Source organism: Brienomyrus brachyistius, chromosome 3 (assembly GCF_023856365.1).
Source record: "Brienomyrus brachyistius isolate T26 chromosome 3, BBRACH_0.4, whole genome shotgun sequence".
NCBI lineage: Eukaryota > Metazoa > Chordata > Actinopteri > Osteoglossiformes > Mormyridae > Brienomyrus > Brienomyrus brachyistius.
The window spans coordinates 2966694-3109014 of record NC_064535.1 but is presented as its reverse complement, the minus strand read 5'-3'; the positions used below and the strand labels follow the sequence as shown (position 1 = coordinate 3109014).

General features: G+C 46.3%; 6 protein-coding genes and 3 long non-coding RNA genes across 23 annotated transcripts in view; 3 read left to right on the top strand and 6 right to left on the bottom strand.

Annotated features, from left to right (window-relative positions):
* bcl2l11 (BCL2 like 11) overlaps window positions 1–18538 on the top strand; it is a 35524-nt gene extending 16986 nt beyond the window's left edge. Inside the window, exons 4-5 of one of the 4 annotated variants that reach the window (XR_007396797.1) lie at window positions 6091–10680; window positions 17696–18538. Coding sequence is in view for 1 of the 4 variants with exons in the window: in XM_049007193.1 (XP_048863150.1) it covers window positions 6091–6129 (39 nt within the window). In the remaining 3 variants the exon portion in view is untranslated. Of the gene's footprint in view, window positions 421–6090; window positions 10922–12118; window positions 12241–17695 lie in introns of those variants that run through there. The other 3 variants (XR_007396796.1, XM_049007193.1, XM_049007192.1) reach the window with 3 other exon arrangements.
* A 154-nt stretch (window positions 18539–18692) lies between these two features.
* On the bottom strand, window positions 18693–58869 carry LOC125738336 (uncharacterized). 2 transcript variants are annotated; one of them, XR_007396799.1, is made up of 4 exons: window positions 58278–58869; window positions 44356–44398; window positions 43989–44172; window positions 18693–20540 (listed from the first exon to the last, which is right to left on the bottom strand). It is a non-coding gene; the product is annotated as an uncharacterized LOC125738336 (long non-coding RNA). The 2 variants fall into 2 exon arrangements; XR_007396798.1 differs by lacking the exon at window positions 58278–58869 and having other exon boundaries at window positions 44356–44964.
* A 3226-nt stretch (window positions 58870–62095) lies between these two features.
* On the bottom strand, window positions 62096–88922 carry anapc1 (anaphase promoting complex subunit 1). 4 transcript variants are annotated; one of them, XM_049008565.1, is made up of 48 exons: window positions 88708–88922; window positions 87344–87580; window positions 86901–87062; window positions 86676–86718; window positions 86486–86586; window positions 85940–86022; window positions 85708–85781; window positions 85410–85558; window positions 85083–85300; window positions 83712–83933; window positions 83493–83588; window positions 83112–83202; window positions 82949–83014; window positions 82690–82827; window positions 82280–82426; window positions 82037–82097; window positions 79968–80155; window positions 79432–79506; window positions 78814–79082; window positions 78072–78163; window positions 77555–77703; window positions 76594–76672; window positions 76272–76308; window positions 75893–75966; window positions 75292–75485; window positions 74555–74781; window positions 73452–73570; window positions 72244–72515; window positions 70733–70967; window positions 70567–70658; window positions 69899–70033; window positions 69542–69624; window positions 69325–69403; window positions 69167–69241; window positions 68610–68656; window positions 68083–68173; window positions 67651–67704; window positions 67201–67436; window positions 65774–65860; window positions 65032–65149; window positions 64758–64835; window positions 64565–64632; window positions 64320–64458; window positions 63974–64060; window positions 63785–63880; window positions 62934–63132; window positions 62531–62665; window positions 62096–62330 (listed from the first exon to the last, which is right to left on the bottom strand). In XM_049008565.1, exons 2-48 carry the CDS (start codon window positions 87554–87556, stop codon window positions 62203–62205), a joined length of 5901 nt encoding a protein of 1966 aa, XP_048864522.1. In that variant the 5' UTR covers window positions 87557–87580; window positions 88708–88922; the 3' UTR covers window positions 62096–62202. The 4 variants fall into 4 exon arrangements, with proteins under 4 accessions (XP_048864522.1, XP_048864524.1, XP_048864523.1 ...); XM_049008567.1 differs by having other exon boundaries at window positions 75307–75485; XM_049008566.1 differs by having other exon boundaries at window positions 85410–85555.
* Window positions 88923–99576: 10654 nt separating this feature from the next.
* Window positions 99577–104581, top strand: LOC125738935 (vasoactive intestinal peptide). Its single transcript, XM_049008479.1, has 7 exons — window positions 99577–99777; window positions 100322–100426; window positions 101011–101121; window positions 101346–101450; window positions 102156–102287; window positions 102826–102934; window positions 103433–104581. The coding sequence occupies exons 2-7, from the start codon at window positions 100332–100334 to the stop codon at window positions 103439–103441; spliced, it is 561 nt and encodes a 186-aa protein (XP_048864436.1). The 5' UTR covers window positions 99577–99777; window positions 100322–100331; the 3' UTR covers window positions 103442–104581.
* Window positions 104582–114331: 9750 nt separating this feature from the next.
* fbxo5 (F-box protein 5) lies at window positions 114332–117393 on the bottom strand. 3 transcript variants are annotated; one of them, XM_049009149.1, is made up of 5 exons: window positions 116947–117393; window positions 115421–116076; window positions 115224–115314; window positions 115007–115147; window positions 114332–114890 (listed from the first exon to the last, which is right to left on the bottom strand). In XM_049009149.1, the coding sequence occupies exons 2-5, from the start codon at window positions 116038–116040 to the stop codon at window positions 114636–114638; spliced, it is 1107 nt and encodes a 368-aa protein (XP_048865106.1). In that variant the 5' UTR covers window positions 116041–116076; window positions 116947–117393; the 3' UTR covers window positions 114332–114635. The 3 variants fall into 3 exon arrangements, with proteins under 3 accessions (XP_048865106.1, XP_048865108.1, XP_048865107.1); XM_049009151.1 differs by having other exon boundaries at window positions 115421–116069; XM_049009150.1 differs by lacking the exon at window positions 116947–117393 and adding an exon at window positions 116473–116935.
* Window positions 117394–117543: 150 nt separating this feature from the next.
* mtrf1l (mitochondrial translational release factor 1-like) lies at window positions 117544–120601 on the bottom strand. Its single transcript, XM_049009148.1, has 7 exons — window positions 119949–120601; window positions 119518–119597; window positions 119146–119329; window positions 118887–119050; window positions 118378–118495; window positions 117919–118055; window positions 117544–117778 (listed from the first exon to the last, which is right to left on the bottom strand). The coding sequence occupies exons 1-7, from the start codon at window positions 120316–120318 to the stop codon at window positions 117569–117571; spliced, it is 1263 nt and encodes a 420-aa protein (XP_048865105.1). The 5' UTR covers window positions 120319–120601; the 3' UTR covers window positions 117544–117568.
* A 4645-nt stretch (window positions 120602–125246) lies between these two features.
* On the bottom strand, window positions 125247–127972 carry LOC125739008 (uncharacterized). Of its 2 annotated transcripts, XR_007397007.1 has the most exons (5): window positions 127930–127972; window positions 127738–127814; window positions 127462–127617; window positions 126124–126213; window positions 125247–126012 (listed from the first exon to the last, which is right to left on the bottom strand). It is a non-coding gene; the product is annotated as an uncharacterized LOC125739008 (long non-coding RNA). The 2 variants fall into 2 exon arrangements; XR_007397006.1 differs by lacking the exon at window positions 127930–127972 and having other exon boundaries at window positions 127738–127917.
* Window positions 127973–128796: 824 nt separating this feature from the next.
* LOC125738014 (uncharacterized) lies at window positions 128797–133105 on the bottom strand. Of its 5 annotated transcripts, XR_007396588.1 has the most exons (7): window positions 132309–133095; window positions 130880–130903; window positions 130522–130644; window positions 129976–130051; window positions 129673–129834; window positions 129494–129583; window positions 128797–129292 (listed from the first exon to the last, which is right to left on the bottom strand). XR_007396588.1 is itself a non-coding variant. In XM_049006458.1 (4 exons), the coding sequence occupies exons 1-4, from the start codon at window positions 130144–130146 to the stop codon at window positions 128963–128965; spliced, it is 753 nt and encodes a 250-aa protein (XP_048862415.1). In that variant the 5' UTR covers window positions 130147–130496; the 3' UTR covers window positions 128797–128962. The 5 variants fall into 5 exon arrangements, 1 of the variants encoding a protein (XP_048862415.1); XR_007396591.1 differs by having other exon boundaries at window positions 130522–130903; window positions 132309–133105; XR_007396590.1 differs by lacking the exon at window positions 132309–133095 and having other exon boundaries at window positions 130880–131382.
* Window positions 133106–134021: 916 nt separating this feature from the next.
* Window positions 134022–138832, top strand: LOC125739126 (uncharacterized). Its single transcript, XR_007397063.1, has 3 exons — window positions 134022–134146; window positions 137973–138060; window positions 138290–138832. It is a non-coding gene; the product is annotated as an uncharacterized LOC125739126 (long non-coding RNA).
* The last annotated feature ends 3489 nt before the right edge of the window (window positions 138833–142321 follow it).

The following is a 142321-nucleotide window of genomic DNA, read 5'->3' as shown; positions in this document are numbered from 1 at the left end:
AATTTTCGAAAGGTCATCTAATGGAAAAAAAAAACACAGACAACCATTGGATTGGGGCAGACCAACACCTCGTCGCTCATGACAGGCAAATCATCACATCGGTTTTTATGGTAATATGTTATCGAAGGGTAAGACATCAATTACTTCATGCCGACGTGCCCCCCCCCCCCCCCAGCCTGGCAGCGAGCAGGACCACACACACATGCATTGATTACTGTGTTATTCAACTTGTTCAGTAGCCCTGAACATTTGCAAAACGCTGATTTTATACCACTTTACAGGACCCAGTACAACTGTAGCAAAAACTTTTTTTATCATGTTTTTTATTTTGCACTGAAACTAATGTAAGAATAGTGCAATACTGCTGTAAATACCTGCATTTGATTTTGTATGTTCTACTAAAAATAAAAATAAACTAAAGCGGTTGTCTTGTATTACCTGAGAGAACTTGAGGTTACAGGCAGGATCTGAGCTGTGGTGTGTTTTCCCGGTAAAAATTGATGAATCATTGCCAATAACATTTGGGAATTAAAATTGGTTTTAGATCCTCCCTCTAAAAAATATCCATGAAGTGGCTGGGCCAAAGAACTGGCCGGGGTAGTACATTCGTCTGCATGGTGTCAGCGTCTGTAAGCTCAGGACTGGCCGGGGTAGTGCATTCGTCTGCATGGTGTCAGCGTCTGTAAGCTCAGGACTGGCCGGGGTAGTGCATTCGTCTGCATGGTGTCAGCGTCTGTAAGCTCAGGATTGGCCGGGGTAGCGCATTCGTCTGCATGGTGTCAGTGTCTGTAAGCTCAGGATTGGCCGGGGTTGCGCATTCGTCTGCATGGTGTCAGTGTCTGTAAGCTCAGGACTGGCCGGGGTAGCGCATTCGTCTGCATGGTGTCAGTGTCTGTAAGCTCAGGACTGGCCGGGGTAGTGCATTCGTCTGCATGGTGTCAGCGTCTGTAAGCTCAGGATTGGCCAGGGTAGCATTCGTCTGCATGGTGTCAGTGTCTGTAAGCTCAGGACTGGCCGGGGTAGTGCATTCGTCTGCATGGTGTCAGTGTCTGTAAGCTCAGGACTGGCCGGGGTAGCGCATTTGTCTGCATGGTGTCAGTGTCTGTAAGCTCAGGACTGGCCGGGGTTGCGCATTCGTCTGCATGGTGTCAGTGTCTGTAAGCTCAGGACTGGCCAGGGTAGCGCATTCGTCTGCATGGTGTCAGTGTCTAAGCTCAGGACTGGCCGGGGTAGCGCATTCGTCTGCATGGTGTCAGCGTCTGTAAGCTCAGGATTGGCCGGGGTAGCGCATTCGTCTGCATGGTGTCAGCGTCTGTAAGCTCAGGATTGGCCGGGGTTGCGCATTCGTCTGCATGGTGTCAGTGTCTGTAAGCTCAGGACTGGCCGGGGTAGCGCATTCGTCTGCATGGTGTCAGTGTCTGTAAGCTCAGGACTGGCCGGGGTAGTGCATTCGTCTGCATGGTGTCAGCGTCTGTAAGCTCAGGATTGGCCAGGGTAGCATTCGTCTGCATGGTGTCAGTGTCTGTAAGCTCAGGACTGGCCGGGGTAGTGCATTCGTCTGCATGGTGTCAGTGTCTGTAAGCTCAGGACTGGCCGGGGTAGCGCATTCGTCTGCATGGTGTCAGTGTCTGTAAGCTCAGGACTGGCCGGGGTTGCGCATTCGTCTGCATGGTGTCAGTGTCTAAGCTCAGGATTGGCCGGGGTAGCGCATTCGTCTGCATGGTGTCAGTGTCTAAGCTCAGGACTGGCCGGGGTAGCGCATTCGTCTGCATGGTGTCAGCGTCTGTAAGCTCAGGATTGGCCGGGGTAGTGCATTCGTCTGCATGGTGTCAGTGTCTGTAAGCTCAGGACTGGCCGGGGTAGCGCATTCGTCTGCATGGTGTCAGTGTCTGTAAGCTCAGGACTGGCCAGTCTTTGCCAGCAATGGTGGATCCCCGCGTTCTGTCATGAGCGTGTGCAAGCCCGCGTGGAGCACGTGAAATCCGGGGCATTCCAGACCTGGGTGCAAACATCACCAGATTATGACGTATTACTCATCGCTCCGGTCTCTGCTCACGGCTTATCAAGGTGACCTCGCAGATGCATGAGTACACGCTGCTGTTTTTCTCTGTAGGTGCAGGGTGAATTCCAGAACACGTGAGGTTTGAACATTCCGGTTCCTTCTGGACTGCCGAAGGCATTTTCGCTTTTCCTTTCATTAGTTTTACTCAAAACGTAAACGCGACAGGAAAAGCACGTATGCATGTTAACTGCAGACGTTCACGTGGACAGCACACCTGCACTGAATCTGTAGCCCGTTCCGGGGCCGATAAACAGTAACTAGTTCCTGAAAATCAACTGTGACGGGATTTATAGGCTTCAGTTCCAACTACACTAAACAAAAAATGATGACACAGGATGAGCGTGTGCATTTGAGCCCCCAGCCCTCGGAGAGCGATGACTACAGACATGGTGACGGGATGGCACCTCCTTCACCCCCCCTTCTGCCTCAGTAATGATGCCCCCCCTGACCCCCTCTACAACGCCCGAGCAGCACGCGTTATGAGGCACAAAGCCAACTGGTCCAAACCACGGGAGAGAAAAGAAAAACAGTAAATAAATCATTTGAAGTCCACAAACCATGACGTCACCCCTGCTGAGAACAGGCATGGGAAGCTAAATATTCAACATGATTTCAGATTGTGTACAGTGTCCTCTGTGGCATTCATTAGCCTCATTCTTAGCCCCTTTGCTAACTCCTTCGCTAGAACCTTCATTACACTCTTCATTAGCTCCTTTGCTAGCTCCTTCGCTAGAACCTTCATTACACTCTTCATTAGCTCCTTTGCTAGCTCCTTCGCTAGAACCTTCATTACACTCTTCATTAGCTCCTTTGCTAGCTCCTTCGCTAGAACCTTCATTACACTCTTCATTAGCTCCTTTGCTAGCTCCTTCGCTAGCGCCTTCATCAGCTTCTTTGTCAGGCTGTTCGTTGGTCTCAGCCTCCCAGTTACACAGCCCCTCCTGTTTCACTGCCCACATGATTGGTTTCCAGCCAGCCTTTACAGTCAGACAGAGGCCAAATTTTCAAACCCTGTGGGCGACCAGGGACGGGCCTGGGTGGGGGGGGGGGGGTTGGTGGTGGCTAGGTCTAGCACAGCTCTCAGAGCATCTCAATCATCCAGGCCACCCAGGGTGTGTCCAAAATCAGAACGAGATGCTGGAGGTTTTTACCACACGGGACCATTTAATGACCATCTGCTGAGTGGGATTTTCTCTGGGTCTCACCCCCCCCCCCCCCCCCAGAGATCATTCGGGAAGAATGTTGGTCCGGCTGCGTCTCGCAGGGGTCTTCCTGCCCGGCGATGCTAGGAATCGGCATAGTCCCTGTGGCTCCGATCCCGAAAAGAGACAGAGAGACAGTCACAACAAACGGCAAACGCTTCCTCAGAAGGCGTCTGGAGGCACCAAACATGCACCGATGTTATTGTCCTTGTTTGGCCAAACAGAAAGGAGCATTACTGTAACAAACGGCTCTTTGATTAATTGTTTAATGAATGTTCAGAATGACACTAATTACTGATTACCGGTTTTTTTTTCCCATTTCCCCGTCTCACAAATTTAAGGCCCCAATTTCATCACAGACCAACCTCAGTATTATTTAAAGGAAGTCAGCTCAGTTTTCTAAAAGCGCACAGAGCGGATGCGGCGGTTCCTGGGTTCCTAGATGTCTCCATGGCAAGGGGCAGACTTGAGTGGCATCATGCTTCCTGGCCACGTTCCCGCCGCACGGACACCGCGCTTCCCGGCTGAGGATGCTCAGCATGCTTTCATCTTGCGGTTTCGTGATTACCGCACCGGGGCTCTGGGCTGGAGGAGGGATGTTCAGGATGCTGTGGTGATAGACCCCCCCCAAGACGGTGACTAACAGGCTTAACCATGGCTGACACGTTTCCTCGAGGCCCCTTACATGCCGTTATTTCCTGCTGGGGGGGGGGGTCAGTCACATGACACTAGGCAGGGCCGGTCCTGCTCCCCCCAGCAGACCAGCTGCACCTTCAGAACCATTTGCTCTCTCCACTGTGTACACAATCCCCGTATCTGAGCCGGAGATGTGGTCCCATAGGAAAACGATCCGGAAGCTAGAAACATCAGGAGAGCGGAGGATGGAGAAGCCATGATGGGCTGATATGATGATGATGATGATGATGATGATGATGATGATGATGATGATGATTATTAGAATATTTCGCATAATTTGCACACTCTTGTGTTGTCTGTGTCACTGGACTGATATTTACGTGAATTGGAAATATGTGTATTCTGTCACATTATAAATATATATATATAAAAAGTCTATTTTCATGAGTTACATGTCTTGTGGCACGAGAGCAACGCCTGAGAAATGGGGATATAAAGCGATTCTTGCATGTCATTCGTTATTATAGCTTCACTCTCCTCCTATAGGTCACCAAATATTGCTTATTTTCATAATGAATAAGCAATTCATGGTTATGTCGCCAAATGCAGTCCCCCCCCCCCCCCCCCCACGAGACGTTATTGTCCTCATTGTGTATCCAGGTCCCAGCTGGGACATTTCGCTTGTTATTTGCCATTTTCAACCTCGAGTTAGATTACATGGTTACTGAAGTATATACATTTTGTTTAACTGTCAATAAAAATAGAGTGAGATAAAATTTTAGGGTGAAAATGACCCCTTGGGAATCATAGGCACTTTTAGACGGCTGAGGAGCAGACAGCGAGCAGCTTTTCACTGCTGTTGTTAGCCCAGGCGCTGGGAGCCTCCATTGTCCTGTTTATGCAATTAATATGGCAGCCTGCTTTGACATCTGATTCTGCATTCTCTCTCTCTCTCTCTCTCTCTCTCTCTCACTCTCTCACTCTCTCAGAAAGCTACCAATCTAAATTTGTTACTCCTAAGGGCCCTGAAAGATCCCTTTTCAAGAGGTTATTACTTTATGAAGTTACTTTATAAAATGTGTCTATACATTCCAGTGTTCAGGCGTGTTGTGTAGATGGGCCTTTGTCTGCATGTGGAGCCTGGTGCCTGGTTTGTTCACGTCAGTCGTACACGATGGTCCACATGCCAGCTTGCTGACATTGCATCATGTTTGCATCAACGCGACCAGAATGTGACCTTCCAATCTTAGGCCGAACGAGGGTGTGGAGAGGGGCCGGAGCAGACGCTGGGGTGACCCTCCCCCTGTCAGCTGGACTCTATCACAACTGTTTTAGAGCTTGTAAACACATCATGGGGTCAAGGGAGGGCATCTACAATGCCACACAAACAATGGCGACAAGCTGCGAGAAATGGAAAAAAAAACAAAAAGCTTTAGATCTTACAGACAATGCGACCCTGAGCCGATCTGACCGAGCCGGACAAGAGGCATCGTATCATAACATCGATGGCACAGCAACCGAGTCGGATTAGACAATATTATCAAACACTCATTTATGGTTGCAGCAGTCTGTTAGTGATTTAGCTAGAAATTACCGCTGAGTGGTTTAACACACCCCAGATAATGTGAAGCTGCAGCGTATGGAGAAGTATGTATAGGGAGATGCCAGTAAACTTGGTGTGACATGAAAAGGCAGCTCATTAACTGCTGTGGTTAGTGGAACAGCTGACCGCAGAGGTCTGAACAAAACAGTCACCACGGCTTAAAAGCCAGCTGTGTCTTTGCTCCTTGGAGCAAAAAAAAAACATTCTGCGACTGCCGATTTGAGAATGCTACCGTTTATGTAAACAAGATTCATTAAAGAGGAATCCCTTTAACAAGTGACTGGGGTGTGTTGGCTTTCATAGGACTCCAAGTCCCATCACCATATTTTCATTCCAGCTCCCATGACAATAATGGCAGACATAGTGCAAAGTCATCTGGGAATTGTAGTCTGGGACCTGTCACTGGCCTGGTCGGCTAAACAAGTGGCGTACGGTGGCCTGCAGTGGACTGGCAGCCGTTCTGCGCCGATGGCACTGTGCTACGTGGGTGGGGAATGAGTCAAAAACGGCTTCCGCTGTGCGTTTCGGTGGCCAACACTTTCCTTTCTACTGTGTCGCTACTTTCACCCAGCCCTTGTCTTTTGCAGTGGACACTGATATTAACATCCATTACCCCGGGGATCTGAGCCTGGCGTTGAGCGGATGGCGCTGCATTCGTCGCAGCCAAGGCCAAATGGGGAGAAGCCAAGACCTCCATCTAGAACATTCTGTTCACTCTGCCGTCGACGGTAACATGCAAGGAAGGTTCAGACAGAAGAATGAATAGACCTTCGGGACGTCAGTGCGACCTGCCTCCCATCTTCAGGTTTTATTTAACTTGGATCCTCTCTCTTCTAGCAGAAATTTTCCATTCAGTTGCGGCAGGTTTTGAAGAAGCTCAACAAAACCCACCCGCCCTCCCGGCGGCACTTTGGTCCTGTCAGAGACACATGGAGAAGAGCATCTCCTGCCCCCAGCCACGTGAAATCGGAGGCTTTACACCTTTACATTCGTCCCCATGCTGTTAGTAGCACAGAAGGTGCTCTGGATCTTCTTAGACTCACCGTCTCACAGCTTTGCTGTACCTCTCCTGCGAAACTTGGTTCACCTACACACTTCCTCCAGGTAGCGTGCCTCTGCCTGCGCTGTCTGGCAGCCCCCAATGCCGAAGGAAAAAAGAAATTCGCTTGTGGCAAAGAGAGGTACTTCTTGTACGATTTCCCAGCGACGCCCCCGAGGGGACCTAACCGGACACATCGCACAAGGGAAAAGTTGTCTGATTATCTAATAATGACTACAAACATTCAAAATAAGAGGAAGTGATAAACAGCATCTTCTTTCCAAGAAAAATGTCACTACAAAGGTTTAATATCGGGTGACTGGCAGCACGGCGACTCAGAAAGGCTTCCTCCTTCAATGGTGACGCATCGTTCAGGTGGCGGACGCTCTCGCCGGACAAGCCCTGCCCGCTGGTGGCGGTTTCTAAGACCAGGGCGACCAACCCGCAAATGCTGAAGTTACTTTACTGTCTGGCAGGATTCCCAGCGCTCAGTGTAAGCAGCACGGACCTGCCTGGGACTCACGCTGACTCACTGAGTCACCTGCCTCAAATAACCAGCCAGTCGCTGGGCTGTTTATTAGCTGAGTAGAGCAACGCAAATGGCCCCACCAGGACTACAAACTGGTGGGGTCTGGGTGATCTACAGGTATGAGTGACCACAGCTCAGTAATACAGAGTATCAATAGCCAGCTGAGGGGGGGGGCGCTGTGTGGGTCAGTGGGTTTGGATGCATGCTGTGCCTCTATTTGCAGTGTGACTAGTTCAAACCCCAGAATTGGCAGTGTGATGTCACCGTTGGGCCCTTAGTGAGGCCCTTACTGTCACCGTTGGGCCCTTGGCGAGGCCCTTACTGTCATCGTTGGGCCCTTGGCGGGGCCCTTGGCGAAGCCCTTAATGTCACCGTTGGATCATTGGCGAGGCCCTTACCGTCATCGTTGGGCCCTTGGCGGGGCCCTTAACGTTACTGTTGGGTCATTGGCGAGGCCTTTAACGTCACCCGCTGGGCCCTTGGCGAGGCCCTTAACGTTACCGTTGGGTCATTGGCGAGGCCTTTAACGTCACCGCTGGGCCCTTGGCGAGGCCCTTAACATTACTGTTGGGCCCTTGGCGGGGCCCTTGGCGAAGCCCTTAACGTCACCGTTGGGTCATTGGCGAGGCCTTTAACGTCACCGCTGGTCCCTTGGCGAGGCCCTTAACATTACTGTTAGGCCCTTGGCGGGGCCCTTGGCGAAGCCCTTAACGTCACCGTTGGGCCCTTGGCGAGGCCCTTAACGTCACCATTGGGCCCTTGGTGAGGCCCTTAATGTCACCGCTGGGCCCTTGGCGAGGCCTTTAACGTCACCGCTGGGCCCTTGGCGAGGCCCTTAACGTCACCATTGGGTCATTGGCGAGGCCCTTGGCGAAGCCCTTAACGTCACCGTTGGGTCATTGGCGAGGCCCTTACCGTCACCGTGGGGCCCTTGGCGGGGCCCTTAACATTACTGTTGGGCCCTTGGCGGGGCCCTTGGCAAGGCCCTTAACGTCACCGTTGGGCCCTTGGCGGGGCCCTTAACCTCAACTGTTTCCTGCTTTCTCATTAAATTTATGTTTCTTTGGATATAAGCATCGGCTAAATAAATACACTTTGTAGGGCAATTTAAAGTGTCATTTGGTGAGTTGGGGATGGGGGGGTGTTGGAGAGCTCAGGGGGAAGGGTTGGGGGGCGGGGCCCTTGCACAGGCTTTGACCTGTGCGTTTTATTTATTTGCTCTGCCCTCTTATGCCTCAGCTCCTCATTTTCATAGAGGCCCCCCCCCCCCGCTCCGTGCTGAGTCTTTGTTGAGTGAAACCTTTTGATCTGCCACTCAAAACCGCCACTTTATTAACTGCCAACTCCTATTTAGTGATTGATTGAGGGGCAATTTGTTTCTGCCACAAAACAACCATCCCACAATGCACCACAAGTGGCGTAGGGAGCATGGAGCTGACTCACGGCCTGCTCCTTAAACCTGGAGTCCTACTGCCACCCTCCCCAGCCAGAGTGCCGGCGTGCCGCACCCTTCAGTGAGATACCGAATGAATTCTGTAAACAATCTCCGGCTGTAAACACGCACGTCATTTCTGGACAAGCGTGACCTGGCGAGCGGTGAGCTGGAGACACGTCGTCGCTCATCGGCGAGATCGGTGACTCAGCCAGAGTGCCATTAAGATGCGGCGACAGGAATGAGGGATACACAAACCACATGCTTAGTGACCCCCCCCGAAGACTAGGCTTTGGGTTTTATTGCCTTCCTTGTTTGTGTGTTTGTGCGTGCGTTTGTGTGTGCGTGCGTTTGTGTGTGCGTGCGTTTGTGTGTGCGTGCGTTTGTGTGTGCGTGCGTTTGTGTGTGCGTGCGTTTGTGTGTGTGTGCGCGCAGGGCATTCTCTGTTTTTCGCCTGTTTCCAGGAAGGACGGCGCAAACTTCAGCTCGAGTCTCTGGGTTCTCTTGAATCTGACAGACTCCTCTATGCAATGAGTGTCACTTCTACTGTCAGCCTGGTGAGCAAAAGAATATATAAACAAGCCTGAATTTGCAGACATCTGCTTCCTTAAAAGAAACGGAGATGTTACCAGTGAAATTACAGGGCTCTCGGAGCTAAAACAGGACGCAATTTCGTTGCTTTATTTGAATATGGTTTAATCAGAGAATAATATCTGCCATGACATTATTTCGTTCTCCTCCTTAGCATCGGCAGATGATTGGTGGATTCACGTGTCTGTGATAACAGCTGAAAAACGCATCAGCCTGCGCGGATTATTGAACTTCGCTGGGTAATTACTATCTGAACGAGCGGTGTAATGCTCGCACACGTCAGAGCGAGGCCGTCCAGCCACACCTGCGGGGGCCGTGAAGACACAAGCAGCACAGCAAAAGACCTTGTTCTTCCGGTCCTGTTGACAATGTCCGACCGGTGGGGACAGGCAATCACGCCAATCTGGCCTCGGGGGAGGGCGGGGCCCAGCACCCTACATCTGAACCGTGTCAGCTCCCCCCCGCGACCCTGAGGGGTGACAGCACGTCAGTGGCGTTCCTGGTACTTTCCTGATTGTGAGTCAGCGGCACAGTCCTCTTAACCCTTTCAGTGCCAAGTAGCAAAAGTCCCAAACCTTTAAAGGCAGGTTACTGGGCGGGACAGCAGCATGTGACCTGCTCTGGAAAGTGAAAGGTGTCATTAGCACAGAGCTACAGAGCCCTGGCTGTGCATGATTATCTGCCGCCGCTTCCGCCTCTGCTGTTCTTGTTCCCAAGAGGAGCTAAGAGACAGCAAAACACACTCTGGGGCATTTGGCTGTCACAGGCTTAGCGCCACCTCCCCCGAAATGTGGGAAGAAGCGGGATCTTCTTTCAGGAGCAGGTAGGAATCAGCACGTGGGCTGATCTATCGCAGTCAGAGTCACCGGCGCCACCCCAGACTGCGTCACATAACTCGCTGGGCCAGTTCTGTGTCACAGCTCGTTTTTTTTAGGAGAGTATAAAACCCAACTGTGGGGGGTGAGGCTCAGTCTGGAAACTTCTATGAGGCGACGTGCAGTGATCCAGCAGCATGTGGCATGTTTTCCGGGTGCTGACCCCTGCTCCGGCTGTGCTGGGGGGGCATGCAGTTTTCTTCTGATCACAAGTAGGGGGACAAAGTAGGGGTGTAGTGGAGGGGTAAATGCACGTAATTGCTGTTTATAAACCTTGCTAATTACAAGACAGTGTTCAACTGGTAAATGTCGTTTTACCATCATTTACCACATTAGCCTACAACACACCACACTGACCCTTTCAACAAACTGGCACATGTCCCTCCCTGTCCCTCTCCCCCTGACTCCCCCTCCCTCTCACCCTTGTCTTCCCTCTCTTTTCCCCTCCCTCACTCTTCCCTGTCCCTCACCCCCTCCCTCTCTCTCCTCCTCCCCCCACCTCCTTTCCCCTTCTCCCTTCCTGTCCCCTTCTCACCTTTGTCTTCCCTCTCCCCCTCCCTCTCCTACTCCCCCTTCCTGCTTCATTCCTCAACAACGCAGCCAGTGCTTACAAGCAATCAGTGACAGGTTCTGCACTGTGCACGCAGAGCAATGGACATCAGACAGCATTTCGCAAGAATCACAAGAAGCCACAGATGGAGGGAAAAAATGGTAAACAAGTGATTCTTTATTTTTCTGTTAATAAGTTAACAATAGCTACTGTAGCAGATTTATGTTGTATGCAATGAAGTTCATGGGTTAATAGACATAAAAATAAATAGGCAGCCTATCTGAAGCAGTGTAAATGTTTTCCCGTTTGTGTCAGACACTCTGAATGCAGTTTATGTACGGAGAAGGAAGCAAACAAACAGGGATAGTGACAGGAGGGGCTGGAGATGGGAGGGGCTGGAGATGGGAGGGGCTGGAGATGAGAGGAGCTGGAGATGGGAGAGGCTGGAGAGAGGAGCAGCTGAAGATGGGAGAAGCTGGAGATGGGAGGAGCTGGAGATGAGAGGAGCTGGAGATGGGAGAGGCTGGAGAGAGGAGCAGCTGAAGATGGGAGAAGCTGGAGATGGGAGGGGCTAGAGAGGGGAGGGGCTGGAGATGGGAGAAGCTGGAGATGGGAGGGGCTGGAGATGGGAGGAGCTGGAGATGGGAAGAGCTGGAGATGGGAGGGGCTGGAGATGAGAGGAGCTGGAGATGGGAGGGGCTGGAGAGAGGAGCAGCTGGAGATGGGAGAAGCTGGAGATGGGAGGGGCTGGAGAAGGGAGGAGCTGGAGATGGGAGGGGCTGGAGATGGGAGGGGCGGAAATGGTAGGAACTAGAGATGGGAGGGGCTGGAGATGGGAGGGGCTGGAGATGGGAGGGGCTGGAAAATGGAGGTCCTGGAGATGGGAGGGGCTGGAAATGGTAGGAACTAGAGAAGGGAGGGGCTGGAGATGGGAGGGGCTGGAGATGGGAGGGGCTGGAGACTGAGTGGTGTTATGAGGCACCATGAAAGGTTCATGGTGGATCACACAGCATGTCAGCCTACGTGACAGCATTTAAACGGAGCCAGAGAACAGCTCTATCTACCCGTAAATCAGCATGTGCCCCCATCCATAACCATCCATATCCAAATATCAGCATGTTGGCCCATGGGTCCCACATAGATGTTAGATTGGTAGTTTTTTAACTCGGGTCTGTAAAGCGGGCAGGACTGATTCCCGTCACATCTGTCCTCTATGGTACTTTTTTGTGGCTGGATGTGTCACTCGGTTCTGTGAAGGGTGTCACATGACCCTTCCCCTCTCACGGAGTTCCCCAATTTCGCTTTCCAATTTGTATTCTCTTTCATTATGGTTCTTTTTTTTTATTGTGACCAAACCCAGGCCAGATATTTCAAGGTTTAACAGTTGATGGAACTGAAAACACCATGCTGACATGGATTTTCAATTATGACTGGTTTTTGAAATTCATTATATTTGGTCAGGAGCAATTCATATCATAAAGCCTTGATTCATGTGCTGCAGCGGGAAATGAAAGTAAATATTTAAAGCATTTACAGTCCATCCCACCTCACTGATAGACAGCAGTGAAATCATTGTATTTCCTGCCTTATTTTAAACAGGAGCAGGTTGATATCACAGAAGCGACACAGTTCAAAGGTCATTGGATGAGAGCAGTCAGAAAACGTCTTGGAGCACCGCTGCCGATTCACCGCCGGTCCGTTTCTCAGATCCTTTTCATATAAAAAGCTAAAGGTCGAGTGTGGGGGGAAGGGTTACCCAGAGGGTTTTTTACACAAATGTCACTGTTCTTAAAATATATTTGACTTTACACATGTGAGAGGCTCCTGCAATGAGGGAACCTACGTTTATAAATAATTGGACTGATCGAAAATAGCTCCGTGCCTTATTCCTGTACACGCTGGGCCGAAACCCGGATCCACAGGGCAGCGTGTACGGCGAGGGACCTCCCTGGGTCCAGGAGACCCCTGACAACTTCCAGACAGATGGGGCCCATTGCTCGAGGCCCGGGGTCCACCTTGGCAGAGCTGGCAGTCCCCATAGAGAGTCTATTCAGCCATCTTGATTGTTTACATCAACACAGGCCCCAAGAGCAGCACTGGCATCCCGAAAGCCATGGAAAGGAAAAGCACGGCAGGGCGGCAAGCAGAGCGGGAGGCAGAGCAGGCGGCAGAGCGGGAGGCAGAGCGGGAGGCAGAGCAGGCGGCCGAGCAGGCGGCCAAGCAGGAGGCAGAGCGGGAGGCAGAGCAGGTGGCAGAGCGGGAGGCAGAGCAGCAGGCAGAGCGGGAGGCAGAGCGGGAGGCAGAGCGGCAGGCAGAGCAGGCGGCAGAGTGGGAGGCAGAGCAGGAGGCAGGGAGGCAGGGCAGGTGGCAGAGTGGGAGGCAGAGCAGGAGGCAGGGAGGCAGAGCAGGCGGCAGAGCGGGAGGCAGGGAGGCAGAGCGGTAGGCAGAGCAGGCGGCAGAGTGGGAGGCAGAGCAGGAGGCAGGGAGGCAGAGCAGGCGGCAGTGCAGGAGGCAGAGCGGCAGACAGGGAGGCAGCGTGGCAGGCGGAGCAGCAGGCGGAGCGGGAGGCAGAGTGGGAGGCAGAGCAGGAGGCAGGGAGGCAGAGCAGGCGGCAGTGCAGGAGGCAGAGCGGCAGACAGGGAGGCAGCGTGGCAGGCGGAGCAGCAGGCGGAGCAGGAGGGAGAGTGGGAGGCAGAGCGGTAGGCAGGGCGGGAGGGAGAGTGGGAGGCAGAGCAGGAGGCAGAGCGGCAGACAGGGAGGCAGCGTGGCAGGCGGAGCAGCAGGCGGAGCGGGAGGCAGAGTGGAAGGCAGAGTGGAACACTCATGTTTGTTTATAACCACTGCAGCTTCAGTGTTAAATTTTGATATCAGATTTTAAAGAAAGAGACTCAGGGATTTTTAATCTATAAACACCTCATCAGAAACAGCTGCGGTGGCTAATATGCAGTTAATGAGTCAGAGAAGATGATGGTTGAAGGCCATGGTTGCGGCGAGCATGCCGGGCGTGTCCCCGGTGGCTGTGAGGCGCTAGCACACACACACGCAGACACACACACACACACACACACACACACACATGCATGACATGAGCAGGAGGCGTGGAGGCAGATGTCTGGCCCCACGAGCGATGACTATATTGCCTATGAATAAGAACACGGGGGGGGGCAGCGGAAGAAAGGGTGGGGCTTAAACTGTCGTCGTGTTCAGTGGAGCAAGACCGACACCGGCCCATAGCAGCGTATGAGGTTAGAGCAGCCAATTCAACAGAACACAGAGAACCATTAATATCATCGGCAGCTAAAACGGCCCCTCCCAGAGAGGATACCACACTGACTGGGCTCCTGTCGGCAAACGCTGTTTATCGAAAGCGGCGGCGGCGCCAACACAAACAGATGGACGCCGCCAGCGGAAAAGGCCGAGGGCCAGTGGGCGGGGCCCGGTTTGGACGTGACACCATCGATGAGATGTGGGGGGTCTGGACCACGTTACTGAATGAGACATGTGACTTAATTATCGAGTTTTTTCGGGTTTATCAGCATCACACTCAGACCGATTCACGCCCTCCTCTCACCTTAGCGACTTTTTAAGGAGTTTGGGGAGAGACTGACCCACAAAACAGCCCCCATTTCAACCCCTGAATGTCAAGTCGGTTATTGTCATGCCGTTCACATGCCGGTACACAATGGCATGGAATAAGGCCCCCCCAGGACCGCGGCGTGACATACAGACAGTGAATGACGGGGGGAGGGTTTTCACGGGACTTACAGTGCAAAACACAAGACAGCGTAAAATGGGGGGGGGCTGGACACAAGGTGGATATGGTGACTAAAAACGAACAATAAATAGATGAATAATAAATTAATGCTAATTGCTGCCAGTTTATTTGCGCTCCTCCTTTTTTCCAAGTCGACATCATGGTAATTACTGCATTAATGAAGTAATTCTGCACAACAAGCAGTGACGTGTGGCAGTAATGAAAGAGAGGTGGGAATATAGATGGTTACTCAGAGCGAACCACGAGACTGATGACAGATTCCTGCTTTCTGGGGGAGAATGTGAGGAGGTAGAGCTAGCAGCGAAACGGGCGGCACGCGTGTCCGTTCACGACAGGCACAGAGGCGGTTTTCCCCTGCGTCTGACAGCAAAAACACCTCCGGCTAGATGCTGCCGGTGTAGGGAAAGCTGGGGGATTTCTGGGAAGGGGTTAAACCTGGAGCTGCCGTTCGGATCCGCTGACTCACTGGGGCTTTTGATTCTGGGGTCTCGAAAAAGCTCCCCCCATCCAGCCCACGACTCCAGGTGTTGTAACCACGTTCCAGCCGCACCGCGTACATTGGGGGGTAAAGGGCCTGTTTCTGCTTCCGGCTCGGCGATTCCCGATCGCTATTGCCAGCGTTTAACAAGGGAGCACAGCGGTCATGGTGCATCAGGGAACAGAGCGGGTCCACCCCCCGCCTCAAAGGATGGTATGTGGTTTAGCAGGTCAGGATGCCGTGTCTGTGACTGGAAGGTTGCTGGGTTCAAATCCCAAGGTCTGCAAAAGTAGCTTCACCATTGGGTCCCTGATCCTCAGTTGCTCTAAGGGCTGTTGGGCCCTCTTTTCTCCAAAAACATATATATGTGTGTCTCTCCTGGACAAATAAAAATGTATCATTTTATCATGTATTTCCCATGAGCCTGGAATGGAGTGCAATGATTTTTTTTTTTTGAGTTACGACTGGAAACACTGCCTAGGGTAGCTGGAAGCACTGACCGCAGGAAGCCTGCAGGAGGCAGTACTGAGGCAGCCAGCCCAGACAGCCCTACCTTCCCCCCAGGACTGACACAACAGTTAGTATCTGGTGTGGCCACGTGACAAAGCTCTTGCTCGGCCACCAAGCAACAGCTACCTGCTGAACTGCCTGATGATTACAAATCACTACATAGGGGACATTTTTAAACTGGGGACACCCTTGTGCATTACACAATGAATAGCTACATGTGTTTTAATATTCAAATAAATAAATAAAAATTTATAAATATTATTATTAATGAATCATGACATAAAATAATTCATTCTGACAAGTTGAGTGAAGGATCTTCATAAACTAGCACAATCTCCCCAACAATTATTTCTCTAGACTCCATGGCATTTTCAATTTTTTCTAGTGAAGACACTAGTCATCTGTGAACCATGTCACCACAGCACCGCGTAACCAGGCAATATATTGCGCAAAAACCTGCGTCAAGAGAGGGCTGCAGAAAGAGGGGCACTTATGGTGAATCAGGCCCAGCGCCACATCATGCATTGCAAAAGGTCTCTGATTGACACTAATACTGATCCCTGCGCAAAAATACCTTCCCCTCACGTCTAAACACTTCTCATACGGTGGAGGGGTGGTGGTGGCAGGAGACACCTATTACTAAGCAGCAGTCACGCATTTCCTTCTCGGACTTCTGTTGTACTGGCATTTTTGCTCATTTAGAGCACGGCAGGTGCGACACAGGCTCGTTCCACCAGGGATCACAGTTACTTGTTTTCTTACAGCGTGACACCGAGGCGAAGAATGCACTCAAGAATGCGCCATTTTACAGCGATGTGGGGCAAACGATCACAAACTGCCACACTAGGTGATGGTACCCTTCGTGACATTTCGTTGTTTATGTCGAGGTGCCACGCCCTGCCTGCCCGTGACAGGCTGAACACAAACCATGTGACTCCCGCCCGTTCTGGTCACAGAAGGCAGGACTATGAAATGCTATAATGCTACTGCAGTCAAGCAGAAATAAAAATATCTGAGGGGGGATTGGACACTTTCCAGAGAGAAGAGCGAGTTGTTCCCCGAGGGGATCCTTGACTCCGCTCACAGATAAGGGCCCTGTTGCCTGGGCCAGAGCGATAACTGGGGTGGCCTGAGTTTCACCTAGCCAGTTGCCACTGACCCAACCTCACCCCCCTCACCCCCCCCACCCTGAGCACAGCATGGTCCCACCTGATAGAGCCTGCTACACATAATTCTTATTGGGGGCTAGGGGGGGCATGCGAGGAGGTGTGGGCGTGTTACCAAGTCACAACACGAGGAGTATGTCGGAAAGCCGCTTTTGGGGGAGTGGGGGGGTAGCTGTGGCTGGGGGGCCCACCCTCTTCCAACCACAGGTGTGCAATCTGGGGTGTATTAAGCCTTTTAAGTAAGGTGACCTAAAAGGAAGACGATGGTGTGGAAATAAAACTGTGGTTTTCAGGCAGTCTGCTGCAGGGCTGATAGAGAAGCTTCAGGAAGGCGAACACAGTAACAGGGGCATTCGAGCTCGGAGTCAAATTTTAAAGGGGCCATACTTAGAAAATTAAACACAAAATGAAAGCTATTATGTAGCGAAACACAGAGACCTGTTCCACGATGAAGCACGGTCAACGGCATGGAATGGAGCTCCATGTTAGGGGCAACACAACTTAATAATTTAAATACAAAGACTATTAATTGGAGGGGTGGTGGGGGGGGGGGGGTAAATGAATCCAAGTTAAATATTGGGGGGTACATGTCCTCCCCTTTTCCCAAGCCCTGAACCACAGCACATGTCCCATACACACACATATGACAATAACAGCCTAAGTAAAGGGGACACAGGCCACGCAGTTCAGCTCGCAAACTGACCCACCCACACGCTTCCAGAGTGCAGCCACACCTGGGCTTAAGTACCCAAACAATCCCCCGATAATCAGCGCTAATCACTGACGCCTGCACACCTGCGGGCGGCTGTTCTGGAGCACTGCTGCTCCCCCCCCCCCCCCATACTGGTTTTAGAACCATGATTGTTAAGACAGCTGAAGGGAAAATCATTAATACTAAATTCATAATACTGGTGCCGAGTTTAATGCAGACTTTAAGCACTTAGAAATGCGGCAAGTCACTCTAAATTAACGAGTCAGCCAGGTAGAGCAGTAATTAGCACGCTCAATTAGTACGGTTAGGTTAATTTGTAAATCAGAAGGTTCCAGAAGGTGGAGGGCACATGACAGCAGAGGGGGGTAACGAGGCAGGTGCAGGTCCCGGAAGGTGTAAAAAACACGGCGCTGAAAGCATGCAATATATTTTTTTAAATAGCCGCAAACTAATAAAGAACATGACATTGCGTGAAAATTGGTCTGTAAATCACATGCTTATTTTATTTCTTTATGTTATTGTATTTGGTTAACAGGGGAGCTGCCAGATCCACGCAAATAGGTGGTGGAATGTAGCCAGTCAACCACAGAGAGGCCTTGGAATGTGTCCCGGCAGGATCCAGCACAAATCGAGTGCTGCTTACAGCCTCTGCCTCACACCACAATCTCTATATTATGCTAGAAACCTGAGAAGTTTTGGAATGATACTGCAGACCTGGGTGCCCCTAGAACATCAACCACCCCCCCCCCCCCAGCTAGCTAGCATTTTGGTATCTGCGCTCATCCACCCCAATGCAACCCACTGAGTGGGATGTCCAACAAGTATGACTTTAAATGGCCGATGGGGTTTAGATCAAATGGTTAGATGGACTTTAGAGATGAGTAATCAGCCTTTTACACTCCCACACTCCCAACATGGGTTAGCGACCAGCACGAGGTGCTACGTGTGAACGGGCCAATGACACCCCAGACGCTCATGCAACACGCTTCCGATCTCCTGGTGACATGGGGACGCTCTGCTGCGTTCTGGGGCCTGAATCATGAAGCAAGATCCGTGGTTTAGCTAGTTACCTTGTCGGATTTAAGGTTCACCACCTTAAACAGAATTTATCTTAGTTCATTTACATACAGCCCAGACCACCTTAAATCCTACTTAGCCAACAAATCTCACTTCGTGATACAGGCCCCTGGTCACCGAGAGCAGAAGAATCGTTCTCCAGATGCTCTGAAATCCTCAGTTCCAAAGTTAAAGAGAAGTGCATCTAGTATTACAGTCTCCAGAACCTCAAAGCCACATCTGAGCTCAGTTCTGGAAAGCCTGGAAGAGAGGAAATTGCCTGAGATGTACACTATCCCACGTACTGTTTCAAATCCTTAATCCCATTTTTACAGAGTCAATACGGTAATGATAACAGCAACATTCAGGCTTTGCAGCTCATATATACTCACTCACTAGTTCTGCCTAAAAGATCACAGTGTATTAACATAGTGGCCTAACCCTCCACTGCTCAAGCCAAGTCAACTCAAGTCAAATTCAGTCAAATGGGCTTTATTGTCATACAATCCATGTACACAGAGGTATGAAATAACATTCTGCTAGAAGCCTGGTGTGGCGAACAGACAGCGAGTGACAAAATGAGGGATTCATGGTCATTCAAAAAGCGTAAAAACACAGGATGGTACAAGACAAGGGGGGCTGGACTTCAGTAGCTGAGTGTGTTGCCGACAGTAATAACGTACCAGCACAGAACAGTAAGGATACACACAGAAAAGGCTTTCGAAAGGGTTAGGCAGTCAAAGGGAATGTTTAAAGCGACTTGTCTGTGTAGTAAGTGCACTTCTGGACGGAGCAAAAACCCCAAATAGCTTTAAAACATACACAAATTAAGAGTCACACAATAAGAACTAGTGAAAATTAATTTTATTCCGCAAAAAGTTACAGATACCCTGCTGGACGGCTAGATGAACAGCGCTTCCGTACCCAAAGCTCTCCTGGGGGGCACCTCAGCCATTCCGTGTGCTTATTAAATTTCACCACCTGCTCACTTAATTAACTTTATTAGATTAAAAAAGTTCTAGTGGTTAATTCAAAGACCACACGTCTGCTTTGGGCGGCGGCTGCAAGCAGGGGGGTGATTTTAGTGGCTGACACAGCGTGGTAATCATACCATCACGGTTTTACGCCAACAGGAAGATCATTTAAACATCGTTTTCTTTGGCTGCTTAAGACCTCTGTACAATAAACAATAAAGTGACCAATGCCAGTATGTGTGCGTGGGCTGGGGGGGCTATTTTTAGGTTCAGGTAGGTGGGAAGGGGTGCAGCAAGATGCTGACTCACTAGCTGAGTCACTTCTGCCTGGTGGGAACGTTTCCCAGTGGTGTCTCTGAGATCTCCACCAGTCCTCCAGAAGCAGGTGAACAATGATCTTCTTTCATTCACGGGTGGATACTGAGAAAGCTGGAGCGCTGGGGGTGGGGGGGTGGACGACTGCCTGGGGGCACCTGCATAAAGGTAACCGGCTCACGGTGCAGGGAAAACACCGTGGCAAGCGACGGCTAGTGCACACACCGCTGTGATCCCGCTGCCCTGCAGCCGCAGCCTGAGCATGGAGCACGGAAGCTTCCAGATCATGCATCTGGGGAGCAGCTTTGATGCAAATATAGGTTTGCTGTGTTCAGCATAACTGGGCTGTTGTGAAAAGGCAATATTAGCGTATTTTGCTAGAGAAATGGTTTAAACTGTAATGTTAATATGTGTATCTGTTTTGAACTAAAAACAAATGCGGCTTTAGGATCATCAGTTATGCCATTTTCCACTGATGCAATAATAAATAATAATAATAATAAGAAGAAGAAGAAGGAGAAGAAGGAGAAGAAGAAGGAGGAGAAGAAGGAGAAGAAGGACGACCCTAAATCAACTTTGCTTTGAAATGGACTGTGAATACCGACTATACTGTACTGTATTTTACAGACGGTAGAGCCTGAAATCATTAAAATTCACTCTGAAATAATTCTATCGGCAATTTTTGTTATTTCCACAGAATCTCACTAACCTTGTGCTTCTGGAAAACAGCCCTATGGGAATCTCCCAGAACTTATACTGGTGAGAACAAATCAGAGAGGCTTTCTTTACAGAGCCGAGAGCCCATTCAGCAGTGACAATCAGCCCGTCGCTGGGGTTATTGTATAAGTAGGTGCTGACAGCTCGCTCTTCCCACAGTGAAGGAGTGCTTAATCCTCTGCACCGGTGATGTAAGCGATGGTCATTCCTACTGCTGAAGTCACTTCCTGTTGACCGATCCCTGCGACGTTCGCCCTCTAGAATGTTCCATGGCTATTATTTTGGCTCCATCCTCTCCACAGCTCCCTCGGGGGCAACCTGCGTACAAGGACAACACCAATCAGTATGCCACGCTGCCCCCCCAGTCCTGGTCATGACAGTGGATGAATCGGGGAAGGAAGTTGCCCCATGCCCCATCTCCCCCCCCCCCCCCCGATCTGGTAACAAAAGCAGACTTAGCGGTCCCAAGGCCGAGGTGGACTTTGACTCACATCTCCATAGCTGGACTCACTCTACCCACCAAAACCTTTTTATAACCTTTAGGTTATTTTTATTAGTACCACATAGGAAGAATTATTGATCAATTTTGATCACAATATCATTCTTATCCACAATTTCTTCACTTGCATACAACTTTTCTTTACAAAATACACAACTGTTTGACTTTGGGTTGACCAAAGAGACGTGCAGGCTTATTCAGACTCCAGTCGGGGCCTGCTGGCTATTTCTTGCTGCTCTGAATGATATTTAATGCCTATGAGAATTTCACTAGTTATCAACGGTGTCATGAAGCCACATCCCACACAGAAATACACAAAACCCTTCAGTGACAAAAGACGCTAACAAATGTCAGGCTGTGGAGTTCGATCGACCTGCAAAAGGCGAAGGTGACGAGCTTCCAGGGCCACAGGGGGCAGGTGGGGGTAGGTGGGGGCAGGTGGGGGTAGGTGGGGGTAGGTGGGGGTAGACCCTGGACAGGATGCCAGAACTCAGACAGTCCCTTATATGGAACAGAAACGTGATGAGTCTGTGCTTCAGCAGTGATTCACCGAGGGACAGAGCTGGTCAGTGTTTGATTTCCCTTTAAGGGCGGGGCCCAGCCAGCCCCCGCAGTCCATCCCCATGGCAACACTTGCAACACTGGCCAAGTGTGATGGCAAGGGAACAGCTTATGGCCGGGGGGAGACTCTGATGCAGGCTCAGTGTGACCCCATGATGGCCCGTAATGTGAAGAAACCTTAGATGAGGTGCTAAAGAGTATCAGGCAGGACAAAGACCGCTATGCCCTAATCAGGCCCCATCAAATAACAAATACCACAAAGTACCACAAGACTTGATGGGTGTAAAGGTATGAATGATGCAAATATGATCAATTCTGATTCGATCTTTAAAATAGTCTAAGTCCATAAATTACAACGAAAATAATTACTGCACGACTAATGCAACCGAATCGAATGCATGTTAATGCGTATTACCTCACCTCCAGATGCTATTGCAGGATTATAATAATGGTAACTAAATGTAAAATATCTGAGCTAAAGGTTTTTTACTTAAGCTGTAAACATTAACAGGTAAATATTAACTAAACATTCATAAAGCATTATTTTTTATGCATTTGAAACACCTTTAGATACAGAACAGAAAAATTAGACGCGATCCAATCTTTTCTGATTTAATTTTAGTCTAAAAATTATGCAGTATATGTGATGGAACACCACTACGATTAAATATTCTAAGTCACATCCTCAAGTAGAAAAATAAATCATTTACCTCATATTTCTTACACAGTGTATATTTTGCCGCCGTAAACGTGTATCAGAGCAGAGTTCAGCACCATGACAAATTCTGAGCGGGATTTTGATCAAAATGCAGTTTTTACCACGACGAGGTATTTCACAACGTAGCCTACGCAGTTTCTATTTCTATTTTTTTAACCAAGGACATGTTTGTCCGTGGACGGACAGGCTGACGATCACTGTGTCTGAGCATGTTTTTAAATATATATATAATTTAATTGAATGGTGTGTTTCGTCAATATAAATGTATTCTTTAAATGATGGTTGTACTCCTGTGAAACCGATATAGATGGACAACATTTAGAGAAAGCAGATTTGTTATTAAGAAATCTGACTTAAGATCAAATTTCTAACCCATTTTACATCTGAGCTAATTTCCCTAAACGGCGTCTGATCGAGTTTCTATATGAAGCCGTGTGAACGGAAAGAGAAAGCGCGACACAACTAGTAAAACGAGACGCTGCTCGCCGGACTGGGGACTGCGGATGGCTGGACCAGCGCCCGGGTTCCTCGGCAGAGGACGTCCGTAAGACCCCGGCCGCTATTTTCACTGTCCTGTGAAAAACCTGCAGTATCCATCGGTGTACGAGCGCATCCTCCGTCGGTCTGCAGCTTGGAAATAGTCATGCAAATAAGGACGTTTTATCACTCTCTGATAATTATCGATTTAGTCATCTCTAAATAAATGATTATTTTTAAGAATGAAATAATTCAATGAAAAGGTTTTTAATTTTTATATATCTGCATGAAAACTGGAGTGTAAAATACTGAGTATCATACCAACATCTAAGGGAAAATAGCGGAGGGATGAAAACACCAGCGGTGTTAAATACCAAAAGACGTTTGTGAAAAATACCACGTTCGTACGTTCATACTTAAGTGGTTAATGGATAACTATATTAATCTAATAGAAATTACGGATGATACATCTTTGATAAGAATCAAAGAAACCAAAATCAGATTTCTATGTTTTCTTCAGATGAGTACATCAATGTTCATAACGCGTTTTCGTGACTTAAATCACTACTGTAGTGAATCGTAGTGATTTGTCTCAGACTGACACAGAAATATGCTTCTTATGTGAGAGTCCTCTCTGTTGCATTTAAAACGCTGCACCGTCAAAGACAAGATCTAATGACAACGCTGAAATAACTCGATATAAAGACAGAAATATCTGATAAGGTAAATAAACACGTGAGAGTTTAAAACTCACACCATTCCCCACAAAGACTATATCACTTAGGAAAGGCCTATATATTTCAATTACACTTTCACTACGCTGCTGGGCAGACCTGGTGAACAAACAATGATTAACACCATGAAAATTACTTAAAAATGAAAAATGTCTCACCCTTGCAAACTCCTACCCCCCCCCCCCCCAACAAACAGAGAAAAACACGTACCGCAAACTGTTTTAAACACCGCCATTAGTCATCACGCAGAAGGAAATTAAAAACTTCAGTGGGATGCGTTAAAGGGCTTCATAAACACCGAAAACAAAAGGGACATTATTTAAAAACACGGAAAACAATCTGTTACCGACACATTTTCATCTGACAGGTAAGGCAGCATGAATTATTTATAACAAACGCACTACATCAAAGTGAGCGTTCAGTCACCAGGGGCCAGAAAGGACCGTGTGTTACGCTGTGGCCACGTCTCCGATCCCATCACATTAATGTTCGGGGAGGATACTGCCCCACTCCATATCAAAGTTTTTAATTACACAACATTACTTGATCAATTTAGAACAAATAATCAATTATATGCAGTGACATGTTTAATATTTTGTTCAGAAAGAGCGACAGACGTGTAAAGCGGTAGTATGTTTAATATGTGTGTCTGTAAATAATACGGGATTTTAAGATGAAAATGGTCAAATTCGCGGAATTTGTATGTTTTATATGTCTACTAAGAATACAACGACAAGAATAAATGATATTAAGCACCATTCCGCAACATTTGTGGAAGGGACGGCAATAATTTAATCGGATTTTTGAATTTTTAACATCTGATTTGAAAGCACAGCTGTCGAGCGCAGATTAAAAAAAAAACTTTAATTTAGCATTATAACAAACAAAGGAAAAGCTTGAGACTGGATTGCTATGATTAAACCCGTAGATAAGCTATATTTAAAATCGGAATCTATAATCAAAGTCAAAAAACGCAAGTTAAACATGTATTTCGCCGGGGCGTAAAAGGTATCAAGATGGACAACAAGGGCGCGCGCCTCCTCCGAAATCAGCGGAGACGCGCAAAATTCACCACGACAAACCACGGACCGTTTACCTCTGCTTAAGGTGGGAAATAAAATCAGTTTCAGAATTGTTCTATGGTAAAAAATTTAATGACTTGATTATTAATTATTTTTCTCAAAAATTACTCACAGTAACTTGACTTCCCACACTGAAAAGAGTACTTACGAAATAGGCCTGGGAATTATTTTTAAAATAATATTTTATAGCATAAACTTTATAATCCATTCAGTCTCAACGAAGTGTTCAGTCAGGTATAAAATCTGGAGATAAAACAGTGTGTATATATATATATATATATATATATATATATATATATATATATATATATATATATATATATATATATATATATATATATATATGTAGCACTACTGTTTTATCAAAGACAATTTTTATTTTATTATTAGGGTGTATATATATATATATATATATATATATATATATATATATATATATATATATATATATATATATATATATATATATATAGACACACACACAACAGCCCGTGTCCTAATATACACGTTACCCTTCAGATTGTGGTATTCGGTCATATTCAGTACTGTCATTTAACACCTTGTCAGCCAGTTTAAGATGTATAGTCCTGATACTGACACTCCCGAGACTGTACAAAGGACACGGCAATTTGCACTTTATCCAAGGTGCAGGAAAAGCCTATATTTATCAGCTGTCCAATTAAATGGATTGAGTCCACTTTAAGAAATTGATATGTTAAGGTTAGAGAAAAAAAAAAAACAACAGACATTGGTTCCGTTACGTTATTCTGGTGGTTTGTGGGGGATGATTAGTAAATGTCTGCTGTTTGTTGAAGCCATAACCAGACAAAGAAAAAGCGCATATGACCTCTGGGACCGGGGCTTAATCACTGTCTGCATCCATCACCCCGTGGGCGGAAGCGTCTGATCTGCGCCGCGCGAAGCCGCGCCGGCTGCATCCACAGGTGTGGCGTCGTGGACTCTCCGTTTAAAAAAACAGGGTTAGTGAGAGAGGGTCTCCCGTCATGAAGTCCAAAGGCTCTGCCGCACACCTTCACAGATATGCTGTGGTTTTGACAGGGCTGCCTCAAATTTGTGTCTGCAGCTACACCCTCCAGCTCTGACCCCAAAAGTCAGAGCAGGAATAGATTGTAAAAACAAGAGGCCAGCTATGACTGTTACTACCAGGGTTAAAGGTCAGACTGTAGTCATGCACACATAAGTGCCTGACACTGTTTTTGTATCTGAAAATGGAATATTAAATAAGTTAAATTAGCTTTAAATTCACATTATAACTGACACTAAATTAAATGTGTCCATCCATCCATCCATCTGGTCATGATTGTGGGAAAATAAATTTACATTTGACTTAATATTATTGCTGACAGACAGATTTCAATAAAAGATCTGGTGATGCTCATCTTTCACAACTTACTGCTGTCATGTGCAGAAACAGAAAGTTAAGCAAAACCACATCAAACTCCAATTTTAATGGCCAAAATAGCGCCAGGCGACATCACTGAAGACGCCGCTCAACCCAAGTGGATTTTGGTGGAGTCTAATCATTCTGCTGCCTTGATATTGTTTATGCAGAGGCACACGGGCATGAAAAGACACCAACGGAGAGAGACCCCTGAGAGCCAGCAGAACAGCGATGAATCAGCTGCCGTCGGGACAGATTAAACTTTTAGCAAAATATGCAAATAATCCATCTAAGGTGCCCTGACACCAGCTCGCTGAGAGTCAGCATTATTTGAAACATATAGAGCTCGGTAAGTTATTGCATTTTAGCCTCTGGCTGAGAAGTTTCCATTTTCCTGAAATTTAGGTCACTTAATACAGCCATTTTACACCCATCGTCTCCTTTATATATGTGTCTGAGAGCAAGACAGAGGAGAGCAAAACATATCTTGACGAGCTGGCAAAATATGGTTAAAAATAGAACCTTGGTAAACAAAACAGCTTCAAACAGGAAGTGAGCAACTAATATTGAGCGTGCTGGTTTATTTAAAAAAAAAAAAAAAAAAATATATATATATATATATATATATATATATATACACACACACTAGCACAAAAAGTCCTCCGGTTCCATTCTGATGGGAAACCTTGAAGAGTCATTGTGACAAATGAGCTACACAAATGTGTGTGACGCACTAAGAGTTAAAATGTAACCAGCAGGGATTATTATACGCTGCACTTGCCAGTCGCAGGGACTTTTTCCATTCATGACATCATAATTCCAACTGTGACCTAAGAGTTCGAGATTGGCTCATGCGCCGAATGACATCAGATGGAGTGTCACAAATGCCCACCTTAATTGAGAAGTAATAGGTATGCAAAGGGGGAAAAAAACAAAAGAAACATCTGAGTTTGCAAACGTTTGCCAGTTGGGACTGGGCACCAGGAGCAGAACGACCTGGAACTGAATGAAGAATCAATGTCTTGTTGCAGCTGAATAATTTTACTCATATAATTATAACTACACAGTTACCATTAGACAGCTTTTGTCCAACTAGTAAATACTGTGGAAATGTCTGCTTTTTCTTCCCAGAACAATCTTCTCTCACTTTAATCGCATGTTTGCACAGTGAGCTAAACTCACTCACACACCACGTGCTTCCAAAAAATAATAAAAAATACCTGAGAGCAATTTTGCAACAAACTAACATGCATGTCCTTCCATAGAAATAAAACAGAGAAACACAGAATTAGGACCCGTACAAAAAAAGGAGAGAGAAAGAGGCAGAGAGAGAGAGAGAAAAAGTAACTTGTTTTTTTTTACATAAGCATTTAAAGATTTTCCTACTGAAACTTGAGTGGGTTGTGAAAGAACATTTTCATAAGGTAAATTTCCCCTCCACAGCTATATTATTATCACCCAATGCCATCAAGGTTTCAGAATGACTTTTTGTATATATTTATTTGAAAAACAGCAATTAAACAAGTATAGCAAAAATCTGATCATTTAATTAACTGCATCATTTTATAACTGACATTCCCACACGGTGAAAATATTCAGCCTTGGGTGGCAACGCTGCACTGTAAAATACTGACAATTACATCACAAACTGATTTTTAGTTCTTGACCCATTTCCTGTGGTCATCAGTAATATTTACCAAGAAACAAAGGCAACGTGACTTTGGGCCGGCTGACTTTATAGAGATGTACTGGTTTTGCTATTTTCATTAAGTAGTAAATAAAACAAAATAAGCTTTGCCGATGGAGAGAACTGAATCATGGGAAATTATGACAGGTCTCAAATAAGCACAAATTATGGATATATCCTTTATCTGCATTTTTTTTGCTGCAATGTCATAATTAGTCAGATGTCACGGTGCTGGAGATAATCCTCTGATAAGCGCATGGCAGCCAAAGGGAAGCTGCTTTGGTTACTGCACCCTACTTCTGAGAAGCCCAGCGTCTAGCTGAGGTGCATTAATGCAAGTTTATAGCTGAAAATGTAAACATAAGTAAAACTCACTGACACTGAACTCAGAGGAAAATAAAAGCTATTGTCTGAGCAAGTTTGGGTGTAAACAGAACCAAAACAACCGCAGCAAAAAACTATGTTAAAATACCTCAATTTTAAATGCCATTTAAAGAAAGTACAATTCCCCACTGTGCTGTTTAAAATGAGCCTCTCGATGCAAAAGTAATTAAACTGATAAAATGTGATGCTTGGCATTTGGTAATCTAGATTACACTCAGACTTACTCCTACGTGTAACTAAACCCAAATATCAATATTGAAACTCACACGCAAAGAAAATGAAGACTAAAGAAGGATACCACATCGCCCTACAGGGTCCAAGCACTACAAAAAAGTAAACAAAAATCAGCCATACGGCAGCGATCTCCTCTTTGACAAACGGTGTCATTTTCTTGCACAGGAAAACCCATTCTTCTGTGTGCATTTACCAGTAAAAGACAGAAATTTTACTACTGCAAAAAATGCATGGACAGATCTAATTAATTTGCCAAAAAACACCTACAGATTTGTCTACAATTTTAAATATATAATTGCAGTGAAATATAGAGTATTTTACATATTTTAACTGCCTGAAACAAAATGTTTTAATTGGGACATTCTTAATTTCCAAAAGAGCTGTTTTGTCGTTATTTATTATATCTCTTATTATAAATACTATCATAAATTTCATGTACAAATTAGTGTCATCCATCTTACAATATAAAGGCTCAGCCTGCCTTTGCAGCTATCACACGGTGTGGCCCACTCACTGAGTACTCAGTCTGCATAAAACACAAATGACAAATTATGAAACTGATCCACACACATCAGTTTTTTGATTTTAAAAAAATTCTTCAGAGACAATCAACTACGGCTAACCTCCCCTGAAGGTAAGATACATGACTAACCTCAAATGCTTGCATTTTGAGAGGGGAACATTTGACACAGCCATTTTAAAATATTCTTGTCAATTCTAAACATATGGGAACCGGTTCCATTTTGGTTTAAGTTTGTGCAACTTCACAAAGTACATACATTATATACTATAATTATATACTTTAATATAATATATAGCTTAGTACATATAATATTAACGAAGTCCTTGTGAAGGACATGCAGTGTGTTCACTGTGGCAGTTTGTAGCAGTCTCACTAGTTTAAAAAAAAACTTTAAAAATGAAAATAAAAATATAATAATATATCTCTGTTTAATAAGAGTAAAACTGGCCAAAATTATATTTAACTTCTTAGACACTCTGTGTTGAATAAAGATAAGAAATTGCTGGCACTTTATAAACTAGAGTGATTATAAATTTCTACTTTCAAATGCAACCTGAATAGTTTTCACAGTTTTTAGATTTAGTGGAAGAAATTATGCATCTGCTGTTCTGACAAGCAGATGGGCTGATTTAAATGCCTCACCATTTTTAAATAAACATACCAACAGGCCAAAGTATGACATTGTTTACTTAAAACAAATATGGATTTTCAACACAGGATCTGCTAATAAAGAACAGGAAAAACAAAAAAAAGAGAGTGAGAATGAAATACGAGAAAATGCAGAATGAAATTTTTTTAATTTTAATAACAAAACAAAAAAAAAATCAATTGACAGGATGCTCAAGTTTTCTTGTATAAACACTGAGGTTATAAATTAACTCGATATACCTGAAAACAAAACTGAGAGAAGGCATGTGGGTTTCAGAGAGACAGTGGAAGCATGAAGCAATATGCAAGGGCAGCTCTCCAAATTGCCAGTCTGACATTTACACATCCTATGTACTCCATCTGTGCCACCCGTATGCTCGGCGGCGGCCTACTCCTATCCTGACATACCCCTTCTACTTCAGCACATGTGATGTTTACTGTTTATAATCTTGGCTCTGTCTCTCCCTCTCTTGTTATCTGAGTCGTTTTCAACCTGTGACCCACCTTACAAACTCACAATCAACACTTCACAGTGGCATCTCCTCACAGCAAAGCAGAAACAAAACGAGCTTAATGTCAGTTGTATTCACCAAGGTCAGAATTTATAGCGTACTTCCTGTCAGAAAGCAGGCATGATTCTAGTCATCAGTTTCCAATTTAATATTACAGAGGGTGCTTATTTTAAACAGTCATAGAATAATGACATAACCATCTACAAGAGACGGGCAGAATCATTCATTTTTCTTAAATGTCATATAGTTCTGTCAAGACTCTGCCATCTTTCTCTGTTTGTATAAATCAGTATTTACATTTCTGTATGCAAAACTGAAGGCGACTGAGAGTAAGTTTTCATTTCACAGTGAACAATTAAGTGAGAAGCTGGCATTTCCTCACCAGAGAGACAAGGTGGTGCTGGATGGCCGACCTCTTTACCCCGAACCATGCAAAGGTCAGAGGTCACTGACTGAAAGCTCCTGCTATGCACTCCAAAGAGAAGCATCAGGCTTGTGTGAGTTTAGATGGAAGCCCATCGCTGCTATTTCTTGCGGCTTCATGTGACACATGCTGACACGCGTCGGAAGACCGGGCCTGACGTGAACGCTGAGCATGAATGAATTCCCGTGATGTTGCTATATGACTGCGAGATGTAAAATCGAGACGATTAGCCAAGCCTCACGTGGTTTCACTGTACACGAGCGTTTCACAACACACTACAGGCTTCTGAGCCGCAGCTTGAAAAATCCGTCCCTTGGCAGTGGCCGATGATGAAGTCCACGGCAGTTTCACTCTACCTCAGTGCTACGTCACAAAACGTATCGGGGGGGTGGGGGGGTGGGCTGTGGCTCCGTCACACTTGGACGGCGGCAAATCTCTCCGGCCTATCGGTGTACGGCATGAAGCAGTCGGCGCGTTGGTCCTTCTTACAAACACGGTCAGTCTCAGTTAGGATGGTCCCCTAGTGCTCGCGCTGGTCACCACACATGCCGCCGGATGGGGCTGCTTACACAATCTCAGCCTAGAATGACTATATTGGCATCACCCACCCCCAGCTGGCTCCGTCCTCACTGTACGCAAGTCAAACAATATGGCAGAACTGGTCACCATGAGAACTGGGGGAACTTGCTGTCTTAGGTTAATAGTTAATGAAGTGCAGAGTTTTAAACACTTTCCAAAAAAATCCTTGTATATCAAGAAGTAACTGTAACAGCAGTGAACTATGTTACTACTGCAGAGAAATATTTTATTTATATATATGGTGTGCATGTATTAGAAGTATTAGGCACATTACGGGCTTACATATATTTTTTTTATCTCAAATACAATGACAATGAACATTTGACCCCAGAGTTGAGAAAAGAGAAGCAGCTATCCCACTGTCAACATCATCAGCAAAAGTTTTCCCGTACTTTCCGAAGGCTGCCGTCAGACACCCGCCGGCTGTCCCGGATCTCTGTCCTGACAGGGCTCCGCTTGGCGGAGGCGGCGCGAGCGCATGGCCACAGACTCAAAACGCAAAACTAAAACCAAAGCAGAGGCATCTCGCACGTCTGCGTATCACTCACAATTTCACAACTAAACGACGTGTTTTGAAAACCGTATCATCATTTTAGGTTATCTTGGGTCATCTGAATTGTTTATTTCACATTTTCCATTTCAAAACGTAACTGGCTTCGAATTAGGCGTCGACTTCATGACAATACAACTCTTTCCCATTATGAAATTAAAAGCTTAATTTCTAAACGTAATTCCAGGGAGACAAAAGGAAACGTTTCTGATACGTATTATATTGTGCAGTCCTTTAATAGCAAAACTGTCACTATAGTTTCCGAATTACTTCTTTCTTAACAAAGGCCAAAATTTCTTTGAACATGTACCACTAAGTTAGACACCACGCGCTGTCCAATGACAAACAGTAAAAATAGAGTGATCTCGCAGGCACCTATATTAACATGCTCTTCCAGCAAATCGACGGAAAAGCAACCGGACAGTGACCTGCAAAGCTCTACCCGTCTGTATTAACGGCGCCCAGCTCCGTCGGAAACGTCAGAACCCGGCAAAACGGTCCGCGCGTTTACCGGCTCCGCTCGCCGCTTCGGCTGCGCCTCCATCCAGCCGCCGGCTGTAGGTCCCAGATGTCTAAAGCGCATCCGCGACGCCGCCGCTTTTTTAACCCCGCCGACGAACTCGATATTTTCCAGTGACTAAGAATGAAATAAGTGAAAAGGATAAGCATCTTTTTGGCGATAACCACAAGTCGTGGAGCTGTGGTGGAAGACTGAATCACACACAGACGGCAGACGCCCGGACGACCGACATATACGCTTTTTCCTCCGGGCAAACAGTGCCCGGTTTGGGGGCTTCGGGCGCCTGGCCTCACCGTGGAGCGCCGGATGCTGCGGAGGAGAGCCGGCCCGCACTTTTACCCAAATGCCGTCCACTTGTTGCATTAGAGCCATTTCATCATTGAAATTCCTTCAGATTGACGCATTTTCCAATATCCTTACCACCGTAAATTGATTTTCACCCACGTTTAACCATTTTAATATTTTGTCATAGTCCATCTTGTATGTATAACCTTGCACGTATCTTGTGTGACCCCGTGCAGTCACTTCAGTACACTTAAATCCAGTTTGGGTTCACTTGTGTACCGATGGGGGGGGGGGGGGGGGGGTACATTTCACACGCAGCTAGAGGCACTCTCCAGCTATCACCAAGTCACCTCGACGCCATTGAGCTGCCCTCCGTGGCCTGTTTTCGGACTGAAGGCGCCCGTGGGAGACCGGTTCACGTCACGGCGAGTAACGCAATACGCTGCTGTATGTTGGACCACTTTCACGCAAAATCCCATGTACACAAGGCAAAACGTTTTCAATGCATAAGCCCCTTCCAAGCAAAACTACACAACCTTCTCATAATGCATAATGTTACAATACACCTCCCATTTTAACAACCATGCAGAATTAGCAATATAGTGACAACAATCATTTCTGAAAACATTATTTTGCACCAGCTCATGCAATTTCGAATAACATCTTTCTCCAATCCACAATTTTCAGAAACAAGCCGTGAGCGTATTATCATAACCCTCTTATCACACAGGAAGCCTCGGTATACACCGTGACATTTAATTAACTGTTTGTTCAGAAACAAGAACAAATAAACAGGCTGTTAGACTTTCAGATGCGTGCGATTTGTGCACGTTGGCAGCGCCTGCAAGTTATGGCAAGTGTTTTTTAAATGGTAAACGATCTCGGAGCAAAATGAGAAAGAAGAAAAAAACACGGACGACAATCTGTCTCCTAAGCATGGTTTTGGGGAAGGGAACACATTAAGCTACAGTCAGTGTCAAGTCAGTGGTACCAATCCACTTAAATTAGTTTAGGTGGAATATACGGCGGCGGACACCGCTCCAGTTAGCGATCGTGGGAAAAGTACAGTTCATTGGTGTAAATCAATTTGTGGACAAAGAGAATAAACAGAAATAATCTTTCCACTAAGCACGTCTTCACACTTTAAAATCTACAAGTATGTGACGAGGGCGAATAACTGTAATATACAGGACCACTTTTTTATTTTACATTCGTCTTATTTATTTGGATATACACTGTCTTACATCTTACGAACACTTTGTGAATCTAAAATCTGTGTAAGAGAAAACAAAATATAGGTTACCAGTAACCTGTTAACCACGCACATCCTTAACAAAAAAACAGTTTTTAACATGTTAGGCCTAACACACTCTTACTTTAATTTCAAGTCTTACTTTTTCGTATGATTAAGGAAATTTTAACATATAAAAATATTTTTAAATTATATTACATCAAAGATAAGTGCCTTAAAATATAATTATAGTTGTACAATGATATTATGCGATGAATTTCTTAATCAAGTAAATGAAACTAATATGGTTACCGATTGTGCATGTTTCCTTTTGTTATTCACGGTGCACTTCACCACAAAAAGCAAAAGAAGTCCGAAAATGACTAACGATGTTACACACGGGCTGAATTCCCGTCGCACTGCACGGCGCTAAAGCCTGTAATTACAAATTTAACTTTGATCTAAATTTAATATCACCTCCAGGCTCCACAACACATTCGTGTTGTGATAAAGGAATTTACACCAAAACTGTTATAATTTAGAGATGATTGTGTCTATTTGCATCCGAAGTAACCCTTCTACCACTCGTGTCGGTTTCAGGATAAACGGTCTCATTAATCGAAATCTAGAGGAATGTAAAAACATATACATCGATTTATATTAACGATAATACGTCGCAATTATCTAAAAATATACAGGAAAGAAATATGTATGAATGAAGCAACACAGTCACTAAATATATATTTTAACAGACATTTTACTGATGAACAACCTTTTAGGAAATACAAGCATATTTTCCTTCTAGATATGCAGTTTTAAGGATTCGATATAAGGGTCAATTTATAATAATATGATTACATTTAGGATTGTAAAATTTAAGACTTTCATAAAATGTACTTTGGTTTGATATATTTTTAGGAATATATCTTACTAAAACTCTTTGACGTATGATGTGTGTTACATCACGGTCTTACATTGTTTTTTTTTCTTTATTTGAAGATCTTGATCACCACACCTAAATACGATTTGTAACCATAATCTTAAGTAATTAATACGAGATATTAATGATTCACTCAAGTAATGTATTTAAAGAGGAAAAACTTCCCGGGAAGCGTTGATATTGGGTTGGGTTTTTAGTGGTCCATAAGCTGTATTTGTAGACTAATTTCTGATGAAACGAAAACAGGGAGGATAAGGTCAATATGAAATCTGCACCGGTTTTCTCAGGTATCATAACTCCTTCAGACTGGTTCTCTGGTGTGGCGAGAAACTAGAGCATTGAAGTAGGCGGCATCGCAAACTGCTTTTCTCCATTTGAACCGACTCTACCGACATAAATACGAAATGCAATGGAGTGGGCCTGAAAGATCAGCCAAACCAACACTCTCGTCCGTGAAGCGTGCCAGTCTAGCGTTTCATGAACACAGACTAATATTTTTAAAAACACAACCGTGGGAACAAAGTGTTTTGCTATTTTTCATTGCTCGCAGCAAACAACAAACTAGCGGGACACATATTTCTTTACCAACACCGCCACCTACTGGCCATTAGAGCAATCACAATCTAGCCGGTACGGTCTATAGGCCTTTTGATTATAGTTGTACTTTCACAACAATGACCTCATATTAACTGTAAAGAGGGACACTGGTAGCATAGTTAGACACAGATATTTGTTCTTTTGTGTTCAGTAATCAATAACCAAGGAGAGTAATAAACAGGAGACGTTTTAAATTCAATTCTACTCTTGGGGATTAGTACTCTGCAGATCTCACTCGATCCTTACAACTGGACAAATCCGAACGTAACGCAGAATCCCAAAATCAGTCTTGCAAGCTATAACTTCCAAATGAATGCCACTGCTGTTCTGCAAATGCAAAGCTGGAAAACGTTCGCCCTGCTCAATAATCCCTTTCTCCAAAATTCTTCAAGTACGTCACGTACGTCAGTAATCAAGGAATATTTGATGCACGCCTCGGGGAGGACGTCAAAACACTACTGCTTTCTGAACGGAAACCTGAATAACACAAAAGTCATCCGCATGTAGATTATGTCCACCTTAGAACTGCAGAGGAATGCCGTCATAACGTGAACTAACCAGCACAATAACAGGCACCTTTATCTGGCATCATGTTAAACCTCCAGTACTTCAGTACATACTTTTTTTTGCAAGCCTCAACTTGGATGCAGGCACCTTTTGTGAGCCCTATAAATGACCTCCGTACTTTGCCGTTAATTTTACACTGCGGCACCTATTAGCGGTACCCAGTGCAGGCATACGCAGTATGACATAATAGTATCGCTCTCGTTTTCCCTCAGCCCGCGATGTCCTTGGGGGATGCTGAAAATGTGCATGCGTTGGTGGGGGCGCCACATGGACCTGGACTCCATCTCTGGGAGGTAATCCCCCGCCCACAGGCCACTTTCGAGCAGAATAAGTGAAAAACTTGGCAGCGCCTCTGTTAGCAGCACATAACCGAGAGGCGAAGGGCCACATCAGCCTGACATCAGCCCTCTGCTGGGCTTCTCGCTCCATGCTTCTGGCTGACCTACATGGTGAACTGCCATAGTGAATAACAGCGTGAGGAATGGATGGTGAACACGTCCAAACACAGACAAACATGCCCGTAGCAAGACTCTCCTGTGTCCGTGGTCAAAAAAGAAATAAACTGCGCTACATTTTGAAATACCTCGTTGTGGTAAAATATGCACTTCACGATGTCCGTCGGAATTTGACTTAGAGTTGGCCCCTGGTAGCTTACAGAATACGCACAGATCAGATTTAAATGTGCGTTTTATATAGGCCTATTTAGCAGAATTTTTTTTTTTGTCCAAAGTGGTGGACAAGTGAGGCAAACAGCCCATTACAGACATATACACTGTCAAGGAGTCAACTAGGCGTAAGTGCAGCTAGGCTGAGATTCCAGGGAATGTCCAGGTACAAGAGTAAGCAGGACTGGAGCAGGAGCTACACGACAAGATCTAACAGAGCAAGAACCTAATGAGTCTATTCAAGGAGCAAAGGGCCATTCCAACACATGCAATTTACATTTACTTTTATTTTAAAGTTTTCTATATTTTCTAATGAGTAGAATATGCAGTTAGAAGATGGATGGGAGCCGTATTTTCATTTACATTTAAACCGATTTGAAAATGATGCCATTTGACAATATTTAGTCAACAAAGCTGTCAATCTACATGGAGCTGAAATACGCGCGTAAAAGTAACAGTGCATAGATTAAAAACTGTGAAACTGTGAAGTCTCCTCTTAGACTGTCGTACAATAATGTGCATTTAAAGCGTGATTCATAAACATACACTTTAAACGGAAACATCTGTCGGACACAGCACTGCGCCTAGAGCGTCACGGGAGTCATTCTGCACAAAAAGCTGTGAGCATTTGGGTATATCGCTAAGGGGCTCTCAGAGGGAGCATCCAGCCTCCCGCTGCTGTCCGTGGGTATAAACCCACACAGATCCGGTTCCACTCCAGAGACGCTGAGATGTCTCACGAGGTGCATCCAATGAGCCAATCAGAACAAAGGACAGTCTCACTGAATTTAGTCTCTAATTAATAGGGAAGACACATTCATCATTTCCTCCTGATGAAATAACCATATTCGTCAACATGTGTTTACATACTCAGCTGTGCTCAGATTATGCTTTGTTGTAATTTATATGTAAGTGCCTTTATCTTCCTGTTCACAGCTTATGGTAAAGTGGGGGCATTTTTCTGGAGAAACCTACGACGAGTAAGGATTTCTTTACGCGAGACTTCAAACGCTACGCCCTCTACTATCCTCTGAATTCTGAAATCTCTGAACAGACCAGGAACACTTTGCCCTGTGATTTACAGCAGAAAAAGCTGAGATTTACAGCTTTTTCTAAGTTTGTCTATAGCTATATGCCAAGAGACTCACAGCTTAACCCTGACGAGACAGGATACCAAGGCACCTCCTGGTTCTCCTTTCTGGTACCGTGCACCGCATGTCATTCACCAGCCAAATCTGAACAAAGGTGTGGGTAAAAGCCACGACCTCATCCGTGAAATTAGCCCTGGACCTGATCAATAACAACCAATCAGATTTATGGGTGGGCAGGGCTTGGAACAGCTGTTGAGTGCAAGTCAGACATTGTATTCATCCCCAGTTAATAGTGGTGGTGAATAAGGCGAAAGGGCACACAGTATGGGGGGGGCCGGTTTGTGAAAGTAACACTGAAGAGCCTTACCAGCAACCCAGTGTTTGTTCTGGATAATTTTCAGACGTCAAGGTGCAGTTTCCAGCCACTCCAGCAGTGGGCGCTAAGAGTATGTTCCACTCATGCTCACAGACATGTGCCTGCCTGCCCCCTCTCTCAGCTGACTGCCAGGGCAACAACAGCGCTGGCTGCAGGCACCGCAGCAGAGGCGGCAGCCAATGCCGCGAAAGCGCGCGCAGGCAGCACCTCGCTCCGCCCCTTTACCAGCTGCTAGTAAATTAGCGCCATGGTTTGACCAATCAGCTGCTGAGCGGCTTGCAAGTTGTTCACGCTCCTTGGCCTGACATCCGCAAGCAGCAGGAATCCACTGACGCACACAATCACACGTGGAGAATGACTGTACAAAGGGTTAAGAAACTGTACGTCTAAGAATATGGAGTGAAACCCGCGTTCAGCCTGAGGTATCGTAACGTGCTCAGGTAACACAGAAAAACACACCAGTAACACATATGGCCCTTTTCCAGACAGCAATCTGACATTTTCAATCACATGCCAACATCTGTGCCAGCAACTAAGAAGTGAACTTGCATTAAACGGTGATTTTCAAAAGCGTGCCGCTGCATTATCATCCAGGTAACGAAACGACTTCAGCAGGAAGTGATGGCTCATACTCACTGGTTATGCAGATAATTCTGACAAATAAATACCGTAAATATTGATCGGAATTTTTACTGTTAGCTACTTAATATGAAGAGCTTAAGCAGGGGGAAAGCATTCAGAACAGCCAAATAGCTAATTTAAAAGGCAGATAAACTTTAACAGAATTTTGGTTTATCATGTTAAAATTTAAGCTGGTGAGCATTTGACTGAGTTATTGAGTAAATCAGCAGAACTTATCTGTATAAAAGTCAGGCACCCTTAGTAAAGTTAGTGTTTACAAAGCTGTGTAAATTACTTTTACACTCAACTGTTAATCAGTAACTGTGCATGTCATAACACACAGCTCACATACCGTCTCAGGTGGGCATAATTAAGCATCTTAATATTCCCATGATAAATGTATTTTAAGCAGCATTTACCAACAATATCAAATGATCCTGAGTCTGCATAACCTTCAGACGTAGCACTAACGCAAAATCCCACCTCCAGTTTATTCCACTCAACCAGTTATCTGAGGTCAGGGAAGTCAGTTAAGCATTTAGTCTTAGGTTAGCCTTCTCCAAAGGGCTCATCCAGGGGGCAGCATGGGTGACCTCAGATACGCAGAGAGCCTACAGCAGACTTTACTATCCAGCAGCTCAGCACTCGGACTCACAGCCGCAGTAGGGACCGGTTACATAATGCAATAAATAGAGATGCTTGCATGCTCTGGCCCTTACTGCCGGACCTCCTTAACGCTGCCTTAACACTCACCCCACACCTCCCAAAACCCCACAAACAGTGTGTGTGTGTGTGTGTGTGTGTGTGAGTGAATATATAATGTATTCTCACACACACACACACACACACACACACACACACACACACACATTAACGTATAGCGTTACAATAATTTAGCTGAAAACATCATTTAAATATTGAAATATTGAAAATATATGAAAACAATATTTAAATATTTACTCCACCTTCAGTCTAGACTAGGATGGAGGACAGATGGATAGATAGACTACTTTAGTTTTTGTCTTGCAATGTTGGAAATATAGGTTTCATGAAGATTATATAAATGTTATGGGGTAAGCGTGATTAATTGAGGGGAACTTTAAAAATACCAATAACCAAGATATAAAAGCCCTCAATCCAATACTGTTACGTGTTATTCAAATACTAGCAAAATAATAATAATAAATTATTTTCAGTATAAACAGTAGGCAACCAATAAGTAGGCAACCAATCCAAGCTATAAGAATTGATCAATTAAAACAGCTGCTGTGAATATTCAATTAGCTCCTTATTCATTCATATCAGCCAAAAAATAAATGAAAAAAATAACCACAAGCAGTTGATGAGATCTTATTACTGTAAAATGACTAAAGACTACAAATCAATCATGCATTAAAAAAAAAAATCACAACCCAGTGATGATGCCTTTAAGCGATCAGTCAGGAAGCTGCCTGTCTGCCTGCCCCTTATCCACGCCAGCCGCTGTACTCACATGCTGCAGGACGGCAGCCTCGCAGCTTCGCTCCGGCCGCATGGCCACTCGGACTCTGACCTTCAGCATGCAGTGCGGACACCCCGCCTTCCAGTTAACGTGCCTGCAGCGCTTGCGGCTCGCCGGGCTCCGGCATGGGGAAACCCAGAGACTCTGCCAACTTGAATATTGCAGACGAAGAACCAGAATGTTGCTCATTTGCAAAGTGCAAGACAGACGCATGAAGCCGAGCAGCGCTGCGCGTCGTCCCAGCACGCAGAAGGGATGGCGAGCGTCCATCTTAGAGAGAGATGCTGCAAGAAGCGACCCGCTGCCACTTCAAAAGCTTTAATTACGCACAGCTACAACAGCACACTCCACTCATAAATACTCCCTACATGTTTGCTGTCCATCCATCTATCCTCCTATTTGACCTTTGAACACCTTTCTACCTTTTTTCTAAGTACTTACATACAAACCATTGCAGGCACTAGACCACTGTGTAGGGGCTCTCACGGCGATGCAGAGGTTTGGCTCCCCAGGAGGAAAGAACCCATGAAAATATGACCGGGGTGCTGCGGTATGATGATCCCTGGTTATCTGGAGCTGCCCCCCTCCCTTCCCCTGTACCGAAGAGTGACTTTGGTGTGAAACACAGACTCATGGCTCATCTCGTCTTTTACTTAACGACAGCATGCTGACTCATCTCAGTCAACGGTGCCTACGCAGAGCATTGGGCTGGTGCCAACGTGAGCGAGCAGGGGGGGGGGGGGGGGGGGGGAGACGCAGCTGAGTTTCAAAAAGCTTGGTTACAAAAAACCATTGCTGGTCTGTCAGTGCTTACCGTAAGTGGGTTAGTTTGCGGGTCACTGTACGCAGACGGAGCCGTCGGCTGTGTGTCACGCCCGACCGGTGACGTGTATCTACTGCAGGGTCACGGACGTTTCCGCAGACCTCTGGCCCCCAAGTACGCCTCACATCAGCCACAGCCGGGTTTACACACCTATTGACTCTGCTGATCGTGCGAGCAGCGAAATGAGAGCCTCAGTACGCGCAGGAGGACAAGGCCATGCGAGCGGGGAAGTGACCCAAACGCGATGTCAGGATGCGGGCAATGGTGACCCAGAAGAACCCGAACCGATAAACAACCCCTCAAGTAAAACCAGAAAACTGCAGAACATAACTGGGCTTTTCACTATCAAAACTGACAGGGGGTACTTCAGTGTGCACGTCTTGCACAGGATACATTCAACATGATAGTAATGAAAACAGACCCAAACTCTTGGTTAAGTATCACATCTACCAGCCTTCATCATCCACCTGGCATGTGAACCTTCAGCAGCAAGGAGGGCTGGGAACGAAAACCCAGCACCTACCTGATGTTTCATTTGAAGCGTCTTTCATTGTCCATGGGTAAATCTAAAGAGTGCGTAGGCAGGCCTTGTGCTGTCTGGGGTAGGCCTCAGGGCCCCTGTGATGCACTGACACCCCGTCAAGTGCGTAGTCGGGCCCTGTGCTGTCTGGGATAGGCCTCAGGGCCCCTGTAATGCACTGACACCCCGTCGAGTGCGTAGGCGGGTCTTGTGCTATCTGGGGTAGGCCTCAGGGCCCCCTGTGATGCACTGACACCCCATCGAGTGCGTAGGCGGGTCTTGTGCTATCTGGGGTAGGCCTCAGGGCCCCTGTGATGCACTGACACACTGTTGAGTGCGTAGCTGGGCCCTGTGCTGTCTGGGGTAGGCCTCAGGGCCCCTGTGATGCACTGACACCCCGTCGAGTGCGTAGGCGGGTCTTGTGCTATCTGGGGTAGGCCTCAGGGCCCCCTGTGATGCACTGACACCCCGTCGAGTGCGTAGCTGGGCCCTGTGCTGTCTGGGGTAGACCTCAGGGCCCCCTGTGATGCACTGACACCCCGTCGAGTGCGTAGCTGGGCCTTGTGCTGTCTGGGGTAGGCCTCAGGGCCCCTGTGATGCACTGACACACTGTTGAGTGCGTAGGCCGGCCTTGTGCTGTCTGCTGTAGGCCTCAGAGCCCCTGTGATGCACTGACACACTGTTGAGTACGTAGGCCGGCCTTGTGCTGTCTGGGGTAGGCCTCAGGGCCCCTGTGATGCACTGACATCCAGTTGAGTGCGTAGGCCGGCCTTGTGCTGTCTGGGGTAGGCCTCAGGGCCCCCTGTAATGCTGGTCAGGATAAGTGACCTTTTTGATAAAACTATTCCTACACATCCTAAAACAGGCAACCGCCGATGGGGAAACACACACAGGATGTTAATATCCCATTCATAAAGCTGCAGATATTCTGCCAATGTATTTCTAGAAAGTATTCATATTTCAGGTCTGCATAATACTCAATACAAAAGTTGTTTGCAATTCAGCCCTGGTTCCATAGCATCATTTTAACTCCAGAATTGAGTGACTTGCAATACTGTCCTGATGACGTCAGGTGTGGTATGCGGTGTACTCTGAGTCAATGCTCTGTGGAAGACAGTACAGTAAAAATCTCCTCATGTTAAAATCTCTGCTGGCAGTGAGTTTTTTTGTTTTGTTTGTGTATTTTGTATTTAACCTTCACATTTAACTCTGATGCACATTATCATTATAATCGGTGAAACCCTACGGTTAGTTGCCAATTCCTCGAGCTTCTGCCGACTGTTCGGAATCTCTTAAGTGTTTGTTAGCAACACAACACAGGCGAGCTGGGTCATATTGTAAATACTGTCGCCAGTTTAACGTAACCAGACCACGCCAGACTGCATCACTAGGCTCACCAGGTCTAGTGTCATTTCTTTGCTAAGAACCCAGCTGGTGACTGCGATTAAGATCAGAGACCAGGAAGAAGATCACGTAACACGCCAGCTTGCGCAGGTCAGCCTGGTGGCATCTGTGTGCCTGAAACTAGTTTAAACGATCTGCCTACTTCTAGTCTAAATCCACAGAAGATCCAACAGCATCTAATGTCAATGGCAGGGTGTCGTTCCGCCCTGTTCCCCTTGACTTGCTACCCCTTAAGTCTGCGACTGTGCGCTTGTGCATTGGGAAACTTTGCTGTCTTAATGCAAGTCAGTCGCTAAAAATCACAATGCGGCTTATTTTCTACGGCAAATCGCATATATATGATTCCTGGCCTGAATGCAAACTGTGGATTGACTGTGCTGACGACACAGGCGCTGCAGGATCGAGGCAGATAAAGAGAGCAGAAACACAGGTGCACAGATGGATGGTGTGGGCGGGCCTTAATCCCGGGAAGCTCATCCACTTCACATAGCGACAGCTCCTGAGTGACAGGAAGCCAGTCATTAGCTGCTAACAAGCGCTAAAAACACTGGTGCTAAGATGTAAGGAGCCAGCTGCGCAAGTTAATCCATTATTTATATCAAGACAAAGTAACCAAAGAGCTTTTTCATCAGGACGAATCCCAGTGCAATGATGGCCAAACCGCCCCCCCCCACCCCACATTACCCGGGTTGCATTATGATTAGCTCACTGATAATGGAGAATGAGCAAGCTGTCATCTCCCACCCAAGCTGACCAGCAGCGTTTTCCATTTCAGTCCTGACCCATGAAACGACAACATTAGAAATTTGTCACCCCCACCCCCCCCCAAAGGCACCATACAATACAAACAACACAAATATTAGCTTCTTCCATTGGTGTTTCATGCTTACCGCCTTCATTTAACAGCTAAAATAAATCTGCCGTTTCAATGAGCTTTCCTCTTCACTTAAGATGCACCAATTTGCAGCGGCAACATGACAATTAATAAAAAAGTCTGATCCTGCACCCACCTACCCTGCGGTGTCGTCCGTTCACTTTGAAGCTCATTCTCGAACTTCTGTCCCCTACGTTGCCCTGTTACAGAGCTTTAGGTTTCAGATCGATACCTCGATGGTGCTTTACTCTTCAAAGATGTCTTCTGACCTATCAGGAAGGTGCCCTGGATAGGGCAGAGATTCTGACGACGGGAACCACGCAAGTCCTGGCCAGAAAAATTACATCTGGAGCGCAAGAATAACCCTCTGCTCTAGTGTCGAGTGAAGCGAAGCCAAAGCCTGGCCCCTGCTCATGAGGTGCCCACAGGACCAATCAGGACCAATGCCGCTGACAACAGCAACAGAATATGCAATAAATCATGCCTGACACTTGCTTACCAGGCTGTGGATCTCCACCACTGTGAAGCTCATGCTGAAAAGGCCACAGGAGACACCAGCACAAGCCCCACTTATTTTGTTGCCCTGTAACGGAAATCCAGTATCTTCCCACGCACCTCCGATGTCCCACACAGCGCTACCCTTCAAGGGCCACAGATATCCAAATGACTAAGACCGTGACGGAGACAGAGAACGGGTTATGGGTTGATGGAAAATCGCTTGCGCTGTGCTGACTCACCAAACCACCGCTTCCTGCCAGGGCGTTGCTTTAAGCAGCTCCACTGATGACTGGTCCGGTTTTCACGATCCCTACTTGCACCTGGGTGGCTTTCCCTCAGGGGGGTACTGAAGGTCGCAGTGTATTTCCACCGAGCCAGATCACGCCCTGCACCATTATTCCACTCTGGTTTTGTGCAGTTCCCCTAATGAAGAAAAAGTTTAAGACTATCTCTGTCGGGGGGGGGGGGGGGGGGGAGGAGGCAGGGGACGACATCAAATCTGAAATCAATGTCCAGTATGGGTGATGTCCAGTATGGGTGATGTCCAGTAGAAGTCCGTGCCACCTTTGAATGGGTCTACCATATCGATTCCCTCACACAACTCACCGGAGGACTGAACCTTGCGGCGAAGCTGAATCCTCCTCCATTCCTGTAAATCAAACACAGAAATCAGATGGAGCCGTAGTCTAATTACCGCATTATGTATCCGCCGATGGCAAACTTCTCCTCATCCTTTGAGCTTTTGGTTTCATCGTCCAGAGCTCTCCCTGAGACAGTGAGAGGCCGAGGGCGGCAGAAGCAGGAATATGCGAGTCGATAATAAGACGACAAGGAGGGACTGTGGGAAATATGCATTCTTCCAAACAAACACTTCCTGAGCTCGAGTTCCCAGGCCGTGCGATCTGAGAAAAGAGGAGCAGAGGCGGACGCAGCCCACACGCTGAGCTGACCCTGCCGCTCCCACAGGACAGCCTGGCAGCCGGAGTACAGGATATTGGGAGATGCTGTCGGCCGAGGCATTGTCCTCTTTAATAAGCTACCTTAACAGCAGATTGTCCTCAACTCCAACATTTAGATAACTTTTTAAAAGTTTCTACAGCTTTTTGCAGTTTGTACTGCTTGATTCTGAGCCCCGGGAATGCCGGGCATCAAGGTATGGAACTGTGCGAAAAAGGCAGGAAACGCCGTAAAGACATAAAACTTTTGTGAAACGTGTCACAAAAGACCGAAACAGCAGTGGTGTGCAGAATCGAACACTTGTCTTCGTATGTTAAATAAAATCCCGGTTCAGGGCTACCCGAGTCCAATGGGCTAAAGATGCCACACTGAGGGCGTAGAGACCAGGCATTTCGCCTTTCAGGCCTGCAATTTCAGCTGCCGTGTGCCGATGAAGCTGCTACGGTGTGAGATCAATACACAACACCGGGTGCGATCAGCCAGGCTTCCATTTTCACTTCAGCACTGTGGTTCCCACGACAAAAAAATAATCACCAAAGTAACACGAAGGGTGCACCGTTTAAGCTAAAAACACAAGGACTCCTGTTTGTCAGAAAGCTTTTCACAATACAGACATTTCCATCTGTTGTCAAAATAATGTCTCATATGATGAATCAATACCGTATTATGTCCACCCACTCACAGAGAAAGGTGATCGGTGCGATAACTGCAAAATGCATCACACATGTGACTTTTAAGAAGGCAATCTGTGATAAATGCAAGGCTCGGTTTTAGTGAGATTCCGGTAAATCACACTCTTCTAACATGTAAATAAATATCCACACGACACTTACAGATCTGAAGAATCGCCAAGGGAACCCAAGCTCCAGTGTGACAAGAAAACATTTTCACGTTATTTCACGTTGTTACGTGTCCTATATACAGCTTTCACATAGGTTATGCATCTTATGCGGCCAGCTATTATATTAAACGATTATATGAAAATTAAATAATTCCGCCTTCGAAAAATGTGTATCAATATGTTTAAACAGAAATATGTAAATATGGAGTTTTATTGTTTTCCGGTTTTTTTATTTTATTGTTATTCGGACATTTTAATTATTGCTTTTATACAATGGAGCAGTACAGTGGACTGAGCGATTAGTTGTCTGGTTATATTTGATTGTTCTTGCATATTGATACAAAACCAACCAAGTATGATTCAGGCCTATATGGGAAACTACACAAAAGCATCACATTTTGATTTAAAAGGTGCCCTGACATGGACCGCAGGTGGAATACCGCTGTGCACCAGCCCACCATCATGTGTACCGGTGCCGTTGCCGAACACAGTGCGTACAGGTGAAGGGGACTTAAAGAACCGGATGGCCGTTATAATCCTCCAATCAGAGCAGGAGATGGGAGCACATGATGCCGGGGTTAGGGGGCAAAAAGAGCCCTTCATTACAGAGTAAGACAGGGGGAGGGGTGAAGGTCACATGGACTAAGAAATAACACACTTTTTTGCAAATGAGAAAATGAACAATAAGAATCTAAACCAGCAGAAAACTAACATAACATAAATAATAACAGTAACACTTTACCTGAAGCTGCCATCTATAACATATTATAGATACCTTCATAATGCATTATAATGGTCAGTATATGAATTAATAAAGCATTACAGCATCTTCTATTGACAGTTATAAGGTGTATATTATAACTCGTCTATAATGAACTACAGAGACCTTCATAGTGCATTATAACGACTGGTATAAGAATTAAGGACGATTAGTACTGCATTACGAAGGTGCCTATAGTGCATTATAGATGATACCTTCATAAAGCATTAATAATGCAGAATTAACCTGGCTCTACTTAGAGCTGGGTGATATATCGATAAATTATCCTATTGTGATTGCGCACATTCATATTGTCATCAATTTGAATATTACATTGTGATACAGCCTAAAGACTTGTTTTCTTGCATATTCGCAGTAATAATGCAGTTTTTACATGAATTCCATCAAGGTTTCAGTCTGTTGCTGGCAATTTATCGTTCTAACTGTCACATGCTCCATAATTATCAGTAAAACAATTTGCTCATCCTAATCAGAAAAACTAAAAAATCACCTGTCATATTTACTGTCTTCTACGCATGAATTTTACAATACCGTGAAAATCTTATCGTGAAAAAGTACTATGATATAATTTTTGGGGTTATCGCTTAACTCTAGATATAATGTACACCTTTATAACTATTTATATCCGTGTTTATATTGCTTTATGACTGCAATATATGCATTATAATGTATTATTATGTGTTATGAACGTGTTCATAGATTTTTATAGACATGCATTCATAGAAAGTGTTACCATAATCTTCCTGAGAGGGATGGACAGGCAGAACTAATAAAGCCAGGAGTCCCCAGGTCCCAGAACATGCCTGCAAAGACAGACAGCCTGCCCTCCTTCCCGAAACGCTGTTGACTGAAGGCCCTAGGAACCAGTCAGGGACTCCTGTATTACAAAGACTGTGTTCTGGTTCCGGTCGGCGCCGTCTTCCTTAAGTAGCGGCAGGGTGGCCCGTTCCAGCTGCTGACAGGGCCACACTCAGCCTCTGCACTTGTTAAATTCAGCCATTGTTCGCTTAGCCACTTACCGCAGCTGGTTTTTCAGATGTACGTCAGCCACCAATCAAAAGGCAAGACTGCCCACCCCTCCCCCCCCACCACCACCAAGATGTCCAGGTCTGAATCTGGTTAGTGGAATTGCACATAAAAGATATCCACTGATTTCAGTGGCCAAAAACATTAAGTCAAACAAAAATGCAACCACAAACATGCCAGGGACTGAGTTGTAAGTCCAAGCAAGAACAACATGATGATTAACATTTTCCCGTTGACCAATATCCCTCCCAGCGAGTCGTTATGGGCCTAAGTACCGCATCCCCCATGCAGTCTGTCTATGATCTGAAGCACCCTGATGATTTCTGTACATAAGTTTAGAAACTGAAGACATTTAACCGCGGTCAGGTCCTTTACCGTCACGTTAGCTGCCCTTTCAAAAAACACACATACGGCTTTTGTTTGCCGTGCTTTCGGTTTCTGCTCTCTGGAGCTTGTAGTCAACAAGACGGGTCTCTTACGGTATGTGTGCTCTATATATACCTGCTATGTGAGAGAATCGCTTTGCGATGAGTAAGGCAGCCTGCCGTGACTCATTCCGATTTGAAACCGGCCCCTTTTTACGCATGGTGTTCCCTTCGATATCACTGTTTGACAAATATGATTTGACATTTAAGGGTCAGTTTAGGTGAACCTCTTATATTTGCTCGTAAGGAAAAAAAAGGGCCCATGAAGAGCGAGAAATGAATCGATATGTTCTGAGGCTGCGTTCGTGGAGCATAGCTACCCGCCACTGCGTCCTGCCTACTTCCACCAACAATTTGGATATTAAGCTATTACGTATTTATTAATTAACTAAGTCTTAGTTACATACTGACCTCATGTTCACAACATATGTTTTATCTCAAATATTTACTACAGATGCTCCTCTACTTACGAACTTTCAGACATACGAACGAAGAAAACTGCAAGTCCAAATTGTGTTCCTTGGGCTCCCGTTTCCTGTCCCAAACATCAATTTTTTTTTCTGCTCACCAATCCCGCCTAGTGCGACTTCTGGCCGCTACTCCCGCCGTGCAGCAGCGTTGTGTGCAAACTTCCAGCATCCTAGTTCTTTGTACTTGCGTAAACCCTTATATACCCTTATATGTTGAATAGTGACTTACGAACATTTCAAGTTACGAACGGCCATTCGGAACGTATCTCATTCATAAGTAGAAGAGCATTTGTATATCTGATAATATCTGTTAGTTCTGTAAACCTCTGTGAACTACTGAAGGACAAAGTAATGAATAACACAAATGAAATACTGATCTCATGTTTGTTCATCATTATTGACACATCTTTAATCTCAAATAACAGCTGTTCATGATTTGTACTTCAGTCATAACTGAGTCATTATTGGTAGTGCGATTAAATATTTCTGCCTGTCAAGTAAAGTGTTACCAAACTAATTGAGAAATGTCTTCTCCAGCCTTGATGGGTGTGAGCTGATCCTGAAGGCCTGGGGATTCCTGAACACCAACACCACACACACAGGCCATATGGTCATCCAGGGTCCCATGGGGGAGAAAGAAACAGAGGGAAAGACACTCCGGTCATGTGACCCTCTCCATGAAGATTCCATTCCCACGCTTCCGAGCAAGACTTTCCCATATCCGAGTGGCCTACTGGTCCCAGGACAGTCCCCAGTTCAGTTAATACGAGTCCTTTTCCCATGAAAGGGGTGGTGAGGAATTTTTTGTACAACCCACATGTTTACACTGGTGTGTGTAAAAAAACAGGAATATCAATGTAAATCCCCGCAATAACAGGAACAAGAGATTGAGCTGTGAGGTGCGTAGAGTGACTTTCAGGTGAAAAGACAAATACACTGAATATTCAGCCCAGGAACATACTGCAGTATTTAAGAGTCTCACACGGGGAAAAAAACAGAGAATGATGAAATCCGACGCTGGCCAGCCGTGTGTTATGGCGTGGGCCTGTGGATGCCAATCGGTGAGCTATGCGATATTTACATCCGAGGAATGGGAACAGGGGCCCCGATCGGACTGAATCAGAGAGAGTGAAGAGATTCTGACACGTGTGGAAATGTACCATCATCTGGAAGCAGTGCTCACCCGTGCATCTTAACATGCTTTTCGTACTTTCCTTTGACCTTAAATTTGAGAGTGCTAATTCCACAGAGTCCTAATTGAAGTGTTCTGGGTGAAAATCGTGACCTGCGTGGGGGGGGGGGGGGGGGGGTCTCCAGCACGCACACAGAAAATGTGTGAGGCCACCCTGAACAGCAAGCTGACACCTACGAGGTGGGCATTCAGACAGGTGCAGGCTGCATCCCCGAGGAGCCCCTGCCCGTCGGATCCCGTAAGGTCTGAACTGTTTTGCTCTATCCTAATTCCCCTTTTTACACCACAACAGAAGCCCGTCTCAACATGGGGCGGGATGGATCCGACCGGTCACATAATAGGAAGAGGGGACCTGAATAACCCCTCGTTGCAGCCACCGACTTCTGTGAGCAAGTCGAAACCAGCCGGAACATGCTGGAAGGACAGGCCCTGCATTATGAAGCTAGTTGTGGCCCCGCCTCCGTATCGCGTGGGTGGCCTCCATCAGCCAGTCCGGAGACAGATATGCGTCACCTCCGACCGCAGAGGACACATTCTGCATGGGATACATGTGTGAGATGGACATCTGGATGGGAAGTTGCCGAAATTCCTCTAAACATCTGGCTCAGATGTGGTCTTTCTGGACGCAACATTTTATTCACAAATTTCGTACCTAATATCCGGAGGTAAAATGTTGCCAGAAAGACCAGACATACGTACCTTATCCAGTTTATAATGTTGGAGTTTTACCCAGTTACACCATTCGTGTTAAGACCCGTCACCCAACAAATCCCCTCAAACCTCAACTTAGGAAAGTCAAGTTTTGGGTGTCCATGATTTGAAAAAAAAAAATCGCTGTGCTTTGGGTCAAAATAAAAGTTACAAGAGAAAATCCCTGCTGGCTCTCAAACCTAAAACCTTCCACAGGTCCCATTTCCTCCAAGCAGTTTCAAAGCTCCTCAGGAACCTGCCGGTTGTGCCTCCCAACCCCCCCCCCCCCCCAGGGCTAATGCCCAAACCCAGTCTTATGTGTGAAAGGTCCAAAGGCGTCACCGTTTATCTACAACCAGAGTGGCTGAATTCAGACCACGGACCACAAACTGTTGCCACCCCTTTTGACGTTTCCAAACAAACGTCAAACGATCCCACAAAACGCATGACAGATCAGAGCAGAAAAACTGATTTGGTGTTTGCTAAACAGCTGCTGCCATACATGCTAATATAGTGGCAAGGGTTATATCTAGAAACATCACTGAGATTGTGATCAGTACCGAATGCTGCTATCAGCAGGGAGCCTAGAGCCCAGCCAGGCCGCTCTGCTGTTCTTCTGTAAACCCACCTCAGGCTTCCAGCACCAGCACGCTGCACTGCTCAAGCTGATGTCACCAGCCTATAAAATGACTCTTTCTGCGATGATGTGACTGTTTATATGTCTGGAAGGAAACACGCCGAGAGTGAGACAGAAAAGCAGTCTTGGTCATTATGGAACAAGGCTCTTTGTCGTGCTCATGCCGGATGCGACCATGTCAGCATCGAGGTAAACGCGGCCCTGGGAGACGACCGTCTCTGCCCGCCTCACCCAGACAGCTTGCAGGTGTCACGTGGCTTGGCGAACGTCACGGTCCTCGCTCACAATCGGGCCAACATCAGGTCTACAGGTGCAGCAGGGGTGAGGGGGGGGAGGGAACTGAGAGATTATCGAGATAAGGTGTCCTGCAGATTTTGATTTACGCCCGTGAGAACAGACAGGGCTGAGGAGGTCTCCGCTTCTAGGAAGTCTGCCCGCCCATGGTGTATTGATGTGTGACGTGCACCCACCCATAATGCAATGGGCTAGACGAGCTTGTCTACAGTATATCTGTAAGAGCTCCCTATTCTCCGGACATTTGATGCATCTGCCAAGCGTGACTAAGTTTAATCTTTGATTTTAGCTTTTAGTGGGAATATCTACTCAACACGGTGGACTAACTGCCACACGCTGACTCACACACTCGCGCACACACACCCGGCGCTCACTTTGCATCCAAGTCAGTGGCTTGTGACAGGGCAGATCTCGACGCCGCCATTAATGCAGCAGCTGGCCCCCCAGCCCCACACGTCCCCCCAGCACCGCTGATCTCGCGTGTGAATTCAATCCCAGACACTTTCTCACTGCTTGCCGTTACCACCTGAACCCTGTCAATTTAGGTGGGGGGGGTGACATAAGACAGCCGATCAATATCTTGCAATTTCATACCCTCTCTAGGGAGGCCCAGGGTCCGAGGTGGAGACTCTGTCAGCCTTGTCCAAGAAACAAAATGAAGGCATGAGAACGTTCAACATCTTTGTGGGGTGGTGTGTGAAGGGGAGGGGCTTCATTAGGGAATCAATATTCCAGGCTATTCATATGCACAAGTCATTCATCAGTAAGTGAGGAAAACAAGGACCTCCTGAAGGTTTAATGGCTGCTCCCTGAGGAGTAGGAGCCTCCTAACATTCAGTTTTATCTCAAACCCTTAAGAAACCGTAAGGATTCATATCCAAGACCCTTCAGGACAAGAGTATGCAAGCCCAGCAGAATACCTGCGGAAGTACTCAGTCCTCACATATTGTGGGACGATGGCCTGGGAGGTACTAACACCAGCGCTGAATCCACAAGATGTTGCATCCGCATCCTCAGCCAAGCATCCCCTCTGCCTACTGGGCGATGAGTCATTAAGCGGCCCTGTTCAACCAGTGACATCATCAAAACTATGAGCCTGAAGGTCGCCCCCCAAAGCATGTGGGAGTCCAGTCCACATCCTGTTTGCCGCAGACATGCGTTTATGCCTTGTAGTCACGGCAACACCCTTCCAAAGAATTCCGGAGCTGGGGCCTCTTTGCTGTACACATCAGGGTCTAGATGTGAAGAACGTCTCTCACAAAGGGAGGGTCTGACCGTTTCCCGTGCTGAGGAATTCCCGAGTGATTTCCTGTAGCCAGCCCCCGCGTGTGTTCATGGCTGCAACAAAGACTGATGTTAAGGGTCACAGAAGATTCATCTAGAAGGGTTAAACTCTGAAGTTAAGCTCCTAACTTCATGTTCATCCTCTGGTATCCCTAGCAGAGTGTGAAGGAGGAGACATTAAGGGCATTTTCATGTGTGTCCTGTAGGTGGCATGTCCTCCCTAAATTATGCATCCTTTCTAAAGCTGGAAGTTCATTGTACCCATGACTTGAATCTGAAGTCCAGGCCAGTAAGTCCTGGAGAGCACAACACGGATGAGTTCTTACAGTCTGCACTGAAGATAGATGAACACAAGGTGGCTGCACGGCCCTGGGGATGCGGGACACCTCGGGGAGGATCGACCGCAAACATTGCCGCGATGAGAGGCCCCCGATGGGTCCTGTAAGCCCACACGTCTCAGACTTGGAGCAGCCATCTACTAGGCTGGTTCAGACCACAAGACAGCACTCTGTCGTCTGAACCGCCGGCAGCCATGGCTGAGCACCTGGGCGCCGATCTGGGAGGAAGTCAGGTGGTTCTGTGCGGCTGTGAACATCACCTGGGCATCGTGCCAGTCCGAGCACCTGGCATAATGACGCCATGCGTGCCCTCACCCAAATTTCACACTCCAACACGCACACACACCCTACAGATATAATCCTGTCTGTTTCAAAAACAGCAAACATCTGACATTTTGCTCAGTTTGAGAGAGTCTGTAAAGGATTATTGTTTTAATACCCCTCTAGACAAATCTCAACGGATGGGTTTTGGGATTTGTCAGAAGCAATTTACACAGCTTGACGCCACCAATGGTGAGCTGGAGGGCAGGCAGGGAATAAACCATGACAAAACATACACAGGGTATAATACCTGTTAAAACCAAGACCAATAACAAGCCCTGACATAACCAAGACTGGGAGCAGATCTAAACATAACCAAGACTGGGTAGAAACCTAAATATAACAGACATCAGGTACAGACCCTAATATAACAAAGACCAGGAGCAGACCCTAACATAACCAAAACCGGGTACAGACCTAAGCATAACCAAAACCGGGTACAGACCTAAGCATAACCAAAACCGGATACAGACCTAAACATAACCAAGACCTGGTACAGACCCTATCATAACCAAGACCGGGTACAGACCTGTAACACTGAGCACAGACTGTCTCCTGAGACTCGCTGTGACTGACTGTGTGAACATGGTCTGTGAGGAATGGTGGCTGACTGAAACTATTAGTGAGGCCACATTCTTCCATATAGGCCCAGGAGGCAACTCGGTATCCACCTGAACATTACAGCATCACAGCATTTCTACTTTACCTCTGAAACCAGTTAACAAAAACGGACCCCAGTCCAGCTGGCTCCCATTTACGAGACATTAACCAGCGATGGCAGTGGTGAGTCCTGAAGACTCGACTGTTCACTCTCCCAACTGCCGAAACACTCAAGTTCATTTGTTGATTAAAGTGTGGAATATTTTAATATGGGAGTGTTTTTATACGACGACTGCATTTGGATTGGTGCTCCCTTTAAATGTGTAGTTGTGAAGGGATTACCTCGAGCTTAAATAAAAAAGATGCAGCATTTTACACTAATAAATATGAAGACTTATTCTTACGGTCAACTACTTTATAGATACATGTCCTGTGGACGACTTCTCATTACTAATTTTATAATATAATTTATATTACAAGCATGAAACTGTCGCACTGCTCTTTGTTCACATGTAACGGCCAGATGTTGCATTATACCAGATGTCACTGATTTCTTAGCGGCCGTAGCTAAAACAGCAATAAATGTAACACACTTGTAAACCCCTTAGAGACGCCGATTCGGTAATAAAAACACATGCGGGGAAGTACCTCCGCCTAGTGGAGCATTAAGGAATCACGCATCATCCAAGAGGGCTTATCAAAGGCAGGGTCATCGTGAGCTTAGAGCCCATCCCAATGAGGCAGCACGCCTCCTGCACGGGATGCCAGTCCGTCACAGAGCACACACACTGCTGTAGACTGCTCGAGAAACCCCGTAATAGGGGGAGGAAGCCCACACCAAACATGGAGAACACACAAATGGCACAAGATTAAATGCGATATACTTGAACGTGCGTAACGTGCGAATCTGTATCATCAAATCAATATTAACACGTTAGTTTCACGTTAGTCCGTAAGTTGATATATGGGTTAGTATTTTGTAGCACGTCAGAGTCTTGGGAACCGCTAAATGTTACAGTTCTAGCAAAGTGCGTTTTGTCTAAATCTAAAATGGTAAATTTAACCGTGCCAAAGGGATTTTGGTGCGTACACTAAATTTGGGAATGATGGCCCGGGGCTGGAAAATATGTCAGCAATGATGCAACTAAAACAGGACACTTACCTCTTTATTACCGACTCCTGTGGATTATCGAACAAGTAAACCTGCAAGTTTACCCATGTGTATTTTATTGTATTTTAAGGCAATGTCCGTTTTCTATTTATCGCGACAAAACATGTTTCAGAGGTAAGCCTACCTTTTGCGGAATAGTTCAAGGCCAGTCAATGCAAAAGGGGAAAATGTGCATTTTCTTTATTCAACCAGCAGAGGGAAGCACGTGCACGTCATAACCGTATATATATATATCTTGTTCGCTCAGAAGAGATCAGGAGAACATTGGGATGGCCATAATGTCACTGTAGCAGTTGTGTCACATTTTAGCAACATTGTAATATTGCAAAAGTGAGTTTTGTATAACTTGCTACACTAATACGACTTGTTCAGACAAAGTGTGGAATTCATTTGATCATTACGCGTATTCACGCAGCCGCATCAGAAAGAACCGTTTCTCATAAGGATCCCCGTTTGGTGTATCATGAGCTCGGAGCTTTCAAAAAACGGATACACTCTTTCATGAAACGAACTTGGGGCGTATTTCGAGGACATACAGACCATATTTCTATGCCGCCCATATGCATACGGTGATTTGTCCCCACTGCCACTGGAACTGCCAAAATGACAGGCTTCATAGGCTTCATGGGCTCCTAGCTCGCGCTTTTTCGCTCCGAGCGCGCGTTTCCGTTTTGAAAAGGGAACCATCACATACACTTTCATTCACACTTTACAGTGAGCCTGCAACGAAGCACAAATCACACTTTCACCAAAAGTATCCAAGATACATGCGGGAATGTTGTCCTCTGAAGCAGGACATGCATGTTAATGCGTAGCTCACATGCTCCACAAATGAAATGCAGCGGTGTTCTTTGGCATAAGCTGCATATCCGCGTTTGTCAAGCTATGCATGACTGGCCCTACCATGACAGGCGCTTATAGTAATAATAATCATCTGCTTATATACACAAACGTGGGGGTAGGAAGGTGTGTATACTGTAAACACGCACCAAGCGTTTTGTTTTTAATTTAGATCCACAATCGTTAACAAGACTGTAGACCATTGAAACAATTTATATCTACAAAATGCATGCGTCTTACTTGACTGAAAGAGAATTTAAAGTGTATACAATGGCGCGAACGTGTGCAGGACGCCAAAGCCTTTGAACCCTAAAGAACGAAATCGAACAGTTCCTACTGTAATTATTATAATGTAACGCGCACACGAACTGTGTGTAGGCGTATACGTCTCCGAAAGAGTGCAGCAGTCTGTAAAACAAAATCAACTGCCACCAATTTTAACTGTCTCAATGGCCTCGTCTTCAAAAATACTGTTTTCTCGATATATGACCTCCGTACCACCACTTCCTCTTCTCTGATGCAGCGATTGCCGGATTTACTGGAAGCGCACCGTGCAGCAATTTCAAGCTGCACACCGCCATCCTATTCATTTACAGAACAGCGGTCGCATTCACATTTGTCATACTGCCACTAGAAAAAAAAGATTTCTCGTTTCGTCACGAGTGGCGCCTTCACTTGATATTTGCTGCAATATCCAGTCTCGTCTCAAAAACGTCCCCAAAGTGCGAGATGCAGCCAAAATGAACCAATATGCAATGAGTTTATCTCGCACTGATCGTTCTATCAAGTCCCGTTTCGGCAGACATCATCATCATCATCATCACACACATACAGACACACACACTTTCCGTGTTCCTCTGACACTTAATGACATAGACGTTTGAGCCCAATTTTACTAAACGGTCGTCGTTCCCGCCTAACCTAGGGGTCTCTGCCATATAGTTCAATTTTCAGTGGCGCCTGATTTAATCCACTTCTGAACTGCAATTTATAGGCTAGAAAATACAAATTCATTAATCCATCCATCACTTAAAAAAATAAACTCGTGAAGCTAATGTTGTCATGATGTAGTAAGAAGTAGAATTAAGTAATAAAACGAACACTTAATGAGTTTATCGCAGAATGTCTGTGCATGCATGAAGCTCCAGGCAAAAAGGTCGGTGTGACCGCCCAGAGATAAGGCGCACGGCCATTCTCCGTATTTACATACACCCACACTTACACTTCCTTTAAAATTCAGCACTGGAGTGAATAACTCGTTTCCCCACTGAAATACTTTTACATCCTCAAACCATTTCTTTGGTTCTGCATAACTGTAGCTGCAGGTCGTAATTCGGAATAATTGTCCTTCCCTGTTTTATGTATGTATATTACACACACTGTCTGAAAATTATAGTTTCCCTGTTTTAAAACACGCATTTCTTCTACATGTAGCCTTGGAAACGTCTGCAATTGAAGTCCTAGGCTTAAGAATTGCACAAACGGAAAACACCTTTCTATTCAAAAAATGAATCGCACCCTCGCTCTTTCTGCTAGATAAAAACCACATGAATGAACGCGGCAGTGGGAAATCCCAGAACTGTAATACTGAAATACTGAGAAAACAGGTTGATTGTGTCAGTAAAAAACAGCGGTCCCGCGTTTAGACATTGTAATGAAGTCGAAAAGCTCTGGTCCTACCTGTCTACATTTGCCCGACAAACAATGACTTTGGCCACAAGCTGCACTAGAAAGCCTGCATGTTCATTATAAAGGCGAGTATAAGTATATGCAATATTCATTCCACCCTCCCCCTAACAGAAATAAACGATTGCACCAAGATTCAACTTTTAAAGGGTTAACTTATTTGATTTCCACGTGGCAATGTGAGGAACGAAGGCAAACTCAATTCTGATATGTGACCCTAATACATAAAAGGAGGCAAAAGGAAGCGAACTGCCGCCCCCAGATCCATAGGCACGCGCCCTCAGCCGTAGGCAACTCCGCTGTATTAAATACGTCGGACAGTCCCTCCCTACAAAAAAAAAAAAAAAAATGAAGAAGCGGAAACTTTTTTGACTGGATATTTCTGTTTGGAGAAATGAAAGGAGAAGGGGAGACAGATCTCGTCAATGAAATGCAGTACATCGCTGACAGGCCGCCACGTTTCTCCCCAGATACAGTTTAACAGGTGCCGCATTTAGCAGCTTAACACACCCACCTCCCGGCCGGCGACGCAACGCGCCAAAGTGAAACTACATGACTCTGCACTCTAACCATACGTTTGAGCTGTCTAATTTGAAATACAGAAGGGGGGGGTTTACAGGAAGCCTAACTTACTATCTCTAGCCTCTACCGACAGACTTCCTCTCTCTGGTCGATAATGTTCAGTGCTCCGCTGCATATGCGACCTTTTCCCTTTTAAAACGTGCACACGGGTCTGGCTAGAATTTTAAAAAACCTTTTGGAAAAGCCTTCGAGACCGAGCATCACGGTTAAACAGCCAGCTTTCAATTTAATGAACGAGAAACCCACGAAATAAAGTCGGTGTGTGTGAGCTGGCCGAACTTACTATAAGCGGTCCGCCGGAGCCGCAGCGCGCACAGTGAGACTGGCGCCCGCGGCCGCGGCTTCACGTCACATCGCTCGCGCAGCGGGGCTGCTCACTTTCTCGTTACTTACCGTCGCTTCTCCCCTCCGGAGCTGCAAACTTGAACGTCCGAGACCGGAGACGCAGGACACTTTTTAACTATGAGATATATGCGTGACTGTCTAGCAGATGTACTTCCACCGATGGCAGTAATGATATAATGACCCTCGCTGTCAGGCTGGCTTGTCCTCTCGCTATTCACCCAGTAGGCTGGATTTCGTAGTGCTACTGCCATTCAAAGTAAGTCAGCGGTTGAACCGTGGCTTTCCCCTTCTGCTCGGTCACACCCACCCCGTACACTGACATCTAACAGCAACGGCTTTTGTACTGCTGCAAAAAAAGTTTCACTCGAGAAAAAAAGCGCAGCACGTTCGCCCTTTCCCTTTTATAAGACCTGCAAAGTATGTTCATGTTCATTCAGACTGAAATAAACAGAAACGGGTGTAGAAGTGCGCGTCTCATGCACAGACATCATCTAAGACCTAATGCGGTTTCAACGAAAAAAAATGTGCCAGAATTCGTCATTATGTGGGCTAATTGAAAATTTTCCGCAATATTTTACTGTCCATAAATAAAATATAATCCCAAAAACGAATACACACGGATTAAACTGATGCATCGTATTGGCGGAAGATGGGAACTTATTAATAGACATAGCAAACTTGGTTGCATGGTGCTGCCAGGAAACTGTGAAGCTCGCGCTGTTGCATGCGCTCGCGGCTCTCCCCATCCACCATGGAAAAAGCGTGTATTCAGCCCCCAGTCTTTCCTGCCTGCGGCATCCCACGTGCAATGCCATATTTAGGAGCTCCGGTCACATTTTAACATTTATTTTCTGCCTGTTCTGGATGTCCAGCCTAACAGACGGTTAGTTTTTTCACAGGACTGTACAGGGAACAAACCTCTATTATACTGCCGCAAAGCAAAATACGGCCAGACAAATCATACAGATCTTGCTTACCGGATCTTCTCATGAAATGTTCTATAATGTCACTGCAGTGACCTGCACCGGTTTAGCTCGTATAAACAATTTAGATAATTCACAATAGCTAAACTGACTTATATGTGATAAACGTGTGAGTGTTGATTTGCTGTAAATTATAGCATTGTGATATTCTCTATGTGACTGATGTATATTGGAAAACTAAATGTGGTTTGGCCTTGACGTTTGTGCACTGAATGATTGCTAAGGTAGAGATCTGGCCGTTGCTGTGCCCCAGAGCACACAGGACGGCACAGCCACTTGTGATCCCCTCTCCAGGCGATCTCTACAGAGCACCGCTTTATGGAACGGCTCACGTCCACATGACTTCAGGCCACTAGCCACACTTCTGCTCTGTGATCACAAGCTCAGATAATGAAATAATTCCTGCAGCCTGCATCCACCGCAGAGCACTTACCCTGGAATGTGTTTACTCAGAGAGAGGAATTTGCTGTGTCCTGGCTGCTTAAACAGGCCCAACACAGCTGTAGTCGAGCTTCTCTCACAGATTCAAAACACCCCTCCCCAGAAACACGGGTTATTAATACGCTGCTTATAGCGCCATGGCAATGGGCAACAACATTAACATAGACAAAACAAACTAAAAATAAGAGAATGTGCATTGTTTTATGTGTAAAGTGCTTTCCTCATACACGCCATGTGTAAGTTTACTTAGTGGTTACGGCCATGAACCAGAACACGTTTTTGTTCCCAGGAAGCTCCCTGCTGTTCCGTCGTTTTTAATAGGCCCACCGCCCCCGTAAAGTGACAAACAGTACGTGACGTCAGGACTGTAACGCAGCAGAGAGGCTGTTCTGGAGCATCTTCTGTTTTCAGTGTCTCCCGCCGGGGAATGTGTTCGGTGTGACTGGCCCCGTCCACACAGCATATACACCACGGCCTGGGTCACTGCGAGCATGACAGTCGAGGAGCCAAAGGAAACAGGAAGAGCCAGGGAGCCACCGCCAACATCCCGCTCTGGAGGAATTCCACCGCCATTCCAGTGCAGATGCCAGTGCTATTTGATATCCGGCGATTCTCAGAACTCGTTGGAAAACAACTGCGGCTCTACGCCCTGAGAAATGAAGCGCAGTGACCTAAACCCAGCTTTTCTGCACTGGAGTTTCTACACACAAAAAAAAAAACCCATGCAGTGAAATTCCTCTCATGATGCACGACTGGACCGTGTTTCCGCTCGGCGGGGGTACAAGAGCCTTTTGTTGTGTGCGGTGGGAGACGACCACGTGGAGGCAGATAAGAGGCATTCCAGTGGGCTGACGTCACCCAGCGCAGGCTGGCAGCCCAGCCCTGGATCCACAAAGGGCCCAGTGAACCACAAGGCGTGTTCGCTTCTGAAAAGGGAAGAGAGCCCAAACCGTGATGTGATGCAAACTGCCCACAAGAAACCCTGCCCCCCCTCCTGTGAAACTCCGCCCCATGATATTTAATCTAAGAACCATCCAGTGTTGTTCAGTGCTCATTATCAGTGGGGTGGGGCCATTTCCTCTGACATTTCTGAGAGGCGATGCCCAAGGGGCTCAGTGACTGTTTGCAGTCACCGGCTCCACTCAAGACGTGCTTAATGCGACGATCGCCCAGGAAGACAGATGCCTGGAGAGATTGGACTGGCAATCTGCAACGTGGGGAGTCCTGATACATCGAGCCTCCCCCCCCCATGAAGGGCATCAGGAAGAATATCGCATGTGCCAGAGATGGCGGCAGACCCAAAAACGCCTGGAGTGGGAATCGGGGTTTTACATTCCCAACAGTAAAAACTCGAACACTAGCTGTGCCTACTTCCCTTCTCAGGGTCCCACGTTGCCCGGAGTTGGGGGAGGGGTCACCAGTGAGCTAAGGTGTGTAACATGCTCAGTAAATGCAGACAGATCTGGTTTGATCCAGGCTGCTGTCAACATCTGCACAGATGAATGTCCCATAGTACAGTCACGCTCTCAGGTTTTAAAGTGTAACGCAGAACCTGCAGAGTCAGAGAGGAGACTTGGTCCCACAAGGCCTTGTTCCCACAGCTGTGTTTGCCAATGGCGTTGCCATGGAGATCAAAGGGGAGAACCAATCAGAAAGCGAATGGGGCCCTGTGTGGGACTTTACTCCCTCTCCCATGTGGTGTCAGGGGTATTGGGTGTCGTCCACATCTCCCCCCACACGGACTCTGCCGGATGACGGCGTGAATCCGCAGGGACACCGACAGCTGTGCTCCCAGCCCCGATGCGTCAGACAAATTACCAACAGCTGGAATTCACCAGAACCTCTGGCCTGTTCCAGCTCTGGCGGCTCGGTGACTTCATCCGAGACCCAGACCGGAATCTCCTCAGACCTGTAAACACAGACCGGCTCGTCGGCGCACATGCGGCGTAACGGGAGACAGGCTCTCCAGGGAGGGGTTACGAGTTACGGCGCTGCGTCGTTACAGTGCGGCAGCCATCGCCTGGTCACCGGGAGCCTCGCTGGAAGACACACGGTCACCGGCATCTCTGCTGTACCAAAAACGTACATTCTGGATGCAGGGGAGTCTAAGTTCAACTTCTTGGGTTAATGAGATCCGGCACAGGGCCCTTTGGAGGTGTCTGGCACACTGCATTCTGCTTGCTCAGCTTAAAGTTAAGAGAACATTCTAGAATGTTGGAAAAATGGGCAGATCTGGCCCAACAATCTTCTGAAAGCGAGAAATTATGGTAAAATCCTGAAGTCTGTATGAAGATGTGCTCAAGGCAATGTGTGTCGTCAGGGGATTTCCACTGGATTCCTGCCCCTCAGACCCGAAAGGTCACAGGACCTGGGATTTATAATTTTTTTTTTTTTTTAAACCTTTAATTTCCTTCATTAAGATTCACAGACAAAAGAAAAGCGTTTCACATAAAAAGAAATAACTTTATGTACAGCACTTGGTAAGAAATGATCTTAAGTGAGGTTTGATGTTACTGCGTCTGTGCAGCCCAGACAGACAGGGAGGAGGGTCAGAAGACAGGGCACCCCCCCACGGGGTCTCCGGCCTTCAGCAGCAGGGGGGCCAGGCGGAGCAGGGCGCGTACGGGGACGCCCAGCTGGCTGAACCTCAACAGCAGCTGCGGGAAAGAAGTGCATCCTGGGAAAGGAGGGAGACACGGATGAAGGGGCGCAGATACACCTCACTACCCGGCGACTTCGCTTTTTAAAAATAAAACTGCATATGACTCATCATCACCCCCCCCCCCCCACCTGTGTCCCCAGAATTATAACTAAACCCCGAAAAGATGGCGGGTCTGGTGTCTTCATGGGGGACAGACCAGTTTGTAGCTCTCCTACCCTCCAAGTCGTCGACGGCCATCTTCCTGAAGCTGGGGATGGAATGGAAGACCAGGTAGCAGGCGAGCGCAGTGGAGTCGGGGCCCTCGGCGCAGGCCTGGCCCCTCAGGTAGCTCTGCAGGACGGCGCTGTCGTCTGCCGGAGCAGAGGTGTCACACACTTCCTGTGTGGTTCGCCTCCCGCGCAGACGCAGACGCTTTTGCATATCTACCTTACTGGGGACTTTCCATTCGCTCTCGGTTTAATTGATAAGCTGTTAACGCTAAAGACCCAGCTATCCCAGGCCAGCGGAGGCGGCCGGAGCGCAGAGACAGACCAGCCGCCGCACAGACTGCAGCCTCGCGGCGCATCTGGGGCCGCACCTTCACGCTGTGTGTGCGTGTGTGTCGGGGGGGGGTCTCACCACAGAGCCAGCTGTCCAGCGCCTGGTCGGCGGAGCACTTCATGACGGCCAGGAACTCGGAGCTGAGGAGCAGCCCTCGGCCGTGGGGGTCCCTGCGACGCTCCTGCAGCACCCCGCTGTCACACAGCTCCAGCACCAGCTTCACCTGCCACAGGGCGAAGGTCTCGCATACCTCGCCCCTGCGGAGACCCTGTACAGCCTGGGGGAGGACGGAGGTGGGGGGGGCGTTACGTCAGAGACAGACCGGCCAGCGCAGCCCCTGCTCCCCCTCCCCATGCATCTGGGGGCTATGGGGTGACTTTCAGCCCCTTCTCCATCCAGGGGAGGGTTTGTCATTTCTGGGGGCCCGCCTAAAAGAAAATCTCCTCCCCCTGGCCCCCCCCACTGTAGCTTGAGCGGCTTGAACGGTGATAAACTCTGTTGCTGTCTCCATCACACGCAGGACACAGAAGGTTTACATGCCGTATGGTAAAAGGCCTCCTTAATTAGCAGATACAGCTGTAAGCCATCGCTGGTCGCGATCAGAAAAAAGGGTACAGATTCAAACATTAATGTACCCCCATGGTCAATTTCTGTACCCTAAATTAGAATGAAAGGTACACTTACCCACAGTTAGGGTACAACTGGCGGACCCTTGAGGGTACAGCCCCAGTGACAAGTAGTTGTACCCTCAAAGGTACAAACTGGTACTCCTTCTCTGACAGTGTAATGCAACCATCAAAGGTCACTGTAGGACAGCAGCCTTGCAAGTACAGACACGTAAAGCGCAGGCAGGCAGATGGGTTCAGGAATTCTGTGTCATGCAGGACTGCCGGGCTTTTCGTCACAGGCGGGAGGCGTCGGCCACTCACCTGATCGACGGCGATGTAGGTGGGCAGGATTTCGGGGATCTCCTGGGTGACGCACTCGTACAGGATGGCAGAGAACAGAGCCAACGTCTCCTGTTTCTACGGAATAACATCGGGGCCAGAAGGAGCAGATGAACAGGGGGAGCGGACAGAGGCCTGGAGGGAGCGGGAGCGCCGGGCGGGGAAGCTCACCTCTTTCATGTTCTCCGCGGGTTTGCAGAAGTATTCGGCAAAGGAGACCAGCGCTGCGTCCGAGGTGAAAGTGGAAATGGCCTCAGGCTGAGAGGGAGGACAGAGGAGTGAGGAGCTGGGAACAAGGTAGCTGGGGGACGCTGGCTGGAGCATTAAGGGCAGAGGGACATGGGGACCAGGCAGGAGGAGCCCGACACCCGATCTGCACCCGCATGGAAACACGTCTGGGATGGGAAGCTCCCAACTGGACCCAGCGCTGGCTGGGGGCCACGGCCAGGGAGGGGTCCACATGGAAACACCTACACAGACTTGACCCGCCCCATTTCACTTTGCCAAGGGCTCCTACTTTGAATGTGCGCACTTCCGGGTTGCGGTTGTTGACGCTGGGGGCCAGGAGGCTCTTCCAGCCACGGGGGTCGTCCTTATATGGGAGCTGTCCGGCGCGCTGCTTCACATACAGCACGCCGTCGCAGGACAGGATGGATCTGCGGGGGAGGGACATGGGGCTCAGGGGGGGCAGCCAGGACATACAAACTGAGCAGGAACCACGAGGCTGACTCTCCCACCCCACCCCCCAAGGCGAATACTCACTGCAGGTGCTGGGTCCCCCTGCTGGTGTCGATAGTCAGCCCCCAGTACCGGGGTCCCTTCACCTTCACCTGCAAGCCCCCCGACCCCCCCACCACATCCGTAAGCCAGGGCAGGCAGGTCGCGGGTTCAGGGTTTATTATAAACATGGATATAGGCGGAGCATCAAACTGTGCAATGGGGGGTCGTCAGCTACCTGCTTGAGGAGGTGCAACTCCGGCAGCATGGTGGGGGCCATCAACTCAACTGTGGTCTCCTCATACCACGGGGTCTCCTGGTGGACAGGCAAAGGTGCCGAGGGAGAGAGTCACATGACATGAACGTTGGTATTCATCCAGTTACAGATACAAGATGCTGTAGTGTCAGGGCCACAGCGGGCGTGTGTGTGGGGGGGGGGGCACAGCAGGCGTGTGTGTGGGGGGGGGGGCACAGCAGGCGTGTGTGTGGGGGGGGGGGCACAGCAGGCGCACCTTATAAGTTACGTCCAGCAGGGCGTAGCAGGGTTTGCAAGTGTCCACGTCCACGGGGATGAGGAGTCGGGGCTCAGCCGCCAGGACTGCCAGGTGCCTCAGAGCCTGCAGGTGATACCTGGGGGGGGGAGGGGGGTGTCCAAGGCATCAGTGTCATGGCAGGAATTTAGTGAGTTATAGGCTCAGCAACGGCAGCATCTTACAAAAGGTATAGAATGATACTCGTAACTGCAATTAGTGTCTGTTAAAGTGCAAACATGCCCCGCCCCCTGAGACACATCACCTCATGGTGCCCCGCCCCCTGAGACACATCACCCCATGGTGCCCCGCCCCCTGAGACACATCACCCCATGGTGCCCCGCCCCCTGAGACACATCACACCACGGTGCTCCGCCCCCTGAGACACATCACACCACGGTGCCCCGCCCCCTGAGACACATCACCCCATGGTGCCCCGCCCCCTGAGGCACATCACACCACGGTGCCCCGCCCCCTGAGACACATCACCCCATGGTGCCCCGCCCCCTGAGACACATCACCCCATGGTGCTCCGCCCCCTGAGGCACATCACACCACGGTGCCCCGCCCCCTGAGACACATCACCCCATGGTGCCCCGCCCCCTGAGACACATCACCCCATGGTGCCCCGCCCCTTGAGATTCTAGAGATATTACCCATAAAATTATACATCTGAATCCCATGTAATAAAACCCATCTTCACGGCATAAAGGGGGCACCCTACCTGTTGTCTGTGCTGTGCGCTGGGAAGTGGGGGTACAAGGCACAGAGGAGGGCAGCAATGGCAGAGTTGGAGGTGCTCAGCGTGTACCTGGAGAACACAAGTGCACACAGGGGTCAGAGAAAACATCCCACCCCGAAATTCTCTTATTCTCTAATTAAAAGCAAACTAAAGCTGGTTGATTACACCCAGTTTCCTGTTCTAACACACAAAGGCTGAAAAAAAAACACTAGGAAAGTGTTCCGCTAATGTTACGGGACGCGAACTGGGGGGGGGGGGGGTGCAAGACACACCACTGCCAGGGGGGTTAGGGACGGCAAATGCCCGTATCCGAGATCTGGGGCTGCAAGTCCATGAGAAATGTAACGCTGACAAACTAAAGAGTGTCAGCAGTACAGGGCAGGACCGAGCAGCATCGGACTCCACCAACCCACCAACGGCGGAGGGGGAACCTGACCCGACTCCAGGCCGCCAAATTCCAGGCTCCTGCCGTCACTCGAGGGAGCTGGCAACTCCCTTCCTTGCGTGGGAACAACCCCCGCCCACCCGCCACACCCCAAGCAGTCCACGGGATGCGAGCCAGGATCCCTCTGGGGTGGGGGTCCCTCAGTAGAGTGGAGAGACGTGACGTATTCAGACACAGAAAACAACTGCAGCATCATTCCTGAGGCGGGAGGGGGGCGCGGCAGGAAGCCAGAGCCAGACCCTGGGTGGTGTGCGTCTGGGGGGGGGGCTCAGCCTGCTTGGCGTGGGCTGGTTCCGTCCAGCTGCAGCTGGTTTCTACCAGCAGTGCCTCCGGCAAAAGAGACATCTGAAAACGATTCTGCCACCCCCCCTTGCATTCCCCAGGCCGCAGACAAACCGAGAGCCCACCCACAGCTGCGGCGCATTGAGAGCTGCGCCGGCATGTCCGAGGGGACAGGGACGGTGAGCGGGGGTGTAGTGACCCCTCCCTCTGTGCAGGATCACGAGTCCCAGCACAAACACAGCAACCCTACATGCTGGGCCGACACTCTCCGGGCTCCGGCGCTTAAAGACACACCGACCCGCCAGCAGCCCAGCGCTGCCCTACCTCCGCCATTCACATCTTATTTATTTAGGAGTCACTCTTACATAAAACGCTGCACGTTTTTGAGAAACCAGGCTCAGTCTCTGAAACAACTGGGGCTCAAGGCCTAGGGCAGGGCCTAGCAGTGACATCACTGTGACCTCATCAGTGACATCACTGTGACCTCATCAGTGACATCACTGTGACCTCATCAGTGACATCACTGTGACCTCATCGCAGCCATGGGGTCCTACTCCGCTGAGCCGCACATCGCTCCCATTTAGAGGCTACGAGTGCAGGTCACTGAATTTAAGGGGTCTAGCCGTTATGGGAGCGGGGGGGGGGTCACAGCGAGGAGCCGGGTGTGGTTAGGGGCACATACCTTCCCCCTCCCAGGAAGAGCAGCCCCAGTGCCATGTGATGCGCCATGTGGAAGCCATAATTCATCTCGCCGCTGGTGCGGCGGTGCAGAAAGCGGCAGAGCTGCAGCACGCGCAGGTCCCCGGATCCGGCCATCACCATGGCGATGGACAGCAGGACCATGCTCAGGCATGTCTGGACATTGTAGTGGCCCATCTGCCACATGTGCGCGTTCAGTCGGTCGATGTCGTCTATTCTCTATCGGGGCGCAAAAGACACTCGCTGCATGCATTTATCATTTCAAAACACACGATACACCAAATGCAAATTCAGAAATATTCAGCGGTTCGTCGCAATATCTGAGCAAATAAAGGCTTCCATAATTACTCATTTCATCTGATTTGCACTGAGCACTTGTGAAGTGCTGATGCTAACCATTTCTTGAACACCACTTGATGGGGGAGGGACTTACGACAGTCGCAGATAAGGGTGTCAGGCACTGCATGAAGTTCCTTGCAAATTTGTACTGGGGGGGGAAGGAGGGTGGTTAGAGAACAGGTTAAATTTAACCAGATTGCAGGTATCAGATCTGCTTTTGGCTTGTTCCTAATTTTGATCTTATTTTAAGAGCAAGCTGGGCGTTCCTTGTCAAAGTCACATGACTAGGGCAGCATGTCAATTATAACAGAGGCTTCCACACAAAACTACAAAATTAACAAACAACCAAACACAGCAGAACAGTGAGTGCTTATCCCATGAAGTTAACTGACTGGATGCTTAAAGCCGCTGTTCAGGGTAAGTGAGTAAGCTGGAGGGGGTGCTGAAAGCGGGCAGGTGAGATTTCAGGGCATCTCTGACACACTCTGTCTGTAGTCCCGCCCTGACTTTTATTCATCTGCATTACCAGGCAGTCGAAGGCGTCGGAATTGGCCGACCCGGCGAAGCGGAAGCCGACCGCCATGCAGGCTCCAGCTATGATGTAGACGTGGGCTTGGCTGATTGAAAAGAGGAACGAGACAGAGTGTGAGCTTAGGGACCATGGCGAAACTCACGCCCTTCTCAGTTTGCGGCAGTCTCTCCAGAAATGAACAAAAATGGTCAGATCAGGCAGGGGAGTACGAGGCGAAACCGCAGCTAAAGTCGAGCGCCAAGGGCTTAGTTACACCGCAGAGTGAAATCTGCATCGTGAAAGGGAGAGAGGGGCATTCAAAAAAAAAAAAAAAACGGGGGGCGGGGCTGCAATTTGATTCAACCAATGAAAGTTAAAAATGGTGTGATTGACAGCATACAATAACCCAACCCCCTAGGTTTCAAACGCTCATTTCTCCCACACAGCGAAACAATCTTAATACATGCACCTGCAAAATACACAAATGCAAATAAATGAAATATATCCGCAGTGAATTAGAAGGCATCATGGACTATACTCACGCCAGAGTCTCCATATTCATATCCTCAGAGGGAGGTGCCTGGATAATCTAGGGAAGAAATTTACCAGAGAGCAGAATATTATTCATTTCTGTTACCAGGTTATCTGTGCCTCATTATCACTGACATCAATGATGAGCTTTATACACACTGGGGGGAAACATCCAAGTCATGCTGACCATTCCGAACGGGAACGGGAACGGGCAAAAAGGAGAGGTAGCTGGCAGGAGACAGACGGGAACACCGACAAGGTCAAAGGAGTTGGGGGCTACAGATACAGGAAGTGGGGCCACTAAGACAGGAAGTGGGGCCACTAAGACAGGAAGTGGGGCCTGCCAACATGCAGAGTGAAGTCAGGAATTGTTTTTTCAGTACTAAAGCTGTCCTGTTAAACCCCTGTATCATCTTCCCCTTCAACACCTAAAAAGGCTACAAGGAAGAACTCCTATAGCCTCTGACGCTAATCTACTAGTTGGTCACTTTGAAGGTATCCCAGGCAGCCTTTGTGTGCGGGAATGTCTGAGGACCTACCCCTCCCAGGAGAGACATGCTCTGCTCACCTGGGGCACATTACTGTTGATCCACTCCACGTTTGGCAGGATCTCGTCCCACATGATGAGGCAGCGAGCCAAGGTCTGCCGGGGAGGGGGGCAAACGGCGTAAGGAGACCGGGACCCATGTCACGCTGTTTCCTAAGGGAAAGTTCCCACAGACTCACCCTCAAAAGCAGGAATTCCGGTTTGATGAAGTCTAGAAGGAACATGGTGTCAGGGGCTCGCAGCCAATCAGCAATGGACCTGCAAGGGCGTGACGGGCAGCCAATCAGCAATGGGAAAGAATGCCCAAGGAATGCAGCATGTCGCTAAGCGACGGATCAACCGGCTGACAGGCGAGCAACAAGTGCAGCCTGATCCGAACTGGTTTGCCCAGATTACCTGTTGTTTGTTTTTAGGTAGATCATTGCCAAGGCAAGCGTCGCTCCTGGACAGGTGACGTCGACGTTGATGGTGTCGCCTTCCTGTCAAAAACAAACAAACAAACAAACAAACAAAAATGCATAAATTAGCAAAGCAAATAGGTCCCAGCATTCAGACATGGCCATTGAAAAGTTATGGAAATTACGGACACAAGAGACCTGACCTCAGCACAGACACGAAAGGGGGAGGAGGATGTCTGGCCACAGATTAAAGGCTAGGACAAGGTCAGCGTATCGGCAACAGCCTGATCCAATAGAAAAGGATTGTGGGAAATGACCGGAGCCAACAGGAGGGGCTGCCCAGGGGGCGTCATACCTTGATCTGGTAGCTGGGGGACTTGTGCTTCTCCCGGTTGGCCCCTGCATGGGCCCGTCGATGACCTCCCACCATGTACTGGTATAGCTGCTCAGGGACATTGAGGTCGGTCATACCTATTAGGTTACTGCCATGCTGGGGGGGTGAGACAGGGGGCGAGACAGGGGGCAAGGTTAACACAAGTCAGACCATGCAAGCAGGAAGCTGAGACCATTTAATGAATTTCTCTGTTGGGCTGTAGGCGGCGCCAGGAGGAGATGCCGCTTTCAACCTCAGGTCGTTAGAAACGCACTTCAGGAATCTGTCATGGTTTCACAAGCGGAAGACCCTCTAGACATCACGCCCTGCTGACTAGAGCAGTGTTTCGCAAGCCGGCCCTCAGGCACCCCCAGATGGTCCGCATTTCTGCTTCTCCCAAGCTCCCCACACATCTATGCCAGAAATTCGGCATTCTTCATTGGCTGGGAGCTGGGAGGGAGCAAAACTGTGGACCATCTGGGGATCCCTGAGGGCTGGGTTGGGGAAACACCGGACTAGTGGAGCCTCTCTCAATCAACGATTGATCTCTCAAATTAACCAGGCTGTTAAGAGTTTGAAGAAAAGTAGGACGGCAGTACACAGGAGGACCAGCAGGGGGCCCTCAGCATCTCCCCTCGGCCCCTACTCACCCCCAAGCAGACCATACCCAGGGCCAGCCCGGCAGCCAAGGAGTAGGACTCCCTGTCGGTGCAGTACTCCATCTCTGGCCCTGGGGGGCGCCCTGTGACAGCAGAGGAACAGTCAACCAGAGGCAGTGGGAAGGTCAGCATGGGCTCGGGACCGGACGGGACGCACCGATCTCGGCAAGGAGGACCTCGGCATTGTGCCGGTGCCCAGTGCCCTGGTAGACGAGGCCGATTCCAACGACGGCGGCCACCTGCACGTTGTGGGGCACGTCCAGCTCGGTGGAGGTCGGTGGCAGCAGGGCGGGGATGTGGATGCTGAGCAGCCGAGTGATGGACATGTCCATGGTGCTCAGTTTGGCGGCCGACACGCCCAGCAGGAGCCCGATGCTGGTCATCTCATGACCCTGGGGGGGGGGATGACACAAAATGGGCAGGTTCACGTAACAGCCGAGACGACAGGGGGCACGATGCCAGGGGGCGCCCATTACTCAGAGGTCTCCTGTCAGTTATTCCACATCACACACATTTTCGCACCCGAGTCAACTGCTTCCCCACCCACTCACAAGACCCCACTCCACACTAGCTTTCTTTACACACCCCAAAGCTACCAAGGAGCACTAGTGCCCCTGGGGGACAGGAGGCCACATTGCTACCTGCGACTGAAATTCCCCGAGAGGAAGGCAGGCCCACTGTTTTGCTTTATCTGTCCCCCCACGACAACGCCCCCCTACCATAAGATACTTCCATAGCGCCGACGGTCAACCTGCCCCTCAAACGAGTTGCCTGTTTGTCAAACCTCCCAGCAGAGACAAACAACTGGTGAGATCAAACGATTCCCGTTACCACATTTGGTTCACAGCAGGCCGGGTAAATACAGGCGGTAGGCGGGTCTCACACAAGGCCATTCGGAACAGCAACAACAACAATGCCTGCACTGTATTTAAAAAGAGCCAAAAAGCCAGCAAACGGAGAGAAAGAAAACAGAGAGAGAGGGAGGGAGGGAAGGAAGAGGGGGGGGGGGGAAACGCTTTGAAGATATCAGACTTGCAGACACGATGCTTATCACCACTGACCACAGCCCAGTGTTAAAGGCAGGTCTAACTGGAAATGTAAGGGTTAACATGCGTCACGCTCATGGAAAACGTCAGAGCGAAACGGCGCCCAGCGCCACACGCCTCCTCCTCCGCTTTCATGTGAGAAGCATAACAGGATGACAGGAGCAGAACGCGGCACATCGGCGCCCTGCCATTTCCACCCCGCCGGCCCCGCTCTGAGAGCTGATCCAGAAGCAGTCAGCCGCGCCGATAGGAAGCTCCGTGTCCTGCGTGGATGACCCACCGCCCCGCTGTCTAACCCGGAAACAACAGACAAAAAAGAAACCTGAAAACTCACCACAATGAACACCTCAGCAGACAGACCACGTCAGACAAAAAGGACAAACAAAAAGCACATCGGGGGAGCGTAAATATTTAGTCGCGTTTTTAACAGATGTCAAAAGCGCAGTTTTACTCCTGTCGTGGACCCTTCGCAGTGCGTGGTAAGAGGCCACCTTCCAAACTCCAATTACATCAATCTCTTAACAGGCAGGCTTTGATAAACAGTGTCAGTTAATCACTGAATAAAATAATGACGGCACTTTGAAGACAATCCCTAAGTGGCTTTGGGGGGCGGGGCCGTCACCTTGGTGAGGTAATCGTGGATGTTGAGCGTGGCCAGCTTGGTGAGGTGCCCATTAAGCCCCAGGGCCATCAGGAAGCCAGCGTACTCATTGGCCAGCTCGGCACTCTTGGGCTTGTTGTAGGCGATCCAGGCAGAGTCGATGCGAGACGCTGGCGCGATCTTCAGGCCGGCCGCCACGCCGTTGTGGAAGCTGGGCCAGCTGGTCATGTTGGGCGGGACGTCGATGTTGCCGCTATTAAGGTCCACCATTGTGTTTCGGGGCGGGGCCCGGCCTGAGGTTCGAGAAGAAGGAGCGAGCTATGGGTCATGTTATTTTGGGAGGCTGGCACAGTGAGACCAGGGGCAGGACAACAGAACCGATCCCATCCAATGAGCAGGCACGGCCAGACTGAGGGGCGGGACAACAGAATGGGTGCCATCCAATGAGCAGGCACGGTCAGACTGAGGGGCGGAGCATGAAACCAAATAAGCTGAACCAACAAGTGGTGGATACCAGCTAGCAGAGCGATGCAGATATGAGACAATGAGAAAACCTTCATAAATACATATCAAATTCAATTTTTTTTTTTTGTATTATTTTCATGAGTAATCCGGCTGCAGATCAGCCACGCCCCCACTAGCACAGAGAGCCACACCCCCACTAAGGCTGCAATGTCAGGGGGCTACAGCACATGAGCAGAGGCACGGCCGCCCTGAGCCTCTGGATCCCAGCCCACCACCAGTCCAAGGTACCAGAACCCTTTTTGATGGGAACATGAGGAAATAAGAGGCCTGAAGCAAAAAATAAGCCCTAATTGTAGCTGAGGCTTCAGTGCGTGGAGCGGGTGGCCAGGCAGCCTGCCGATGACAGGGACAGAGCGGCTTTCTTGTGGTGTCCTTCCAAACACACACCCCAAACAAGCTGGACCCATCTGGACGCATGTGTCTCACGCTCCTTAAGCGGATCCAGACATGGAGCCTCTGCCAGCACGATCGCACGGGCCCAGTGGACAGGAGAAACGGCCAGGGAGCAGTCCCACACATTAAATAATCATCATAATAATAATGAGCCTTCATTGATCCCCGTGGGGAAGTTCTCTCTTCGCCTACACCATCTTGCCCTAGTCGGATAGAGATGGAAAGTGTTTCTGGAGCGTTGGGAGTTACTGAAAACAACCAACACAAGCCGGCCGCAGCAGGGAGTCCGGTAGGGAGGAGGAGCCACGTACCAGTCAGGTTCAGCTTGGGGACCGGAAGCGGCTCGGTGGGCACCGGGAGGTAGGAGAAGAGCGTGAAGAGGCCGCGGCCCACGGGCAGCGCCATGGTGCGCTGGCAGAGCTGCAGCAGCCTGCAGAGGACAAGGAGCAGCATGTTCGGGAGGGGCTGTCTGCCACAGCATATCCCGCTAACCAGCTGACGAGCTACCATCTTCTCACACTACATGCAAGTGAATTATTTAGTTTTTAAAACATGTGAATGTGGAAGGGGGGGGGCACCAGACTGTGTTCTAGAATGGGGCCCCAAAAAATGACAAGCCACCCATTGATTCAGGGCCCTGCACTCCACTAGCCATTAGCCGTTAGCGCGGGCAGAGAGTCAGAGGGCAAATACGAAAAGATGGATGTTTATGGTGTGGAACAGGCCGACAGCCCCCGTGCATGAGGGAGTCAGAGCCTCTCACTGCGACGTCGGTGAGTCACAGCCCTACAGTGAGAGAGTGATTTAATAAGTACAATCAGCTTCAGACGGGCGTAAATGACTGTGCCGACCAGGGAGTGACTCAGCGGCAGATCACCGGGCCGCAGGCATTTTCTGCCGGTGCTCCTCCCAGAGATCACGTGGGGAAGTTCGTCATGCCCGACGGCAGGTAAACCCGAGACGCGAACACATCCTGTTCTGGCCACCGCCTAGTTCCATCTGGAGGACACTGGCCAATCAGCCGCTGTCAGACATGCCGCCGTAGCCCCTCGCTGGGCATAACGAGCTAATTATGGAGTCTATCTATCCACCCCCCCATCCTCCTGATCAGGGTTATGGGGGGGGGGGGGGGGGGGGGGGGGCCCTGAAGCCTCTCAGGTTTGCTGATTCCGAGGCCCCCCCCCCCCCGATTGGTTGAAAAGCTAAATAGCTAGAGAGTAAAGTTAGAAGATGGTAGTTAGCGAGCTTGTCAGCAGAACATGCTGCTTCAGCATCTCCGGAATAAGGAATAAATTATTAACTGTGGTCATTTAATACTTAGTATGGTGAGTGTCGTGTGGCCTGAGTGCTGGTGAAGATCGATTCTGCAGGCCGGGAGCAAGGCGAGTGTGTGTGTGTGTCTGACCGGACTCACTTGTTCTCCTTCTCCTCGATGTACTCGTGGTCGCTGACCTCGGGCAGGTGAGGCACGTTAACGCGCACGGGCCGCGAACTCTGCAGCAGCCGGCGCACCTCCTGCACACGCAGGTCCTGGCTCCAGATCAGCGCCGTCACATCGCCCTCGATGTCACCCATGCCGTCCTCCTCCTCGTCCACCTCGGCCGCCGCCGGGGCCTCCAGCGACAGCCCCGAGCCCATCGTCTAGCCAGCCAATCACACAGTCAAAGGGGGAGGAGTGGGCGGGGCGTCTGCAAACTCCACCCACATACACAACCTCGACTTCCAAATTCTTAAGCGACGAACATAAAACTAGACGAGGCAATTCTGTTGCTCCTCAATGGTCCAGCTTAGGATACCTTGAATATACAGTCCACATTCAGTGGTCATCAAACTTTTCTTCTGTCAAATTTTCCTAATATCTACTAAATGCCCAAGTGCGTCATTAATCATCTGGAGCAAAAACATGGTTCTTCTCAGAATTTATTCAACACAGATGTCACATGAGCATCTGAGCAGGATTGCGGAATGACAGCTGATGCCATGGGCCCTGCTCAAGGCCCAAAGCATCGTACGACTCCTGTCCGATTCAAACCTGCGACTTCCCAGACAAGGACAAATTCCTAAATCAGCAGAGGGGCTGTGAACTGTGTTTCCATGGTTCCTGTTGCCTGGAAACAACGACGGCCACCAGGACGGAGAACATCAAAGCACCTGATGCCGACTCACAGATTTGCCCCTGGCCAGCGTGACTCTGTGCGCCTGCTTGGTCAGGTCCTGCCGGCCAATCAGCAGGCAGACGTCTTCTGGCCAATCAGAGCAGGGCTGCTCACGGCATTGGTAGATGGCGTCGCGGATCGGGAGGGCCACCCCAAAGGGCACCGACTCCAGGTCCTTCAGCGTGAAGCCTGAGGACAGACCACAGAGGATTTAAATCCTGCCCTCGACATTTAGACTTCACAGAGACTGCAGCTCTACTGCGGCGTTCTAAAATTCATGGAATGTCACTTCTGGAGAAAATAAATATACATTATACCCACTGAAATATAACGCAAGAGTCAAAATAGTTTTAAACTGTGACCAGCAGTAAAACCCAATATTTACTTCAGAGATTTTTCTAAATCTGAAAAAGACTCCCAAACTAACCTCATTACAAGGCACACAGTGATCTGAGACTTATTTCAGGGAACAGTGCTGTTGAAACAGCACAAAGACCAAGACGGCAAAGTTACCGCCTCAGCGGAGGACCACACTCTGCCGGAACATTCTAGAAGACAGACACGAGTTACAAAACACAACCCCGTGATGTTATTACCTGAGGATGTTAACCAGAGGGCCAGTTTCTCTGCCAGACTGCAGTAATGTGCGCTGGGATTTGTGTCACTTTGTCTGGAAAAGGAAACATTTTTATTCAAAGCTTTTATCTCACTGGGTTTTTAAATCCTCAGGTCTCTCATATAATAGAGGTCTGAAGCCTTGTTTTTCTCAATCCAGTGTGACTAAGCAATACGGAAAACTGAGAAAAATATCCAAGCGGAAAAGACAGAACAGTGCTGGTGGAACGAGTTGCTGTAAGTATCAAACACAGGAGCGCGTGTACAGGCCAGTGCAGGGATCACACGGCTTTCTGTCACACGGCTTTCTGTCACACGCCAGGGCCAGGAGACAACAAACAGCAGCAGATAATCGCGTACCTCTTCCCTACTTGCTCATTCAGGTTTTTCTTCTGGCCTGTCAAAAGGACAACATGACAAGTGTCACAAACAACGATCACAAGCCAACATGAAGAATTAATGAAACATCCAAACCACCCAGGGTGAGGGACTGACAGCCAATGGTAACATCTCCTCAATAAGCACCAAACTGGTCAAGAATTACAAAGGCTGCCAACAGCCCTGATGGAAAGGCTGCTTGGGTCCCATGCTGATGCCCCCTGGTGGCTGTTTTTACAGGAAGTTAATTCAGGGCTGTCAGTTGAGTCGAGGAAGGCGGCCGGTGCTGCCCCCCCCCCCCTACCTGCGGAGACCTTCGACAGGTATTTGGAGACGTCCGTGGTCACAGAGTTTTCATCGGCAACAACGTAGAGGGCAAAGCTCTGGGGGTGAAGGAGAGGGCAACACACGCGTCACACGGGCATGTGTGCGGACAGGCGGGCATGTGTGCGGACACGCGGGCATGTGTGCGGACACGCAAACTCTGGGTTGCAACGTCAGCCCTCGGAGGAACTGACAGGCTGTTTGATTGTTACCAGCAGGTGGAATCGTTTGGTCTGGGGGGGGCGGTAATGATGTCCGCCATAAATGTGCAAACCTTTCCGAATCTCACGCAGGTTCCGACTTCAATCCGGAGCCAATTAAACTCACCGGACATGGAAAATGTCACCGGCGGTAAGTACACTCTGTTCACGGCGCGGTCACATGACAGACAGGCGGCAGGGGGCGGGACTGCGGGGATGAGGAGGTCGGTGTTTGTCAGCCTGGCCACAAACACGATTCCCTGCTCCCCAGGGATTAATTAATTACACAACGCGAGCGCTTCAGCAAACAAACAGGGGAAGTAAAACTTATTTCCTGAAGCATGCCAGCCCCCAGCCGGGGCAGCCATTTCAGACCCGGCGGCCATCCATTCGATGACTCTGTGGCAAATACCTCCACCGCGGTCGGAAATGAGGGCCATGCTGGCCCGGTCCTCAATCACGGGGACCCTGATTAATGCAAATCCCTGAGTGTCTGGTCTGTACGCAGCACGGGAGACAAGTGACCTTTGCCGTGGTTAATGACTCAGCTGGGGACTGACTCCAGACATCAAAAGATCTACTTAGCAGCTTGAAATCTACAACCAGAAAGCAGAACTCCTCTATCTGATAAGACATCAGCCACTCTGTGGACCCTGCTGGATTAAAAATAACACCCCTGGGGGGTCAAATTCCACACAGACTGGTTAGTACTGGTTTTCTGAAGCTAATTTTGGCTCATACCAGCACCAGTAGCTTGGTCCTCTCACAGATGCCGGGCAGATATGGAAAGGGTGACACCTCGTCTCCCCGCAGGCACCTGCTGAGCCACCCGAAGATGCTGGGCGGCTCCTCCAGGACGAAGGACGGCTTGTTCATCTGGTCTTTCTGAGCTGGAGGAGGAGGGGCGAACAGCTGTCACTCACTGCATCGCCATGACTACCAGCAACCATTCAGATACAGGTCATTTGAACCTAGTGATGTATGACACTGTACAATAAGGTAATATGGCCACCTTGGCTGACCTTTAACCCCATCTCAGTTACTGGAAGGTGCCTAACCCTAACCCTAACCCCAGCCCCAGATTTTACATCCCATAATCCCAAGGCCCAACACCAAGTACATCCATCAGATCCAGAGATCACCACCCCACATCCCCACCCTAGCCAGTGAAAGGTGACTCGGTGCTCAGCGGAATTCCGACTGTGTCGTCAGGGAAACCATGCTTGGGTCTCTGGACCGGTATCGATGGAACCCTCACCAGGGTCGATGGCGCACGTCTCCTTGAAGGTCTTGATGAATGAGGGATAATCTCGCCAGTAAAGATCGATGTATTCCTCTAACTGCAGATCCCTGTTAAAGATGGTTAAACAATTAGCGACAGGTTAACAGCCCATTCTCCAGCAATTAGCGACAGATTAACGACCCACTCTCCAGCAATTTCCTTTGCCAGCCGTGATCGATATGCCTGGATACGTGCATCGGCGCTCGCCACCCCAAACGACCCACTCGACAAGCACGGTCCGTGTAATCACCCCCGACAGAGTGCAGGGTGAGAAGCGGGGGCCCTGCGCCCCCACCCGCATGGCGACTCAGGGCCCCAAAGCAGGACGCATCCACAGCGTGACCCCCCCTTGGAGCCAGCACTGCTATGAGGACTGTGTAACACTTCTGGGTTTTCCACCCCCACCCACCAGAGGGTCAGCTCTCTGAGTGCCATCAATCCACACTATTGTTCACTCAGATTTTTATAACCAACCCCCCCCCCCCCCCCCCTTTCATTCACTTGTTGAAAGGCCATCGTTTCGTTTCTGGGCTGAATTCATGTGCAACTGCACATAAACCTCCTTTTGGTCTGTGTCATTTCCCCAGAAGACCTTCTAGGGGGGGCAGAGGGGATGAGCTTGCCGGAGATTAGAACAAATTTTGAATATACATGTCCTGACCCCATGATTTTCCCAGTACACAGTGTTGTGGCAGAAGCGCCCCCCCTTGCCTCTTACCGCGCAAGCTGCTGCAGCAGCACTACCAGCTGGTGGGCCCCCTTCCTCATGAGCTCATCCAGCTTCAGGTCCTCGTAAACCAGGTGCAGCACGAAGAAGACAGCGGGGGTGTGACTAAAGAGCGGGGCGGCGGCATCCAGGCGGGGAGGGGCCGAGGGCTCGCCTGTGCGCAGCGGCGCCACCACCAGGGGTTCCAGGTGCAGCACGCTGCCCAACCTCCGCGACTCCACCTGCCAGTGGTAATCAGAGGCCAGCTGATACTCCCAGTCCTGGGGGAGAAGAGGCCGGTTTAGGGGGGTGTATTTATGAGAGCGGGAATCATCAAACACAGCTTAGTGCCAGACACCCAGAGCTGGGAGTGTGTTCGCTGGGAGATTAAAAGGCTCCCAGGACCCAGCAGCGACTGTGGGAGGAGGTCAGCCCCTCCTGCGATGGCGGGGAACTGAGCTCGCCTACGGGCTGCGAAACTGAGACGGCAAAACCGGTTTAGAGGAAAAAAAGACGAAAGAAACACCCACTCGGCATGTCTGTACCAGGCTGGCGAGACAGTTCCCACGGGCCAGGAGGTCAACCAGCCCGAGGTAATTAAAAGAGGGGCGGGCGGGGGGGGGAGCCTACCTCGTCTGAGCCCATCTCCGAGGTCCGGGCCTTCTTGGGTGCGATGACAGGCGAGAGGGGAACCTCAAAATCCAGCTGTGAAAAGACCACCCCGGTCAGGAACATCTCATCTAGCGTGTAAGTCAGTGTTTACCCAACACGCGACGCCTAGTCATCACTGGGGCACATAAAGCCGGTGTGTATGAAACCTGCCGTGTAGGAGAACCTGGAGTGTAGGAGGAACCCAGACGGGAGGCCCAGAGGTCTCGTCGGGGCACACACACTGGGACTGTACCTGGTACTGCACTTTCCACAGAGACTCCATTCATCACCAATTATAAAAATATTCTTTAGATTATTTTTGATTCTGTCTGGAGAAATCACAATAACTCATTTAGTGATAAACCTGCCCGTTAAAACGTGCTACACTAGAATAGCAACTTATTCATTTTGTCGCAGACTCGAGGATTCCCCCTAAGAGGAGGAATGGTGAAGCTCAGCCACAGGGGGGCAGCATGGTGCAGAGCCCAAAACCCCCGGTTCTGGGAGGCACTAACGTTGCGGGTCCAGGACAGGCGCTCGGTGTTGTAGCCCATGAGTGTCATGATGCAGGTCACAAATAGGTTCCACTCGGTGTGGGAGCTGGGCCCACCAGGGGCGTTGTAGATGTTGTACCACTTGGTGAGGACCTTCATGGCCGTCTCCTTGGGCAGGATGAACCTGATGGCCTGCAGGCATTTCTTCACTGTGGGTGGGGGGGGGGGGGCACAGAGTCAGGAGGACACAATTACCGGCATGCGGCCATGATCGGGACGTCCCCATGGCAACGAAGGGATGGAGGCTGGCAGTAACTCCGCGAAAGGTCGGACTCGGGCTCTTTAAATACCACCTCGTTAAACTTACGACTCCGCGTGTCAACGATTTCAGGCCGGCTAACGCAGAGGAACCCGACCCCAAACGGGCACGGACCCGGGTTCCGGAGGACGCTCTTTGGGAACGGCCAAGCTGGTGCTCCACCCTAATTCTGAACCACCGTTACATTACACTGACATTTTATTCAGCTCATCCAAAAATGACATTAAAGTGAGTGTCCAGAGGGACTGGGGCTTAACAGCCCAAACCATGAAATCACTCTGCTGACCCTGGGACTGGAACCAGCAACCTTCTAATCACAGGCACAGGGTCCTAACCCACTGGGCCACACACCTCCCCAAATGCAATTGACCACAGAGTTCAGTCTCAATATAACCATTAAGTGACCGCAATTTGGGGCCCCGTAAACCCTAACAGTAGTCAGCAACTATAATAAAGCTCTTGCTTAGCAAGTATTTCTCAGTTTATCATTAAGCAGAATTTACTCGCAGGTGGCTGAATATCAGTTAGAAATGGGCAGGTTCCCCCCACACTCCCCGCCCTCCCCAAGCCCACCCTGAAACTGCACGTCGACAGCGGAGAGCAGCTCCGAAACCCCGCTGTGAAAGTGGGAACTCCTGGAATGACTTTCCCCATCTGACGCCTCGCTTGAGCGCCCCCTAGAGCGTCTCCAGCTCAGAAAACCAGCTGGGGTTACACAACTCCTTAAGTTAATTAAAGATCGATTAACTAAGGACCTGCTTCGAGGAGATAAAGATGACGTTAGCCGTTTCACATTTTCCAAATTATTGTTCCTAAACCTCTAACCATCCCTCTGGGTCAAGCACGTTCCTTATTATCCGTCTAGATAGCTGTAGGTTTTAGGAACAGGAGCAGGACCCCTCCTAGGATTTGGGAATGACATCTCATACTATCAAACTCATCACTCACTGCAAAATGTACATTTTTTTATGTTGTGAAAAACAGAGAGCAGGAATAAAAACTGCCAGGGGAATCGATCGAACGTGAAATCACGTTTAAGAAAAATATAGCAAAGGTGTGATGCAGCACAGACCCCACCGGCACAGACCCCCTCACTGCAGTCAGTGCAGTAAAAGCATCACCCGGACAGTAATGGCCAGATCTGGCCCCAAACCCAGAATACAACATCCCTGATTAGATGTTGTAGGATCCCGAGATTCAAAACAGACGCTCTGGGCTGGCATGCGGCCAGCGGGCGGCCCGCTGAACGAGACGTCGAGCCATTACACTGCGTCTAGGGGAGTCCTGCGCCTCTAATATCATCATGCCCCCACAGGCCCAGAAGGCCGCCCCCCCCCCAGCAGAATCCAGCTAACGGGCCTCTTTCCCTCCCTGCAACAAGAGTTATGGTGTAGTGGGAATTAAATGCAATAAACAAAAACCGGGTAAACAAACACACACAAACACACACACACAGATCTGCATTTGCTGTGGCTGCTTGTTCATTTCCCATATCAAACCCCCCCTCCCCCCATCAGTGGGAGTGGGACCACAGCTATTATGGTGTCTGAGGCACCAGCCCTGGGGGTGGTTAGGGGGTCAGTTTGTTTGTGCCCCTACAGATGGGCTGCAGGGGGCATTGGGTGTGTCAGGGGCTGAACTGGCAGAGTTAAAAAGGCCAGGATGGGCTTTCAGGATGAGAGGGGGGCAGGAGAAGCCATTCCCATCCTCTGCCACGGGAATAAACGTCACATTTCAGCATTAAGACAGAAGAGGGAATCGGAGGCCTCACCCAGTTCTGACGTGGCGATCTCTGGGATAGCGATGCGCTGCATCTTACCGTTACTCAGCTCCTAAAGGGGCAGAGACACTGTCAAAAGCCCAACTGCGCATCCTACAATCACTCGGCAAACAAATACTGTAACAAAACATCTGAAGAGTAAGAAAGAAAGAAAAAAAAAAGAGGGAAAAAAGCTATTTCCGATGGTGCCCCCTGTCCAGGCCCCCTGTCTCTGCAGTGCTGGCAGTCACTCACCAGGGTGACCCTGTTGTGGACGGGATCCCGAAGGGCGTGGACATATGGCGCCACCTGCTGGAAGGTGCAGTCATCGAGCCAGGGCCAGGAGGACTCGTGGTGTTTGGTGGAGCCGCGCAGCTCGCACACTGGAGATGGTAGAACCACCTGCGGATGATTACTTGATCATTTTCCGCACTGGCACCCAAATCGACTTCAGCCCTTTCACAGTGCAGCGAGTGACGCGAACCATGGGAATCCATGTCTTCCTGTAAAACTGCACAGAATATTAACAACGACGACAGGAGTGGACTTACAAACCCCTCCTGCCCCGAGTCCAGACCTAGTTTGCGCTAATTCCAACAGACGTCTGACATGCGCTTACCGAGCCACTGACGCCGGCCCACCGGGGCACAAATGTACACCCTCACCTCATCAAGGCAGCTCATGTGGCGTCCGGTGGCTTTAGCGGGGGTGCTGATGCCCTCCACGGGGGTACCAGGGTGGGACATTGTGCCCGTCATGGCCAGCGAGGGAGTCAGGAGCCCGGATACGAACACCTTGCTCACCTAAAGCAGTGGACAGCGGGACGATAAAAGAAATCGGTATTAATTTCATCAGTGAGCTCTCTTGTCAGGCGGACAGGCAAAGTATGTCAACAGATACAGGTTTGAGGCCCGAGGCAGGTACCCTGGAGACGCCAGTATACAAGACCAGGCATCCGCTGGGCTCCAAAACCAACATGGCATCGATGCTCTAGGGGAGAAAACAACCACAAAAATTAAGCTCCACACACAGCACAAGCTGAAAAAATATCCATCTATCGGCATCATGAGACATGTCACATTCCTACCTCCAGGGGCGCTGCATCTCTGGCTGGGATCGTGGCGGCGGCGACGAATATCAGCTGGGAGGGGTCGTTGCTCTCGATGAACTTCACACACCTGCCAGAAAAGCCAAGGGCACCATGAACACCTCCAGCCTGACGAAATCGAGGAAAAGCGAGGTAACGGAACGCGGGAAGGGAGGTGGGGGAGGAGGTGACAGTAAGGCGGAGAGAAAAAGAATAGGAGCTGGGGGGGGGGGAAGGAAAGCAGCCGGTGAGCAAAAGTGAAGGAACAACAGGACAAGAAGGCAGAGAAGAAGGAGAAGCGCGTGGAAACGATAAGAAGGAAGCAAGCAAGGAGAGAGCAAAACAAATGCGATGGAATGAAGCGGCCAGCAGCCGGCGCACCTGAGCTGCTGGCTGGACTCCACAAGGAAGCAGAGGAACTTGTTCTCGCACAGGTCTGATGTGATGAAGACCTTTGTGGCCTGGCAGCTTTTCTCCCTGGGGGGCGACAGGCAGAGCAGCTCGACCTACTGTGGCGTCATTTTCCAGCAACTTCCGAGAAGCCATAACAAATGAAATCATCTGAATCTGAAGCGGGGGGGAGCACATTCACACCCAGACCTGGGCGACGAGTCGCTCCTGCCCCCCGGCAATGTCTCCGTCCACAGCTGCTCGATGCACAGCTCGGGGACCAGGGGCTCTGCCTCAGGGGCCACACCCGAGTCATTCAGCATGCTGGTCGGCGACGACAGCAGGCTGTGCGTTCGTGGGGAGTGGCACGACATGTTGAAGCGCTGGGCACTGGAGAACGAGGGCGCCGCCGCACTGGGGGAGTGGGCCCGGCTGTTGGACGGTTAAACAAAAGATATCAAATGTCAGTCAGCTGGACAGAGGATCTGGGTGCTTAGAATCAAGCAGCACAGCTCGCCAATTCAAACTGTGAAACCAATGCTAACCAATGCTAACCAATGCTAATGCTTCAGGCACTTTCGGTTGCGGACAAGGGGACATGACGTGAATTTCATCAATAGTTGGCTGCGGAGAGCTGCAGTCAGTGCCTATGTAGCCCAGATTTTTAGTGGAAACCTTGCGCATCAATGGGCATCAACCTTCCATGTGCAAAATAACCGATTACATATTTCCAGTAGGTGGCAGCGTGGACTTTCAGAGTCAGCGACAAAAGAGTAGAAGAAGAGGAACGGCTGTAGTAGATATAGTGAGCAGCTGGATGAGGAAGATCGGAGACACTCACATATGTCATTTTTCACTCTGTCCAGACATTATTCTGAGGTACACGGCATTTCCAAAAGCAGCACTATGGCGGAATTCTGACATCTTGTAATAAAATTCACCAAGCGGGTGAGGGGGGGGGTTCCTACCTACTTTTGTCAGAAGGTATTTGGTATTTTAAAAATACCATGGTATGCCATATTACTATAACACCCTCTAAGCCTAGACTAACAACTTTTAAACTGTTCACCTACTCTATGCCTGCACTGAATATGACCACATGCATCCACAGACAAATGTAGTATAAACAACAGCTTCAGGATGCACGATAGCCCACAGTCTGAAAGTGCATGCGGAAAAGTGAAGTATGAACTAACCTTAAGGGTAATGATTAGGCTAAGGGTGACAGTACGGCTAATGCTAAGGGTAACAGTAAGGCTAAGGGTAAGAAGAAGGATATCGCTAAGGGTAATGGTAAAACTAAGCGTGGAAGTAAAAGCAACGCTAACAGTAACAGCAAGGCTAACACTAAGTGTAATGGTAACATTAAGGCTAACACTAAGGGTAATGGTAATACTAAGGGTGGCAGTAAGGGTAATGCCAACAGTGTCGGTAAGGCTAACACTAAGGATGAGAGTAAGGGTAATGCCAACGGTAAGGCTAACACTAAGGGTAATGCTAACGGTAAGGCTAACACTAAGGGTAATGCTAACGGTAAGGCTAATACTAAGGGTAATGTTAGAGCCTTGCAGGCCCACAGACCTGAGGGCTGCCATGCTGGAGATGCTCGGTGAGTGGACACGAGAGTGCAGCCCTGGGGACGAAGTCACACGAGTCTGGCCGTGCAGGGAGCAGCTGTGGTAAGGGGAGGCTAGAGACTCCAATTTGGAGACTGTGCGGAGGTGGGAGCTCAGGAATCCAGGGGCCATCAAGTTCTGGACCACCGGCTGGTCCGAGTATTTCAGAACCATAGACCGCTCCTGTTGAGGGCAGGACAGGGCAGGATGTGGTGGTGAGGGCAGGACGGTGCGCACACTTTCAGAACAAACAAGTTCTGTCTAACTCGGGGTATCAGATATCAGAAATCACCTCTGTGGTGACCCTGCGCAGTGCCCACACTGTGTGGCTGTGCTGCACAGTGTCATAGGTCATGATGATGGAGGGCTCACAGCTGGAGAAGACGATCCTCAGGGTGCTATCCGACACGTACTGCACGCGCGGCGCTTCAAACAGGCCTGCTGGGGGTGGAGGGGACAGCGACCAATCAGAGACATGGCTCAGCTATCCTCGGGGCCAATAAGCATACAGTAGCGGTGGGGCACACAACACCACATGACAGGAGATGGAAGGAGTGGGGAGGTGATATAATGCTGAGAACCAGCCTTACCTGAGGATCTACAGACGACCGGGGCAATCTCATCCAGGGGGTGCAGCATGCTGAACACTGTGGGCAGTGGCTCCCTGGGAAAACGGTGTATAAAGCAAAACTACCTGGGCCTGCATCTGCGAAACGTCTTCCTGCTAATGCTGTCCACCACATATGGAGCAATTCAGCAGGGCTAGTAGCTTATAACACATGTGACAGCGCGGGGGGAGGTGTGGGGGGGTGGTGCACGCACCTCGGGGGACTCATGGGGGCATCGGATGCTGGATTCTTGCGTTCAAAAAGGAGGCCAAACTTGGTGGGCCACAGGGTGGAGACCTGTGGGGGGGGGGAGAGAATAACCCTGAGGAACTGATTAGGCTCTTCTGTAATTTCCACCACTACAAGACCAGAACTATATCAATACAGGCAAGTTTATACACACAGATTATCTGTCTAAATGTTGTACTACTTAACCCTAATTAATTTAATGCAGCCACTTGCTAGTTTAATTCTCCAGCCTCATCCCTTCAGAAGGCTGAGTGCCAATTCCCCCAATATAGACCATTAGAAGTTAAATGCACTGGTTCTAGGGAATATTTCAATATCAGCGCCAAACCAGGCTCCACAGTCTGGGGTGGCCAAATAGCAGCATCATTGCAGACTGAGGGCAAAGCTTTCCCAAGTACCAAAGAGTCATACAGGACAGGGAGGCTAATGCCGTGTTTAGCGACTCTCAGTAGCATGAGGCTCCCTCAGAATTAACGGCGACAGGCGCTAAATTATCCACAAGAAAACGGACCTGGAAGGGCAGTGGGGAGATGAAGTCTTTCCCAGTCACACTGTGCACGTTGACGCAGGTGTTCTGCACGATGCAGACGGTCTGCTCTACAATCTCCTTCTCTGAAATGATAGACGGGGGGGGGGGCTGGTTCGGTCAAAACAATGGGGGAGGAAGAGCAGGTCTTCTAGAACCTTCATAAGATACTTACCATCCTTTTTCTTCTGAGGCAAAGTAAAGTTACACCACAAAGCCTAGAGGAAAAAAAGAAGAGAGGAATAGAGTAGAGTCCACTTGTATGTCAAGGATCTTGCATTTGAATGCCGTTGGTCAACAATCAGCAGAGTGCATGATACATTCCGGAAAGTCTAATCCAATAGTCTGGCAGATCTGACCAATGGGCAGCCTCTCTCTGCCTGCATCCTTCTTCACCAACCTGTTGCACCGGGCTGTCCACAGTAAAGGCCTTGTACACGTAGGACGCCTGGTTTTTGCTGCCACGGCTCCAAATCACCACGTTTCCCGCGACATACAGCTCCTCCTCAAACTCGGCTTCCTGGGTGGTCACACCCACCCCTTTGCTCAGCTGCCACCATTCCTGTAGCAGCAGGAGACAATAAGCTGGGTCACCAGAACCTCCCCTCTGACCAAATCTGTCATAGCAGACAGTGGCATTAGCATCCAAACAATCTGAAAATGATGTGTGGTACATATAACCTGCTATGGATTACTGGTAGCACACAAGCAGGTCTATACAGCTGACTTCGCTAGGTGGGATTTCAATAAAATTAAATAGAAATTAAGTATTGGCCAGCTAAGGTTAAGAAGTGACCATGTAACAGGGCTGTATCTGGCAGAGGCTTGCTGGTCATGACGCACTCTCTCTCTCTCCTGCAGCGTGACCTCCTGGAGGGAGCCCACCAGCCCAGCGGCCCCATCCGAAGACCACAGCTCTGAGGCTGGCTGAAGCTGTCGCAGCTGCAGGTTGATGGCATTCGGGTGCTTCTTGCAGTGCTCACGGCCAAACGGAACAAACCACTGCAATTCCCCTGCGGCTATCATTGTGGCTCTCTCTTCATAGACGTTCGACATGAGTCCCAGATATCAGCATTATTTCTGTGCGGGGGGAAAAAGGGAAAATGTAAACCTAGTGCGACTAGTATATACAGTACATGTTGTGGAAGCAGAAAATACCCCAGCATTATCAAATGGAGCAAATGTCAAGCTAAATTAAATCGGATAGATGCAAATGATAGACAGAATAAACAAACAAACAAATAAACAAACGAAGATCACCTTCACAAGCTAGACTACTGATGCCACCAGTGGAGTTTCTGGAAGTTATCAGGGACTAAGTCAAGTTCGCCTGGGGTTTATCTTTTTTGAAGGAAGATTGGCATCGGAGCTAAAATAACCGCGGTAAAATACCCACAATATAAACAAATGTGAACGAAAAACAAATCTAACTCTGGAACAGTATTTCTCAATTTGAGATTAAATTAAATAAATAAGACTTTAAACAAACCAATCACACGAAATCTGACATTTTTATATTCGTATAACTCACAATTACAGAAAAGGCATCTTTGACGCGAGACTTTGTCTAAGCAAATCATGTACATTAAACCCAGCAAATACGCTCCTTGTATCCGTGAACGTGACGCACTTAGCACCGTTTTGTTTTTACCTTTAAAAAGTTCTCTGAATATCTCGGTAGCACGCAGGAATCCTGCAGACATTTCTATGCTTGTCCGTGCCTACGCCGCCTTGTGTCCTGTGTATACTGAATTCCTCTGTACCCGTACTAGTGTAGCTGACACAAATGACAATCAAAGGCTCTTATCTTATCCAGTGCTTGCCTGTCAAATTTCCCACAAAAATGTCACACGCAACAAATGCAATGCCTGTTCAACCAAAACAGAGACAGTATAATTTTCTTTTAGCTAGCTTGTCATATACTTTGCCGTATGCCAGAAGAGTTAACTAAGGCTTAATACAGTTAAGCCTTTGGAAAAAGAAGCAAAAACTTCCAGCATGACTAAGCTGCTTAGTTAAACCCATTTCCTGCATGTCTCGACACAACCAGAAAAGTCATACCACAGGTTATTAATTAATTATAACGTTAATTATTGTGTTTTGATTTAGCGAGCACGTGGAGACCAGTCAGTGATGTGTAAGTAGCCGGTTACTACTGCACATAATTCTTCATAGGAAGGACCGGAGACGGGCGATGTGTCACGAACCTGTTAATAAATGGTCGACGGCTGGCTCTTGGAGTCCTTGTATATTAATATAGATATTTATTAGACGTCTCTCTCTTGACCGACACTTGCTAAACATAAAGCTTAACGGAAAACAGCGAAACTACAGAGATACTCTTTTTAAAGCGAATGGTAAACAGCACTTTTTTTCAAAAGGACGCGGCCATATTGCTTTCCCGTGATGCTCCTCTGCATCCTCTGACCAATCACCAGCGGATTTGCGTGTTGCGCGAGGAAAAAAAATCCCCGCAAGTTCCGCTAAGCAGGGAAACCCAATAGCATCTGCTGCAGAATTCACCCAGTTTATTTCTAAAATAACATCTACTACCACTGTAGTTTGGTTTCCTTTGTTTTTTAATAATGCATAAGTGTTCGCCTCGTTTGTTTTTAAATGACAGTGACTATTCACACTGGCAGATTTGCTGAGCTCTGAGCTCTCAGTTCTTGTACCAGCCTGGATTCCTTATTCAGGGTTGCGTGATGGGTGTCGGTTAAGGTTCGGGTTTAGGGTTAGGACTGAGAATGAGTCCTTTAACACTAGAACTGCCAAATCTACGCAAATTTGCGTAAATTCCCTGGGCCTAACACCTACTAGCATCCCTGCTGAGAGTTTCTTGGGCCATTGTCCTCCTGCTTTTGTTGTGCAAACACACCCATTACCTGTGAGGCCTGGCACATTTGCATTTTTTTACTCAGAGCAGCTAAAATCCAAGGCAGGCTAAACCTCTGTGTGTGACATGGAAACCTTCACAAAAGTCTGCCATATCTATACCAAATATCCCACATGCTGACTGACCTGCAAATATGAAAGACACACATTCACAAAATATATGGAAGCACAAGTCTGTTTTATTTATAAAAAAAATTTAGTGTTTCAAACTTTGCAGTGTTTGCAGACCCAGTGACCATCATCCCTGCATTTGGCGCAAGTGAATTTGTAACACTTTGCACTGGTAAACCTGCTGCGGTTTCTGTTGCAGTTCTCCTGTACCTGACACTGAGTTGTCCATACAAGTCCTGGCACAGCAGCAGCCTTCCTCTGTCCCCATAGCCTTTTGTGGCATAAATTGGCAATGGAGTTCCTTGGCTAGATGACTCAAAAATAATCTTCTTTTGCCTTCCCACCCTGTACATGCCTTGTACAGAACGTAGGAATTTGCCACCACCAGGTCCAGCATGTTGTAAAATACAGCTACTGGCCACCTGCATGTTGCTGCTCTTACGGAATACATGCGCGCCATTTGGTCCAACACATTTACACCACACTATAACAGCAGAGAGAGAGAGAGTCATGAGTGTATTTGCTTTTTTTCTACCTTCTTTCTATATAGGCCTGTATAGTACATATCAGAAAACATTGTAGCACTGATGTAAAATTATACACACATTCACATACCTTCATGTGGTTATAGTCTGTTATCGTGTTGGGTTTCCTCTTTCTGTCTTCACAGATCGCCACATCTTGGTCCAAGGAACTCAGAACACACACAATCTTGTTTTTTTAGGTGCATAAATTGTCAAGGAGACACTGCCACTTCTAAGCACTGACGCGGAGAATTCCTCTTGCTGTGCAGTGTCCTTTGAAATTGGAGGAAGTTCATACCAAACTTTATTCCCTGTGCTCAGTAGTGTTGTTTTGCGCTGAAGCAGTCTGTGTGACAGTGCCAGTGAGGTGAAGAAATTGTCCGTTGTGACATTTCTCCCGTCATCCAGAAATGGCTCCATCAGACTCATGACCATGTTCTCTGCCAGCCTCTCCCTTTTCTGGTGACTGGGGTCCTTTCCCAAGTTAGGGGACACGTTGCAGACGTATTTGGTCTCCAAATCCGTGGCCATCCAGAACTTGATCCCAAATTTGTCCGGCTTGGATGCGATATACCAAGTGACATGGAATGGATCCACATCTACTCCACGTTGTCTTTCCACCGGTGTCCCTCAGGGCTCGGTTCTTGGCCCTCTCCTATTCTCCCTCTACACTAAATCTCTTGGCGAAGTTATATCCTCACATGGCTTCTCCTACCACTGCTATGCCGATGACACTCAACTCATCCTCTCCTTCCCTCCCTCAGACACTCATGTCTCCACTAAGATCTCTACATGCTTGGCAGACATCTCATCTTGGATGACCACTCACCAGCTAAAACTCAAAACTAGTAAAACTGAGTTGCTTTACATCCCGGCTGACTCATCCCCCCTCCAGGACCTTGCGATCTCCTTTGACAACTCCCTGATCCGTCCTTCGGTTTCTGCTAGAAACCTTGGAGTTACCATAGATGATCGGTTGTCATTTTCCTCACATATCGCCAGTCTTTCTCGCTCTTGTCGGTTTCTCCTCTTTAACATCAGGAGGATACGTCCATTTCTTTCCACCCAGGCTACCCAGATACTCGTCCAGTCCCTCGTCATCTCACGCCTTGACTACTGCAACTCGCTTCTAGCGGGTTTACCACTGAGCGCCATCCGTCCCCTCCAACTGATTCAGAATGCAGCTGCTCGTCTTGTTTTCATCCTTCCCAAGTTCTCCCACACCACTCCTTTGCTGCGCTCCCTCCACTGGCTTCCTGTAGCTGCACGCATCAGATTCAAAACACTGATGCTCGCATACAAAGCCAAAAATTCTCTGGCACCATCCTACCTAAAGGACCTCATCACACCCCGCTCTGCACCACGATCTCTCCGATCCTCCAGCACTGCTCGACTGGTCCCACCTCCCCTCAAGGCACAAGGAAGACACGCATCTCGGCTCTTCTCTGTCCTGGCACCTATTTGATGGAATGAACTCCCCCTAGATGTCCGAACAGCTGAATCCTTGAATGTCTTCAAGCGACGACTCAAAACTTTTCTTTTTCAGAAATACCTGACGTAGAACTTCTATATTCTTACTCGACTCTTTTTCTGGTGTGTGTTTTAAAAAAATTAAATAAAATAAAAATTCTGCACTACTCAATGGCGTTCTCAGAGATAGTATTCGTAGCTGGGGTCCTTATTGAGCTAGCATCGGAAATTCATTGCAGAGTCTCAAAGCACTTATGTAAGTCGCTCTGGCTAAGGGCGTCTGCCAAATCCTGTAAATGTAAATGTAAATATACTGCATGGACAATGAACCTTGGTCGAGAACAGCTGTACATCTATGTTCATGTGTTCTCCTGGAGTGAAACTTTCAGCACAGTTCTTGGTGAAGGCTGGCAGAGAACGTGGTCATGAGTCTGATGGAGTCATTTCTGGATGACGGGAGAAATGTCACAATGGACAATTTCTTCACCTCACTGTCACTGTCACACAGACTGCTTCACTTTACTGGGCATGGTGAATAACGTTTGCCGTGAACTTCCTCCATTGGCAAAGGACACTGCACAGGGAGAGGAATTCTCCACGTCAGTGTTTAGAATGGCGCGCATGTATTCAGTACGAGCAGCAACAAGCAAGTGGCCAGTAGCTGTGTTTTACAACATGCTGGACTTGGTGGCGGTGAATGCCTACGTTCTGTACAAAGCATCTACAGGGTGGAAAGGAAAAAGAAGATTGTTTCCGATTCTTCTAGCCAAGGAACTCCATTGCCAAATACAGGGATGATGGTCACTGAGTTTTCAAACGCTGCAAACACAGACTTTGAAAGATAGACAGACTGTGTGGGACAGTAACCACTGAGACAAAAGGCAGAAAGATGACGAAGAGATGAACCTGGAACTGAGGCACGGATACATCAATTTTTACATGAACAGCCAAACATGCAAAGCTGGAGAGATCACACAAAAACAAAATTCACTTTTGGTGTTATAATTCAGTGATGGCCAATGAAAATGAAATGACATTTTATTCTGTATGTGTATGAGCATGTCAAAAACCATGGACCATGACTTCACTCAGCTTATGACATTTATATACAAACATGCATTGGAGACTGAAGTGTTAGCATGTTTTCATTTTATTCATTTCATTCTATTAGCAACTTTTCATTCTATTTTCACTCAATTTGTTTTATAAATAACACAGACTTGTGTTTCCATATATTTTGTGAATGTGCGTCTTTCATATTTGCAGGTCAGTCAGTGTGTGGGATATTTGGTATAGATATGGCAGACTTTTGTGAAGGTTTCCATGTCACACACAGAGGTTTAGTCTGCCTTGGATTTGAGCTACTCTGAGTAAAAAATGCAAATGTGCCAGGCCTCACAGGTAATGGGTGTGTTTGCACAACAAAAGCAGGAGGAGGATGGGGCTGAAGACCTGCGAAAATCACAGCAGGGGTGACAAACACCTTGGGACTCTCAGCAGAGAATAAAAACTCGGCAAATCTAGTGTTAAGTCAAACTCCAGAAATTGACTTCATTATAGAGAAAAAAATTCATACGTATTATTATTATTTATGTGAAAGCATCCGGTTTGACATTACAATGTGACGTGGCTTTGACGTGATTCCATCGTTTACACATACATGTATGTATCTGTACCCAGATCCGGCGGTTAAACGTGTGCATAAGGAACATTTAACCCTTGAGATGTTATATAAACTTTTTGGAGGGCAGAAGACTAACACTGAAGAGGAATGTAATTAATTCACTACTGTCCTCCAGCGGCAGTGATGAAGTGCGCACCATTGTTCAGATGCTGGATGACTCCTATCCGGGCTTTGGATATCCCTCTCTAAAGGCTGACGCTGTACTTTCAGCAGCAGACACACACTGCCCACCCCCCCACCCCCCCGGCATCGCATGCAGCTGATCCGTCCCTCGACATTTAGCATCCACTTCCACCCTAATGAATGGCTGCGCATCATCACGGCGGAAATGTCCGCGCTGAAGCCGCAGGCTCATTACAGCAAATCGGGTGATATTCAACGACCCGGTGTCCTTAACAGCCTCTGCGAACCGGAGACCGGCAATGACCAGTTTTTAAAAGGAAAATGCCTTTAAATTTGTATTTTAAAATCTTATAACCAGAATACATTATTATTTTATCATTATTATTTTAACCACATTAAGCTGAAGTTGATATTGCTGTAGCCTGTATATGCTTGTTTCATTTGCTAATTATTTTATTAAAACCAACCAACCGCTTAATTTGTCTGGAACAAGAATATTTTAAAATGTACAACAACGAGTCCCTTCTTAGGATCTGCCCTGTCAATTTGCACTTAAGTGCTTGTCAGTAACGGCTACGTTACCCACTGACATTCGCGTAGTTGTATCTAAGCTTTGATTTGTTAAAATGATCGATATGCGCACAATTAGTGCGGATCACGGCGACGGGGCAACTGAAACTTGGCCGAGTCTAAAGATGCATCCGTTAGGGTGAGATTCAGTCATCAGGGCGCCCTTGCGGTCTTTCTTATCCTTTCGTCAGTTCTCGACATAACCTTCTAGAATCCAGTTATCTTGGGTCCTACATTTCTCTGAAAGCCGTGAGTGGTTTTGTGTGCTACCGATTAACATTTTAAATGCAAGAAAACTAGAAAATACGCGTTTTTGTTTCCATTAAGCGACAGCCCTTGAAAAGGGCAGCGCTGGTCTGCAAAAAAAACAGTATTTGATTGCATTTTCAATTTAATAGAAGCCAATTGCACTTAGCAAACCCGCATCTATTTAACCATGAAGAAGTGTTTATTTCCCTCTCTTTGAGTTTGAGGTGGAATCATGACTCAGTTCTGCCTGCTCATCTTTCAGGTTTAGTCTAAGTTTGCGAAAATATTAGCAAAACTGAGTACGGGAAGCGAAGCAAATATTGGTTGGTACAAATTGCCATTTTACATGGGAAAGATGTGATTATCTGTTCAGTTTGACGTGTTAACTGGCATGTTCAATGAAGACGAAAATGCATTGAAAGAAACGCCTGTTTGTGGTGGTCACTGGATCTCATTATATTTACATGTCAATAGAACCTGCCCATGTGTGGGTGTCTCAGCCTTAGAGATCGGGGTGGGGAGCTCAGACATTCGGGAGGGGCTCAAAGTAGAGTTGCTGCTCCTCCGCTTTGAAAGGTGGTTTGGGCATCTGTCTTTGATGCCCCCTGGATGCTCCCAGGGGAGGTGTTTCGGGGATGTACAACCGGGAGGAGGCCTCTGGGCAGACCCTGGGGTGGCCTGGGAGCACCTCGGTACTCCCCTGGAGGAGGTGACTGGTGAGGGGGAAAATATCTCCAGTACATCTTAATTATCTCTGTAATTATATCAATCCTGACTAAAAAATACAAACAAAAAAAATCTTGTCAAGTCCCTCTGACCAAAAAGTAATGGACTACATAATTTTACAAATAGACATTTAAAAACAGTTTAATTGTGTTGCAGTCAAATAGAGGATATTCTTTGGAACACAGAATATTAGTACAATCAGTTTAATTTTTTTTATGAAATGATTGATTTAATTTATAAACAATCTCTTTAACTGTGAATTTTCTCACTTTAGAAAAATTGCACTGAGAATGAAAAGATTTTTTCTTTTTTACACATTGGATGTACCATTAATCTACAGTTCTGCATTGAGTTTCTGTCACAGAATATTCTGGACAATTTGTCCTCTGCTAGAGAGAATTAACCCAATAATTATCTCAACACTTTGCCTTTTTCTCCCGGCAGATGATGGCACTAAAAATTCCTTACCTTACATTGTTAACATTGAAGTAAAAGTAAAATGTAATTTTATTACTGGATCGTGGGAAAGAAAAGCTGTAATCTGACTGGTCTGTTTGAGTGGCAGGTGTATGAGGGGCGTGCTGCAGTTTGTGGCCATGACTTTGATGGTGTGTCGTGTTTTAGACGGATGGCATCCGAGGCAGAACCTCATAAAACTCTACAGAGGCTCTGAAAGCTGATAGCATGACTGGAGATAATGTCACCCAGAGACACAAATAAGCTTAGCATGTTGGCAGCTAGCTTAATGATGTAGTACGGAACTACTCAAGGAAGGAAAGCACACTTATCACCTTGCGAGACCTCTAAGGAAAGCACGTCAGGATTTCTCATTCTTCTGGAGGAACTGAAACACTTTTTAGACACAAAATAAAAGGATTCACCAGATGTAGGCTTTAAATATTTAGGATTTTGTAGTGATAGAGGAGCCATAAAACAATTCCCTTGGTGACAAAATCACACTACAGACTCAACAAAATTTTTTTTTGGCAGTTTTTAATGACCAAATGAACAGAGAGCAACAAAAATATTTGCCTCTCAACAGCATTTCAGATCCAAGACCTAAGGAGACACACACCTGTCTGACACATTCGTTTTGTCGTACTGTATCGCTCACTGTGAGCGCTGCGTGGGGGAGGCTAAGCTCCATTGGGGGGGGGGGCAGGACCCATGCTGTCACTGTAGGTTTGTACACCTTTGTAAGTCTAATAAAAGTTTCATGGACCCAATACATTCACCAAAGAGAAATGATCAGTGTAGTAATTATTAAATTCATGCATTTCACATGAAAACGTGAAGAATATTGATACTGGTAAATAAAGTGTGTCATATAGAAAAACATCATATAGATAAGTCTTCAAAATGTCTATATAGCAGTCAAACAGACGTAATCTTTTATACTGAGGCAGAATTTCTTTCTTTCACCCATCAGGGGTCAAAGTTCACTTCCACTCAAAGTGGAAGTTCCATTTTGATTTATTAGATTCAGGTCATCTGGTCTGGTTAATTGGGGATGCAGGTTCCTTGTGCTCCCACCGTTAATCAAAGCACATTAATCAAGAAGCAAAGAGGTGCTGGGTAAAATCATTAGTGCACTGTTAAGGTCAGTGTCTGAATACCAGGCTGTCTCAGGCCGGGGGGGGGGACAATGCGGGGGTGAGGCTTACAGTCTACACCAGGGGTCTGATGCTCACATCCAAGCATCCACCTTGTGTTGTCTTTCATTAAGTTTTAACGGAGCTCCCAGCTCACGTCAGAGCTGCACCCTACAAGCCAGGCGCCCCATTGGGGCGTATGCATCAGTCAAAGCGACTGGCGTTTGTGCAGGTCCACACCGGATATTGGCTGCTGTCAGGTGGTAAATATGGCATTTATCGTTTACCACGAAACGGGGAGATGGTGCCAACTCTCACCGTCACTTTGATATGGAATGACAGAGGGACCTCAGACGGACCTGACCTCACACCCGGGAATCAGTGATTTCAGCACCACCTTCAAAACATCTCCGCAAGGCGTCTGGGCTCCAAAATCACGCCCCTCCAGGGGACACGGAATGGCCCCGTATTCCATCAAAATAACGTGTGTGCTTCCTGAGCATGGGGCCCTGCCAGACTCTGTTTTAAATCATCGCTGTCAATTAAACAAGCATGTTTCCCAGTGGTTTGCACGTAATCCATTTAATTTTTGGCATGATTGCATTAGCGTCATGACTGAGCTCCAAGAGACGTGGGCCGGACCTAGAATAACTTTATATGTGATGCATGGAGGAGCGGTTAAGGGCCTCGCTCAGGGGCCCAACAGTGATCTTCTGAACCACATCCGCCCCCCCCCCCCCCCCCCCCCCCCCCCCCGCCACCTTTACCAGAAAGATACACAAACATCCCTGTTCTGATCCATGACAGCATAGACGGTCCTCAGGCATGAGGGTCCTCAGACTGTCCCTGTATTGTGACATGTGTCAACTCCAGCCTCGGTGACACAGGAACGCATCGCTGCCCCACCTCTCACCCCACCGTACGTCGTGCTCCAACAGGGAGGCGCCCTGTTGCCGGCTGCCTCACCAGGAGATGATCTGTGTGTCTGACTCTGAGTGCGCCTGGCAGGGTGTGTGTGTGTCACATGTTTCATCAAACCATGACCAATCCCAGCAATCTGCGACGGGGGGTGTCCCAGGGGTGATTATCTGTACTACATCATATCCTCTGTGGTGTGTCTTTTTCTACTATGGATGAGTTATGCTTATAGGGTACATCAGATTCCTTTGGGATGAAAAACTCCTTAAAATAACAGGTGGGTACATAGGTGTGGCAGCCGGACTCCCAGCATGCACTTCAAGCACCACCTAGATGCTGAGATACTGATATACATAGCATGTGATCAATAAGTTTAGTCCAATTCCACATGCATGGGTTAAAGTTGATATGCTTATAATGAATATTTCAATACATCGGGAGAACATGTATAAGCATAGAAAACAATCCTGTTTTCAAACCACACGTATAAAAGAAATTGCAACTGGAAACAGAGGCATAAAATATATAAACCATCCAGGGAATTACTCAGGAAGGGCAACCAAGCCGTCAGAGGGCACACAACCCTGCAAACAAAGCATTTCCAATTGTGGGGAATTTGGCGACTACAATTAATTTTGGGGGAGCCCATCCTCCAGGGGGCAGCAGAGGAAGCCCTAACCCTAACCAGACCCAGAGGGGGGAGCCCATCCTCCAGGGGGCGGCAGAGAAAGCCCTAACCCTAACCAGACCCAAAGGGGGAGCCCGTCCTCTAGGGGGCAGCAGAGGAAGCCCTAACCCTAACCAGACCCAAAGGGGGAGCCCGTCCTCTAGGGGGCAGCAGAGGAAGCCCTAACCCTAACCAGACCCAAAGGGGGAGCCCATCCTCCAGGGGGCAGCAGAGGAAGCCATAACCCTAACCAGACCCAAAGGGGGAGCCCATCCTCCAGGGGGCGGCAGATCAAGTCAAATGAGCAAGATGGTGAAGTCCCACTGTCCCAATTTTAACAAACTCCATATGCATGGAACCAGATCAGAGACTCAAGCCTTGGTGTCAGAGGTGAGAAGCAACAGTGCTACCCACTGCAGTGCTGTTATGTAGACCAATGTGTATCATTTATCTTACCAAGATGTCGGCCATTGGATCCCTTGAGTTTTTGGTGCAGTGCTCACAGAAAGCCTTGGCATGCTTGCACAATTCAGTAAAAATGTTGGTTTCATAGGAAAACTTCATTGACAAGCAATGTATAACATCCATCCATCCATTTTCCAAACCGCTTATCCTACTGGGTCGCGGGGGGTCCGGAGCCTATCCCGGAAGTAATGGGCACGAGGCAGGGAACAACCCAGGATGGGGGGCCAGCCCATTGCAAGGCACACTCCACACACACACCAGTCACTCACACATGCATTCCTATGGGCAATTTAGCAACTCTAATTAGCCTCAGCATGTTTTTGGACTGTGGGGGGAAACCGGAGTATCCGGAGGAAACCCCACGCCGACATGGGGAGAACATGCAAACTCCACACATATGTAACCCAGGCGGAGACTCGAACCCCAGTCCCAGAGGTGTGAGGCGACAGTGCTAACCACTGCACCACCATGCCGCCCCCGCGATGTATAACATATCTGCATATATCTTCAACACAGACATTTGCTTTTCATTAAGTGTCTTTTTTTGACTGACTCATTCAGTTCTGTTCTTGCCATTTTGCTATTAATTGCAATTACATTCCTTGACTCGATCCCGAAAGGATATAAAACAAAAATCTTCGGTGTTTTATGCTATTGCAGACGTGTCACTGATTAGAAACACACAATGAACTTGATTGACAATGAACTTCTTAAATCAGAACAACTCAATAAGAACAGTAATTTGGATTTCAATTCATTACTACTTATTTTTGCTAGATAACCAACAACATTGCAATATTTTTACTGAATGAAACAAGTGTCCCAAAACTTTCTGTGAGCACTGGGTCTCTAGACTATGAGTTATTTTACCATCAGACTTTGAAGATGTAAATGTTCATTTAGCATCGTCTGATTGTTGCAAATAAGCACGTTTTCGTCTTCATCATTAAGTCTTATAAGCATGCTGGACGTAAAACATCAAGTTTGGAACTCAATTCCACCACGGGGTTGGATACTCAGCGAGCCAATGACGAATGCAATTACTCCAATGGGATCTTCATGACGTATCAGCCATGATCGAATCTGATTGCGTTTCTGCATGATGAAAAGTATTCCGATATATAAAAGGGGGAACTGCTGAGAGCCAGCAAAGGAGACCTGACTGGTTGGCAGCCGTCGGTGAAGGATTCGGCGCTTCGGAGGTACTTCAGAGGAGGGTATCAGAACAAGCTTTCAGAACCTCGGCCAGCACCTGTGGAAGAAGCATCAACGGTAAAGCACAGGTGAGTGCCTCGGCTTGCTCTTGTTATATATCTGTAGTATAACGCACTTTCGGAGAAGCACCGGGGTACTGGCATTTTGTCAGTTACCGGATTTTAATGGCTGGAAATTCTTGTGGGTAGTATTCTTGAGAGTGGGAACAAATGAATTATTTTCAAGTCCCAGCGATGTAATCTGCAAACTCTTATCGGTCAGCATGTTGCTCTTTATCTCTTTTGTCCTTCTATAAAGTTGAAATCCTCATCGCTCAGGGTAGTCGGATCCAATCCAATAAATTGGCGCTCTTTTAGTGTTTCCGAGCATTGTAAATAGTTATAAGGACGCTTACTACCATATTACACATCTAGTAAAGTTATTCATTGTTTTATTACATTTGGAAACATATGATTGGGATGAATTCAGGTTAGGTGGGATTCTGCAATGAATGTGACTGAAGTTTTAAAATGATATAATGGTTGAGTGTTTTGTCTGAAGTATCAGTGTATAGTTCTGGATTTTTACTTTCTGTCAGATTTGTGCCAATTCCTGTATCCTGCCCTTGTGTAGATTCAAAGCGATGTTACACAGGAGCGGTTCTCAGTTCCTGCTCTTGATAGCCCTGTGTTGCGTTCTGTACTCTGGGACACTCAGTCTACCGTATACATCAATGAGGTAAGCGCTGTGAAACGTCGAAATCAAGAACGACCTATATGTCTATATATTACAGGCCTACTAAACAGACAGTAAAAGAATTGTTTGCGTGATTGGGAAGTACGTGCACTACATTATCATAACACAATCGGAATGTATTTGTTTTTCTCAGTGACTTGCTCAGAGGTCTGCATATAGATAAAGCTTTAAAAAGCTTTAAATATCAGTTTCGTTATTATATGTACCGTAGATTGTCGACGATAGAAATTACCGATGAATTACCTGAAATTATATTAACGTTTACTGTAGTATGACTGTTGCATCAATCATCTATTAACCGACGGTTTACAAACATTATCACCGATATATATTTTCAGTCACTGTCGTAATGATCACCCTAAGTTAACCTGTAACGCCTTTAATGAAGAACTATAAGTTTTTATCATTTTAAAACCTCTATTTCCGTTTCCAATTTACAAGCAGATGCTATGCACGTGGATATATTTTGTAGTCCATAATATATTATTGACTGTATGGATAAACATCTAACAGGCAGCTTTTTCGCTAAGGAACATTAAAACAAGTCAGTCACTGCTAATCCACAGGTTGGCTAATCTTGACGGGGACAACGAGAACTGGACCAGGACCCCGTCCATACACGACTCCCTCCCAGAAAACTACAAACTCCAGTACGATTTATCAAAACAAATGCAAAGGTACGAATTGTGTTCTTTAACATGTCAAAAGCGTATTCAGTAAAGATCTTATATCTGCATTAAACCCCTAAAGATTGTATGCATGGAAAAAATGTAGGTGCTCGACTGTGTTTTGTACATCCATTTTTATGAAAGGACATTTGTGAGCGCATGTAAGGTAATGCAGTAAGGCACATGCATTTTTGCCTCGTTTTCCTTCCATCATGTCCCGTTTCACACGCCAGACCCACCAGGCACGCCGACGGTCTCTTCACCAGTGGGTACAGTAAGCTCCTGGGTCAGCTGTCCGCCAGACGCTACCTGGAGTCCCTGATCGGAAAGCGAGTCAGGTACTGCTCCGCTTGGGTTCATTTACCATTCTTCTTAATTTACATCCCTTTTATAAATGCTTCTTAACTGTAGATTACAATTCCCAAATACTTAATAAGGTGTGGAATGGTGCCTGTGTGCAATTAGATAAAACAATGCAGTATAAAGATTAGGATGATCCAGCACCCCCTTTCAATCTGAGTGTGCAGGGATCCATCTGAAAAAGCTATGCCGAATACAAGTTTTGATGCCGCGGATCAAGACTTCCAAAAAAATCTTGCTTCATCTATATACAAATACTGATCACGACAATTGTTATTCGGATCACCGTCTTTTTGCATCATATAATATCGCTAGAAAAAGCTCCCCAAAGTACAGGGATATTTAAACTGGCAGACAAGAGAGAGAAAGCAGGAAAGAGACTCACATGTATAATGCAATAAAGGGAAATATGCTGGTTGGCGTGTGAGCTCTCAGGTGGTGTTTGCGTTAAAACCCGGTCGGTTGGGCATGAAAGAGAATTTTTGCGCAGCAGGGCCGACAATGTAATACCAATATGTCATATGTAGTATATTTTAGCTTTTTGTCTGTTTGTAGAAAATTGAGATAAATTAACTTAATTGCGCAGGGGGCCAGAAACGGAGGGGGGGGGGGGTAACGGCAGCATTTAAAACCCTCTCGTACGCCGTTGTATTTGTTAATTTTCTTTGTCAATTCAATGGAAGCGATGAGCTCGCAGAGGAGCAGCTGCCTGTGAAGCGACACTCCGATGCCATTTTCACTGACAACTACAGTCGGTTCCGCAAACAGATGGCAGTGAAGAAATACCTGAACTCCGTCCTGACTGGGAAAAGGAGGTGCGTTTGGATCCCGTAAAGCCGAATGTTGAGCTAATATTGCGAAGAGAACAAAAACAGGTCGCACTTTAAGTAGTATTATGTTATAAAACTGCACGTTCAATTTAATTTCATAAAATAACATTCGGCAAAGTGTGACCTGGTTTTGGTTCTCTTGTATTGATTCCTCGTTGCGGTCAGCACTCGGAAACTTATTATATTTAACGGAGTGAAGTCCATTTTTTTCTAAGCCAATTTTGTTGATAACGAGAGACTGCTTGGACAGATAAAGTAGTTGATGACCGAATGACTGGATGATCTCAGCAACATTTTTATTTCAAAGATACTTATAATCATTGAGACGTGGGTGTTCAGGGTTTGGAGAAAGCCCGGTTGCTTGTTCTCACCACAACTGTGTCATAAGAGGCCTCAAAATGAGATAGCACCACGTTATTGAACAGCAGGTGTATTTAACCCCAGGGTTATCGTGTGCGTGATTGTGTTTTTCATGCAGAATGACATCTTTATATTGTTTTATGTTGCTCTGTGCTTCTGACAGCCAAGAGGACCCTCCAGCCACACAAGATGAGCCCATCAGAAGTGAGCTCTCCACGCCAGAGAGCTTCGATGACATCAGCATGGATGAGCTGCTCAGCCATCTCCCATTGGTAGGGACCCAGGAAGTTGCCGTCGGCAGTGACCAGTCAGGGTTCAGGGGGTTCGTAGATGGGCCGCACTAATTGGTTCAGAAAGCAGGGGCCGGGGATCCCTGAGCAGGTGGAAACCTAATGAAGGGCTCTGGGAATTTGTGTGGTGCGGATGGTAGCGGAGCTTGTTGTGTGAGCGTGGACCACGGAGGTCACCCCCTGCGGACCTGCAGGAGGACATTGTTTGGTTTCCTGAGCTGGGGATTTAGGTCTTTAGTCTGATCCACCACATCTGTTACACACGTCAGGGGAGAAAGTTATTGGAAAGGCAGGTCAGACTGGCACCTGTGTGGACGAGGAGGTTGGGAAAGCTTGTTTGATACACACAGACGGACATTTTCGTAGTATAAATGTTTGACTACCAAAGGACTATCCAGACAAATGAGACCAAAATACATCAATATCACCACTCTAATATATAACCTAAACATTCCTATCTCGCATTTTTTTTCCCCACAGACACTCTGAGGAATTTTGGGGAGAGACAGAAGCCATGGTCATTCATCATCAGTGATTTTAATAGCATTATGAGGACATCAGTAATCAAAATCCAAATGGAAATATATCACAGTAAAAAAAAGAAATTATATATAGAGTAAATGTTTACATTGTACAGACAATACTTTAGCTAGAGTTGTTGACCTGATGCTGTACATAATGTGTATTGGCCAAAAAATGAATTGTTTGGAATAGTCTTCTGTAAATGGTAGATCAATAAATGCATTTAAACAAGCGCTGTGCTGGGCATGATCCAATTGTACTGTATCACAGAGTCAGGGCAGGTTCCACAGCATTCCAGTATGTATTCATATTAAACTATAATAATCAATAAATGTAATAACCCAGCACTTTGTGATGCAGGATTGGCCTAAGATATAAAAGATGTCCATTTATTTTTAAACTCGCCTTCATTTTGTATGAGAAACACTATTTTGTTTCTGCTGAAAGATTATAGTAAATGTGGGTGATTAAAATAGAAAACATGCAAACACAGAGCAGTCCGATATTGGATCAATCAGCGCCTGCAATTTGTATTTGCAGTCAGGACTGGGGCAGAGCTTGGAAAGTGAGAGCTGGAATGGAATAATCCTGTCCCATTAAGGTCTGTCTCAAGGGGGAAGGAAGACCGGGCGAGGGGCCATTGACCCGAAACAGCAGATTAAGAGAAACAAATAGCCCTGCATTGGAAATTCTGTCCTTCAGAACAACTAGTGAAGACAAAGCATAGCATGTTATGTGTGATTCTTTCCTAAAAAAACACCAAAATCACTGTTTGATTCACAGGCTTAATGTCAAAAACGACGAATCCAGCATGTTGTCTTTCTGCCTAAGAACTCAAGTGAAACGTTGTGCGATAATCCATAACCTAAAGATTCGATTTTATTTTTAATGAAAGGTCATATTAAAGATGAGAAAACTCCTTTTTCATTTCTACTCTGAGACATGTTTTTCTGAACACTGCGACAGAATCTTTTACTCCACAATTGAATGTAACTTACAATATGTGCAGCAAATAAATGATTTATTAGTGCAAAGCGGCCCTTTGTGTGTCACATTTATTTGCGAAGACAACAATTACCTGGCTTTCCCTTATCCTCCATTTATAGTCGTCATAATGCCCGGACCTGTGAAGTAATACGCAAAGAAATCTCAGTGTTACTTTCATTTGATTAATTTATCTAACACTTTTTTCCAAAGTGACTTACACTACAGGAAAAGTAAAACATTTTTAATGCCTGCTTTCACAACCTTTGCATTTTTAGCACCGTGTCCTACTTTGCTGAGCTACAGAAGCAGGGGCAAAATTGTGTGACCTGCTCGAATCCCATAAGGCTGTACCTCACCCACACGGCGGAAATAAGCTCCACCCAACAGCAAATGGGAGCGGAAGAGTGAAATGACATCGTAGCAAAAAGACAATTCTCCATTGACGGCTTTTGCCACCGTTATGGCTCCGGTGTTTATGCTGCCAAAATACAGAAAACTCTGAAAGCGATTCTTATTTATGGTTACGCTGATGTCAACCAAGAGCACAACTTTACCAGGTCAACCAGAAGTTCCGGAAGGTTCCTAAAACAAGATAAATCCAGACATCGCAATCTCAGGATAAGGTTTTTCATTTTCCAGAGCTTCATGCTCATACACATTTATTCATAGCACAATAAAAGGTACAGCCTATTTTCTGACAATTATACAACAAACACTACACGACACCAGAAACAGGCAAGTTATGAGTCAACGTGTTGACAAGAACCTCAATCCAAGTGGCATATTAGTCACAAATGTCAACAGCAACATCGTTTAGAGCCAATTCCAATGACCCATGTGACACCCACTAGGGGTGTCTCCAAAATTAGTCACTGTCTTCTCCCATCAACGCTAATTTCTTTGTTCACTGTCTATATGTTTTCGGGAGATATTTGGGCACATCTTCTGCAGGTCAGCTTTGTATAAATCATTGGCTTTTCCCACATTTTACAGTCTCCATCTATGATACAGAAGTTAAAATCCTGTAAACCAAACCAGTGTGTGTTCACACATGTCACATTCTCACGAGCTGCCTTCTTTCTCGATATGAAGAATCCTCATTGTCGGTAGTGAACCAAGAGACAGGAAAGGCGTGTGACCACAGGGGACAGAGCGCAGAGAAAAGATCCTTTAGTGACACTTAACATCTTGATTCGTCACATCTGATTCTCTTCTCTTAGACGCCAGGGGAAAAGCAAAATGGGGGGGGGGGGGGGACCTAAAAAAACAAAGAAAAAGAACGAGAGATGGTTCGTTTGGGCTGGATGCAAGAAGCCACTTCTCTGACACCTGAAAGGATCAAGAAGGAGGACTTACAGCATCTGAACAGCAAGATAAAAGAAGCTGCATTCATACACTGCAGGAAGCGCCTCACTGTCAATTCTAACAGTATTTTAAACTCTGTTTCTGTAAGATATCAATAGACAAAATGGCACTTTCATGCAAACCAGGAAGGGACAGACTTAAGGGTGAGAAATGCAAACAGGAAAGATGACAACCTCAATGCCACATTATTTTTCCTGCAATTCTGATGCAAGCAATTCTGGTCTGACAATGCCCCCCCCCCACTCCCCCCTCCCCCCCCAGCCATTATCTGTGGCCATTATCAGCCCAGACAGTTTTGGATGCTGTCAATTACCCAGGGTGCGAAAATGCTGGGCACATTTGGGGGCTGGTCCCTTACGGTTTGTGTGGACCTGTGGGATATTTTATATATGCTCACCCGTTTGCTTCAAGCTCTGAGTCAGTGATATTTATTAACTTGTAATTTTTAATACATTGGACCAATTAATAGCTAAATGAACTTGATAAATATATGCTAAAGAAACAGACTATCCCCCCACCCCTCAAAAAAAGGAGGTTACTCAGAAAAGTCTGATTTATTAAATCCTATTATTGGTTATCTTAATTGCCTGCCATTCCCCCTCATATAAAAACCGAGGGCACCATGTCTCCGTGGCTTTTTAGAGTGCCCCCCACCCCAACACACCCTCTGCGCTATCTCTGTGTTATAATTGCGTGCCACCACTCAAAGCGCACACAGCGAAAAGGGGGAGGGCAGGACTCGCGTGCTGACAGCATGGATTTCCTGTTTGGGTGTTAAACAGTCATCCCAGTGTGGCTCACGGCTTTGGATAAAAGGGCAGCCTTGTACACACATCTCAGAAACAGAAACATCATCCTTTGGAATATTACAAGTATTCTGTGTGTGGGGGACATACTCATTCAGTCCGAAGAATCAGCACATTAACTCAAGATCCACAACTCCGGGCAAACAGAAAACTCGTGTATAGCCATAAAGCACCTGCCCTTAAGAGCTTCTGCACTCAACTAATTACCCGTCGTTAAGGTTATCCCTGTGCCTTTGGTATGCAGGAGGGACGTAGGATTCACAGATTCGCATCGATGCACCAGTATGAAAGTTCACGATGCAATCACCCCGATTAAAAACATGCAATTCAGGCTAAACTTGCGATGCATGTTTATAACACTTTTGCATCGATAACATCTAATCTATTACTATATAATGCTTACTGGATTACAGTACTAGAGACACAAATATGTAAAGTAAAAATGCACTTTTTAGTTCATTTATAATTTGCAGTCTGCTTAAAAAGAATTGCTGAAAATACGCTCCCCATCCTCTCCAAATGAGCAGCCCCTCTTACTCCCCACATAAGGTGCCCCTCCGTCTCAGCGCCGTTAATTAATACTTTTTGTTTTGCAAATGAATCGGTCACTCAATTGAAGTCATCCACCAAGCATTAGTAACATCTTCAAATCGGCTTCCTATCACATATGTCGTATTATACGTGAAATAAGCCCAATATATTCATTACAAATGTCACAAAAGAACTAAATGATGATAACTTGTAGTGTATTTAACATGTTATACAATATGTGAGGTTTAAGTATCCGACTTAAAAAATAAATAAATTAATAAAGCCGCGTGTGTGGTCTCGCGCAGACCTAGGCTATATTGCATTGTGGGGACCTAATTGAAAACAAAAGGTGTTAACGGCGCTACAGGGGGCGGGCAGGGGTGCTCCTCGTTTGCAGAGTCCGAGTGTTGAGAAGAACCAGAGAAATAAAATTAAACTACCTGTACCATACTGAAATGCACAGCACCATATTCTTTTGCATGCCATCGCATCGAATCGCACTGTGTGGTATAAGGGGTGAATAATATCGTATCGCATTAACAGTTGCTTTACATTACCTTTTATGTATCGGATTGTTAGCAATGTGTATCGCATCGGCCACAGTGATGGAGATGCACATCCCTAGTAGGCACTCTCCACAACAGCACACAGATAATACCAGCCTGAAATGAGGAACCATGCTTAGCGTTTTTCAGGGACTGGGTGGGTGGAACTAGTCTTTCGCCCCGAGGACGCGCACGCCGGCTCTGTCATGTTCGTTGCGTGCTGACAGCCTGTTGAGGACGCGACCTTTGGCTTTCCGACATACGGCTAGAAGGGCAATGCGAGGGGGAGTGAGAAGCAACCAGTCATTTGTCATCAGCTTTACTCCAGGGGTGCCCTGTGTCATTTTCGGGCAGGTGATCTCTTTGCGTGCGCGTTCACGATAATGTGCGTCTGCGTCCAACTTTTATTACGCGCACATTACGACGCACGTTAAATGACCACTTTTTGTTCTTATTTTGCGCAGTCGCTTAGATATACGTATGCAAAATTAAAAAATGATTAAATTGATTACATATAAAATGCACTACGCTGTGTTAAAAAATTCCACCCAATCTTCGAATATGTCAGTTAATCCTATTTTTTTCAAATGAAGCTACTCCTGAAGTTGTAGGGCATGTGCAGGACTAGTCATTGTACATTCGTTGATTAAACGAATTTTGGTCATACGACGAAATGCAGATTCTCGGAATAATTCAGGGGGGAAATAATGTCAGACGCATCGATAGCCGCTGCGGATTACGTGCCGCAGAAAACGACCGCAGCTAAACAGTGTTATGCGCAAACTGCATGGAGCTCATCGGTTTTCCACTAAAGGTTAATTAGAGAAAATTGCCTGTAACAGAGAAATTAATTTCCCTTTGTCAAAACAGCATGACTCACAGTAGCACAGGACTTTTTTTGTATTTGGTCCTTCAGATCCCGCTGGTTTATTCCAGAAGATGAGTCTAACACCTGCATGTTTGACAACAATTCTTAATGACTTTTTCCATTATGAGGCTTAATTTGGACTCGTGTCCCATTGATGATGTAATCTAATAAATCACGTAAAACGCAATAACCCCGTGTTTCGCAGGAGCATATAATTTTATTTTGGAGCTCATCTGCCTTGGAAAGGCCAATACTAAGATTAATTATTCGGCAAGCAGTATAAGCACTTAACATTTTCTGCCACTTAGACAATTTTTTGACTGATATGGAGTCATGCGCGTGCCTAGTAAAGAAGATCCGCGTTAAGGAAATGGCTGTTTTAAGTGACTATACTGGTCACAGGTGTTAACACGCATTATTATTATTGTAATTGCATAATTTCAGAACGTTCTGTCAATTGTGTGGCGATGTATTTTACTGACATTTAGTTACAGCATTCCATACTCTTATATGCAGCCTCATTTGTTCTGTGAGATGTGTCACGCTAAAGACATCATGAGACATGGGAAAACGATGGGAACTGTGCTTTTATGTAAACGTGGGGTGAGAAATGCGCTCCGCCAGTACAGCACAAGCAGGTGTTTGGTGCCTCCGTCCAGAAGGTGGCAGCATAGCAAACACTGAGCAACTTTGGCCTAGCATTGATGTTCATGGAAGTGCTGAGCTGTTGTATGGTTGAGAATTCTTAGTCTAAAAACTAAAAAGTAATGCCCAAGTGATGCTTAAGATCAACGGATACCTGCTATTTGCAGCGAAATGAAAAAGTTGGATTGAAGCTATCTATACCTGACATTACAGTGGTCTTGTTGAATTCATGGATAAACACAGTCAATGATAATAGTGTCGTATCACTGTCAAATAAGCATCTAGTCGTAGTCTGGTTAAAAACAGTTAGCTCGGTCCTGCCTTACAAACAGAATGGTAAGTAACAATATCACGGTGATCTAGTTTTGAAAACTGACAGGCAAAAAGAAACGACACTAATGCGTTTGAGCCCAGCTAACAATCTGCACATCCATCTGTGAATACAAATACCCTGCAAGCCGTTAATGCTCTGACTTACGTCACATTCTCAGGTGCTGCCGTGTGGGGGCACTCACTGAGATTACGTTTATATGGGATTTCGCTGTCATTATTCCTACCGTGTCCATCAAAATATCAGTGGCAAAAAAACAGGACAACAAACTGGCTAAATTCAGAATGAGAGAGGCATACAGTTCTCGCATGAACCTGGCATATGTCCAGATCTGCTTCCAGAGCCATGCAGAGAGGCAGAGTCGCTTCAACAGAAGTCCAAAACGCTTCATAGTCATGTTGTTCATGCCAACTTCAGATACAAACAGCAAGTGCTTGGCGGGCAATTTGAGTCAATTAAATACAGAGACAGAACAGCGATTAATAGTAATAAATAGACAATAAATACATTGATTTACTATATATATATATATATATATACTCCAACATGTGTGTGTAGTCTCATCAATGTTTATTAAAAAATAAAATTCGGAAATATTAACCAATAAGACCTTGCTCTTTAACTAGAGTAAAGCCTGAAATATGTGAACATGTTGGCTGCTATTTATTGCTTTATTATTTTATTTTTTTTAAATACATGTTCTGAAACTTGCAAATAATCTTAATGATTTAATCACCCATAAACCAATAGACTGTGAAACACGAATAGCATATCAAGCAGTTTGTCTCTGCCCTTTGCTCCACGCTGACCTTGCCTATCGTCTCCACCACGGATTGCTGTGCCACGTGGGGATGCTCCAATCGCTCAGAAAGCTGTACAGATCTATGGCTTCCCCAGTGACACCGAGAGGATAAAAAAATGGTTGGCTGGGGTCAGCAGGAAAAATCTCATTATAACTAAAGATTATAGCAACAAAAAACGTGAGCTAATCATATTAAAACACTGCATTTACACTTCTCCCACGAAGACCACACTACCGGGAAGCTTAATGTTTGGTTTATTAACAAATAAGGAAAAACTTTCAAAACCCAGAGAGCTGAGTTGCAGGATGAGAGTGAACCTTGGATAAAATCGTATTAAGAGAGCGGAATTTACAGTTAATATGCTGTTCGTGGTTCCTGTGACGTGTCCCTGACTTTCAGTATTCTAGCCTAATCTGCTATCCGTCAACGTTCCCTTAATGTATTTATTTAGTGGAGGATAATCCACTAACATGCTTTAATGCACATGTTCATTTGATACTGAAGTGCTGATAATATGCAATCTCATTTTAGCCTTTAAAGTTGCATCATAAATGTCTATTCTTCCGCAACTCTACTCCGTCGCTAGTATTTGATGCTCTTCTGTCTCCCCCATCCGCCATTACGGTAAAAAAAGTGGTCCATTTACGCGACTGTCTTTGTACATGGCTTTGGTTACCTCCACTAATTTAACTGGAACGAAACACTTAAATGAATAGTGTGAAATGACTGCAACTGCGAACGACATGGATCGAAATTCGTTTGTTATGTTAATGTGCTGCTAATGTCCTTTCCAGGTGCGTGGAAGTCATTTAAGGCTGTAGCAGGTACGTCGCTCGGGTGAGTGATGGACCTTATCTGCGTGTCTGAGGTTTATTACAGCACAGCTGTGATAAAGTACATCTGCAAACAGGAAAATTGGTCTATTATGTCTGAGGCACATTTTATTCTCCGAATTATTCTGCTAAACTTTTAAAAGAATATTCATACGATGCACCAATAGGCAACGAAACATTTGAACTTTGAATGTGTTCAAAATAAATGTTAATATTCATTTAATGCTTATTAATATTGCTCGTTGTTACTACAGCAGAACGAGTCCACACCGTGAAACCAAGACGAAAGTAGCCTAAAATCGTAATAAAAGAATGCACAATATACAAATCTTAAAATAACATGCCTCCATGTTTTTTTTATCTCTGAAATAAAACAAAATATACACATTAAATATACATTTTATGGCCAAGTTCGTCTCCAAAACAATTTGAATATACTAGCACACAATCAGCGTGACATATTCATAATTTGCCAATAATCAAGGGTGATTTCCCAGTATTCTAAGTACACTGGAACATCTGGTATAACAATATTACCAGTAAACTACTCATAAACACTCAAATGACAATTAAAACTAGAAGTATAAGAATAAGTCACAATTGAATTTTACAATACACTGAAAATCCTGTTATGACTTAAGAGCTGAATAGCAACTTCACCGTAATAACAATCCTATAGATTGGCCCCAGCCTTTTAGTTATGCTCTACGAAGGCACCCAACTTCTGAATGGGACATTCAGCAATGGATGGCTTTCCAAGGACTCTGTCTTTTCCCTAACGTCCGTTCTCCTTTTTGTATGTCTATTGTAGTCTTTCTCACAAACCATTATCATCTTTACACATGAAAAGAACCTTCATAAAGCCTCCATTCACTGCAAGGAGCCACTACCTCTTTGACGCTCACAATGTGACTGACTTGAATGACTCGTCTCTGACGACACCCTCGTTCTCTGAGGGTAACTTTAGCTATAAAGTCTCTCCTCCATCTATTCCAGAATTGTTGAGACAGGTGCTGCACTCGTCTCCACCTATTTTTGGCAAACAAATCCACCATAACATATTTACCTGGAGGTGGCAGAATGACAGACTATTTCATTGTGAGCACGTGGTGAGGTGTTAATGGCTCTAGACCTGTGAAATCAGTCAACACTTGACATGTTTTCATAGAATATATGTTGTCATATACTTCTTTCACCTCATATCCAAGTTACTTGAAGGCATCCATTTAGGTTATACGATTCACTCTCAGAACACTTGCGCTTTAGACTTTCGTGAGAATACCTGGAGGTTTCCAGTTCTCCTGTAATTTGAACTTCCTCCTTTCTGCTTTAGTTCCAGAATCTTTGGTGTTCAGGGTTTTTCAGTGGGAGATTTTCTTAATGTATGTCCTTCAGAGTTAGTTCTGATTTGTCAGTTTTAGAATGGAGATCCTTTATAACCCCCTAAATTACCTTGGGTTCTGCAGCATCATTTTCTTTCTCAGTACTTCTTGCATTTCTGTTACCCCTGGCTGCAAAGAATCAATCTAGAGTACATTTCCCAAAAGCATAGCTTGCAAACTATGTTAGTTGGCTGGAACCTTGCAGATGCGATGCAAGTGATTCTCAAAACCATAGTATGACCGAATCTTCGCAAACACTGTCATTAAATAGCGTAGTTTGAACTATAGCTTTTGAGATGTGTTCAGAAGCTTTACTTCCTGGTGACTTTGCGGGAGTAGTACGCCGACTCGACTTGAATGGCCTTGCAATCAGTATCAGGGTGCCTGTGACCATGCCAGTGAGCCAGGGAGGGCTGGCAATGGTGTGGAAGCCTTGGTTGGCACTGGCAGTCTCCTCTGGTGTGGCTGGAGAGGTCAGATCACATTGGTCAGATCACATCTGTTTCCACCTCCCACAACAAGGATGAGGGCCTGTATTTTGGGAGGTATGTAGGCCTGATTTCCAGGCCTATCCTTTCTTTAAAAATGGAATGGGAGGTAGGGATTAGGAGCCAGGCAATGATAATCACTCAGGATCTGTCAGAGGAAAAGACTCCTTAGGCATGCAAACAAATGTGGGGGAAAAAGAACAATTTGTCTCGCTTTTTACTATATTTTTAATGTCGTTTGTTCAGTGGTTTCAGTTTCGGAGACTGGTTTGTCATTTACGAAGGTGAAATTTGCTTCCGAATACAAGAATGTCCAATTGTGTTTTTTTTTTTACAATAGCACCTGTGTAAGGATTTGTTTGTCGTGTTTGGCATGAATTGTTTGCAGATTTGCTTACACTTCTAGCATCGTTAAGATTGCGAAATACTTGTCAAAATTTATAAGTGCACAATTCCGTAGTTTTCAACATCATATACACATAAAATACATCTAATCGAAACTTTATTTTTAAACTAATTAAGCCTTTCGATGCTGCTGCCATTACTATTGACCAACTCATAGCATCACACGCATCCCAAAGCCCACTAACAAACTTAATTATTCGGGAAAATGATAGTGCGACTTCATTTTCAGTATCTCAATTAATAGTTCCTCACAAAAACTTTTAAATCCGAAAGCAAGCGGACATCCATTTCTCAGGCAACGTTTCCAATGCGCACCTTACATGATGAAAGCGGAATGGTCCATTATGTAGCGCTGGCTCTTTTACTTAGCGCTGCCAAGTGTTAAGCTCGCCAGGGGGAAATCAGCAAAAGCCGTCTCATAAGCACATAGCTAGCGACAAAGACGTCGTAATAATTCTCAATGTCCATGAAGCTGAAATCTTTCCGTGAGATTGCGAGCGCAGTGTTACAGCGCCACTTAGTGGACTGGATGTGTAATACTACGTGTACGTATTCTGAAATACTTACCCCAGCAGAAAGACTGCCCTGTTAATCTAGCCACATCCTCATTCAGCTGTTGCCCATTTCCTGACTTTCCCGGCAATTTGTGTATCCCCTTACCCGGGCCCTTTGCAAGTTCAGTAGTCAGAAGGGTGTAGACCATTTCATGCATTTTGCCTCTTAGGAAAAAGCTCTCAATCTACATTAGCCCACAAAGTGAAGCATTTTAAATAGGATCCAAGGACACCATTTGCCATCAGTACAAAGACCACTGCACAGCTACACATCGAACCGACAAAACCAAAATCATACACCGGGGCACCAAAAATCCTTAAAATATAAGGTTTATTTTAGAAGACAGTTAAATATTTACATTAACACTGAAAAAGACAAAACAAGCAATATGCATCACATTTGTTTCCATTAGGAAACATAAAATTGGTTTTGCAAAAATACTGTCATCCATTTCTTTTTTGCATCTAGAGAGAACTGTGAAGTCAAAAGACATTAAAATTTATAAAACATATTGTCTCACATTTTGTTTGCAGGTAAAGGACATTACGTACCAATAAATATTTTAAAAATATCAACTACAAAAAGGTGCTCTTTTAAAACCCCCACTCCTCGGCCGCTCAAAGACGCCTGACGTTCCGCTTGCTGCGGGAGCCTCCGATGACAGGAGAGGACCGAGAGTGTCCGACCGAGCCTGGCGTCCTGAGTGGGCACGGGGAGGAGCCATGGTAGTCACACAGGCACAGGGTGCAGAAGTCAAAGCCACAGCTGGCTCTAGTACACGTGGCCCTTAAGGCAGCGAGGTTGCACTTGGCTGGAGAGCCACACCGCTTGCACGCCTTGAGACACTCGTGCTGCTTTAGGGTACTGGCCACCTGTGACGCGAGACAAAACCAGCCATCAACAACAAAGAAAAAAGTAGCTTTAAATCACAACAAACCTCCAGCGGCGATGATTACACAGCAGTACTGGGGATAAGACCGTTACTTACCTCTTGATACTCTATGGAACGCGTCTGTCTGGAGCAGTTCTTGTTCGGCTTGGGTGTGGACGCCAAGTCTTGAATGCAAGACAGCACCACCCTAGAGGCCGCAAGGTCCCGGGTGGAGAAGGGTGAGGGCTTTCTGGACTCCTGAAAACACCACCACAATGTTGGAATGCAGCCACACTCTGTGCTCTAAGAGGAGGAGCCACGTTCAGTAGCTTACCCAAAATGGCCGTTCAGCTGCCTGGCACCTTTTGCGAGCTCTGATATCCTGCAAAACTATCTTCTGCCAACTTCTGCTTACTCGTTTACAGCTGTGAAGGAGGAAGAAGCATAATATTAAAAATGAAGCAGCGCAACATGTCAGAACAGAAAAGTATGAATTTAACGACTGGCAATAATAAAAGAATAAAAACGTACTATATCAAATCAGCGTCTCCCAGCAAACGAAGAATCTTTGTCAGGATGTGTTTCATATCCTTCTCCCAAAGCATCTGGAGAATGTCCACATGGTCCAGGCCCATTTTCCGACCAATGACGTTCTGAAGGCCAGAGCCCTTGACCAGAGATCTGACGGCTATCAGGTCATACCTCTTTGTCTTCTTGTAACTCTCAGCCAAATGTTTGCAGACCGCATGCTGGAACTGGAGCTGTGGGAGATTTGGATGAGACTGCCTGGTCTCACAGGGATACGCCGCAGCCTGGACTGAAACGCTCTCTTCTCCATCCTGCAACTGTCCACAAGGATCTGCAGCTACCGAGTCTTGTTCCTCATGTTCTATGTGACTGTTGTGAAGAGACAAATAACCACTGTCCTCTTGGACATTGATAGACTCGTTGTCAAAGAGTCCACCATCGTGAAGTCCAGAGGAGAAACAATCCTGGTTTTCTTTGTTACTGGAGGGTTTGACATCATCGAGGTTGAAATCGATAGCCTTGGCACATGGTGAACACTGGGGCTTTAGTGAAACACTCTCCACATTTTTCCAAGGAGAGGTCTTCTCCTTTGACAGACCTCCGTTTTCTGTGTCACATTTCATGTTGCTGGTACAGAAACCACCTCCTTAGTCTGTATACTTCAGAGAGAGAGGGGGGGGGGAGAGACAGAAAGTTAGCCCGGTGGAAGGGTAGAGGCGCATGGGCCTCCACATGTCTTACAAGAATGACTGGATTTTCGGCTCCTGCGCCACGACAAATCCTCCGTGGCTCAATATACATAAACTAACCAATTTAAGAAAATATAAATTCTTATTAAAATAGTTAATGCCTATTAAATACTTGTATTAAGTATAGAAGGCGGACAGACTGGTGGTGAATTATGCCACTTTACGTCGAAGACAAAAAAAAAATACCAAAAACTTAATTTATTAATCGTTAACAATCTTCATTAACAATAACAAACTCACATTTACAGACGACGAAAATAGATTTAATTTCATTTCGACCCCCCTCCAGAAAAATGTTCACCGGACCTCGATTAAGTCAGACATTTCCCCCGGACCGGCAGTTTTCATAGATGCAAATAAAATCAAATCCTCCAGCATGCTGGCTAAGCAGACCCTGCCAGCTACGAAAGTCATTTCAAGCTTGTGGGAAAGTTAAATTTGCCTGGTTTTGGCAATGATACTGACGGGTTGTCAGACCTCGCGCGCGTATTTAGCTGGCCTGCTAACTAGCGGCTCCATACCCCCCTCACCACACCACACCCAGGATGGCGCTACTTCTGCAAGCCGAAAGTCACCCTTTGCTTCACTAAAACCCCAAACTCCCTACATGCAACACTACCCCATAGCCGCTAATTATTTTAAAGAGTTCACCTGCTAACGTGATGACCAAATCAAACTAGACATACATTTCAAACTACTAAGGCACTGTTTTCCGACTATAGCCTCCATGCATTTAAATTACGAGTAAACATAAAAATCATACAGGAAAGTGACGCTTACCTTGCTCGGTTTTGATTTCAGAAAACCGTTTTTCATCTGTGGTAATTAACTAGTATTTACGCCGTAAGCGACCATTTAAAAGACTAGCCTGAAAAAACCGCCACTTCGCTTCACAGACACAAACGCTTTGAATTTCGCGTACAAAACGCGCCAGCCAATCAGGCTAAAACAAAAGTGAAAAAAGAACGTAACCAATCAAAGTACATCTTGACGTCAGCGTGAGCCAATCGCCTTCAATTAAAACTTTAGCTCCTCTATGTAGGTTTTAGTTTGCAAATCGTGCACATTCAGAACAAGTACATTATTTCAATAAAAATCTGGACGAAGCTAGTATATGATCGTGCAAAATGTATGTAAAATAATACACGTGTTATGTTTAAATGTCTTACGTGGAATGTTGCGCCAGAACATAAGGAATCCTGGGAAAACGCGTTTGCATGTGGCTGGAGTTTACCTCTAGGGGTGGGAGGGAAGTGTTAAATGCCTGATGGCGCAACGGCATTTCCTATGCAGCATAAGGAATCCAAGCAAGCACGCAAACCCCCAGCCTTAAATTAAAAAGTTTTCCAAGTAACGCTACTGAGGCAAACATTTTCATTTGTTTTTAATACACAGCCAAACATTATTCATCTGCTCCATCTTCACCCAAAATGTCCATGAGAATCTCCTGGTCAGAAAACTGCTTCAATGATTTGCTCATGTCCTCCAAGAGATCTTCTCCTAGCATGAACCCTCTCACGTCATGCTGGGTTTTCCCAATCCGATGGTCAGTAATGCGATCCTGAACAAAGTTGTAGGTCCTGATCTTCTCTGATCTACCTTTAGTACCAATCTAAGGCAAATAAAATTAGTAAAATTACAGAACAGCATGCTAGACTTTGTGAAACAATCTTTTCTTATTACCGTCAGATCATCATACTTTAATGTTCTCAGAAAAATAATAAAAAAATTTAAATGCAAGAAGTGTTGCACCTGAATTTTACGTGCTTGGTGTCGTTTGCTGGACTCCTCTTCCAGGCGCAGGCCATAGAGTTTAGCACGTAGCATTTTCATGGCCTTTTCTTTGTTTTTCAGCTGTGATCTCTCTTGCTGACACTCAGCTACAACACCTAGCAAAAAGTCTCAAGTCATCTGATCAGCTGATGTGGTTGTTACATTGATCCAGTGTCATCTAATGATGCATGATCGTTAACGCCCATCAACTGACTTTATATCTGCAGTCCCTTTTAGAGACATTTACCATTACGATGGACTTTATTGATCCAAGGGTGAAATGTGATGCATACATATATAGTGCTTAATAGACAAAGTGTAATGTAACGTAAAACATACAGTCAACTGTATTGTTTACAGGGATGTCAATTTTAGCATCTAAATCATTACAATGTAATCCTAATTTCACACCAAGCAACATTAATTATATAAATTTACCTGTGGGAACATGGACGATTCGCACGGCACTGTCAGTGGTATTGACGTGCTGCCCACCTGCTCCGCTTGCACGCTTGGTTTCAATTTTCAAATCCTTTGCATTAATAGTCAGCGTGATCTTGGGGCGGGGGGGAGGGGAGAGTTTATCACAAGGTGTATACCTGAAGCCCACGCTCAAACATACCCACCATCCTTGGGAAGGGCAAGTAATACAGCAAACATAATACAAAAGCACATTTCTGCTCTTATCTGAAGTACATCTTCCATATAAATGCAGCTGTCATGGCAAGTTCTGTCGCACCCTTAAGTGAGCACAAATAACCTGAAGACAAGCAGATATGAAATCACACTGCTCTGAGAAAAACACTATCTAAGCAAAACAATAGCCTATTCATCTTGTATCGCCACTTAATTGGTGCAGGGGCACAGTGTAGAACTAGATTGTAGGGCTTGATGTTGATTGACGCTGGCCAGTCTGCTGTGCCGTTACCGTGTAACCATGGCGATACCTCTGTGGGCTGCGGCAGCGCGGCCACAGTCATGGTGCTGGTGTGGATGCGCCCCTGCTTCTCAGTTTTGGGGACCCTCTGTACTCGATGCACCCCAGCCTCGAACTTCATCGTCTCATAACTCTGTGGGCCGCTGACAGCTGCACAGCCGTAGCGAAGCCCACCTGAAAGACACACATTTTAATCTCCAGTAACACAGACACCCACGTTGCTGACTGGACCACAAATCCATTCCTGAAGCTGATGTCCCAGTACTGACCGGTGTCACTCGGGTTGTACTCCAGCGTTTCAAAGTCCCAGCCCTGGTAGGTGGCGAATCTCCGGTACATGTCGAACACCTCGGCGGTGAAAAGCATCGCCTCCTGCCCGCCTACCCCAGCTGTGACTTCCAGCACTAGATCACTGTCATCAGCCTTCTCAGCAGGGATTAAGAGGGACAGGATCTGCAATTCCACAAGGTTAACACTCATTCTCTGTTGGTTTTTTCCCTAGCCTCTAGTTTCTTACTTTGAAATCCAATTAAGCGAATGATCTGCTGTGTCACTGAAGCAAACCAAACAATGTTCTACATACATGACACTGGAAGATAGACGAAGAAATGGAAGATGCTTAAAATAATCTACTTGATCACCGTTTTTCTCAGATCTTGCACAGACTCTTGGCATGCCGTCTTCTCGTTTTCTGCTAGTTTTCTTATGTCTGGATCATCATCTGAAAAATAAAAAAGAAATAACAGCTTTTGTGCTAGAATAAAATATTATTCTATACAGTAATATATAGAATAATATATTTACGTAACACGAAGAGATTGAATGTTTAAATATATATATATATAGTAGAAAGGTTGAACTGTGACAAATTATCAGTTGAATCTCTGCAATTGACCAAGAGCAGTTAACTAGACTATCTTTCCCTTTGGAGAAACATAACAGCAATTAGCATAAACTGTTCTAAATCCCATAATCTCCAATCCAATTGAACTGCAAATGCTATTGAGAAATCAATCTTCCGATGAATATATATAATTAATATATATATAAAAAAAAACTTTTAGCAGACAACCTTTCAGTAAGGCTTGGATTTCTTCAAACTCTTTCTGTTTCTGTGCCAGTTTCTTCACACAGTCGATCAAAGGTGTTAGATGCGTTACTCTGTTTCTCTTCCATTTCAGATCTTCACTATTCAGTTCGACACTTCGCAAACAGTCCACATATTCACTCTCCAGTTTTCTTAAGTAGTCCTGTAACGACCTCCTTTTAAAAATTTCGTTGGCAGATAGCACACTTACTGCGGGATTTACTTTTGTGGTATGCATAAATCGGCTACATTTTAAACCCCCATAGTAAATGCGGGTATTTCGTGTTTCGCCAAAAACAGTAAAGGTACGTATGGCTGAAAGACCTCGCAAGATCTGTGTACTGAAAGATCGCATTTTTGCCTTGCCCTAGAAACTCCTTAAGCATAAGGACATGTTTGGCTACAGCGTTTTAGACAATCACGGAATTAGGATACCCTTTGTAACAAAACACATTCTAACCTAAAAACTGCAGCGGTAGATATCACACAAAATTAGACATACAGGAAAAATGTTTTCGAGTGATAACCGAATGATTCAGTGTCTTATTCTGCCACTACATGAAACTACATGCACGTAAACTACACCGTTATGGCACGCAGAGGCGCTGACATCTTGCTTAGTCGCGCAAGCGCAATTGTTCTATGAATTACCGTATACCTAAAACTAAAAGTGCACACGATATTCAGGCACTATTAAATGTCTATTATTTAATGAATTGATATCGAAGCGGGGCGGCATGGTGGTGCCGGGTTACATGTGTGTGGAGTTTGCATGTTCTCCCCATGTCGTCGTGGGGTTTCCTCCGGGTACTCCGGTTTCCCTCCTCAGTCCAAAGACATGCTGAGGCTAATTTGACTTGCTAAATTGCCCATAGGAGTGCATGTGTGTGTGAATGGTGTGTGAGTGTGCCCTGCGATGGGCTGGCCCCCCATCATGGGTTGTTCCCTGCCTCGTGCCCATTGCTTCCGGGATAGGCTCCGGACCCCCTGCGACCCAGTAGGATAAGCGGTTTGGAAAATGGATGGTTGGATGATATCGAAGCATAATTCTAGATGAAGTATCTGTTATATAGGAGTACCCAAAATTGTAGGAGACGCTTAATCCCACTTCTGACAAACTTTTGGGGGTACCATGTGGCTCAGTGGGCTAAGCCTGTGTGCCTGTAGCCCAGCCTCAGGACGTCTTCGGGACCCTTAACCCCCAGCTCCCTGGGCGCCGCAACAGGTGGCTGCCCTTCTCGGGCCGGCTTACTCTTGCCTACAAAGAGCAAGTTAGGGGAGGCGTAAAGAGAATTTCCACACGGGAAGCAATTATTATTAATACATACTTGTCTATTACGTTGTCATTTCACAATTGTATTGTTTTTTTTTGCATTTCATCCTTTGACATTTTGACAGATCCTGCTCTTACGAAATAATAAATATTAACCATGATGAGTTCGACCAGCAGGTGGCAGCCATTTACCGATCACGACAAAAATCTCAGCTTGCTTATTACCGTAATGCATGTAGCATTTAGAAGGTTTTATTGTTCTTTACATAAATATTCAGAATGTGAAATTCATATATTCCACCAGGCATCAACTGATGTGCCTCAGTGCTCAGTTTTTTGCCTGCCTCCCTTTTCTCTATCCCCCTGCTCTGTAGGCCCATGCACTGCACAAGTGGATTCCAACTTTTCTTGACTTCTCCTTCAACAGAAATCACATTCTCAAATTTCTGCTTTTCTCAATGATGAGGGATCTCTCTCAGGTCAAACCTTTCGAAGACCAAGCTTCTTGCCTTCCCTACCACCGATGAGAAACGGCCAAGTTATTCTTTGGTGACCTTGTTGCATTCATGTTCTAATCTTGCAGATTAACTCTGTAAAACAGCTGTAGGATACACAGCTGAATGTATTGTCCAGAAACTTCTCAGCAGTTCTGCAGCTGACTGCTCCAATGAAATGGTCTCACTTGGCGCTAGTGGATGTTCTGTTGTATTTTGTGCTTACATTTATTTTTCTGATGTTAGGTGTTTTGTATACCTCTTATTCCTATAGTTATCTTGCATTTGTTACTCACTGGAAACGCAGCCTAGCACAGTAATTCTCAATCCTGTTCTTAGCCCCCCCCCCCACCCCACCCTCGCCAGAATGTTTTCTTCCAACCCACACTGCTTTCAACCTGCCACATTCAATATTAGCCTATTAAGGACCATCTGAACCTGACTAAGGTAGGGTTGGAATGAAAGCATTCTGGCAGGGGTCCTCCAGAGGGGGTTTTCCAGGGGGTCCTCCAGGGGGGGCCTCCAGGAGCAGGACCGAGAGCCACAGGCAGCACTTGTACCTAAGTTGGGTCCTTGACAGTTGCATGCTTGTGATGTATTTACTGCCTCACTTGTGTGTTGCTTTGAACAAAAGGACCTACTGGACAAAAACAAATGCAGGCACAGAGAAATCAATCAAGGGAACATGCTAAGCCTTAGAACACTGCATGTTTGCCTTGAGAAGAACACGTTATGGTCATAGATCGCGAAGAACACACCTATGGTGTTTATGGCTTTACATCTTCATATATTTAAACTTCATCGGAGGTTTTCAAATTCTACTTCAAATGGCGTGGTGAGATTGAGGAGAGTCTGTATAGTCACATCTACAACAAACAAGCTACATGCCATGCTGGTGTCTCATCCAGTCACTGTGTGGTTTGCATTATGCTCTGAAGGATGAATGCAACCCAAAACGCCATAAAAGGTAAGCAAACCCTTACAGACAGTGAGACGATAATTTTTATTTCTTTTTGAGATTGTACTAGTGACAATAGGAAAAAAAACGAATTAGACCCATAAAACGCAGCTTTGATGCCTAATTCAAGATTAATATCTTCCGATGTGGGACATACGGCATGTAAATTGCACATCGACATGTAGCTGTGATTTTGTGATTTTTGTGATTTTAACTTTTCAAGAATTGAGTTTCTAATACCAAAAAAAGGGGCCTTGATAATGTGCGCAAACTATTGTTCAATTTCCCTTATATTACGTGCCAACGATGCTAAAGATCTTACAATGAAGATAAAAGAAACGCCGGACATACTGGCTGGATTCAGGAAAGGCTGCGGAACAGGAGACATCACTGGCTGATGCACAATGGATAATTGGAAAAAACAGTAAATACCAGAAGGAGGGTAGTCTTCGGTTGTCTTGACCATGTCAAACTATGATGCATTTTACTTAGAAAAATAAATTGCATATCAAAATTCTTGCAAAATGTGAATTTTGTCATGGAACACTAATTTAATTGGTCATTGTTTGGCCTGTGGGGGCCAATGGGTCATTAATTAAGGCAACTGAAGGGTTAGGGGTAGGGTTAGCCTGTCTCTGCATGCATTACATCTCGAAGTTTTGGTTTTTGCTCTCTGCTGATGATTGATCACAGAGACTACAGCTGCTTTTCTGTAGGACTCTAATCGGTGCTTAATGAGCTGGTTATTAATTGTTCAAAGCTTCAGCCTAGTTATAGTGTGCAAGAGAGGAGTGGAGAATGCAATGCAGAGGATGCATTGCTGCTGGGAAAGAAGCCCAGGCTTCTCATTGGGGCAGGGGCTGTTAAGACCTCTGTGTATCCTATCAGAGACAGAGCTACTCCAGCCCCCGTCTTTGAAAACCCTGCCCAGATTGTGACTGGTTGTCAACCAAAGCACCAGGATGTGACACGAACAAAAGACGACCCCAAGAGGAAAGAAATAGCTCTTCTATTTCTGTATGCTTGTGACTCTTTGTTAAAAAATGCTTTTCCATCTAGGACCCCTTTTTCGTGACAATTGACTCTGGTTTTTACCTGATTTCTTTTGTTCGGTCTCCTTTTCTAGATGTACACTATTGTATGATGTTTTTGTCTTCTTATCGTAAATCAAAAGATAGGAAGAAAGAGACGTGTACTAGTGCTGGGGCTCAGTGACTGTGGGGTTCATGTATCATTTTGGCCTGGTTTAATCCTGAAACGAGCCCTTCGAAATGTCCAGGCGCGCCGCCCAGCTTATTTAAAACAGATTAGTCTTTGGTGCACTTGGGTATTACGTAGCCGTGGGTGTTAGGAGCATTTGCTGTGAATGATTCTGGCACGCAAACATTTTTTTGGGGGTGGGATCTCAAGGCTCAAAATACTGCAAATAAAGAGGATCCGTCAGAGCACATCCACTGTCCAGTGGGCGTTTCTAACCTTTTCAGCTGCGTAGCTTAAATCAGGTGGTATCATGTACATATGAAACTCATACTAAGGTTTATCAGGTACCTGATAAAGTATATAACAGCTAATATTCTATTATGAGTCTCTGGGCTGAGGGGTAAATAGTGCATGCATTTGAAGACATTTTGTAAAAAAGGACGACAGACTAACTTCTTACAATCACTGTTTCGTAAAAAACAGAAAGTCGAGTCAAGTGGATGTAGTTGTCATAGCTTCCATATACAGGTACACAGTGACATAAAATAACGTTTCCCCAGGACTACGATGCACAAACAGTGAGTGACAGGGGGAAGCTTTTCACACTGTAAAAAAATTCTGTCTGCTTCAACTTAAACACTTATATTCAATTGCTGCCTTAAAATTACAAGTAAAATCAAATTGAATATACTAATTATTTCTACTCATTATTGTAAGTGGAGTTTAGCTTTAAATTGTAAGTTGGTTTGATTGATTAGTACTTGTTGTTTCAACTTAGCAATACAAGACCGAATTATTAATAACTTATTAACATGTCCCAAGTAGTGATTTCAACTTGCTTATTTCAGTTAAATTAGGTCTGGGCATAATTTTTCTAGTGAAGGTTACATTTGCATATTTATTGATTTAACTTATAAATTATAGATAAAAAAGAAACGGACGCAAAATCATACTTTCTACACTGTAAAAAATTATTCATTGACTCAACTTGACTTAGTCAAGTCATCTTGTTGCTTTGACAGAGTTAAGTCATATCTATGTAAAGTGATAAATTAACTACAATTAAAATAATTTGTTGATACAACATGAAGCATGTTGACTGAACATTTTGTGTCAAATAATTTGGATTAAAAAAGATTAGCTAAAATAACAAACCAATGCTGGGTGAACTTAATTCATTAAGTTGTTTTTACAAATGTGAATCATGCTTGTTCAACATAAAATACTTATTTTTTTCAACTTAGTCCTCAAATTTATTTTGGTTAAGTTTACAGAGGTTGATAGAGCATTACAAAACCTACCAGGATATGCAAATAATACCTACAAAGCTACTACTAATCTACAAAAGAAGTAGTCCAACAAATATTAGCATAGAAAATAACCCAAGACATATTTCAATCTGGAATATTTATTCTCAACTGCAGACAAATGTCAACTAAGACACATGGTCAACTATCTTAACATCAAAAGTACAGGTACTGCTCAAATGTAAACTCCGTTCAAGGCTCCTTTAAAACCAAATAAAATAGTGTCTCAGAGACACATTTCCTCTGAACAGAGCAGCCACAACAAAAAATATTAAATGTCAATTGTACAGCTGCCAAAAAATAATATAGTGTCTTGCTGATACATTAAAGAGATACTTTAAATATTACAAAAATGCCTCTGTTCACGGGAATAGGGCTGAAATACATAAAGTGTATAAGTAAATATAAGTAAGTATATAGACACATTTGCTTCAAAGATCAGCAAGAACATCAAGACACAGAAAATCAAAACATAACCAATGAAGATGCTTGCATTATCTAATTAAATGAACAATTTATTCTTCAGAGAGTGGACTCTGGCAGTGCATGCGTCCAGCCCTATTCCCATGAATAGTCGTTGAATTACTTCAAAAGTGTACTTCAAGTCTTTTGGATAGTCAATGTTCAGAATGTACAGCAGTCCCATCAGATTGACAAAAGCACTGGGTACATCTCGCAAGTGGCGAATGACAATAATTTCTTCAACCACAATGGCAATATCATTGTAGGAAGCTGGAAGGGGCTCCTTCGCATCCTCAGCAACTAAGAGTATTCCAGTGAGCATTCCCCTGATGACATCCTCCTCAGGATCCGTGGGCTTTAGGAAAAAATACAAGGGTTTGTTCTTTAGGAAAGTTTTGCCAAATAATGCACAAGTGTATCCCTGCTCCATGTGAATTAGCTTTTTGGATGACATGACACTTCTTACCTCACACATCTTCATGAATGCAGATGGATTTTCCTTCATGTACCACGGTAGACCATGCAAAGCTGTTGCCCTCTTCTTTTGGTTTGATACCTGCCAAAACACACGAGTAATATTTATTTTAGTTTGAAATCTAAAACTGGGGATACACAATAAGAAAAATTTTGCGCACGACACTCAGCTGCATCACAATAAGGTGATGAACACATGTCCGTAATTAACACTGAACATATCAAGCAAGTGGCAGTGTTGCAAGCAGAATGCTGGATGCTGCTATCAATTAGCTAAAATATGAGTTGTAAAAGGGAGGATTTGACTGAACTGTAGCACGTGCTGGAGTTCCATGTGGGAGTGAGCATTTACATGGTGAAAGATGTCACTGATACGGTTTTATGCAGGTGCTTGTTTTTGTAGACCGATGAAGGTGTGTTGGTGGTGTGCTGGCGCTTGTTTCCAGTCAGACATCATGAGTGAAATGCCCCCTTTTAAAAGGCGCTATCTGCCAGCAAGCAGTTTCACCAATTCTATTAGCCAACTTTATCAGATTTAATGTATTTTTTCGGGGCAATAAAAATATCGGCCGATAAATTATCTGTCCGATAAATATCGTGCATCCCTACCTAAAAGTAAAAAGAAAGTGATAAATCAACAGTAGGGTGAAGTAAGAGTTTACCCCTCATTTTCTCTCTCCTTCACTTCTTTCCATCCCCACTCCTTCTCCCTAGTCATAAAAGATCCATTCTCCCACCCAACTTGTTACATAATATAGGTGTGTAAACTACTGCTAACAATGAGTGATGAAGACCTGCCAGTTGCAGGGTGTTCACCTTACACACATAATGAAAGAAAAGTGAAAAACTGAGTGATTGTCATTGTGAACATAGCACAGCACAGCACCACAACAAAATGTGACCTCCGCATTTGACACATCTGAAGGAGCAGCGGGCGGCTAACATAGGTAGTAGCCAGGGTCCAGGGCTTGGGAATGGTACCTTGCTCACCAGTGGTACCTTTAACAGTCTGAGACTCAAACCTGCGACCTTCTGATCACGCGGCCAGTTCCCTAACCATTATGCTACAGACTACCATGTCAAATAAAAGCATTTTAGTTTTGTTCAAACCCCTGAAGTTTGAGCTCTGAGTAGTAAAAAAATTGTGCATGTATATGTGATGAAAGTGACACAGTGTACAGCACCTTTGGTTGATAAGATTTGAAATGTTTGACTGAGACTATATTCCACTCATGCAGAGAGCTTTTCACAACATGGAACAAGCACAGCATACCCGAGGTATCCAAGAAGCACCAGTATGACCACAAAGACCCAGCAGAAATATACTCACATCCTTGTCAAGGCTCTCCAGTAAGGATGTCATTTCTTTACTCCCCTCAAAGCGCTTTGACCTCAACAACTGAAGAAGTCTGAGCAGGTGACTGTCCAAACGCTCATAGAACAAAGTGAGGTCCATAGACATCAGCCTGGTGAATTCTTTGACGATCTACAATAAGAAGGGACATTTTAAAAACTTGTGACAGTACACTGGCCTTTCACTATTTACTTAAATATAAGTGACAGTAATATTTACATTCCAGCAAGCTGTCCAGAAACAATACTCAACATTGCCCTTGCCTTTGTAGACGGTCTTCTCTTTTCAGGCTACCGTACTTTGTGCTGAATGAAATCTTCAAGAAGGCACTATAGAGGAAGGAGATTACATGTTAACCCACAACCGCTTGAATCACATATGATTAAACTCGTTTCAGTATATATAACTAATAAATATTTCAGGAACATAGAACAAGCCACCTACCTCTCCTCAGAGGGTAAAACTTGCCGTTTTAAGTAAGCATGGCGACAAAAAACAAAATTCACAAGAGTTTCCAATAATGCGAACAAAAAAAGCACAACCTACGTACATTGAATAGGATCTTCAACAAAACAAGATTGTTAAATAATCTCTTCCTTATAGTTATCCCGTTATTGGTGAAATGATTTATGAGCTATATAAATATTGAAGATTTAACAACTTCTCTGCTACACATACATGCATGATTGAACGCAGTTTACGTTAAAACACTCCAGTGATTGAAACGGATTTTCGCTTGAAGCGAGATCAGTTTGCTATAATATACGCGTATCCACTCACCCTTAACCTTATACTAAAAATAAAACGCGGCATGTTAAAAGTTAGCCAAATTATCACATCATCATAAAAAATCCAACCAACGGCTAGCCAGAGCTACCTAAGATGCTAATCTATGTCCAATAACCACAACGAACTAAATATAAAATATGGATAAAAGGTTATGGTAACTGGCCGTGTAAGACAGAATAGTTTATTAATTAACTATGTTTCCTAATAAACTGAGTCCAGGTACTTGCTTGTTAACAGCATTGTGGTTCCAATTTTGACGAAATGGCGGGCAATTTCTTCATCGGGCTTTGTGTGTCATGTGACCCTGGCGCAACATTAGTGCGCATGCGTGTTATGTAAAATGCGGATTGCGACGCATTTTTTGCAGTTAATTGAACGAAATATTTTGAGTTCATGAGTATTTTTGTGAGTTGGAGTTGTTCTAACTGATCTTACTTAGTCACAATGAGCAATGAGTTCACTCAGCATGATTACACTAGCCCATCTGACTAAAACCCCAGATCACTTTTTACAGTGTAGCTTTATTTTCAACGTTACACCAAACACATTGTTTTTCCCAAGAAATGCCAAAATGCCCATGTAATTGAGAACAGCAACAAAGGCTTTCTTTAGAATCTCAATAAAGGCAAATGAAAATGAAAACATTAGGAAGTTAACTCATCCTTAATGTCCTTCATGCAAACTTGTTCTACAATTTGTACCTCAGGAGCTTGTTACTTAAGCCATGTACTTGGGCAGAGGCTTGGTCTGGTTGGATCTTCATCACCACTCTCTGCAGGAACTCAAACGAGAACTTCATGGCTTGTGGATACTCAAGATTCACGCAGTAAATGATGCCCATAAGCCTGGCAAATCTACAGGGCACGTCCTTGAGGTTGTTTACAACAATGGTCTCCTCGACCACAGCTGCCATGTCAAAGACCTCCCTTGGAAGAGCGTCCTTCTCGGCACCTTCGTAGCCTATAAGCAGTCCGACCTGCATCCCCTTCATGGCCAGATCCACTGTTTCACCATGAGCCTTGCAAAGCAGAAAAAATATTGTCTATCACTATTTGTGTCTACAAGTACATTGAGGAGTGAGAACCAGAGAGGTATAAGTATCATTTTGTGTGAAATGGATATACACACCCTGCCTTCAAAAGGTTTACTTATTTCCAGATAGAAAGTACATTTTCTCCTTAATCACAGTTATACATTACAGAACGACATTTGGTCTTACATCACACATCCTGATGACGTCAGATGGATCTTGGGATATGTAGTGTGGCAGACCAACCAAGGCAGCAGTGCTTCTCCTCTCACTGGTGTCCTACAAGACAGAAAATAAGCAGGAGAGATAAAAATGCTATAGCAAACATAATAGTGCCGCATTCAAATTTCATGAACTCCTACACTTACATCTTTCTCAAGACAGTCCAAAATGTCTTTGAGTGCCTGCTTCTTTACAGACTTGGTTGCTGCTTTGTACACCTCCAGAAGTCTTTGGACCGGGACATCAAGTCCAACAAGAAAAGATTGAAGAATGTCTGTAATGACGACTCTCCTGAACTCTGCCCTAACCTGGGACACAGCAAACAACACATGAAAGCCAAACATTCTGAACATTTGTGAAGATGACAAACAGTATACAGTACAGCATTTTGCACGCAACATACTTCATATCTCATTGTGGACTTAATATACAATTGTGCGATTGTTTACCTGTCTCTCAAGAAAGAGAGCTGGCCATCTGCTAAGAACCTCTGCAGGGAGTGGCTGCTCTCCAATGATTTCTTGCCTGCATTGTGAAAATGTCAGTTCATCCACAAGCTGAGGATCAGGATCTTTTTTTCTGCATTTCAGCCACCATCTTCTTCCACTTTTCCTCTCCATTTTCTTCACTCTGTCCTTCAGGTGGATCTGGCAAATAGTTCACTTCACCCTTCTTTGACTTCTTCACACGTTTACCCTTTGCATCTCCTCCTTTTCTTTTGTTGATTACCACCTCAGGACATCCTACTGCAGCTAACTTCTGCCGATAGTTTCCCAGATTAAATTTCAGGCTGTGAAACCATGAGTACCATCCTCTTCCATACCCTGGTTCTTTCAGACAGGGGTGCTTCTCCACTAGTGCTTTGGCTACACTCTCATAATGATGCTTCTGAGGATGGGCACTAATTTTTGTCATACTGTCTGCAAGTGTGTCAAGGATATCAGTCTTCAAACCTTTAGGAATTGCCATCACAGATCCATCCATTGCATACTTACAATTTGCTTCTTTCAGCTGAAGTTCCACATCATGTGAGAACTGTGGAATCAAGAAGGGATCAGGCCATTCCCCAGAATCCCCACTACAGATCGATGGTGGGCTGTATGTGTCCAAGGTAGAATCTGAAAGAAAGGCATCAGCAGTGAACAATACTTTTAATGTTGCCAGCTCCATAGGAAGGTCTTTGATGTCAGTCAAGTTGTACAGTTCATTATTGAATTCTGGATCAGCGAACTGTAAAATGAATCTGCCTCTCAGGCCAAGCTTCGTTCGTAACACTTGGCATAGCTCCTCAATGCTTGGTGGGATGTTTTCAATTAAAGGCCTCTGAAATCGCTTTCAGATATGATAACTCACAGCAGCATTGTAGACCACTTTACCCTGAGAAGGAGAGAAATAGTACAGTAAGTAAAAACATTCAGTACATATTAAGACCCCCAATTTCCCACAAAATAGGGTGCCAACCCCCCACCAAAAGAAAATCATTCTATTTAGGGTTAAATCATGAAGTGTAAGTTCACCCCCAGCTCTGACCTCCACATACAGCATATTTTTGAAAATGCCACAATACTGGGCGTTGATATGAGGCAGGAGGTGCTCAGTGTCAGTGTCATCCTGTATGCATTTTAAAATAATTACAATATTCACTAGTCAGGCAACTTACTGGGGTGGAATAAACAGGCTGCGGATAAGGTATTCGTTTTCAGTGGTGGGGTTCGTGTGGAGGGGGTGAACAAGATCGTTGGACATTTTAAGGGGCATGTGTTAGGGAGAGCTACATGTGGGCAGGCTATCCGATGAACAGTGTTTTTCTCGATGTCAGATTTTGAATAAAGAAAATATTTCCAAATGACTTAGACACGAGCACCGCACCCCTTTTCACAAGCTTTGTAAATTCGCTTGTCACCCGCCGACGAGCTGACTTACAAAGACCGCGAAAAAATGTGCACGGGTGTGGTGCTCAAGCCTAAAGCTGCCAGTGTCTTCGGTCGTTAGGAAATATTCAATTGTTCATTGGATAGTCTGTCTAAAATATATATACACTGGTATATAAAAACTCTGAGATTCGCGGGGTCTATAATTAAAGCGAACCCCGGTTTTCCATTTTTAAATGGTGTCCTAAACTAAAAGTTCGAATTAATTATGTAAAAAAAGCGATATGTTGCAAATCCTCTCTCAAACAGTACCAGCACAAACAGTATTCACCAATAATGTCTGATAAAGTTGTAATAGCCTACAGCCATACAATGGTTTATGCAGGTGACGGATTATTAAAAACGTTTGCGAGGCCCCCCCCCCCCCCCCCACCACCACCACCACCACCACCACCAGCACCACCACCACCAGCACCACCACCACAACCACCACAATTCAAGGGCCCTTGGCAGCCAAACGCCCTCCCTATAGGGTCAGGGGCCCTTGTAGGCAGAGGATCAAAGAATGTAGGCCCTCTAAAATAGACAAACGGAAATACATTGTTGATAAGCTTTGCAAATTGTTTTGGGCTAGGGGCCCCATGGGCCCCCTGCACCCCAAGGGCCCCTGGGCAGCGGCCCCGCTAGCCCGGTCCGTAATCCGTCCCTGGGTTTATGCCAACCACGCGACCCACAAACTGCGATTAGCCACACTTCAACCAAGAGAACACGCACTGAATTAAAAGAAAATCATTAAGTAATCATAAATAATACTACATACAAAATATCATTTCTTTATAGTCACAAATTGGTATCCTGATTAACTACATGTTCGGGTTGAGTTATAATCGCTGATAAGAGGATCCACTCACCTCAAATCACATCAGATCCCACCACTGGTCTTTCACCCGAACGCTTTGCGGTCACGTTCATGACCTCGCTCTGAAAAATTATTCATCCGCTGTTTGCGTCATTAAAAAACTTAAAAACCTGAGTTGTAACACTGAAAACTCATACAGTTGAGTTGAAATTGCATAAATTATTGTTTTATGTTGCAGTAAATGAGAGAAGTATGTTACCATGACTTATTAGTCAAATCATTTTTTACAGTGCAGGGCTTACACTGCAAAATGCAGTGCAGATCGAAAGAGTGCAAAACACAGGACACAGTGGAATGTGTATATATAAATACAGTAGAAAAAAGGGTGGCATACAGTGTGGCACTGAATGAGTAATAAAATAAGTGACCAGTGCCAGTCAGGCGGGGGTGCCAGTCAGGTGGGGGCGGGGCAAGTATTCCCAGGAAAATTCAAATCCCTTTGTACGACGGGGCATGAATGAGGGGCTTATACCGAGTATCTACAAAGTATTCCGGAGAAATCTCCACTGGGTTTACGGGGCAGCCAAGTTTTCCCTGCAGTATTACATTCTCCCTTGAAAGGCCTGGGTTTAAACGTTTGCATTGGTAGTTGCGGAATGCTAGTCTACATACATTTTTACATTAGTTAGCATTAAAGTAAATGATTGTCTCAGAAAAATGTGGCATGGCGCCTTGAAGCAGAGTATTCCCCAGAACTGACACCGGTCTGTCAAACAGGTCACAAAAAGCAACATGAAAAAAAGCCACAGTCACACACACAGAAGAAGGGCAGCCTGCTCAGCCTGGTCCCTCACAGCAATTCCTGGAAAGTGGGAGCTAAGCTGAGTATCCAAAACACACTCAGAAAAACACAAAGAGGCGAATTGCATATTCTGGGGCTATTCCCTCTCCCCCTTCACAAAATGCCTCAAGATCCATCTGTTCCAGGAAGTCTCCCATTATCCTAACACCACTCCTACTCTTAAAGTTGTACTTTCTACTGGCTGAATAGTAAGCCCTGTTAGCTTCAGGCTTTGGAAATTGTTGCCAGGTTCCTCCTTTATGGGAAACTCAGCCACGCTGCTCATGTCCAGCTGACGTCTTGACAGAATGTATGCCTGTAACGTGCTTTTTGCCTCACTTGCATGTTGCTTTTCGTACAAAAACTTCCGCTAAATAAAATGTATGTAAATGCATTGAACCCCACACCCCTACAGGGTAACTGCCTGAACCATCATCTACAAGGATTGTACACTTATCTCAATTTTCTTTCCATTTGTTCCTAAGAACCATACTTCCCCTGATAGCCATGACTATGACACTATGTTGTGACTACTGCAATGCCCGAGTACAAGAAACAGACCGGCTGAGTGTCCTTGACTGAATGACTTTCTGACACAATGTTTCTCCGTTGTTTACAGAAAATTTCCACAGTTAAGAGGGAATTAGTCTGTCACCCCGAGGTGGTCACCTTCTGGTAGTGCAATCTGTTTCACACTACTTCCTGTAACAAGTTCTTAAACAGTCGTGTAGAGAGAACTTCAGTGCTAGTGCTTTAGCATGATATTCATGGCGAAGATCTACTTATGGCTCCACCCATTTCAGTGCCCAGGGAGCTGGGGGTTAAGGGCCGTGCTCAAGGACCAGCAACCTCCTGATAACAGGCTCAGAGGCTTAGCCCACTGGGCCACACACTCAGTGGGCTAAGCCTCATTGGAATCTTGTTGGAACTACTTGGCAGGCTCTTACAGCCAGAACTTGCTGGTGGTTTGACCACATGCGTGCTCAACATGTTTCTACAACACGCTGAAGAAACCATGACACCCATCCATCTTCTAACCACCTGTCTAGGTCAGTGTTGTAGGGACTTTGACATATAACACAATAATAACTGTGACTGAAATGTACATGTGTATAAATGTCTTCTGGGCTGTGAAGGGGGCAGGGATCTGTCTTCAAAGTGCAGGAAGAAACCTAGATGATAAAGGGAAAAGACCAACTCCACAGGTGGTGGTGGCAGGAATCACCCCTCAAACCTGGAGGTGTGAAGTGACACAGTGTTCCCCAACCCGGCCCTCGGGGACGCCCAGACAGTCCACGTTTTTGCTCCCTCCCGGCTCCTGGGAGCAAAAATGTAGACTGTCTGGGAGGGAGTTGAGAGGGAGCAAAAAAGTGGACTGTCTTGGGGTTCCCTCACTGAGCTGCCATACCATCTAGCTTCTGTACAGAATTTCATTATTTATTTCCTCACAACATCAAGCCCACCTCTGCACAGGTAAAAATGTGATTATAAAGCATCCATTTAGATACATCTGATGATGTGTACGTGTTCCTCTAACATTAAACATTAACAATAATATAAACCGCTTGTTAACGGGATAACGTTATTAAAAACTAACAAAACGAGTTATTTACCCTCCATTGTTTTGGCGAGACGGTGTAGTTTCGCATGAAATTACGCGTGAAGTTTAACTTACGAGCTTTTCGCGTCTCCCATGCTCATTTAGCATAAAGGTGTCAGTTCCTGCTGTGCGGTGTGAAAGGGACACAGGGAAGTTGTCAGGAGCTACAAAAGATGTCAGGAAGCCCAGCGACTTTAAACCGGGACCAGGTTCCGGGACTTCGGTGTGAAAGCGCCTTTTATCCTGAGTTTGAAGGAATTTACTGTATAGTTTTTAAATAAATGTCCTCTGAACCTGGTACTTTTTCATTGACGTACTATACAAACAATGCATTTTCTCCCAAAATGACAACAAATTATTTTCTCAGTGTCAATGCGTCTGTTACAAAGCGCAATACCATGTGATACACTAACTATTCCACTTACTATATCCCCAGTTTTAATACATTTTATGGTACGGTTTTTAACACACAAAAACAAAACAAATGGAAAACTACCAATCTCAAAGGGCATTATTCTAAAAACTGGCGGATAATTAGTCAGCTTCAGCCCGGACTTAAACATTATTTTATTTAGTTTATATATGCCTTTTACAACAGACAGTCAGTTGTCACTTTAAGGAACAGAGATTCGATTGTGTGACGAGACTGCAGAACAAAATCCGCTTGAAAAGCGACCGAAGTAGCAGTTGCCTAATTAACACACTGGGTCTGTGAGAAGGTGCGGCGAAGACTGAGCCTCATACTCCGACAAATCCGCTCCGCCACTATTACAAACTGGCTTTGGGGTTTTGGAGTATGGGCTACCACTGGAGCGGATTGTAAATATAAAAATCTTACAAAAAGCTGAAGCCAGAATTGCAAATCCGATTTGATCAAGAACGCGGAGGTGCAAGAGCACCATGTCATTCAGTTATTCATTTAAAAAAAAAAAAAAAAAAAAAAAATATATATATATATATATATATATATATATATATATATATATATATATATATATATATATATATATACACACACACACACACACATTCAGAAATGACTAAACATATTTGGGGAAAAAACAGTAATTAATCGACAAATCAGAAATGCAAATTACCGGAAAAGTAAAAAAAAAAAACAGAATGCACACGATAATGATTTGCAGTGCTGTTGTATGGGTTTTGCTTGCAGCAGTTTTCACTCGCTGCATTAAACTGTGTACGGAAAAGTGAATCTACCATGAAGGTCAAATGTTTAGAAAAATGTGTGGTATTCCATTAAAACTCTTAAACGACGCGCTGTTTATGCTAATCGGAGTTTAGCGTTCACAGAATGTAAGTGGGTTAACATAATTAATGCGGATTTATGTCTGAATCCTTTTTAAACAAGTAACATTTACGTGGAGTACGTTATTTTTTCGTACAAGACCTAATAATCGACCACATTTTAACTTTCCGCGAAGTTGCAATATCGGTTATTTTGAATTTTCAGTGATTTAGCGGAGAGCACTATAGGCAAGCTCACCTGCGTGACAGCATAAATATTACCTCAGTAATAACTCCCCAATCTGCCTGCTCAGACATAATTTGCTTGAACTACCCGGTTTGAGGAGCATCACAGTTTTTGCTGAAATAAATACATGGATGATGTGCTTTTTGTGACGTGAGGTTCCAATTTCCCCGTTTGAAAAATCATACTAATTAGGCGACTCGACATACAATTATATGGGCTGTTGACGTATTGAAAAAAATATTATTTGAGTGCCCTGGTTTTAAACGGAAACCAGTAAGCGACAGTTGTTAATCGCCTAAGTGAGTGGTGTCAAGCTGCGGTCCAGGCCCCCTCAGGACTGGAGTTTGACACCCCTGGCATTGTTCATCTACTGTAAATTTAACAATCCGTTAATTCATGCATGTTAGATAAAGGGTTGTGCTGCTTTTTAAATTTTTGTAGTCTGCTTAATCAGGGTAAAAGGTTATTGCTAATTAGTGACGCTGCTCATGAAATCAAGCAATCTGCATCGCATGTTCGCAGAGGTGATGTCATTTGGTTTATAATGGTTATCGGTTTCGCAGTAGTGCTGCGTTGTTGAACATAAACGTCTCAGTCTGTTAAATAAACACAAGGAAATGCTCTCAGCAGGCATACTGCACTACGCGGTTTGCTGAGAGGTGCCCTTAAAAGCAAGATAAACACTGAAATGCAGACGGTGCCGTTCTCTTACCGTTGGGTTGTATTCAGACAGTTGTACCATTCATCACGTTCGTAAAATATTCAGTGAGTTTACTTTTGCACCAAGCTGGAGCAGGCAGAATATTAGGCCACAGACAGTAGCCTTTAAAAGGAGCTTGGGAACGTTGGTCTGCTTTGTGTGCTAAGTCATGCTGTAGATTGTCTGCTGAATTTCAGGGAGTCAGGACAGCCTCACCCACAAAAAGCTAGCTGATGTGGAGGTGTGTGATTCTACTATTTACTCCTCTGGGATCCGGCAGTTGCCCATTTGAGTCGTGATCATACCTCTATTGGTCCTTGAGCAAGACCCGTAAATGGGAGAGCTGTTCCCAGGCTGCCTTATAAATGTCTGGGCCTGTGCTCCAATCCATGCAGTTGCTCTGAGCTCTATAAGCGTGTCTCGGGCTGTATATGTGACAGCGACATACTTCCTGTATGTATACATAAGAAAGCAATTCTGTAATTTTCTGTTATTCAGTACTTTGGCCTCATAAATGGTTACTATTCTGAAACAAACTCAGAGTCAATCCTCTGAGAATTAAAGTAAAAGTTCCTGGTCATCTAGTGGTTAGAATTTGGCACCTCGCCACTAGGGGGCTGGGTTTGCCCCCCACTCAGGGAATATTATTAACATGCTCCATAGAGCATGCTCCCACCTGGACAAAACTGCCATCACAATCAAGATAATATCGTTTGTGGGAATGTGTGTGACTCAGCAGGTCAGGAATGTGATGCCTGTGTTCAGATGGTGGCTGGTTCAAATCCCTGAATGGCAGAGTGGTTACACTGACGAGTCCATGAACAAGGCCTTTAGTCCTCGGATTGTCTGATTCTGCTTTCTCAAAATCTATGGAGCTTCGGATCAAAGCGTCTGCTAAGTAAAAAAAAAAAATCAACAATAAAAGATTGCATCATTCCTGCCTTTGTAGTTATCCAGCTAAACGCACATCCTTTAACAAGCTGTAACTTGAAAGTTAAGTGTTTAGCATCTACCATGATGCAGATCCGGGCCTTGTTTTCACTTCTCCCAGGTTTAATAACTACTGATTTTGATTGGCTACAGAGGCTTCACAACTGGCTCACAAGGCAAAGGAAGACTGGAAAATCAGCAGTGATTGGCTCCTGAGGACCCCGATTTGAACAGCCCTGATGTAGGTAAACAAAAGGGTGTTTTGTTCACGGTAAACAAAGAGTTTCGTGGTGCTTCATGCTCCAGGCCCCCCCCCCCACCTACGTTTGTGTGATTCCCCCCATGTTCTGACTGGAGCCCATCCACAGTCCAACAATCTGCTTTAGGGTGAATAGGCATCTCTGGATTGCCCATGGTGTGAGTGAGTGCCCTATTTTACTTGTCCCCATCTTGTACCCTGTGCTTCCCAGGATAGGTTCCAGGCTCACCAAATCACTGCACTGGCTAAGTGGCTGTGGAAAGTGGATGTATGGGTTTGTAATATACCTCAAAGCTAAACATCTGACCAGTTCTATTTAAGTCAGACTGTGATGTGATTGTGATGTCTAACTAAACTCAACATCCATTTTATGATTTAAATGGTGATTTTTATCATTTTTATAATAACGACCATGTCATCTTCTTGTTTACGTTTGGTTAAACTTGTCGCAGGGCTGCATGCACCTGGGATCACCCAGGGCAGGAATGATGCATCCTACCACACCATAAGCTCCTGCGGGTTGGCTGAGAGCCACCTGGCTCAGGAGATGCTGGAGTGGCGTTCGGCTAGTGCCACTCTGCTGAAGCTCTGTTCATGCCATGCTTCAGAGAGCAAGCAAGGGACGTGGCTTCACCTGAACTGAGGTGAACCAATGGCCAGGTTCAGCAACCGGTTCTTCTCTGAGGCTGTGAGGACACTAAATATCCTGCTGCCCACCTGACCCCCCCCACCCCCTGTTTCGGAGAATACTCATCTCCCCTCCCCCGCACTGGTAACTTTAACTTTAGCTTTTGTATTCTTGCATATGGATGTCATGGCCATAAGGCCCACTGACTGCATAATATGTGTGCGATATGATGCCGTTTAACACGGGTGCTGAGATGGGCATGGACTCAGCAGCTCTCTGGATGGTGCAGGTTTCTGTCATTACGGAGGGTCAAAAGTCCCAAAAGCCTTTGCTGGAGAACATAAGGAAGAGTTCAGCCACTTGGCAGAGTCGGGTCAGCTGATCATCTCAGTAGATGTCTTGTTCGTCTTCTACTCAGCTACCGCAAACATGGAGTTATGGTTAGATAACTCTTCTGTGTACATCAGCTTGTTATCTTCTACCATTAATCATCGGTATAATTCCCACGGCTTGTCTTGGCGAGACTTGAAGCACATAAATGCTGATGTCTGTGGTAATATTGTGGATCATTTATTTGTGTGCAGTGACCGGTAATGAACAGAAAGCCGGAGGAAGTGCCCCTGCGGGATGCTATCTGTATTATTTACTAATAAATGGCATTCTCGCCTAGCTCTCTGAAGCGATTCTCCGCCTCCCAGTCACATCAGATTCTTGTAGCACTTTCTCGCTGTCAGTTTTGATGTCGTGTCCATTACAGCCGGCCAACTGTTTGCGTAACTTGCACGGTTTGTTGCCGCCGATCAGTCGAAAGACGTCACGTCGTTGTTTATTTTTCAGAAAGATAATCTGCAGACCAGGTGTAATAATGTGCTATAAACCTGCCGCAGGCCGGTCCTCTGAGGCCTCTTATAAGTGGTGAATGAGTGGCGAGCTCCCTCATCCTCCACTATGGAAAAAGGCAGACTGTCCAATGCAGTCGTCTCCATTATTTCAGTAGTTGTGTCTTTAGCTCCGGTGCTGCTAACTTTGAATATTGCTAAAGTTTGAATGTCACCCGGGCAATATTTTTAATCTGTGTTAACCAACATATTATACATCTCTACATATTTTTTGTTCCACTGTCATCAAGACAATATGTAATACTAAATAACAATGAGAGAAATATATTGCTCAATGAATCATGAGCGAAAATTGTGATCTGGAATCTGAGTAAAATTAATTTGTGATTCATATTTTACGCAGATTCATGTAACCCTGTTCCTGTGTCTGTGTTTTTACCACAGACATAATGAGGCAATAAAAACATGTAATGTAATAGGTCTAAATGCCCTGGGGGGGGGGGGGGGGGGGTGCGGCATGTCAGGATGCAGGTGCTCATGCACATGGTGCTCATGCATATGGTTCGGTGCCTAAACGGATCAGGCATGTTGAAACCTAAAATGGCTGTTCATGTACAAAGGCTTGAGAAAGGCTGCAGGCCAAAATAGAAAACCTGCCTTGTAAGGCCATTTGGCTTATTCTTCCACTTCCCTTCACCACATACACCGATCCGCCATAACTTATAAACCATCTGCGTGATGCTGTTGCATCCCAAACCGCCCCTCCCTCAGACAAGCAGCCCCTCAAACGTACCCCTCCTGCTGCACAATCCGCACGCCAGGCTGCCGGTCCTGATGGCGTCTGCTTAAAGCCTGCGCTGGGAAACTGCCTGAGGTCTTCTGTAACATCTTCAACCTGTCACTGGCCCGGGCTGTCATCTCCACATGCCTCCACAAGTCCATTGCATTCACCCCTATCGTCACCAAGCTTTTTGAGAGATTGTTTCTGCTTCACTTCAAAGCAAGCCTGCCTCCCACACTAGATCCCTGTCAGCCTGCCTATCGGCCCAATAGGTCAACAGAGGATACCACATCCTCAGCTCTTCAGTGTGCCTCAACAGACCTGGACAAGAACAACTCCTACGTTAGGATGATATTTGATGATTTTAGCTTCACATTTCACACTGTCATCCCCTCCGATCTGGTAACTAAACTCAGCAACCTCAGCATCAGCGCCTCTCTTTGCAATTGGATACTGGACTTTCTACCAACAGACTTCAGTCTGTTAGGCTATATAACCACACATCCCCTACCCTGATCCTGAATACCCGCATTCCACAGGGCTGTGTGCTCAGCCCCACTTCTCCGTCTTCACCCACAACTGCGATGGCTCCAACTCCATCATGGAGTTCACAGACCACACCATGGTAATAGGACTGATCGGTGATAATGACGAGTCGGCCTACAGAGAGGAGGTTCAACTGACAACAACCTCACCCTCAACAGCAAGAAGACCGAAGAGATCATTGTGGATTGTCAGAAGACCAAAGGGAGCAGACATTCTCCCATGCAAATAAATACGACTGAGGCGGAGTGTGTCTACACCTTTAAGGACCTTTCCTGACCAACAAACAATCTGGGAGTAAAAGTCACCAACGTATCGTCAACTTAATAATTTCCTCTGGCATTAACCCCAGAACAACAACTGCGTGCTGGCAGAGCTTCATGGAATGGGCTTCCATGGCTGAAAAGCTGCATGCAAACCTCACATCACAAAGCGCAGTGCCAGGCATCGGACGGAGTGGTGTAAAGCAGGCTGCCACTGGGCTCTGGAGCAGTGGAAGCATGTTCTATGAAGTGACCAATCACGCCTCTCTGTCTGGAAGTTTGATGGCCGAGTCTGGGTTTGGCAGATGCCAGAAGAACGTTACCTGTCTGACTGCGTTGTGCTAACTCTAGTTTGATGGAGGAGGGGTAATGGTATGGGGTTGTTTTTCAGGGCTTGGGCTTGGCCCCTTATTTCCAGTGAAGGGGACTCTTAATGCTTAAAGCATACCAAGACATTACGGACAATTCTATGCTTCCAACTTTGGGGAGCAGTTTGGGGAAGGTCTCTTTTCTGTTCCAGCATGAGTGTGCATCAGTGCACAAAGCAAGAAGACATGGATGGGTGAGTTTGGTGTGGAAGAACTTGACCCCATCAGATGCTTTTGGGATGATCTAGAATGGAGATTGCGAGCCAGGCCTTCACGCCCAGCATCACTGCCTGACCTCACAAATGCTCTTCTGGATGAATGGGCAAAATTCCCACAGACACACTCCGAAATCTTGCGGACATCCTTCCCAGAAGAGTGGCAGCTGTTATAGCTGCAAAGGGGGGACCAGCCACATACTGATGCCTGTGCATTTAGACTGGGACGTCATAAAAATTACCGTGGGTGTCCCCATACTTTTGTCAGTGTAGTGCATAATGACCCCATTCACGTGCCATTATCATGAGATAATCAGTGTTATTCACTACACCTGTCAGTGCTCAACGTCAGCTGCTCAGCTTAAAGAAATCAGCAGTTAAACTAAACACAATGTTTGTTCAAGCCGTCTGACGTGATCCGTGCATTCGGGAAATAAGCGTGAGAGCTGCAGGTGCATCTTTTATCGATTTATCAAGCATCGTGGCAGGGTCGAAGTAACCGTTCAATCTGTTAACAGACTCATTTCATCACAGGTGTCCGTTTTTTTTTTGGACTGATTCCAAAAGTTCCAAGTATTTAGAGCTAATAAGAAAAGAATAGATGAA

Excerpts from the sequence above, each read along its gene's own strand:
- anapc1 (XM_049008565.1), bottom strand. The coding sequence starts at position 87,556 with ATGTCGAACGTCTATGAAGAGAGAGCCACAATGATAGCCGCAGGGGAA. Across the intron at positions 75,486-75,892 it reads CCTCTGGTTAACATCCTCAG|GCTTCACGCTGAAGGACCTG; the intron begins GTAATAACATCA and ends GTCTGTCCTCAG. Across the intron at positions 62,331-62,530 it reads GGCCGTCGACGACTTGGAGG|GATGCACTTCTTTCCCGCAG; the intron begins GTAGGAGAGCTA and ends CTCCTTTCCCAG.
- LOC125738935 (XM_049008479.1), top strand. The coding sequence starts at position 100,332 with ATGTTACACAGGAGCGGTTCTCAGTTCCTGCTCTTGATAGCCCTGTGT. Across the intron at positions 100,427-101,010 it reads CTACCGTATACATCAATGAG|GTTGGCTAATCTTGACGGGG; the intron begins GTAAGCGCTGTG and ends GCTAATCCACAG. Across the intron at positions 101,451-102,155 it reads CTGATCGGAAAGCGAGTCAG|CGATGAGCTCGCAGAGGAGC; the intron begins GTACTGCTCCGC and ends ATTCAATGGAAG.
- fbxo5 (XM_049009149.1), bottom strand. The coding sequence starts at position 116,040 with ATGAAATGTGACACAGAAAACGGAGGTCTGTCAAAGGAGAAGACCTCT. Across the intron at positions 115,315-115,420 it reads GGAGACGCTGATTTGATATA|CTGTAAACGAGTAAGCAGAA; the intron begins GTACGTTTTTAT and ends CCTCCTTCACAG. Across the intron at positions 115,148-115,223 it reads CAGCTGAACGGCCATTTTGG|GAGTCCAGAAAGCCCTCACC; the intron begins GTAAGCTACTGA and ends TGGTGTTTTCAG.
- mtrf1l (XM_049009148.1), bottom strand. The coding sequence starts at position 120,318 with ATGCGATCTTTCAGTACACAGATCTTGCGAGGTCTTTCAGCCATACGT. Across the intron at positions 119,330-119,517 it reads TGCAAGATCTGAGAAAAACG|ATCCTGTCCCTCTTAATCCC; the intron begins GTGATCAAGTAG and ends GTGGAATTGCAG. Across the intron at positions 118,056-118,377 it reads AATCGTCCATGTTCCCACAG|GTGTTGTAGCTGAGTGTCAG; the intron begins GTAAATTTATAT and ends ACTTTTTGCTAG.
- LOC125738014 (XM_049006458.1), bottom strand. The coding sequence starts at position 130,146 with ATGGAGAGGAAAAGTGGAAGAAGATGGTGGCTGAAATGCAGAAAAAAA. Across the intron at positions 129,584-129,672 it reads TGGACTGTCTTGAGAAAGAT|GACACCAGTGAGAGGAGAAG; the intron begins GTAAGTGTAGGA and ends TCTGTCTTGTAG. Across the intron at positions 129,293-129,493 it reads ACGTCATCAGGATGTGTGAT|GCTCATGGTGAAACAGTGGA; the intron begins GTAAGACCAAAT and ends CTGCTTTGCAAG.